The sequence below is a fragment of the Equus quagga genome, chromosome 5, assembly GCF_021613505.1.
Source record: "Equus quagga isolate Etosha38 chromosome 5, UCLA_HA_Equagga_1.0, whole genome shotgun sequence".
Classification (NCBI taxonomy): Eukaryota; Metazoa; Chordata; class Mammalia; order Perissodactyla; family Equidae; genus Equus; species Equus quagga.
Window position 1 is genome coordinate 28,834,668 of NC_060271.1, and position 112,682 is coordinate 28,947,349.

Consider the following 112,682-nt stretch of genomic DNA (forward strand, 5'->3'; position numbering starts at 1 on the left):
TTGTGTCCCCCCCTCCGGCCCTGCTGCAGGGCCCTGGGCAGTCCCTGCCGCCCCCCAGCCGCCCCGGTCCCTTCTGCACGATGACGGGGCGGCAGATTCGCGCCCGAGGGCTCCTTCTGTTCTTTTGCAATCAAACCATTAGTTGGGCGGCCCCTGTGTGCCGGGCACTGTGCCAAGCACCGAGATTCGCGTGGTAGACTTCGTGATCTGCTTCTGGCCATCTGTAATTCCAGGGCCCCGCTTCACCCGTCTCTGAGGACTGACTGGACAGGCATTTGGGAAGGCAGGCAGGGGTGGGGGTGGGGACACAATCGGCTTTGAAAGCCAGGGGCCTGTTAACCACTGTCTTGAAGTTCCAAGTGCCAGTGGGTGTGTGTGACACATCCTCTGGCCTCCCTCACCCAGCTCTGTGATTTGAATCCAGACCCAGGGTTTCCTAGGTGTCACCTAATGTAGGGTGGATGCCACAGGACCCCAGTGTTTTTCAGGAATTCTCAGTCTATTTGTTTTCTATTGGTATGTAACAAATTACCACAAATTTAGCGTCTTAAGACAACACAGGTTCCAGGTCAGGAGCCCCCAGGGCAGCTTAGATTAGTCCTTTGCTTGGAGTCTCAGAAGGCTACAATCCAGGTGTCAGCAAGGCTACATTCTTACCCGGTGACCCAAATGGGGAAGAATCCACTTGCAAGCCCATTCAGGTTTTGTTGGCGGAATTTATTTCCTTGCAACTGTATGAGAGAGGGCCTGTGATTTTTGCTGGCTGTCAGCTAGAGGCCTCCCTCAGGTTCCAGAGGCCATCTGCTGTTCCTAGAGGTTACCACAGTTCCTTGCTGTGCCGCCTTCTCCAGCATGGCTGCTTGCTTCATCAAGCCCACAAAGGAGAGTCTCTAGCTCCAGTCTGCTGAGACAGAGTTTTCATATAACTTATTATATATGTAACAGGAGGGACATCTCATCACTGTTGTCGTATTCTGTAGGTTAGAAGCAAGTCACAGGTCTCAGTGGAATTTGAGAGGATCAGACAAAGGTGTGAATACCAGGAGGCAGGAATCACTGGGGTCACTTTAGGGTCTGTCCACCACACTGGGGTTACTGGAAAACTGAAGGAAAAGTATAGGAAAAGAGAGAGCTGGAGACTCGGATAGGAGAGAGTAAGAAAAGAAGTCAAAATACATGATGCAGAGGGGTAGAAAGGCAACAACAGTGACCTCAAGGACCACTAATTGTTACACATGCCAAAGGCTGCCCAGCCATACTCCTTTGTACCAAAGATTCTGGATTTGATGAGCCTGCCCTTGGAGTGAAGCACGTTGTGGGTTTCTTCCCCTCTTGCTCCTTGGCTGTGGACATACTGGTCCCAGTACAGATTCCTGCTGTCCCACCTCAGCTGGCTCCTCTTGCAACCCTACACCTTTTCTTTCTTCTTGTTTTACAGAAATCAAAACTATCCTGCATCATTTTCAGCTTCCTTCCTCTCTTCCTCATAATTTCTCTCTGTTTGCATCTGTCCTTTCCTCTCATCTTCAAGATGTGGGCCTCCTGCCCATGGCCAACCCTCCACTCATGTCCTGTCTCTCTTCCCGTTCATCAAGACTGCAAACACATGCTCGGTTCTCCTCTATCAATTAAAAAGCAAAGCTAGACTAAAAAGTCAACACCAGAAACAGCTTTCCATATTTGGCTACCTCCTCTCTCTAGCTTCAGGTTAATCTTTTTCTCTCTCCGTAGAGTCATATTAAAGAGTAGCTAGCTCTTCCTTGTCACCTATTCATTTCTTAACTTTCTACAATTTGGCCTCTGTCTACATCACTCCCCTAAAACGTCTATCTTAAATGTCACTAGTGATCCATTTAGTGTGGCATAAACTACTCATTCTCACCAGTTCCCACAGTTAGCAGCCTCTCTTACAGATAGGTGTGGTCAAGTGACTTAATTCTGGCTAATGGAATGTGAGTGGAAGTGACAACCTGGCCCATGAAACTCCCAGGTGCTGATGTTTGCTCTCCTTGCCATCTGCTAGCAGAATGGAGGAGACTCTGAGAACCTAGAAGAAAGTCAAACCGGCAGCCCCCATTCCAAGTTTCAGGGTCCCACTCATTCTCAATCACAGGAAAGACTTAGTAAGACTGAATTCAACTGATGTCATTCTGCAATACACACACTATTTTTGCTTTATTTGCAGCAATAAGTCTGGTAGCTACAAGAAATAAGAGATTCTTTATGGCTGTCATGGAAGCTCTATGACTCTATGACCATGACTTGAGCTGAGAGCTTGTCATTTTCTTTCTGCAAGGACTCTGCTGCAGTCAGAAGAATTCCTCCCATACCAGGTCCCTGTAGTCCTCATCACTGCAGTCAACTGCAACAAGCACTTGGGCCCCCAAACCAGTGCTCTACTTGGCACTTCATCACAAATAACCACAGGTGATAATTTGATTAATCATGATGCCACAGCATGCCATGGATTAGTAGCATCACTTTTCTCATTGGCAAGGAGCTTAGCACATCCAAACCCAATGACACAACCAAACCCATTCCCTAATCCCATTTTTTGAGGTCTATTTCCCAAGGCCTCTCCTAGTACCAATTTCAGGATCAGTCAGGGCCCAGTCAATGAGAGAGAAAACACACCAGTCATTGGACAGAGAGAATTTAATATAAAGAATGGTTAAAATGGTTAATTAGGTATAAAGTTGTTAACTAGATAACTGAAAGGGTAAGAAGAAAACTCTGAGATATCATGAAGACAGCAACAGCAGGAAGCATCTATAACTCCTAGGGCTAAGAGAACAAAGGGAAGAGCTTGTTATTACTAAAACTTAGAAACCTAGCAGAGGGGCCCTACAGAGCTGCAGCTCCGACCTCCCAGACCGGTTCTGGCGTCAGTGTCTCTGCACTTGGAGGAGGGACCAACACCTCTGAGGAAGGGGTGTTACCGCACTGGTGCTGGTGTCTTTGATTGGGACACCATGAAGCTAGTTCTGCAATTGTTAGCAAAAACTGCAAAGTGGATTCAGCTGCTGCTACAGGCAGGAACTGCTGCTGAGGGAGTGAAGGAGCATTGCTAGGGTGACCTCACGGGAACAGGAAGCAAACAGAAGAAAGGAGCCTTGTCTTCCTCCTCTGGCCTCACTATCTCCCTCTAGTGGCCATTATTGGCAGAGCTAAACCTAGAGCCAGCTGACAAGCAAAAGTGCGATTTGCAAAGCTCCAGGATCTTCCAGTGCAAAATAGAAGGGTGGGTTGGAGCTAAGACAATAACTTAATAACTAGTACAGGTGCCTTTATAAAGTATTAGAGGAAAGAGGTGAACTTAGATGAGAATTAGCTCGTGTTCAAGCAGCGATGGAAGGGAAATAGAGAAAGCCCAGAGATCATGGGCCTTTCACGGTTGGAAAAGCTGACTGCTTCTGGACAGCAAATAGTATGAGATTGGAAAAGGTCTTGGACAAAGATGTGCAAGATGTGATCACCTCTAAGGCAAATATCAAGTGAAGAGTGTGGCCTTCCCACTTATTTCACACAACTGCAATACAACCATTATGTTGAGAGTGAGGCAAGAGGGTGATGAAGCAAATAAATATTTCAGCTTGAGAATTCTATCTAGAAAAGAACTTGAGTGTGGTTAGTGTCATATAGATCTGACTAGAAGCAAATAGAGCTGAAATCTATTGTGTTAATTTTATGTGTCAATTTGGCTAGGCCATGGTATGCAGATACTTGATCAAATATTATTCTAGATGTTTCTGTGAAGGTATTTTTTAGATGAGATTAACATTTAAATCAGCTAACTTTGAGTAACAGAGATTATCCTTCGTAAAGTGGGTGGGCCTCATCCAATCAGTTGAAGGCCTTAAAAGAAAAAAGATTGACTTCCCCTGAGAAAGAGTGAATTCTGTCAACAGACTGCCTTCAGACTCCAACTGAAATATCTGTTCTTTCATGGGTCTCCAGCTGCTGTCCCACCTTGTAGATTTTGGACTTCCCAGTCTCTAAAATCAAATGAGCCAATTCCTTAAAATCAATCAATCTCTCATATATACACACAGACACACAGACACACACACACACACACTCACACACACACATATACATCCTATTGGTCATGTTTCTCTGGAAAACTCTGACTTATACATCAAAAATGTTTTGAGGTAATTGTACTGCCAAAGAAACTATGAGCTCAAACTAAAAAAGCCTTTGACTGCCTAAAATTTATATGAAATCTTAAGGGACCTTGAATAGCCAAAATAATTTTGAATAAGATGAATAAAGTTGGAGATCTCACACTTCCTGATTTCAAAACTTACTACAAAGCTACACTGATCAAAACAATGTGGTGTTGGCATAAAGAGAGACATATCGACCAATGGAATAGAATAAAGAGCTGAGAAATAAACCCTCTCATATATGGTCAAATGGTTTCGACAAGGGCTCCAAGACCAGTCAATGGGGAAAGGACAGTCTTTTCAACAAATGGTACTGGGAAAACCGAATATTCACATATGTAAGAATGAAGTTAGACCTTGATCTTATACCACATACAAAACTTAACCCAAAATGGATAAAATATCTAAACATAATAGTTAAAATTATAAAACTCTTTTAGAAGAAAACATAGGGCAAAAGCTTCATGACATTGGATTTGGCAATGATTTCCTGCATAAGACACCAAAAGCACAGGCAACAAGAAAAAATAGATAAATTGGACTTCATCCAAATTAAATGCTTTTATTCATCAAAGGACACTATCAACAGAGTGAAAAAGCAACCCACAGAATGGGAGAAAATATTTGTAAATCATAAGTCTGATTAATATCCAAAATATATAAAGAACACCAACAACTCAACAACAAAAAAAGAAACAACCTGATTTAAAAATGGGCAAAGGACCTGAATAGACATTTCTCCAAAGATATACAAGTGGCCAATAGGCACATGAAAAGATGCTCAACATTACTAATCATTAGGAAAATGCAAATCAAAACTACAATGAGATACCACTGTACACCCACTAGGATGGCTATTATTAAAATAACCCCCAAAACAGAAAATAACAAGTGTTGGTAAGGATGTGGAGAATTTGAACCCTTATGTATTGCTAGTGGGAATGTAAAACGGTGTAACTACTGTGGAAAAAGTATGGAAGTTCCTCAAAAAATTTAACATAGAATTATCATATAATCCAGCAATATATACTTTGGATATATACCCAAGCAGGAACTTGAACAGATATTTGTACACCAATGTTCATAGCAGCATTATTCACAATAGCCAAAAGGGGGGAGCAACCCAAGTGTCCATTGACAGATGAATGGATAAACAAAATGTGGTGCACACATACAATGAAACATTATTCAGCCTTAAAAAGGAAGGAAATTTTGACACATGCTATAGTACGGATGAACCTTGAAGACATTATGCTAAGTGAAATAAGCCAGTCATAAAAAGACAAATATTGTGTGATGCTACTTATATGAGGTACCTAGAGTAATCAGATTCATAGAGACAGAAAGGAGAGTGATGGTTGCCAGGGGCTGAGGAGGGGGAATGGGGAGTTACTGTTGAATGGCTATAGAGTTTCAGTTTGGGAAGATGAAAAAGTCCTGGAGATAGGGGCCAGCCCCATGGTGTAGTGGTTGGGTTCACCCATTTTGCTTCAGCGGCCCAGAGTTCGGGGGTTTGGATCCCAGGCACAGACCTACACACCACTCATCAAACCATGCTGTGGAGGTGTCCCACATACAGAATAGAGGTGGCACAGATGTTAGCTCAGGGCCAATCTTCCTCACTAAAAAAAAAAAAAAGTTCTGGAGATGGATAGTGGTGATTGTCACACAACATGTGAAGGTACCTAACTCACTGAACTTCACACTTGAAAATGGTTAAAATAGTAAATTTTATACTACATATATTTTACCACACACACACAAGCCTTTGGCTGGCCAAGGTTTAAAATAACTCTTAGGCCCCTCTGCTTGCACTGGCAGGAAGTGGGCTGTGAAAGCTGCACATTCTCCAAGGTAGTCATACTCCCTAAAGCCCATCTCAGATACGGCCTTGAAGGATAACCAACAAGCCAGAGGGCACAGCCAGGAGCCATGAAGAACAATAGACAAAGGGGTCCCTCCTAGAAGAAATCAGGGTCTAATCAAGGAATGCCCCCAGCCCCAGGGAAGAGGGCTTTGACATGTCTGACTGGTGGGGATTCAGAACTGCTTTGGTGGGGCCTGCCGGGTGGTGTGTGGTTAAGTTCACACGGGCTGCTTCAGCCTGGGGTTTGCAGGTTTGCATACTGGGTGCGGACCTACACACTGCTCATCAAGCCATGCTGTGGCGGCGTCCCACATACAAAACAGAGGAAGATTGGCACGGATGTCAGCTCAGGGACAATCTTCCTTAAGCAATAGAACTGCTTTGGACCAGTGACTGTTGCACATCTTCCATTCTTTCCTTTTCTCAATAGGAGTTAGTATTGAGGTTACCCACTTCTTACCCTGCCATTTGTGTTTGTGGGGTACAGATAACTTGTTCTTTTAGTTCATAACTCACCATAAGGAATGCTATCTGCAGCTGATTGAGAGATGTGGAGCTGAATTTAGTGACTGGATGGGATTTGGGGGTATCTCCCTTGGGAAGGGGTGGGAGTGCTCTGTGAGCAGACAGACAGACTGAGGCAGACTGCAACACACAAATATTTGTGTTGTCTTCTTTCTAAACCCACTGCCAGACTTCACTTCCCAGTAGGGTTGCCAGACTTAGCAAATAAAAACACAGGATGCCCAGTTAAATTTGAATTTCAGATAAACAACGAAGAATTTCTTAGTATAAATGTGTCCCATGCAATATTTGGAACATAATTATACTGAAAAAATATTTGTTGTTTACATGAAATGCAAATTTAACTGAGCATCCTGTATTTTATCTGGCAACCCTACTTCCCAATCTCCCTTGCAGCTACATGTGCCGTGTGACTGAGTTCTAACCAATGGTATGAAAGTGCATCTCTTCTAGGCCTGGCCCCTTAAAATCTCTCAGAAAGCAGAGGACTCTGAGCATCTAGAGGAGGGCAGGGTCACAAAATGGAAGAAGCCATGGGTCCCAATGACTTAGTGGCACAGGCCTCCCTCCCCAAACCTGCACTAAATTATGATGTAAACAAGAAGGAAACTTTTACTGTTAAGCCACTGAGTTTTGGGAGTTGTCTGTTATAGCGGTTAGCCTACCTTGAATAATATCCCTAATCCCTAAATTCAATAGCTTTTTTCATCCTTTCCTTAACAGCATATGACCCTGATAACCATTTCTTTCTTCTTGAAGTTCTTCACCAGATACTATTTGTCTCTAATCCTTTTTTTTTTTTGAGGAAGATTAGCCCTGAGCTAACTACTGCCAATCCTCCTCTTTTTGCTGACGAAGACTGATCCTGAGCAAACATCCATGCCAATCTTCCTCTACTTTATACGTGGGACGCCTACCACAGCATGGCTTGCCAAACAGTGCCATGTCCGCACCTGGGATCCGAACTGGCGAACCCCCCGGGCCGCTGAGAAGCAGGATGTGCGCGCTTAACCGCTGGGCCACCGGGCCAGCCCCTCTAATCCTTTAATGATAACGATCATGATAATGATAATAACATAGCTCCCATTCCTGAAGTTCTTACTCTGTGCCAGGTGCCGTGCTGGTGCTTTATCTAGCGTCTCGTTTCATGCTCATAGCTACTCTGTGTGGTAGATGCTATCACTCCCATTTTAGAGAGGAGAAAACAGGTTTAGAGAAGTTGAGTCACTTGTCCAAGGTCTGACAGGCCCTCGTTCTCTCTCCACACTGTTCCTTTGGACAATCCTATCTGATATCGCAGCTGCTATCATTATCCTGTCCGTGTGGATGGCTCCCTGACCTCTCTCCTTGTCTCCAGTTCCGTATTTCCTGGCATGTGAACGTGCTGATGGCATCGTAAACTCAACATGTCTAAAACGCAGCTCTTCCCTTGTTAGTACTGTTCTAACCACTTTTCATTTAATTCCCGCAACAACTCTATGAGATAGACAATGTTATTCATATCTATGGGTAGGTAATGTCATCTACATTTTACAGATAAGTAAACTGAGGCTTAGAGATTCAGTATCTAGCTCACATCTGCACAGATAGCACACAGTAGAGCTGGACTTGGGATTATTTCAAGACCTAGATCTCAATAACGACAATTCCCCAGTTCTACTCAAACTGTGCTCTCCTTTTGCTCTTCCATTTGCTGCTTCCTATACTGATTCTCTGCTCTTAACTTTCAAATCCTACCTGTCTGTCCTTCAAAGGCCATTTCCCCATGAAGTCTTTTCAGGTATTCCACACTGGAAGGGATCTCCACCTCGTGCGAATTTACAGAGTACTTACTATGTACCTCACTTACCTTTTCCTAAACATACAACTTTAATTCATCCTCATCATAATAAGTCCAAGCAGAGAGATAGAGAGCCTGGAGTTTAAATATCCCTTCATTCCCCAGAATTTATCAGTTTCTATCTTGATTAATGTTTCTGTTTCTGCTAGCAACTCTATTAGTTATTTGAGAATAGGAGGCACAGGGAGTCATCTTTAGGCCCCTACAGTAGGCATTAATAAACAATTACTGAAAGAATCAATCAATTTCAAATCCCTGGAGCCGGCACTACATTTTTAGATGAAGGTGAGAGGGTCTGTTCAAGAAAAGAAGTGATTTTTTTTCCAGGGGGACTGGTAAAGACATGTCAAATACTCCCTCTCCTCCCGCCTTCATTAAAGAACAAGAAAGCGTCTACTTCTAGGTATACGAAGCGTCTGGTTTCTGTTTTTAGCTGGGTCTTAGAAGGAAATGACTTTTCTCTGAAATTGTAGACGCCCAACCCAGCTGCAGCATTGTTAGACCTCAGGGTAAACAGGAAGCTTCCTGCCTTGGGCCCTTCATGTCCTCTCCCAGACTATTAAAGACTCTTAATAGGATGGTAAAAGGACAGCTGCTGGCCATAAAATCAGCCCATTCCTTAGCTCCTTAGAGAAGAGCAACTAGCTCCCCAAGGTCAGAGAGAGAACTGTGTCCATCTCTGGGTTACACTAGTTCTGTCCACTAGCTGGGGTCCTCTGTTACCTCCTCTATGATCGACTGTAACCAGAATAGTCTTTGCAGAATACCAGAGTGATTTAGTTCCTTGGTATTAAGTGAAAGGATGGGATTCCCATTTATAGGGTTTCTGGTCCTTGAAATCACTTGTTTCTGGGGGTGATGAGATCTAGTGTGAAGGTTAAGCTAAGATGGCCAGAGCAGTGAAATCCCCTGTGGAGTCTGAGTCACCTCCTCCAGTAGGGGAACAATCAATCCTGATTATTCCCCAAAAAGAGGCAAAGAGAAGCCATGAGAGCAAAGAACTAGGGCTCCTGCCTCTGCAATAAAGAGCTGAAACAGGACCTCAACTCTTCCTGCACACGAGGTGGAAGTCCCTGGATTTGCAGCTGTTGGTGAGGAGGGAGGGGACAGTTTCTGCCAACTGGAGGGACACTAGGGCAGGGGTGATTATCTTTTGCCAAGAAGGGCACTCGGGTGTCTTGGCAGAAGGCAGAGGGCTGCCCTGATCTGTGTGTACATTTTCAGAAGCATTTGACTCTGGATCAAATTCTCTCAGCTGTGCTAAAGCTGGGACGATGGATGGGAAATGCTTACTGGCCAGACTGACTAGAGGCTCCAACAGAGGGTGCTGGGGCTCAGCCAGGAGCTTCCCTTCAGCTGGCAAGTGTAGCTTTCTGTCATGGTCAGAGGGAGCGTGTCAAAATTCCCATTCTCAGGGCTCTCCAGACGCTGCTTATGATGACCCATCTATTTTGAAGTTTCTGCTTCTTGGAATTTTTGGCTCAAATGGGGAATGAGTGGCAATGATGCAGAACCTCTGACCTGGCTCAAAGAATGAGCAAAAATAGCTGAATGATCTTACTCCCTTTACAGTGATGGGCTCATAACCAAATGGGGGCCAGGAAGATACCATTTCATTCAACACTGGACTTATCTACAATTTATCAATTCATGCTGCCAGGTTGGCTCCTCTGACCCATGTGTACCAATTCAGCAAGCACAGATACCAGGGCACAGCAGGAAACCCAATCCCTGCTATGACCATTTAGCTGCCCAGCACAGGTTTACTTATGCAGGACAAGGAGCCTTATTTGCCAGGTGTCACTGCTTTCCCTCATTCAAAGGAAAAGTCACTGAAGTTACTCCTCAGAGTTGCACCTGAGGAGGGAGTGAGTTTTCTCAGTGCTGAAAGCAGGGGAACTGGATAGTTTCTCCTAAAATCACGTGTTTGAGCCTCTACATAAGTGTTTAGACTGGGATGATTCTATTGTTTAAGGCAGCTCTTAAGATCTTAGAGCAGGGAAGGACCAACAAGAGATTATATGGTTCACCTCCCCACTTCCCAGTGGAAAAATATCATTTCCCCTAGTTTCAGAAGAGGTAACGAAGGCTCTGAAAGCTCTCCTAAGTCACACAGCTGGTAAGCAGGGTTTTACCAAGAGGACTAGAATCCAGGTTTCCTGCCTCCTCCTGCAATGTTCTTCTTATCATGACTTTTTCCACACAAGCAATTTGTATTATTTTTAAAAAGGTAATTCATTGCATGTCCAACCTAAAGTTGTTTAATTTGCATACCTTTGTAAGATTTTTCATATAAACAAATGAACAAATTATGAAAAAAATCTTCAGAAATGTCCCCTTTAGAAACGAGGGTACTTAGTGCTGCTGCCGCACTGCTCAGGCCTCTGACATTGAGTGTGGACTAGGACCAGCCTGTCAGCTAGAGCCTTTCATGAAATTTCCACTTAAATAATTTACATTTAAATTTACATGTGGGTCAGGGGTAAGTTTAAGACTATTTCTGCTATGCTTGGTTGACAAGACAGCTCCAGGTGTACTTTAGACTTGGAATAAGATTTCTTCACTTACAGAGAAAATAGTTACTACCCTAAAATTTGCCACAGCCAGGACCAGAAAGGGCTCTCTAGTGGCTCACACTTCTCCCATTCCTAACCAAGCTCCAAAGAGAGAGAGAGAGGTTCTAACGGACAGAGTAAGGATACCAGGGCAGCGCAGGCAGTCCCAGTGGGTATTTGCACTTTCAGACCTCTGCTTAAGCCTGGTTCAAGCTATCCCATGAGACTCCAGGTCATGTCCAAGGCAGGAAGTTGCAGTGTAGGAGTAGTCCCAGGAGCCAATAAGTCAGGAAGTAGCCTAGAATGCATCGTGTGAGTAGAGAACAGGTTTTCCAGTTGCACAAAAGTCCCATAATAGAATTTCTGGGGACCTTTTGTCCTGGTGGGGGGTCCCCTGCATGAGGCTTCCACGGTACAGTCTCTAGGGATCTCAGCAGCGGCTCTTGATCCTGGAGCAAGTGAGCTGGAAACCAGTACACAATAGGAGTGGAAGAGCCCAAAAACCTGGTGAGAACCTGGAAATCATAAGAGGGGGAAAACCCATACATTTATTGGAATGTCACTGCCTCAAACTGGACCAGCCCCAGGCTGGTTGAACTACAGCCCCATGACTAGAAATGTCTTACCCTAGAAAAAAAATTCAGCAGAGCTTAGGATCTGCCTTATAAAGCTGTACGTGAACCCAACCAAGCGACCTCAATGTTACAGGTAAACATAGCTGTGGACTAATTACCACAATAATGGGCCAATCAATACTAAAATCTTTATGGGCCTGGACTCCAAACTCTAGGATGTGACGTGGGGCTTTGGGAACCTGAGGTGGTTCCCTCATCCCATGAGAGTGGCAAAGTAGAGGGAACGGGGGCAGGCGATCCTATGGTTCAACGTGCTCCCTCCTAGGGGAGTTCAGAGCCAAGTCTCCAAATGGCATCCCTCATCTAACCTGGAAACTCTAAGCTTTGCTGGCACTCACACTACTAGCTAATCCAGTTACAAACACAGAATGCCTACTTTCTATTTCCCCTGTGCCTCTTATTCACACATCTCAGAGCACTTTACAAACAGCCAATGTGTGCCTCCAAGAGGCAGAAACTGCTAAGGAGTGGCCAGATGGAGACAAAAAGATTTCCTCGGGGTTATGTTGCAACTGGGGCCACAGCCGGGAACAAAAAAATCGAATGTATGATTAAACTCTTCCTATCCCTCTCTATCCCTACCAGCACCCAGAACATTGCACAAGATATCTCCTCTGAAAATTGAGCACCTGCCAGAGCTCAGAGTACCTCAAAAGTCAATATTCAAAGTAGATATTCTGGGTCTAACTGTATATTAGGAGAAAGTCACAGAGATATCCTCTGTGCCTATTCCTATGTCTCAGTCAAATCAGGTCCTTTCAAAACTCTCATGTCTTTGCACGTGCCCTTCCAGTGGCCCAAAATGTTCTTCTGCTGATTCTTAAATGGAATTCCTTCTCACTCTTCAGGACCCAGCCTAAATATGTCGCCCTCCTCAACTCCTTCAGCCAGTTAGCTACTTTTTCCTCTGTTCTTCCACAACTCCTCTTCCATCCTACTGTACTACAATTTTATCTGTTAAATGTCTGTCTCTGGGGCCAGCCCGGTGGTGCTGCAGTTAAGTTCACACAGTCTGCTTTGGTGGCCTGGGGTTCACCAGTTCGGATCCCAGGTGCAGACCTACGTACCACTTGTCAAGCCATGCTGTGGCAGGCATCCCATATATAAAGTAGAGGAAAATGGGCACAGCTGTTAGCTCAGGGCCAGTCTTCCTCAGCAAAAAGAGGAGGATTGGTGGCAGATATTAGCTCACAGTTAATCTTCCTCAGAAAAAAAAAAAAAAAAGATTGGCAACAGATGTTAGCTCAGGACCAATCTTAAAAAATAAAATAAAATAAATGTCTCCCCATTTTTACCATGAGATTCACTAGGACAGCAATCTTGTCTTACTCAGTTCTATCCTCAGTGGTCTGACTCATGGTCTGGCACAAAGGAAGCCCCTAAATAGTTGCTGAATGAATAAATTAGGTATAGGTCACTCAGAAGGGAGAAGTTAGCACTCTTCCCTGTCCCTGGCCAAGGGGTTTTGCCTGTATTCACACCGTCATCCCAGGCAGGAATCTACCTCACCTGAACATGCATGCACAGACTGCCAAACAGCAGCAGTGCTGCAGCATGGACCAGGTACACGAACACCCGAGGACTGAAGAATCCAGGATCAGGCTTCTCTAGGGTCTTATTGTTCTTGCTCCTTTGCAACCCAAGTGTAAGGCAGAGCCAAGGGTAAGTTGTCACATATGTCCAAGTAGCCCAGGCAACCAATATAGCCACTGGTGTAGCCAGGAGAAAATTGGGCAGCTGCTTGAGTTCATAGTATCTCAAAAAACCAACATTCCAGTAGATATCCTGGATGTAGCTGTATATTAGGGGAAGACTCCAGGAGCACCAAGGTGGCTCTTTTCCCTCCACAGTCCCCACGGTCCGGTAGCCCTTGTCCACAGCTAACTGCAGCAGGGGCTTAGGGATGGGGTGGGCTGAGCCTGGCAGACAGAACTGGGTATAGGCGTAATACTGAAAGAGGGCAAAGGGAAGGCCAAGTGCAAGCACTGAAAGGAACACAGAGCCCATTAGCTTCAAGAACTGTCTCAGAGGATTCAGTACCATGAGAGAAGAGAAAAAGCCCCGGCACTGAGAATGGACGAGGAAGCCAATGTTGACCAGTCCGTTGGAGCGTACAGCAGTGGTAAGGGCAAAGAGGAGTCCACTAGTGCAGCTTCGGCCCCTTTCCAGCTGTCCCATGGCACTGAATGTGAGGAGGGCAAACAAAGCTTCTGAATAACCAGCCGCCAGGAAGACATTGGCGGGGCTGAGGCAGAAGAGAAGCGCTCCGTAGAAGGCCTGGCGAGGACAGTGCAAAACCAGACAGCCCAGGTCATGCAGTGCGACTGCAGCCAGCACGGAGAACAAGGAATTGAGCAATGCTACTGAGATTAAGAGGCAACTCCGTAGGCTCAGTAACCCCTGCAGAGGTCTCAGCAGTTCAGTCCCCACCAACAGGGCCAGGGGGAAACCAGGGAAGAAAGCAAAGTTGTGCTCATACAAGTAGCCATGTTCAGCAATGAACAGGAAGTGTTCAGCATCCCAGTGCGACAGGCCACCCAGAAGACCTTCCACTAGTTGGTCCACAGAGCCTGAGGGGGCGAGGCGAGGAGGAGAGAAGGCTTCTGCATGGTGATCTGGGATGATGGCATTGAAGAGAGCCTGTGGGATGAAGGAAAACCAGGATTTGGGTTGACCAACTGGAAGAAAAGAATTACCATTTAATAAAACGAGGAAGAACAGACTTGGGGGAGAATCAGGAATTCACTTTTAGACTAGTTAAGCTTGAGTTGGACATTCTAGTGCAGAGGTCAACGAGGTAGTGATACGAGACTGTGGGTCAAGAGAGCGATCAGGGCTGGAGATATAAAGTTGGGAGTCACAAGTGCATGCGCGGTATTTAAAGGCAAGAGACTGAATGAGATCACCTATGGAGGAAGTGCGGGATAGAGAAAAGAAGAGATCTGAGGACTGGGCTTTGGACATGCCAACATTTAGAGGAGACCTGAAAGAGGGTGAGGATCCAGCAACGAAGATAAAGAAGAAACAGTCAGTGAGGTAGGGGGACAACCAGGAGAGTGTGGTATCTTAGAACCAAGTCAAGCAAGGGAGTGATCGACTCTGTTAAAAGCTGCTGATAGGAAAAGTAAGATGGGACTGAAAACTGACCACTGGATTTAGCAATGTGAACGCCACTGGTGACTTTGACAAGAGCTATTTTAGTGGCATGGAGGAGAGAGAAGCCTGCCTAGATCTGGTTCAAGAGAGAAGGGGAGAGGGGAGGCAGTGCATACAGACAACTATTTGGAGGAATTTTGCTATAAAGAGGAGGAGAGAAAAGGGACAGTATGTGAATGAATGACAATGTTGGGTCAAAAGAAATCTTGTGGGTTTTTTTAAGGTGGGAGATAAAAGTTTGTGCCAAGGGGAATAATCCAGTGGAAAGGAAATCATTGAGCATGCAAGAGAGGGAGGGGAGAATTGCTGGAGCAGGCAAGAGAATGGAATCTGCTACCCAGGTGGAGGAGAGCCTTATAGAGGAGGAGAGACAGTTCGTCCAGCCTTTAGTAGGGAAGGCACAAAGGTGCAGATGGAGGTATGCCAATGGATGCGTAGGAGCATGTGGAAGGTCAGGTCTGATTCTTCTATTTTTCTGAGTTTTCACTCAGGAGAAAAAATTGGGGAAAAGGTGTTAGAGACTTGACCAAAGAGGAAAACATGCAAAATAAGTCATCTATGACCTTCGTTCTCAAAATAGGCTGTGCAGTGGAATCATCCATGAAGTTTCAAAAATACTAATGCCTGGGTCCCTCCAGGCATTATTTAACTGGTATAGGGTACAGCCTGGGTGATGAGATTTTTTTTCCTTTTTTTTTTCTGAGGAAGATTCAGCTTGAACTAAAGTCTGTTGCCAATCTTCCTCTTTTTGTATGTGAGCCGCCACCATAGCATAGCCACTGACAGACAAGTGGTGTAGGTCCATGCCTGGGAACTGAACCTGAGCCATCAAAGCAGAGTGTGCTAAACTTAACCACTAGGCAACCAGGGCTGGCCCAGTGAGATTTTTTTTAAGCCCCTCGGGTGATTCTGATATGCAGGAAAATTTGAGAGAATGGGTGGGTGAATGGGCTACAGGAATACATTAAGATTGCCAGGTAGCACTAAGGACTTACTTGGGTTAGTGATCTTGAATAAAGAGACTAGTTAGTACAGTTGTGTGTTTTTCCCTGGGCAGATGCAGGTGTGGAGTAGGCAGAGATTAAATTTAACCAAGGTTGGGCTTTTGTGTTGTGAATAAGACATAGGAAGAAGGGAGTAAGCGAGTTGTGCGTGTATGCACAGTGGACCATGGCAACTAAGCTGGGTAAGAAGGGGAGCTGAAGCCATGAGGTGGGTGAGGGGCAGTGAAATGGTGATAGAAAGAATGGATTTTAAGTCCCGAGGGGATGGAAGAATTGTTAGAGCTGGAGTACTAGAGGGAGTGAGCTGGAAAGAAAGGAGATAACGGTCAGATGTATCATCTTTATTAATATTGAAACCACCAAGACATCAACAGTAGTGCTGGAAAGAACAACAGTGAATCAGGAACTAAAACCTTCAAGGAAGGAGCTGTCATTAACAGAGATGACAGCAACAATGAAGGGTAACTGGGGATATAATCTGATAACATGAGCCTTACAGCTGGAAGGGGTGGGACGATAACGAAATAGCATTATTGTTAAATGTCTTTTTGCCCCATTAGACTGTCAGCTACTTAAGGGAAAAGAGACCATGACTTTCTATACTCATCACCTAGCATAGTTCTCAGAACAAAGCAAGCACTTCATAAAATTTTGGTGCTTGAGCGAACAGTCTAGAGGAAACATACTCGTTTCTGATCACCATCTGAACTAGAACCCAGCTGTCCTGGTTCCCTATTCCAGATGCCAATTCACAGTATTGCTCTGTTGGTTCTGCCAATCATTCAGCTGATACTGGTTTCAAAGCCATCAGCGAGTCAGTTTCCCCGGTCTGACATTAGGAGTACAACCCCATTTTTAACTCTTTCTCTTTTTGGTCAGTTTCTTTATCAGACCACTTCAAACAGTGAAAACAAATGGGACAGGAGTGACAGTCACAGATAACAGCCCTAGTCTCCAAGTCCAAGACACTTTTAACTAAACCCGGGACTCAGCAAAGTCTGCTGTGCCTCCTATAGCGGGGGAAGAGAGAGGGAAGGTTTCCACAAAGGAAGCAACTATGGGCCTCAGAGAGAATGGTACACAAAAGTATGCTAATGTGACATCCCTCGAGTGTTGACATACATTCAACAATAACACATACTGAGTACCTACTAAGCACTGTGCCAGGCAGCAGATATAATTCATATCTACATGAAGTTTGATTAAAATATGTATCAAGGGCAGCCTGGGAGGGGGAAGGAAGTTGGAAAAGGGCAAACACATTCTGAGGGTGGTGTGTGGGTGAGGCGGCAAGGGGAGATACCTGGGGGAAGCACAGGAGACACTGCTGACTAAACGAATATACACAGACGGTCTCAGGACTGTGTCACCTCTCTCCCACTCAAAGGCCTGAGACAGTGCTCAGCTCCTGGTAAGGGGATCCAGGGCAATGCTCTGAGCTGTCATACCCTAAAGGAACCTCTGGTTACAGAACCTCATGGTCTGTTAGAAAGACCACTAGCTCAAGAGTTAGGAAACCTGGGGTCTGATTCTGGCCCTTCTCTAACTTGCTACGTGACTTTAGGGAGGCCATTGAATCTTTCTAGGTCTCTGCTGCTTCATGTGGAAAACGAGAGATAAATAGATCCTGTCTAAGATTCCTGCCCACTTTTCACTATAAAGTCTAGGTCTATATGGTTCAAACCACAAGCAGGGGCACACCTGGGAGGTGGAAAGGAGATGGTGACTATTCTTAGGGCCAATGGCATGTTCAGGACAAAAGATCAGAGACTGACCTGCAGCACCAGAGTGAGGACACGGCAGCTGATCGCAAACCTCAGCACCTCTTTCTGGGATGGGTCCAGGGGCCACATCCTCTGACCACCAGGAGTTCAGTGGTGTCACTGCTAGGGCTGAGTTCCCTCAGGTCTCTAAACTTCAAAACGCAAGAAGGAAATGTCACACATGAGCCAAAAGCAAATTCCTGAAAGCATTCTTCACAGGAGACTCCCCCTTCAGCAACACTATGGCAAACTTAACCAACTGCCCAGATGAGGGAAAAGCATTTTGAAGGCAGATGGGACCACTTGGTGTCCCTCCGAAGCACTGTAACCTTGCCGGGGAAGTTCCACACAGACAGGCACAAAACTGGAAAGCCAAGCTCGCAGAAAATCTTTAAAAGCCTGTTGACTGCCCCTACGCAGGAACTAAAGACGTGGGTTCAAGTCCTGGCTCTGCGACTCACAAGTTCTCGTTTAGTCCTTCTGAGCCTCAGTTCTTAATGTATAGAATGGGATCAGGTTATTTTGCCTGTCTCACAAAACTGTCGTGATGGTGAAATGGACTGAAGCGTGAGGAAGTACTACCAAACCTATATTGTGGTTGCTATTATTTGATGTGTGCCCTTTTCCTCTTGCCCAGAATAATAAACTAGGTCCCAAACCAGAGTCCCCAAAGTGGGGTGTAGAAGTGAACTGGAAGACCATAATGACTACACACTCCAGTTTAGCTCTCTGATGTGTGTTCAGCTGGTCTGTTAAATTAAGTGGAGAAGGAAAAGAAAACCACTGCTCAGCAGGACTTCAGCCAGCTCTCACTGCTAAAACAAACTTAGGGGGGAGACAGAGTCGACTACTAGAGATGCAGAAAACTGTTATTTCCCACCTCTTTGTTGGAATGGCAACAATGCATAAACAACTGCAAAGCCATTCTGAGGCAAAGAATTCACTTTAAGGCTTTTTCTTTTTTTTTACAATTCCTTGGGCTAAAAGTAGTAGTAATGGCTCCTAGAGAACCAGTCTGGGAAATAAGAAGGAAGAGCAAGAGCATCAGAGGCAGCTCATCGATGTGGGGTGAGGAACTATCCCTTAAAGGAAAAAATATTTAAAGTGAGAAATTAACAGGGAAGGCTGGAAGACTTTTCTTTCTGCTCTTATCGGGCTAATCTGTACCAAACCTTTAGATATCACTTGTTTCTGGAATTCTTCTCTGACCCCCGCTAGACTGTGTGGTATGCTCTCATTGCACTCGGCCTTGTCGTCTTTATTGTCATTGCTTATTTAAGTTGCTTGTGAACACAGGGACTTAGTCTACCTTGCTCCCAACTATACCCCCAGGGCCCAGCATTACAAACGGGCATTTTAAGCCTGTGTTCTGACTGGGTGGAAGTGGCAAGAACAGGATATAGCCTCACTAGTTCACTGGCTCTGGATATAAAATCACTGCTCCAAGTATTCCTCCCACCATATCTCATGGTAACAACAACACGACAAAGTCACAGAAGCCACAGGAAAATAAAATATCTCCAGACAGGGAGCAAGATTGGCCAAGAGCAACAGTACCCTTTCTTGAGCACAAGGGGGCGCGTGCTGCTCACTCCATCAGCAGGAGGCCTGGAGGAAGGGAAGGGCCACCGACGCCACACCGGTTTGCTCATCAAAATTCAGTTCAAAGGCAAGCTTTGGAAAACCCCAGAGAGAGCAGCGGTGGTTAGTGAATCTACCCAACATTTCCAACATCTGACTCGCTCAATCGAGAAGAATCGTAGAAACAGGCACAGCCAACCTCACCCGCTGCTGGTTGTCTATCCTAGGGTGAATTCACTTTTTCCCTTTCTTCACTTCCCACCCACATGCAGAAGAGAAGTTGGGAAGAGAAAAGCACTTAACCCACCTCTGCCTCTTCACCAGGCTTCCACTCTTCCTTTCCTCTCTCCAGAGTCAAGCTCTAGCCCCAGCGACCACAGGAGACTGGTAGCCTACAATTAGTTTACAGGTAAACCGAGTAAAGACAAAATAAAGCCAGTGAGTTCTTCCTCTCGGCTAATTGCGGACCTCACTTCCCAACAACCCCTTTGCGAAATCACAGACTCTCTGAGCTGGCAGAACACTTAGAGAGCAACTGGTCTTACACTATTTTCCCGTGAGATAAATATGCCCCAGAGAGGTGAGTAATAAAAATCTCCATAGTTTTTACATGAGAGATCTCTTTAGATCCTGTGAGGCCGGGATAATTACCATCGCCATTTTACGGATGTGGAAACTGAGGCTCACTGGGGTCAAGTGACACACTCAAGGCTTTATTTAAAGAAAACGTCTTTTTTTCTTTTTTGTTTCTGAAACCTCATGATCTTCCCACCAGCCCTCACCCGGGGCAGAGCCAGGACTACAACCCAGGTCAGCCGGTACTGGTCCAACGACGGGGCATGCTCTTGCTGGGGATGCTTAGGGCAGGGAGGGCCCTATCTGAGGACACAGGAAGCCTGTTGAATGGGAGCCCTGGTCCCTGCGGGTCAGATTAACACCCTCTGTGGGGTGGGGAAGTCGCTCTGACCCAGGGTCCTCAGGGCCAGAGGCCGCATTCTGCGAGCCCAGCCGGGTCCGAAGGCGCTCTAGCCCGCTCCTTCCGGACACAGTCCCAAGCGGGGATCCGGCATCTCCTCCACAGCCCAGGGGCTACCCCGAGGGGCCGGCGAGGCCCGGCCGGGCCCCAAGACCGGAAGGCAGGGGAGGGCGGGAGGCTGGAAAGGAAGAGGCGGCACCGGGAGGCCGCTATGGCGGAGGGGCGGGGCTCCCCGCTTCTCGGCGGCCTCCGCCTCAGCTCCCTCGGCCTCCGTTTGACAACTCCCTTCCCCCCAGAACTCCAGAGACCCCAGGCAGGCGCCGGGTCCTCAGCGCCGGCCGGGCTCGACCTCCCAGGCGGGGCCCGAACCTCAGCTCCTCCATCCGGGGGCCCCCCGAGCGGCCCGCGCCTGCGCACTGGCTCCGCCGGCGGCCGCCCCGCCCCGCTCCTGCCCGGATTCGGAGCCGCCCCGCCCCCTCCGCGGCGGCCATGTTGATTCCAGGCGAGAGGGGCGGGGACCGCGTAGCCCCAGGTCTCTGCGCCCCTCCGCCTTGGCACCTTCCCGCCCTGGTGACACCTGAAGAGTTCTCGCTCGCGCTTCCCGCTCCTTAAGCCTCCTCTCCCGCCTTCAGTTAATCTGCCGGGGCTGCCGTCTCAGTGCTCTTGCCCCGGCTCCGTCCCGCCAGCACCCACTGAGTTCCCGAGGGGTGCCGAGGCTTTGGGGGTCGGGGCAGCCCCGCGGCCTCTTCGCAGAAGCCGGGGCCGCGCTTTCCCTGCTGTCAGGCAACGACAGCTCAGCACAGGGCACACAATGCTTGTTCTCTGAATAGAAAGAAAAGCTTTCTTGGGGTTTCTGTGGCCAGCGGCGGCGCCCTGCGTCCTGGGTGTGAAGAAAGTGGGGGATCCCCCTGACTTTCCCCTCCTTCAGCTACCAGGGACCTTGGGTCCTACTTCAGTCCTCAGCCCAGCTCAGGTGGCTGATGAGGATGGCGAAGGCAACTTCAGAGGACGCCCCCCCAAGGACTCCTTTCTCCTTCCTCATTGAAGCAGTTTCTCTCGTAGGAAGTGGGGCCAAAAAAGAAGAAGAAGAAAAAAAAGAAGCTAACTCAACAAAACCGTCTGTTAGGGAGGAGCGGCCAGTTGGTACCCCTGTAACGGAAACTGTTAGAAGAACTTTGCACCCTCCTTAAAGGAAATAGATAATAAATCCTTCTCCGTTGGTGGATTTCTCCTTTCTCAGGATTCCAAAGCCTGCGGTTTCAGTTATCTGCCCTCCAAACGGAGCTGGGGTCTGGGTTAGCCTCTGGCCACAGCCCTGGCCCAGGGAGGGGTTTATCTTCTGCAACAGCTACTAATGTGGGTGGGAACAAAGAAATGGTTGCTATCTCTCCAGGCAAAGAAAACGAGCCCACATCAGTTCTGCGGGGGGCCAAGGACTGTGTCTTTCCATTCTTTATAACTCATTTCAGGCCCAGAGTCCTAAACTGCCCTCAGGTATTTGTTGTGTGCAAGGTGGATAAAGTATAAATCACATTTTGGTCATTGTCCGCTGGAAGAGAAGGGGGAAAAATGGAGTTTAGAAGACTCTTCCCCCTGGTTTTTCAGGGACACATGCTTGTTCTCAGCTCCAGAGGCCTGTGAGTGAATCCAGAGGCAAAGCTGCAGGGCACGCTCGGTACTGGGGCCTAAGGTCGTGGCTTGAAGCTCTACAAATCCGTGATGCTCCAAGCAGCCCTCTGTTTGCAAAGACAAAACTGAGAAATGAACTGTCCTTCCTTTGTGAACTCACCAGGGAAAAAGACATGCCTTCTTAAGGTTCCCTCTGTCCACACCAAATTCCCTCAAAAAATCTATTTGTCACAAAGGGTCTCTTGTGACAAGTCAGAATGTTTTCCAGAAGTTCAACTGTCACCCTGTAGAGGTAGAACTTTGTCCAGATCTTCAGCTCTACTTTCCTGCAATTTCTCCCTCCTTTCCTTCTCTGCTACTCACCGCCCTCCTCTTCCGCTCTGTTTCCTGTTTCATTTTCTGGCTCCTGCTCCGATGGGAAAACAAGGAAGCCGAGAATCTTGGGCTCTCAAAGCCCTGGCTTGTCAGAATAGAAGAAGACTAGGTGGGATGGGAGGGGATTCTGGGCCTTCAAGGCTGTGAGTAAGGAGTGGAGGAGTCAGCTCTCTCCAGTCTGCTTTTAGAGTCTGTAGCTAAAATGGAGCCTGCATGTACACAGGGAGCCAGCTGAGCGACCAGCGCTGTGGGAGAGCCAGAGATACAGAGCCATATCCCAGGGCTCCAGAAAGACTCTGCACCACCTAGCCACTGCCATTAAGAAGCAAATATCCCACATCACCAAGAAACCATTTCGTAATACAAATCCCTGACCTAAACAATGCAAGCAATGCATCACTGTTTCTAGAATCCTAGATTGTCAGAGTTACAGCATTTCTGTTTCTTGAACTTGCCTGGCTCTGCTTTGCTGTTTCCGTTGCTTGAAACACTTCACTCCTAGACCCCTACATTGGAATCCCAGCTGAAATGTTGCCTCGTCAAAGAGGCTTTCCCTGGCTACCCAGCCACAAACACCACCCTGTACTGTCCATCACCCTGTTCTGTTTCCTTCATAGCGCTTATCACTACCTATCTGTCCTGTCCATGAATTTGACTTGTTTTATTGTCTGTTTTCCTCTTATGGAATGAAAGCTCTTACGAGAGCAGAGGTCTTGTTCACCAGAGTATTATGAGCACTTAAAACAGTGCTTTGCACATTGTGTGTACTCAATAAAGTTCTGGTGAATAAGTCAATTTGTTTAACCTGATACTATATTTTATGGATGAGGGAACTAAGGCTCAGAAAGGGAAAGTGACTGGCCTGAAGCTACACAGCTAGTGGCAGAGGTGGGACTTGAATTCAGGTCTCCAGCCTCTCTAGTTTTTTCTTCCACTCCACATTTTTTTTGTCTCCCCAAAGCCCCAGTACTTGGCTGTATATGCTAGTTATAAGTCATTCTACTTCTTCTATGTGAGCCACTGTCACAGCATGGCAACTGACAGGTGGTGTGGTTCTGCGACCAGGGAAGTGAACCTGGGCCACTGAAGCAGTGAGCGCAGAACTGTAACCACTAGGCCATGAGGGCTGGCTCCATGCCACACTATTTTAATCTTTCTCAGGTTTACCTCTTTTCCTCTCTTCCTTCTTTCCACATAATCCTACATAGGGTACACCAAGTCTTAGCAGCTCCTGCCTACTCCTTCCTCCTCTAAATTCCTATCTTACCTGTTTCATTTACTCAATAAAATAGTGCCAACTATATGACGAGATGAGGATGCAACACTGAACAAAACACGTCCTTGTCCTCATGGAGATGATGATAATATTTACCTCCTGGATTTTATAGTGGTTGGCATAAAGTACTCAATAAAGATGGGCTTGTTAATAACTCCCTGAACAAAAAGGGGAGTGAGTGATTTTCCCACTGGAGAGGAAATTTGGTAGTTCTCATGGAGCACTCTCCTCCCTGGAGCAAACTGACAACTCATTTCTCTCTGTAGTTGCCTTTGCTTGCTCCTGCCACCACATCTGCAGATGGCCTTGGCCCTTGGCTAGGCAGAGGAGCAGCCCAGTGTATCTATTCTCAGTAGTTCAGCTTCCTGATATTAAACTTTCTATGGTCTCAAACTTATGGGAATGATGCAGTAGCTGATACTGATCTGGGATGTTGGCTTTGAGGCCTTGCCAATTTGGGTTAAAAGTGACCACACAGGCCTCTGTTACTGCCAACTGTTAGCAGGCAGGGCTAATGCCCGTGATGACAGTCAGTTGTGCCTTACCAGAACTTTATGCTACTTTTTTGCTGTGAAAAGGGCATTCACTGGCAGTTTCGAAGGATGCTGCGTGATCCTTACATCCATCCTGAAACCTGGGTGGACCCAATCAGGTCTGGGACATTTACCAAAAGCATCCTTTTTGGCCTCTGTCGTATCACTTGAAGATGCCTATTCACCCCAGGACAAAGACCCCACCCTGCCTCCCAGTTGCAAGAGGCAAACACTGATCCTTTAAAGGCCATGGACGCTAAATATTTTTCACCCTTTCTTGGGTATTTGCCTTTCAGTAGTTAGAAAACCTTGACCCTACTTAGAGGCCTAGTGGGAAGCGCCTTAGCCACTTGGGGGTGGCAGTGGCTGCAAGGCAAAAGAGCCAATGAGGTTGAGAGTATTGTTTAGGCCAGACTTGGCTGCTCTCCAGCTATGAAAGAAGGTTAAGGTCATTTAGGGGGTGGGGAGGGAGGAGCCTGGGAAAAGAACTACTGGCCACACCCCTGGGTTCTCTACTGTTGAGGTTCTATTTACTTCTCAAAAGCAAATTACTCACAGCTCAGTGGCTAGCAGTTCTCTTGGACCTGTGGTAACTCCAGTCAGAAACTGGAGACCAGGCTAGGCTCCCCCTACATTGCAGGAGAGCGGATGAAAGGAACCCAGGAAACCAAACTCCTAGGTAATGCTCCACACAGCCCAGAAATGCATTTTCTAGACTAGAAAGTGCAGTTCAAGAAGCCCGGAGCAAAAAGAGCCATTAGCAATATTGCTCACCAAAATATAGATATGAAAAGCTTCCCATTTAGGTTGTTCAGAAGAGTCCTAGGAAGGCATCTTGGTTAATGGAAGTTTAGCCAATTGTCTTTACCTTCTCTCAACAGAGAAATACTAATTATTCATTCCTGTCCTTACCCAAATATTAACAACCACATCTGGTTTGAGGAACACTTGATTGACATTCTTGGGACAATTTTACCTCACGCTAAATACAACAAAAACAAATCTTGCCTGCTGAGCTCCACAGCTGGATCATTACTCCTGATTATCCTGCGACCCAGAAAAGAGGCACAGTGAAACGTATTAGGAAGATCACGGGCCTTGGAGTCAGGAGGACCTATGCTTGGTGTGCGAGCTCAAACAAGCCACTTTCCTCAACTGCAAATTGGGAGCCAGAATAGTGACCTCACAGGCACATACTGTTGTAGGATTATTTGATGTACTACGTCTGGTACACAAGTAGGTACTCAATAGAAAGCTATTGTTCCATGTGTCACTTCTAAGTGTCCACAATAATACCATTTTCTCTGTTACTGCTTCTGGTTTCTCCATTGTTTCCCTAAGGAAGTATATTAACAGAGAAGCTATATATTCCATCTAACATTAGCCTTTAAAAGTGACTGCATCTGGCCAACGTCTACGATTTCATTCAACAACTACTTATTAAGTGGCTACTGTGAGCCAGGCTGTGCTGTAGGACATGGATGTAGCAGTGAACAAAATAATGGCCCCTGCCCTCAGCTGACATTCCAGAGAGACGACAGGTAAGTACAATATACAATAGGCCAGATGGTAACAAGTGCCATCAAGAAAAATAAGGCAGAAAAGGGAAATAAGGCAGGGAAGCAGACTGCTATTTTAAATAAGGTGGCTAGAAAAAGATTCACTGATATATCTGAGCAAAGACCTTAAGGAGATGAGGACTTGAGCCATGCGGTTATCTGGTCAGAGTATTCTGGACAGAGGGCACAGTAAGTGCAAAGGCCGTAAGGTGGAAACAGCCCTGTATCTTGGAGTGAGTGACAGATAAGAGACAATAGGAGATCAGAGGGATAACGGCAAGCTAGACAAGGGCCTCCGAGGTCACTGTAAGTCCATAATCGGGGTTTTCACTTACTCAGAGTGAGAAGCACTCAAGGATTTTGACCTGACTTAGGTTTTAAAGGGAACATTCTGGTTGCTATGTTGAGAACAGGTTTAATCATGCAAAGCAGAAGCAGGGAGGCTAGTGTGGAGGATGTTTCAAGAACTCAAGAAAGATATGAAGTGTCTTGAACTACAGTGGTAGTAGCTGGGCTGAGGATTATTTTTTGCAGTGCTAACAGGCTGGATGCGGAAATGAAAGGAGTTGAGGATTTTTTTGCCAAGCAATGGAGTTACCATTTACCGAGAAAACTATGGGAGAGGCAAGTTTCTGGGGGAAGACAGGCATTTCAGACTGGGCGTGTTCAAATTAAATTTCCAAGCAGAGTTGTCAAGAAGGCAGCTAAGGGGCTGGCCTGTGGCCAAGTGGTTAAGTTTGAGTGCTCCGCTTTGGCGGCCCAGGGTTTTGCTGGTTCAAATCCTGGGCACGGACATGGCACCACTCATCAGACCATGCTGAGGCGGCGTCCATATGCCACAACCAGAGGCGCTCACAACTAGAATAGACAACTATGTACTGGGGGGCTTTGGGGAGAAGAAGAAGAAAAAAGATTGGCAACAGTTAGCTCAGACACCAATCTTTAAAAAAAAAAAAAAAAAAGGCAGCTAAATGCTTTAATCTGGAATCAGAGGAGAGCGCCAGTCTGGAAAAAATAAATGGTTAAGTTGGAGGCTGCCTCCAGACAAATAGGTGTCTTATTGTTAAAAATTTCTAAGAAAAACAGAGATCTTCCCTTTGCCAATTATTTCCAAAAGTTTTTTTTTCTAGAGTATTAATTTATTTGGCCATTTAAACCCACTGTATCTCAAGAGGCTAACATGCTTTTTATGCCTAGAACTTCCTCTTACAGGTGAAAGCATCTCAGAACTTCCTTAAATTTAGACTTACGCTGTTGAATGTAAACTGGAACATGGTGCAGAAATGACAAGGTCCAAGACGCCACCATTAAGGGGAGAGCACACCAAGCAAGATTTGCAAAAACAGGACCAGCTCCATATCCTCAAAAGGTCAGCTTTTAAATAGTTTTAAAACAATAAAAAGCCTCACAAACGTCTTACCAAGATTTAATGTACATTTATTCTTAACACGTGGAACATATAGTATAAAGATTTCATACTGAATAAATGATATTCATTAAGCCAAAAAAGGAAAAAAGGAGGAATTTACATCAAGTTTTAGCTACATTGTTTGAAATACAAATATGCAGATTTTATCACTGAAAAAATCTCAATTGTGTTTCTTCATCAGGAACTTCAACTGAACCTAGAACTTTTTCACACCTCGATTAGAAAGAAAACAAAACAAAACAAAAACCCAGAAAAAAATAAACTATAAGTTGATTGGCTGCTGAGACAGCAAGGACTTTTTACAGAGACCTGTACAGCATCGCGCCAAGAGGGGCGATGTCTGGCAAGAGATTAAATAGCTGTGTCTCGCTTTGTGCAGGTCACCAACTTGTTAACTCGTCATACTATAAAGGGGTAGCTGGGAGGGGGACCAAACTGTGGGTATCCGAGGGTATGTGCAATGTACAACGTCATATATATACACACGTGGCAGCACAGTCGCTGCAGCTAAAGGTTAAAACCAGTTCTAAGAGGTGATCTCAGGGTTATTCATACAATCAAGGAGGAGAGAAAGAGGTCAGGGTGTTGTAGGTTCACACATGATACTTTGGGGGAAAAGCCGTTTTTTTTTCTCCTCAACGTTTAACTAAAAACATTTTTAAAAACTACAGCTTGCTGCTGACCCAGCGTTTTCTGTTTCCATGTGAGACATTATTATTACAGTATGTTTACAGTATCAGGTGTACAGTACAGTACATGAAAGGGTCTACACTCTACTGCACAGGCCTCTCCAGTGAACAGCGTCTGTCCACAACTGCGAACTTCTTGGCTCCTGCAAGATTGTGAATGTACAACAATAAACCACACACAGTTCAGCAGTCACCTTTTTTGTCCTTCAGGGTTTTTTTTGTATTTTTTTCCTCTTTTTTTTTTTTTTACCATTAAAAACAGTTATGAAATGTGGCATCCCGTTGATGCAAGGACCGGGAAAGCCATTTTTATTTTTTTCCCCAAACTCACTGTAAACGACAGTAACTTTGGTTAAAATAAAAAAGTCTTCTATGTAGGCAGAGCTTTGTCTTTTCAAATAGGGTGGGGTCCTGAGGGGGTAAGGTGAGGACAAGGAACAGAAAGGGGGGAGGGGGCAGGGAGGAAAGAGAAATAGGAGAAACTTTTTTCCCAAGGGAGAAGCTGGACAGCACAGGGTAAACTGGATTCTGAGGTGGTTTTGCATAAATAAAGGGCAACAGTCAGTTTCTAAGTTCTCCACACACGCACACACACACAGGGAGGGAGATGTCCCACGGCTGTCATGACTGGCCAATCAAAAACAGTACATCACAAATGACTTGTGAAACCAATGAGTTCATCAACGGTGATACAGAGATGTCCAACAGCCGTGACTCGTACAGCGTGAACTCCGAGTGGTTCTCGTCCACCTTGGCCAGGGCTAACAGCGCGCGGGCAGCCCGCCGCATCATGTCCACACTAGTTGGCTCAAAGGGTGGGTTCTGCATGTGGAGCAGGCTGGCCTGGCTCTGCTGGAACTGTGTGGCAGCAAGGCTGTCCTCCAGGAAGCCCAGGAGGTTGCCGATGCTGCCCTTCTGCACTGCAATGGCACGGGCTGCCAGGCTGTCGCCCTGCGCCAGGTTGGCCAGCAGTACCACGGCCATCTCCCGGCATACCGGGTTCTTTCGGTCACTGAGGAAGCGCACCATGGTGCTATACAACTTCTCCAGGCGGCTAAAGGGGGGCGTGGCCAGGATCAGGTCCACATTGTTGTCCTGGATGCTGAGTTTGCTGAGGGTTTCCAAGACCAGTCTTTGGGGGGAGAGGACGGCATTGGGGCCCAGGGTGGAGAAGGGGTCCTGGGCTTCAGCTGAAGGGCAGACTGCCCAGTGTAGGAGTCCGTCCAAGACAGGCAGGCAAATGCTCTCGGGGTATGGGGAGAGGTCCAACTGCCCCGAGATGTTGGCGAGCGTGACCAAAGTGTTTTCCCGCAGCATCTCCAAGCAGTCCCACCACCACTCCACTTTGTTGCAGCTCACCCCCTGGTCCTGCTCCTCCTCCTTCTCATAAGTTAGTGGTGCCTGCTTCCGTTCTGGGTGCTTGTGGTGTAGAAGGATCAGCTTGCCCAGGATGAGCAGCAACCCTGGGTGTTTGGACATCTCAAAGTCGTTGCCTGGCACAAATGACAGGCTTCGGATGGTATTGGAGACACAGACACAGCGTTTGGCAAGGGAATCCTGCCAGTCCAGAAGGGTACACAGTGGGGTCTCATCTTTACTGTGGGGTTCGTCCTCTAGGATCTTGATGTTCCGGTGGCTCTGTGCCGGGCTGATGCCAAATGGAAACTTGCTGCTCTCCTTGGTGGCCTCTGCAGTCTTAGCTCCCTCCTCGGTCAATGTGCTAGACCGAGTGGACAACATGTCATCCATAGTGGCTGTGATCCGTTTTTCTGGAGGGCCATCAGGTGGGGGACCCTCCTGCTCTGTTGTCCCTGGTGTACCCTCTGCCGCTGTGACAAGTTTCCGGGTGACTGGTGGGTAGGGCACTTGAGGCCGGGTAGGCAGCAGCTCTGTCTTGCTCTCAAAGTGGGTCTGGATATGCTCAGTGGTGTCCCCCCCACCAATCCGCCAGTGTAGCAGGCCACTGTCAAACTCCTGCACGCGCCCAAGCTTATCTGAGCAGTCTACCACAAATGGGTCATTCTTCTGCACAATCTTTACTGGAAGCTTGTCAAACTTACTAATCAGTTTCTCCTCACTATTCTCTGAGGCTGCCTTATCCTTGCCCGAAAAGGCCATCTCCTCATCATTTTCAACTACTTCCTCTTCTTCTTCCTCCTCTAGTTTAGGACCTAGAAGGTCTTCCTCCTCCTCCTCCCCCTCCATGGGTGCTGGACTAGACGCCTTGCTGAATCTCCCAGGGTCCAGTAGTGTTCTCTGTCCTGGATCACCCACCTCATACTCCTTTAAAATGCCAAAGATTTCGATCAGGCAACGTCGGAAATATTCCACAAGGAGCTCTAGCAACCCTGGGAGCTAAAAGAGAAAGAAGAGGAAATAAAGGCAAAAAGTGGGCTAAGAAGAGAATCCTTAACTTTAGAGACTTCCCAAGGTCTTCCCTTCCACCTAATCTCTGCCTCGATTCCTTCTAGGGCAGACATCTGTATCGCGGGGAAAGGCAGAACCGCTCCCTTCCAAAGGTTCTCTATAGAATGAGTCGTTTAATCTCTCTTATGCCTAGCACAAAATTCTTATTTCTGCCCAACCTACCTTCATGTAAACCTGCCTACAGCAGGATAGAGACGCTGACAAATGGCTCTGTACCTCATCTACCAGCGCCACCCATCTCTCAGCCTCCTCTTTCCCAAGCAATTTCTGCTTTTCTTCACCAGGTCCAGTTTCCTACCCATTGGTCAATGCCATTGTTCCCCTTAGGATACTCTACATCCCACTGCCAAGCAGAACCCAAGGCTAGGCAAGGTTGGATGACCCCTTCCAAATGAAATGAGAGAGGGGCTGCAGTATGGTCAGATGTTCATCTGCTCTCTTCTCCAAGCTCCTCAACATTCCAGGAGGCTAGACCTCCATGAATCATGCAACATAATGAGTGCGATGAAGCTTCGGCTCTCCAAACATTGGTCCAAGCTGGTGCTAGGTAGATCCAAATTCCAGCTTGGATCCTGTATAGGCCATTTACTTCTAGAAGAAAACACTAATCTCCAGTCAGATTAATTGCTGGCTGAACAGTATAGCAGAATGGAAAAAATAAGGGCTTTAGAATCAGAAAGATCTAGGTCTGAATTCTGGCTCTTCCAGGATCTAGCTGTGTGATTTAAACTCTCTAAGTTGTAGGTTTTCCACTGAAAATGATGGAAATTCCTAAACTTTACAGAGTTGTTCTGAGGTCTAAATGGAATATGTCAAATGCCTGTCATATGGAAATTGCTCAATCAGTATCTGTTCCTTTTCTTTCTCATGGGAGGCAATATTTTGCAATGGACATAAAGTCAGCCTTTGGAATCAGAAAGACTCTGCTGACAGCTGTGTGAACCTGGGCAAAGGTAAGACTCAGCCTATTTACTCATCTCTCAGTGGCCACATCTGCCTCAGAAGGCTGTTGTGAAGATGACATGAAAGAAAATATGAAGGACCTGGCACAAAGTGAAGGCACAATAAATGGGAACTACTAATAACAATGTCCCCCCTGCCCCTGGTCAGCTCCTTGACAGACGGGTTGCTGGGTACTAATGATGATCAAAACAAAGAGTAGGATGGTGCAGCAGAAACTCTTCCAGCTATTGGGAAAACTCTCAAGTGCACGTCATGTAGAGAGAGGCTCTGAGAAAAACCTCTGCAAGAACATCATTAAACCCAGCCTGCCACCTCAAGAATACTTCTTTACACTTCCCATTCTACACCTTAGAAAAATGGGTTCAACAAAGACCTCTTCTATTCAGAGCAGATGAAGTGAGAAAGGGAAAAATAAAGAAACTGCTCTGCTCACTGATAAAGACCAGAGGTTCTTCTTGGTAGTCAAGAAAATATGGTGTCCTCACTTACATCAACAGAATCTGTATTTCTTACTAATACCAAAAAGTTTCTCTCAAATTCCCTTTGAAGTCAATCCTGATACCTTACACAAATTCTTCTTCTTCTCAGTATTCTGGGCCCATGGCCAGTGGCAAGGTACTGGCATGGGATCAAAGCACTCACATGGAAGACAGAGAGGAGCAAGAGACAGGCAACCACGTTGGTCAGGGATGGCTTAATTTCCTGTGTCACTGAGCACCATCTACTTCAAGAAGATCCCAGGCCCTCCCAATCTTCCAGGGTTCCCCAGGCACCACCTGTACTCACCTGACTGAGGTTGAAGGTCATGATGCTGTTGTCATCATACAACAGGATGTTAATGGTGTCTAATGCCCACGTGCTCTCTGCCAGCAGCCCAGACTTGAGGGACATCATTACCCGCCATGCCTCCGGGGTTCCTGAAATAAACCTCCATGTGGTCCATCCACCAAGCCAGGGTTGGCTGGAGGCCCCCCCAGGGCTGATCCATCAGTCAGGCTACTCTGAAGATAACACATGGTGAGAGGCAGTTCCTAACTGAGAGATGAGGTACCTGCCCCTTGTGGCTAGGCTCTCTCAGGACATCACTGCATGGCGATTCCTTTATGTAAAGCCTGAAATCAGCTGATTTCTTCCTTATCCAAAGTTCTTTGGTTCTATTTTAGTCAACACTGGACCAGATTTTACCTCATCCAGAATATCAGGATGGAGAGACAACAATGGACAAGATGGAAAGGGGCAGATTAAGCAACCCAATCAGGGAGGTCTCCTTACCGATGTCTTTCATTGTGAGGCGCCTCCTCTGCTTCAATACAGGCTGTGTGGCTTCAACAGAACCAGGTGGGAAGGTGATGTCCCGCCGAATCATGGGGGGCTGCACAGGGGCAGGTGCTATGTGTGAGGCAGGTACTGGGGGACCTGCCTTCTGCATCTTCATCCCAGAGTGCAGGAATGGAGACTTGCTGGGAGAGGTGCGGTTCTCCATTGGCCGGGGCAGGGGAGCAGGGCTGGATACCTGAGGAATGTGATTCTGCATGCTTGGTGGGGGCTGGTAGTTGGATGGAGGGGGCCTTGTCATGGGGGGAACAGGGGCAGAGGGACCATATGGGGGCTGGCGTGTGCCATGGGAAGGCCACGGGCCTTCATGGTTGGCCCTCTGATCCGTGTGCAGCATTTCATCTGTTCGGTTCACGCCATGATAGGCAGGGCCTTGGGGGGCAGAGCCCGTGTTCTGCCTGTTGGCATAATTGTAGGTCATGTCATTACGCCCCTGCCACATAGTGCCTTGCTGAGCAACTTCAGCCGATGCCTGTATGGGGCCGCCCATCATTTGCGGTGGCATGGTCTGCTGGGCATTGGAGCCAGGGGGTGCAGAGACACGGTCTCGGCCAAACTGGAATGGAAACTGGTTCTGGGGGCCACCTGCTGGTCGGCGCTCAGTAGCAGCAGCAGCAGTGGCAGGATAGGCATTGCCATACTGGTTGTACACATCTTGCTGAGGAGAAGGCTGGGCAGCTTGTTGCTGGCTGGCAGGCTGGGGCTGGGCTGGGGGCAGTTGCTGCTGTTGGGGCTGCCCCTGCCCTGTGCTGTATGGCACGCTGTACATCTCCCCTTCGTGCCGCTTGGCAGGAGGGCCATATGTGCCATCCATCGGCCGCTTGTAATTCTAAGACAGGGACAAGCAGAGGGGAAGTTAATACTCTCCCCTCAGGGACACAAGGCCCACAGCTGCCAAGATGGCTATACCACACACTTGCTGGGCTTACTTCTGCCCCGTAAAAGAAAGGACACAGACTCCAAGGGAACAAAGGAATCACCTTCATAAATTATCTTTTGAAGTTGTTTCTGAAAGCAAGAATTATTCTCTATGCCCCTCTGGCTCTCCCTTGCTCTAAGTAGAAAAACATCGAAAAGTTCAAAAATCAAGGCTTGTTTCTAGCCCTTTTGTAGAATTAGAGAGACTGGACTGGACTCCAAACAGAGAAGAGATTGCCGGCTTGGCTCTTTAGGCACAACTGGCTATTCGGGTGGGAGAACAACACCAAATCATCTAAAGCGAGCTGCTTAGACTTTTCAACCTAGTTTTCTCACTGGCTCTCAAGGGGAACCTGTGTGCCAGTCCACCCTGCTACCCTCCTCACCTGCTGCTGCTGCTGATACATTGTGGTCTGCTGGCTGGGGAAAGGGCTGCCAGAAGGGGTGCCTTGAGTGGAGAACTGATTGCCATAGGAATCATGTCTGCAGGAAAGAGAGAAACAGAGGATCAGGGTGGGAAATGGCAAAGCCTGAGCCACAGCAGCACTGAGACCAGGCTTCACTCACCGTTGCTGCTGCTGCTGCTGCTGTGGGGGGTAGCGGCTAGGAGAATACATCCCCGAGTCTGGGTTGGAAGGCATGAGATTCGGCTGTGGAGCTCCAGTGCCCATGTTTCCCTCGGGTCCTATTCCAGGCTCCGTCCTAAACACAATCGGAGAAGAAGATTGAGTCCACTGTAGCTGTGGGGTGCTGGGATGGGACAGGAGTCGGGGCCATGCTTACCTCACTCTGTCATAAGGACCTCCATAGGGATAGTGCTGTCGCGGTCCCATCGCCACATTTCCTAGCCCAGGGCCGGCAGCTCGACTGTAGGGGTCCCCCATCCCGCCATTGGGGCCCTGCCCTGAGGACATGAAGGGATCACTCCCTGGAGCTGAGTGCAGAAAGGAAGGCAATGAGCACATGGGTAGGTCAGCAGGCCTAGCAATCTACACCTTGCTTGCCCCACAGACTCAGGCCCTTAGGTTTGTTCCTATTGTTTTCCTGATAGGTTCAAAACAGAGATCTAAAGAGCCCCCAACAAGCAAAGAGCACATACTTGTTAAGGGGTGACAAAGTGAAGCCAGGGAGAGGGAGACAAGAAAGGAGGGAGGGGTGGTTAGGTCCGGAAATGCCTTATCTCAGAGGATGGCTCGACAAGAACCCTGAACCACTTTCAAGATATCCCCCCCATTTCCCTGGCCCTTGTCATCAAGGGCACAAGGCCAACAGCAATTGGTCACCTTTCCTCATGCTGCCATAAGGATCCTTATTTGGCTCGTAGGACATGCGCCCCATCATGTCAGAGGTATTCATACTGGGCTGGTACCCAGGGTTTGGAGTCATGGAATTCCGCTTCTGGAATGTGGGGTCACTTCCATCAGGAAAGGCATCCTGGATCCCGACTGAATTGCTCCTGCCCCAGAATGAGGAAAGCCAATTAAACCCCAAATAAAGCAATTCCTCTGATAATGCAGGGCACACGGGAATCAGTGGGTGGGCAGGCAGAGCAGGGACCACCAGGCTGCACAGGAGCTCATGCACCTCTGCCTAGGATCCCCCAAACCACCTGCTCCTGGCCTTACCTCATGCCTGGCAAGGGGGGGATCTGACTGTGTGGTGTGGATGCTGGAGTCGGTGGCTTCAGGTCTCCTCCTTCTGCCATGGAACTGCTGGTTGACTGAGGTGTCTGCGGCCCCTGCATAGATCCTGATCCCGCTGTGGACAGAGATATAGGGTGAGCAGGAAAGGGTTTAATTCTCATAGAAACACACAAATGCCCTGGGATCTCTTTGGAAAAGTTTGTTATACGGCTAACGCTAGAGTTCTTTAAAGCCTAAACCACCCTTCTCAGCAAGGGATCTTGCAAGGCCAGGTAATAAAGGTAATTTGAGGGCTCTATTACTCCCTGTTGCTGCTTCACGTTCAGAGGAAGGGAGTGATGTGGCGACGCCATCATCATGCTGGTGATTCCTTGAGTCTCTGCCAGCTTCCCTGACTACTTCTCTTTACTCCCCCAAAGACCCTGTCTCACCTATTAAATTCTAGAATGCTGGTACACAAGCTCCCAGTCAGAGACCCTGAAATCCTCGGGAGGGAGGTTCCATCTTACCCCAAACTTGCAGTGAACTTTAGGAGCCTAGGCCTTCCTATTCTCAAGCATCTAACACACTGTCACCACTCAAGTTCAAATGTTCCTCTAAGCTGATGAGAACAGAACTACCAGTAATTAATGTTTCCATTAGTTACCATTCCCAGCAGCAGATATCCTAATGCTTAGGCCTCCCCAGCTGATGAGTCATCTCAGGCACTCATTACACCCTCAGAGGTCAACACCAGGGCACATGTGTTTACACCCACCTTCGAGGAGCCCTGGCCTTCTTCCCTCCTCATGCTTGCCCAGGCCCCAGCCTCCTCTCAGAAAGGAGGGTGGGCAGAGGCACTCCCATCAGAGAATTCCATTCATATCCCCTCCCCACCCCCTCCTTCCCATTCATTAACATCTCAGCTCCCTGGGGAATTCAGGGCTCTAGTCTGAGCTGCATTCTAAGGCACTGACATCAGTGGGCCAAAGCTCCCAGATGGCCCAGCCTCACTGCTATTTGTCAGATCTCCTCACTCCTCTGATGTCCCTCCCACTCACTAGTTTACAAACATTTGGCAAGATGCCAGGTGCACAATGAAAATTAAAACTTCAGGGCTGCTGCAGACTACCTCCCAAGGGAGTTGCCACTGCCCGCGCTTTAGTCTGCCAGCCCTGTGGTACGGCAGGGCAGAGCACAGATCCCTGGTGGCAGGCACCACTGAATAAGGAGCCTAGACTCTTGAAGGATGACCCTTGAAGGGGCCGCTCACCCGATCCTTACCAGGAGAGGGAGGCTGGATCTTGGGCTGAGACTTCTTGGAATCAGCAGCTGCAAAGATGTCTGGGGGAGGGTCTTCTCCCCGTTCAATCTTGCACTCAAAGGCATAGAGACACTGGATATACTGCTTTTTCAACGAGCTGGCAGCACTGCTTGAGGTGCCGACATTGAGGTTGGTTGCAAGTTCCCGCCATTTTTTGTTCTTGTTGACCTGTACAACCAACCAGGAGAGTTGGGCTATATCTTCCAACTGGTCTTTCTGCCCACAAGCCCCAAACGCCATCAGGCTACCAGGTACTCATCTCTTGTGGAATCACAGTTCTCAGTTAATGACAAAAATTAACCCTGCTTGGTAGATGGTCCACAACAAACGTTAAATCCACGGCTGGCTTCCCTCTACCCTCACTAGGCTCTATCCATGGATCATTGCAACTATCAGACAATGCTTATTCAAAATAGGGCAAGTTTCACATCACTATTAGTCAGAGAGAGCAGAATCCAGAAGGTATAGTGTGTATCAAGTGTAGTGCTGAAAAGTGGTGTAAAAATAACCAGCAGATCCAAATCCTATTTTAAATGCACCAATAAAAACTAACATTTTATAAAATGGAGATGTGTGCTAATATCAATGATCATCCTGCCTGACTTACTTTGTCAAACTGGGGGTTTTCACATCTGATTTTTTTTCTTAGGGGCTCCTTGCAAATTTGACATTCTTGTGCCACTGCTCCCCTGCATCTCAATGACATATAATTACAAGCCCCTTTCCCTTCCCAGTCACTATCCTGATTGTCCAGGAGATGCTCCAGGCCCTATGACTTCTTTTGTACCTTCTCAGCAGTCAGGCTACAGTTCTGCCTCCTTTCCTCGGTTTCAGGACACATTGACCAAGGCCATTCCCCCAGTTCCTACAATTATTCTTTCTGTTCTAGCCAGGCAGGTCTCCTTCTTCATGTTTTTTTTTTTAGGAAGATTAGCCCTGAGCTAACATCTGCTGCCAATCTTCCTCTTTTTGCTGAGGAAGACTGGCCCTGAGCTAACACTCATGTCCATCTTCCTCTACTTTCTTTATATGTGGGACGCCTGCCACAGCATGGCGTGCCAAGCAGTGCCATGTCCGCACCCGGGATCCAAACCGGCAAACCCTGGGCCGCTGAAGCAGAACATGTGAACCTAACCACTGCACCACCGGGCTGGCCCCTGAGTGAGTCTTAAAGGTTGGAGATGGCGTTGGTAGGGTATATTCTAGACTCTTGCTCATCTCCATGCCATCTGGACCAGTCAATGGAAGGGCCCCTTCCTCTCTCTAAACCCTACTAATCCTTTAGAAAAGCTGAGAATTCATCTTTTGCCTTCTTGGAGCCTTCACAAACTAACTTATTACAGCACTCTTTCTTCTCTGAACCCTCACTGTCTTTAGAGTTCAATTACATCATAGCATCCCAAAGGTTGGCATCCTTTTGAAAAATGAAAGACAGGCCCAGGCTTTGGGATTCCCTCTACATCTCATCTTAGGTTCAGTGAATCCCCAAGCCCATCCAATCGAAAGTATGCCAAATCTAATCCAATTCCCCCTTTCCCTGCAGGCAGGAGAGGCCTGACTATGAGAGCTCAATGCCAGGGAGAATGGCAGGAATAAACCAGGGTCACCTCAGAAGCCTGCTGTGGCTTTGCTTCCCACGCCAGTTATGTGGCAGTGTGCACGTGTCTTGTTTTGTTTTGTTTTCCTTTGTGGGGGAAGGGAATAAAGCCTGAAGGGAGAAGGAATTCATAACTGACTGTTGGTTGGCTTCATTCCAATCACTTTCTTTTCTGCTGGTGACAGCTGTTTTCCTCTTCTGATTTAGAAGGTTTGGAATATGCCCGTCCCCACCACGCCTCCCCCTGAGCTCAGCCACAAACTCAGATCCAACAGCAGGTTCCTGGTCTGATGACTACAGAGTACACGTAGGAGGAAAGTTTGCAAGGCAGTGCACTGCCTCACCTGTTTGCATCCTGGGCTGAGTATAAAACAGAAGTGTAAGGTACCGGGGCAGGGGCAGGGCTCAAGGAGGCGTTCAGTTCAAAGGTTTTCAGCATACATTAATCCATTCACTTACGTCTCCCATACAGATTAACTAAACACAATTTCCACCTACGTCTTCCTTGATAAACCACTTCTACTAAATAGCTCCTGAAATCCGCTCTCCACTGGGAAGCTTCCTGGAACAAAAGGGTCAGCAGCTACTCTGACTGTCCCTGTACCATCTTACAGACCAATTTATGTGGCAGAAATCTTGCTGAAAACTTTATTATTTCTAGCTTTTGACAGTCTAATAGGGTACATACTGTCCCTACTTTACAGATAAGAACAATTAGGGCTCAGGGTGGTTATACACCTTGATTAAGGTTCACATATGTTGTAAGTGGCTAAGAAAGAATTCAAAACTAGGCCCATCTCTCCAAACCTTTCCCTTGTCTACTATGCCAAACTGCCTCCCATGGAATCAGAATGCCCAAAGACTTTCTCTGTCTTTGCACCCCAGTAGGACCCTAGACATATGGTAAACTTAATGCTAATACTTCATACTACTCAGGGAGGTCTCAGCCTCCTGCCTTTGCCTTATCTTCTGGAAGCCCCATGCTCCCCAGCCTGTCAGTATATGACTCAGAGAGCAGGAGAAGGTGACGTCCCTGTGGGATGCATGACACCAGGTGAGGCCACTGAGTACCTAGAGAGAGGCTTGTTGAAACCACAGGGGAAGCCAAGTGCCAGGCACTCACCTGAGTCAATCCACCAATCTCCTTCACAGACACATAGAGGCGATACAGGTCCAGAGGTTTCCTACCCACAGCAGGCAGATTTGTCATGCCCATGGCTTTCTCTTCCGTGAAGGCCAGATAACGGTCCACCCACATCTTCCTCTCAGGCTCACCACCCAGCTCATACAACTTGGTGATTTTCTCATTGGTTGTAGTAGAAGAACTGGATTTCTGGAAGGGGTGGATCAAGATTCATAAGAACCAGTCAGATTCAAAGCCTATGCTAAGGGTCTTAGAAGTCCCTTGAATAGGCCAGTGGTAAAGCTTCTTATTCTGCCCTGCCTTTGCAAGGTTGAAACACCTTCCTGCCCTGCCTTTGCAAGGTTGAAAGATCAAAAGGGAGCCAGAAAGGAAGAAGTGAACACCAACTATATATTATGTATTGGGTGCTGTGGTAGATGCCTTTACATACTAGGTATCATAAATTATCCTTCTCCTAAAAGATAAGGAAGCAGGCACAAGGAGGCCATGCCTAAGATTTCATAGCTTTTAAGTAGCAGGGCTGAGTCTCAAACCCTTGTTCTACCTGACATCAACGTCACTACTACTCCCACACTATTACCCAGTGGACGCACTTTTATAGACTGTTTCAGAGAACTTGAGAAACTCAAAATGTGATCTTAAGACAATGGGTTGGACTAAAATGCAAAGAAACTCTTCCTCCTCTCAAGAAAGCAAAAGTCTCCCACCTGCTTGAAAGGTGTTGGATATTATCCTGTTTAAGATGGGAGGATGGCTAAAAGGGTCTGGAAGCCAGAGGTAAAGGTCCACAGAAAGTGGCACCTATGATTTTTATTTCTTCTCCTTTATAAAATAGGGAAAATGAGGTATGACAAAGGACAGAAATGTTTCAAATGGCTCAAATGCTGACTAGGTCCCCAGACTGTCACATAGCCCAACAGACAGCATACTCAGAACCAGTCTACAAGGAGGCCAAGGATCCAAACCCCACCTGCCTCATCTCTCCTTTATAGAACACAGGGCACCAACCATTCCTACTGCTCTGAGTAAGGTCCAGGAAGAGAAGAGTAACTAGCTGCCCATGGCACATACCATCCATCAGTGCATGGGGATGGGGCACAGTTTCACAGAGGGCAGTACAGAGAATTCTACACTGCAGGTCTGGCATTTCCTCCATAACAGACAGCTGTGAGAACATTATGTTATTTACATCAGCACCCCTTAGGCTAACTCAAACCTAATTCAATAAGTTATTATCCTGGGACCCTTTATGATAGGAAGAGGCAACAGTAGCTGTTTCCAGGATGGTCTAGTTGGTGTCATAAAAGGCTGGAGTCTAGTCATCCTCTTTTCTTTTTCCTTCCTTTTTTTTTTAAAGATTTTATTTTTTCCTTTTTTCTCCCCAAAGCCCCCCAGTACATAGTTGTATATTTTTTGTTGTGGGTCCTTCTAGTTGTGGCATGTGGGACGCTGCCTCAGCGTGGTTTGATGAGCAGTGCCATGTCCACGCCCAGGATTCGAACCAACGAAACACTGGGCCGCCTGCAGCAGAGCGCGCGAACTTAACCACTCGGCCACGGGGCAAGCCCCTCTTTTTCCTTCTTATTACTCAAAGGATGGGAGAGAAAGTTGAGAGGAGTCAAGGTATAAATCATTACCTTGGATTTGGATTCTGTCTTGGGTGTCCCATCTGCCTTGTTGTTCATTTTGGTGGCTGGAGTTAACTTGACATCCCCAAGGCCCATCATTTCTGGGCTGGCTGCCATCCCTATAAAAGAGGAAAAAATTCTCAAGTCCAATAGGTTTGTGACATGAAGAACATTCTGGAAGAATTCCCTGGGGTGAACAATGACTAGAACTTACCTGCTGAATTGTTGGCCATGGTTCCACCCATGGGATATGGGGGTCCCTGAGGGTTGATCATGCCAGCCATACTATTAATCCCTTGTCCATAGGGAGGTCCAGTTCCCATCATGCCCCCCTGATTCATATTGGGGTAGCCTGGTGGCCTGAGGAAGATGAATGAAAGTGAGAAAGGCTAGAGTTAGAAACACTGAGCTTTCAGATTTGGACTTGAGCCAAATAGGGTTGTGTGGCTTATAAGGAAAAAGTTTATTGGTCCCCCAAACCACAACCAGGCACCACCTGACCTAGATAGTCTTCTCTCCTACGTCCCACAAAAGGTTCTAACAGGGTTTAAGCTCCAAGTAAGAAACCATAGCTCAAGTTTAAGGTATATACTCCTTGAGAATGGAGCCCTCCTGTGTGTCTTAAGTACTGCCTCCCTCTAAGGTATTTCCAAAATCAAACTGTTTCCATTTAAGGCCCTCTCTATGACAAAAGGCCTAGATTAAATGCTTAATTTTACCACTCTTTATCACGTCAAATCCCAACCAAACTGGACCTCTCATAGCATAGCACCTGGAAGGGCTTTGCATTCTTTCTTGATGAGCCTACCACAAATTTTGCGCTTCTATCTTTCTGATACCAAACCCATCTCTTCACAGTCACTCACCCTATTCTACCTTGGTCCATCAACATCCCAATAAGCAACAGTCACTTTTAGAACTGTAGGTACCAACAATGGGATGCACAGACACAGCCTTCAAAACAGTAGAATTATATTCACTGAAGTCAGTGGCCAAGGAAGAAATGAATGTTCAAGTCATTAAACCAAATCATATGAACCTTTTGCACTCTAGCACCAGAGTCAAACACACAGGACCACATAGAACAGTAGGAGAAATGGCAAACCACAACCCTACCATCCTCTTGTAGCACAGATCCAACTCATGTGTATCATTAAAAATGCTTTTGGAAACCAAGAAACTAGACTGTCAGAAGAAACTCTGAAGACTTATTTTAGTAATCAAAATAACCTGTGCTTTAATAAAGTTCTTTACATATGATATCTGGTCATGTGAAATTTGCTATCTAAGATGCTTAAGAATCAGCACTTTTGTTGTGTTTTTCATTGCAAGGAAACCTAGTTTTCTAAAGAACTCTCAGTAAAATGCATATTGACCAAGATGACAAGGTTTAGGTCCAGAAGCATCTCAATGACCTGAGTGACTCTACAATTTCCTTGCACTGACACCCACATTACTTCCCAGGCCTTACCTGTTTTGGATAGAGTTGGCAGCAACATGCATGGCGACAGCAGTTTCTTGAGTTTTCCGGTTCATGCCCCCTGGTGGGGGACACATCCCTGACCCAACCTGAGGTGGCATATTGGCCATGTTAGGGCCATAAGGCCGGTTGCCCATGGAGGCGTGACTCATTCTCCCTGGAGGAAGTGTGCCATAAGGGGGGATGCCAGGCTGTCCATGCATCTGACCTCCAGCACCCATAGGGTTCATGCTTCCAGCCATGCCCGCACTGGGGTAGTTAGCGTTGGGCAAGGCATTATAGTTTGGCTGCCTTGGGTAGCCTCCTGGGAGGGGAAGAAGGAGAGAAGATGTAGAGCCTTGGTTAGTGACTCATTAGCACCTCACTAATATCACTCAGCTCACACTTCAAAGACAATAAACAATGTGAATCATTCAATATTTGGTCTGTAAAGAGACCAACTTCATGGTAGCCTTTACCCCATTTAAAAAAAAAAAAAAGGGAAGGGGGTGGCCAGGAGCAAATAAAGACAGGCCTCAATTGTTCCATCTTTTTTTTTTTTTTTAAACAGGCTTTTCTTTTTTTTCCCTCTCCCCAAACCCCGAGTACATCATTGTATATCCTAGTGGTAAGTCTTTCTAATTCTTCTCTGTGGGATGCCACCACAGCATTGCTTAATGAGTGGTGCATAGGTCCATGTCTAGGGTCTGAACTGGTGAACTCCGAGCTGTGGAAGTAGAAGACGTGAACCTAACCACTACACCACCATGCCAGCGCCCTTCCCTCATCTTAAAGACAGCACAGCAGAGAGAAAGGCTGCCTGGCAGGCAAGGCTGGCTTTGCTGCTATCCAGGCCCTTCAATTCCCAGAATTCTTCTCTTTTTACATACTCATCTTGCCTTCTCTCTCCCATTCTCTGTGTAAGACATTCAGCTTTAGATCTATCTAGAGCTGATTTTGAGCAAAGATTTATTCTATTAGGACTAATTTACTAAAAAATAATTTTAATAACCAATAATTACCATTTATTAAGTATCTGTGCTCAGTCTTGGGCTAAACACCTTCTTCCCATTTTACAGATGAAACAGAGGCTCAGCGATATTCAACGACTTTCCCATGTGACAGTCCTGCCCTACTTTAGGGCCGGGCCTTGGTGGATTTAAAGCAAAGGACAGTTCTACTCTTACAACTCAGATAGCAGCATATCCGACAAAGAATATTTTCTTGTCTCACCTCTAGGTACTCCTAACTGGGTAGTATACTCACCCTGTGGGCCGTACTGACTCCCCTGGGGACCATAGCTCCCCATGGAGTTCTGCTGGTAGGAGCCCATGCCTGTGTGCATCTGTCCTCCAGAAGGCTGACGTGGAGATAAGGCTGAGCCAGGCTGGGGGGAACTGTACTGGGGCATCTGGGGGTTCCTCTGCATATAACCTATTTGTGGGTAGTATCCATATAGTTATTACCTTGGTACAACGGGAACAAATGCTTTCCCTTATCCTAAGACTTCACCATCTACATTCTCTTTAGCAATTACTTGTATGAAGTCTCTACCTTATTTGTCATATAATTAGATGCCCTTTTAGGCACCCTCCCTGCCCAGGCGACACAGCCATTAACCAGGGCATGCCAACTGTTTCTACTAAACGGGGGTTTGAAAAGGCAAATAGCAATGACAAAAAACAAAATGGTGTAGGATTTAAAGGGTAAAGATTTGATGCTGAGTCTTCAGTATTTGCTGACCAAATAAGGCACAATGGAGGTGGGGATCCATCAAAATACAAAAACAGAGACAAAGAATGACCATGGGGGGAACACAATTCTAGAGCCACCAACATGGGCAAGCCCACTCTAACTTTACAATTTTTGGCTGAGATTGTCCTAAATTTCATGGTCCTATAGTTCTCCAAAAGCTACTGCACAGGATAATAAAGTATCTGCCTTAGCCATCCATCCTTCCCTCAAAGCCCAGGCCCCTCACCTCGATCTTGGGCAATGCTCGATTGGTTCATGGAAGGATGCATGATGCTGTCCGACTGGCCACTGGGTGGCCGAGGTGGCATCTGGTTGCCTGCTCCAGAGAAAGAAAGAAGAAAGCGAAGCATGGCTAAGCCTGGAAATTCTAGCTAGAAGGTCAATTCAGACCTGGCAATGGCTCCTGGGAAGGCTAAGCACCTCCCAGTATCACATACACAGAGAGATCTAGCCAAGGGGCTCCCACCTCCCATCTTTGAATGCTGAAGGGAAACTTTGCAGACAGGAACCAAAGATGCTCTCTCTGCCAGTGGAAAGCTGGGGCTCCCTGATATCGCTGGGGGCCAGTTCCCTTTCCCTCTCCCCAAAGCCCAGCACTTGAGGGTACCTGGCACTGCAGCAGGCGAAAGTGGTCCTGAGCGAGACTGAGCAACACTGGCAGGAGAGCCAACAGGAGACGGGGAGGGGCCTCGGATGCCAGGCAGGTGAGGGGAGGTATGAGGAGAGAAAGGAGACTGAGCTGGATTACTCTGCTCTCCTTGGCTGCTGGAAATCCCTGATGTGCTCACTCCAGGGCTCAGAGCTCCTTCTGTCCCCATGGGGAGATCATCTATTGAACCAGACAGATCCTGAAACATACACACAAGGACATGGATTAGGAATATTAGCTAGAAAGACTCTTCTTTCAATAATCCTACTATGTGATTAACATTTTCCTTAAACGATCAAGAGCAAACACACTGCACACATTATGTAGTCATGATACTATAGCTTACACATGGAAAACTCTCTACTAAGGGCCAGATAGGAAATATTTTAGATTTTGCAAGCCATAGTCTTTGTCACAACTATTCAACTCTGCCATCACAGTGCAAAAGGAGTCACAGACAATATACATAAACAAATGTGTGCAACTGTGTTCTAATAAAACTTTATAAAAACAAGTAACTGGCCCACAAGCTATAGTTTGCTGACCGCTGGTCTATCCACCAGAAGCAGATCTAGTACTTTCATCTTCTTTCCCAGCCCAAACTTTTACAGTCATAAGAGAATAGCTCTTTTGGTGAGCCTTTAGTTCTTTTCCAATGGGGAAACTTTATAAAACACCGCCAGGATGGCACCAGAAGCTACAAGAGTATGTTAACAAGTCTGAGCAAGGTTCACAGATCCCCTGTCATATTATCATAACCTACATTTACCAAGGACTCACTCACTTCAAGTTACCACATTTTAAAACATAAGGGGTAGGAGGTAGGAAACAGGTATATTGCATAGGAAAGACAATTTCTGAACTGCAAAGAAGGTCTGGGACTATACGTATTCCTAACACCTGGCCCATAACAGGGATGAACAAATGTTTACGAACTGAACAAACCCAGCCTTTTCCCTAGCTTTAAGTTTTTCATTGAGAACTTGGTGTTTATTTGGGGGCTTTGTCTTGAATTAATCAGTAAAAAGTTCACTCTAGGTTAGTAACCTCTAAGATTAGCAATCAGGAGCTCAATATGAAAAGTATTCATCCCAGGAAACCCCCCCCCCCCCCAGCCCCATGTTCATTCTTGAACAATATCACTGGCCTAACAACACATATTAACTTCAGGCTGGGAACTAACTACCCTGAAGAAAGGATGAAAGCTTTGGGTATGGGCTCAGGTCTGGGAAAACCCTAATACTCAAATGATTAAGAAAAGAGTTCTCTTAAAGAGATACATCTGAAGAGGAATGAGATCTAAAATGTCCTGATTTGAGTCTATTCCTTTTCCCACGACAAACTCACCCTGAAAAGATAAGTTTGAAGTGTCTCTGATCCTGCAGTGTGACAATAATGTTGGAGGTCAGAGGGTACCTGTGAGGTTCTCCCCCAAGTATCCAGGTGGGTTGGACTTCTGCAAACCAGTTGTTACTTCACTAGGCTAGGAGTATTTCTGCTGAGTTATATGGAAACAAAGCTTGCCCTGAAGGCAAGGCAGGCAGGTGTGCATTTGAGTCTGTGTCCACCTCTCAGTCTTAGCCGAGAAGTTAGAAAATGCTCGCTTTCCTACAAGCAGCAGACCTATTACACCATAGCATGCTTTAAGAAAGCAATTAGAATTAGTCCCAGTGCGGAGGGGAACTCAAGAAGTCCTCCTCTAGGTAACACCAAAGGGCCTCTTTTCTCTCAAAAGACTAAAGTACCTGGAGCTCCAAAGAGCCCTGGGTTCATCACAAGAGAGGAGCATGTTGAGGGCTAAGCTACACCAGGGACACCTGGACTCTGAGCCAAGGAGAGTAAACTCAAAGAGACAGCAAGATGACAAGAGGAGCCAACTGTGTAGGCCAGAAAAGATCTTGAAAGCCACTTGTTAAGCCCTGGTCTGTAACTGAAACCGCAGTCCAGTGCTCTGGTCTAGGGACCAGAAGGCTCCCCCAGCATTCCTTCCTACAGTCTCCACTGCTTATCAAACTGCTAGCTTCTGGTAATAAGAGCTACTTGCTTACAAGAAAAAGAAATTAGCCTATTTTGGAAAACAAGAATCAAAAGTCCATCCATAAGACAAGAACTTGGCTCTATTCAAATGGGTTTGAAAAACTAAGTGTTTTGAACATTTTTGTTTTTAATTAAACATGTAAAACATGAACATTTTCATGGTAAAAACAGGTCAGATAGTATAGGTAAAGCCAAAGTTCCCCTCTGCTCTCTTTCTGCTGCCTTTAATAGAGAAACCCCTTTTCAATTTGATGTATATCCTTGGAGACCTTCTGAGGAACTGAGGAGTTAAAAAAAAAGGGGGGGGGGGGGGGAGCAGATGATGCTCAATGCAACTCATCATAGGGAAATGCAAATAAAAACCACAATGAGATATCACCTCACACCTGCTGGAATGGCTATTATCAAAAAGACAAGAAATAACAAGCAATGGCAAGAATGTGGAGAAAAGGGAACCCTTGTACACTGCTGGTAGAAATGCAAATTGGTGCAGCCACTATGGAAAACAATATGGAGGTTTCTCCAAAAATTAAAAATAGAACTACCATATAATCCAGCAATTCCACTTCTGGGTATTTATCAGAAGAAAAAGAAAACACTAACTCAGAAAGATATGTGCACCTCATATTCACTGCAGCATTATTTACAATGACCAAGATATGGAAACAACCTAAGCGTCCATCAATGGATGAATGGATAAAGAAAATGTGGTGGGTGTAGGTGTGTGGGGTGGGCGAAATGGGTGAAGGGAAGTCAAAAAGTACAAAGTTCCATTTATAAAATAAGTCATGGGGAGATAATGTACAGCATGGTGAATAAAGTTAATAATATTATAATGTGTATTTGAAAGTTGCTAAGAGATTAAATCAAAAGTTATCACAAGAAAAAATTCTTAACTATATATGGTGACAAATGTTAAGTAGATTTGTGATCATTTGCAATATGTAAAATATCAAACCCTATGCTGCACATCTAAAACTAATATAAATGTTGATGTCAATTATACCTCAACAACAAAAAAAAAAGGAGGAAAAAGCCAACAACAACCCACCAACCACTGCCATTGGGTCAGGGCAGGGCCTGTGGATCCTCCTTCAGCCACACTTGTATTAAAAACCAGGCTCTCCATAGAACCCTAAGTGAATCTCCTAGTCCAGCTGAGGGATCCCAGGAGCCTAAAGACAATACTGGCAGCTCCTGGGGCTGGGCTCTAAGGACCCTGGAGGCATCTGTGGTGGCAACGTGGTGGATTCCTTCACAGAGACACTCTGAGGAGAGCTGTCACTTTTGGTAAAATGCCCTGAGCTCCTTGGAGAAAAAGTGCTAAATAAACCACTGTTTTAAAGCAGCCCCACGTGGGCTGGAATGCCTGGGCACAGAATAATAGCAGGGATTACTATTAAGCAACATTAATCGTATCTCTCTGATTTGGTTGGTTTGAGGCCAATCTCTCAAACTGTCATTTTCATCAGATGGCAATTGGTCATTATGAGGGTAGTTGATTAAAAAAAATACAAAAACTAAGAACCAGAATGTTAGCATAGGAAGGGACAATTTACATTAACATTAACAATAAACTACCATTTGAGCATCTACGATGTGCCATGCACTTCATGGAGTTACTTAATTTTCTACAATTCTTGGAAGTAGGTATTTCCACCACTAACATGTTGAAGATGAGCAAGCTGATGCTCAGAGATTGGGTTACATGCCCAAGTCATCCAGCAAGTAAGTGGCAGAAACTAGATTCTGAACCCATGTCTGCTAAGACCCAAGGCCTATGTTTTTTCTCTCTCCATTATGCTGTGATACTATACAGACTGAGGAAAAAGTACCACACCTTTGAGTTGGGAGACCAAAGCCCACCTCTTGGTACTCGTCAGTTGTAACCTTGGGCAAGCTGGCAACAAGCTGGGCTTTGGTTTTCTCACTTATACTATGAGAGGACTGGACAAATCTGAGTTTGTGACACCCCTGGGGCATAAGCATGAAACTCCACTGGCACCATATGGTCAGGACCATATGGAACATGCAATACGAGCAGCAACGCCCTGGAACGAGAGATGTAACACACAAGCAGTATAAGATGTAAGACCTACCCATCGGTCCCAGTGGCTAATCACAGCAAATGTTTTTATCGGGAAATGGGAGGGAGTGGTAAGGGCAGAAGACTCCAAAAGTCGTCTCCCCCCTCTACCTACACGAATAGATACTGCTCTGAAACTCCACGTTCTTTTATTGCACAGGACACACCTCTGCTTTCTACCCTACAAAAAGCCAGTTTTTCAGGTCTTTTGTTCCACAAAGAGCCGGATGTCTGGTTGTTGAGTCAGACCTCAATGTGCCTAGCAAGTTCAGCTTTCCACAACACACTTATCACGGAGACAAAGTTCAATCAATCTAAGCCCCTATTCTCCCTGGCAGGGGGCCCCCCCGCCTTCAGCATTTCAGGACTCAGGTTCTCAGTTCTCCCAAAAGGGCCCATCTAACAGGTACCTTTTGGGAGGACTGCTGAAAGAATTGTAGTAATACCCCTTACGTAGAAAGATCTCTTTCCCCAGGTTTGTTCTCCTCTGAGCATAATCCTGCTGAGAGATGAGAAGTGAGGAATAGCCCACTCAGTGGCCCTGCCAGTTCCAAGGAAGCAGCAGGGCCAGGGAGAATTTCCTCACGTGTTTCCAACGTGTTTCATGCATTTTATTGCTCATCTACCATGCAGATCAAAAGCGCTGGAGCAGATCCAACTATTTCACACAGAATCTCACACTCCAGTCTGGCTACAGCCCCGAAAGCCTTCGTTTCTAAACTTGAAATACGGCCCAACGTTATTTTGGGATGTGACCTGATAGAGGAAGCCCATAGGGACTCCATGACGATAACCGTTCCAGCTGTGATTGGTTGCCCAGCCCCAGCAAGTGCCAGCATGGGTTTGTCAGGCTCTGCTGACAAACAGAACTCAGCAGCTAACACCTTCTCTTCACACCACAACAAAACCATGCCCGAAATCACACAGTCCATACCTCATTGGGGCTGGGGGGGGGGGGGGGGGGGGGGAGGCGGGCAGGGAGGCTTTCTAGTGCTTTCACAGGAAGGGCTGCAAGTTCTTACATGAATTGGCTGTCTGATGAAGTACATTTTCAAGCAGGAAGATACCAGATCAGAGTTAGAGGAGGGGGATTTAAACAATCTCACGAGAATGATATCAGTTCATTTTGCCAAGTAAATTAAATAACATCAACAGGCAAGTCTAAAGAACAGGCTATGGCAATGCTCAGATTCAGGGTTTTTTCATAAATGTGGCTGAATCCTTGAGAAATGGAGCTTTTGTTAACCCCCAGACAGAGTTCTCATATTCTTTCGGCTGTGACGAGCTTTTGCCAAGTTGTGCTGACTAATGGCAGGGAAACCACTCACCAAGAGAACCAGGTAAATCCTACACACAAGCTTATATTAAGTTTGTCTGTCTGTCTGTGTGTGGTGGGACAATTGAGCCATACCCACTTAGACGACAGTCCTTGAATGAAAAAAGTCCAAATGCACAGCCTGAAACGACCAAATCTGTGCTGCAATTTGTCAAGTGTTTTCCCCCAAACTCGCCTAACAGATCCATGGCCATGGAGGAGGTTGCTCTCCCGCTGGAGAACGGGAGGAAATCCTGAAGAACACAGAAGAGGTTGAGAAACCTAACCTGTGAAGAAAGGCAGATAGTAGGCAAGAAGGCAACAGCTTTGGCAAACTTCAAGGAAAAAGGAGTTAAGACAATTATACAGGAACTACTTAAGGCAAATAAGTTTTTGAGAGACCTGCTTTTTCAGAAAGGCTTCTTTGAGCAACATACTTGTCAAGGGTTGGGGAGAAGAGGATACCTCTATCAAGCACTTCTAAAAAATATTCAGTAAGATACAGTTTCTCTCTTTTTTCTACTGAGTCTTTGCTAAACGGAAGGAAGGGTGACCTGACCCACCCCAGACTGGTAGGGACTCCAGAGTTACAGAACTGCTGCACTCTTGTACCAATGAGTGGTCTCAGTCCAAGAGATTAACTGCCATCCCTGCCTAGAGAGCAGGCTAGCTAGTGCTGGCTGAAATGCAAGGAACGAATCAACACACAGAACAGGCTGCCTCCTATTGCTGGTAGTACTTCCAAGTCAGGAGTTAAGCAGGTGATAAGAAGGGGAAAGAAAAGATGCAGAGGCCAACACCATCCTTCCAACTTAGGACCAAGCACTATCTCCTGCCTAGACTACACTTACTGTTTGGAATAGCAGAAGTTGCCCGGGAAAGGCTCTGATAACTGTATTTCCTAACCCTCCACCCCAAGTTTCCAAAAACCCCTCACCAAACTCCCTCTTCTCTTTTTCTACAATAGGTTATTGTTCTGGGGATAATGGATCATTTCTTTTCTTGTATCTTCTGGCTGCCTGATGGGGAATGCACAGCAGAGAAGGGTCAGACTCTTCTTGTCTCCAGAACGCCTTTCAGGGGTCCACCTCCAAGAGGAAATCCCCTACATATACAGGTCAGCATTCATAAATAAAGCTCTAGGAGACCAAATCTCCAAATTCAAAGGATGCTGTAAAGAGGAATAAAGCAAGTCCCTTTGCAGCTCTCTCTCGAAGGAAAGCAGAACTAACAGGAATATGTGACTATCATGTGTTCATTCCTAAGGTATGTGGTTGACTCTTACTTAATTCTCACAACCATCTTCTGATGTAGGTGTCATCCTCATTTTTAACAAAGAAGCAGGAAGCTCAGAAGTTAAATGACTTGCCCAAGGAGAGAAAGCTATTAAACTGAAGATCTGGGGATTCAAACTCATATTTCTCCAACTCCAAAGCCTGCACTCTTTCCACCATAAGGTGGAAGCTTGCCACTATTAAGAGCAAGGCTTCATGCTCCAAAGAAGGTCAGGCAACAACCTGTCTCCAGACATGCTGGGTGATTAGCTACATGACTCTAATAGGCTAACCTCACTAGGCCTTACTTAGCTCCTCTATAGAAGGAAAAACTAAAACTAGATAATCCAACTTTACAAGTCTACAATGCTACATACTCCCCCTCTTTCCTAGCCACCCTTCCTATAAATCACTCTTCTTTTCTAAACCTTTTTTCATGGTTCATTTCAAATCAGCCCTTTCACCTTAACTCAAACCTACTTTCTCTACACTAAAGGGTATAGTACCTTTTCTCATTTCTGGGTCCTTAGAAGGGTATTTAATGTACAGGCAGAAGGGAGGAGGAAAGAATGACTTAGAATCTAGGGAGATATGCAGGACGTTAAGTCCCATGAACATAGGTATTTGGTCTCTGCTGATACTTATATTGAATGTGCTCTAATCCTGTTATCAAGCGTAAGGGTGTGGCCCAGAGAGAAAAGTCAAAACATCCCTGGCCTCTAGGTGGCCTCATCTCAGGCAATTTCAAACCCTCACATTTTCCTCCTCACCAGGCCCTGCAGCCACCCTTCCATACTGCAGGACAATTGAGCCTTGTTTAGGGGCCCCATTCTCCAAACTACAAGACAGGAAAGCTTCTTTCTGGGTAGAAGCCAAGCAAGATTCAACTCCCTGTCCAGCTGTGCTCCAACAATGGGGCAAAAGAGTTCTCCTCTAACACAGCAGGGTGGCTCATTTCCCAGCCACTGATGAGAACTGGGTGGGAAGACCAATTGCTTGACGTTGCACTATAGGTGCAGCAACTATAGATTAAAATCATTTTTGCCTTGGGAACTTCAAAGACGAAAACAGTTTTCTGGGGGCAAAGCCTCCCCAGGCAGTACAACATCCCTGGCCCCTCACCCTCATTCCACAGGTAGGGCCCAGAGTCCCTCCACGGCTACTCTAGACCCAGTGTTAACAGGACTGATGGCACTGTCCTTAATCTGCCCTTTTCCCCACTAGCTGGTGAGACCAGAGCAGGACCAGGATATATTCTCCTACGTTATTAGTGACCAGAAAAATGCAAGCACACAAAAGGCAAAATGCTTGATAAATGTTGCGCAATGAATAACCTACTCAAAAGCACCCTCTTTAGACCCAGTCTCTATTAGTCCTCTCTCTTTCCTTTAATCTTCATTTCCTCACTCTAACCCTGTACCTGAACTCTAGACCTCCACAATGAGGGAGAGAGAGACTCTCAGATGCTAGCATCAAGTGAACAGACCTTCCTGTCTAAAACTGGAAAGTGCACCCCCGAATGGGCCTTGGCCACCTGGGTAAGAGCTCTTGATAGAACTGCAGTGCAGGGAAGGAATGTCTGGAAAGGAGGCTGTCAGGAGGCGGAGCTCTGTGTCACCAGAAAAATTTCAATCTAATTACAAAAATACAAGAACCTGCTGTTCTAATCCACCTCAGCAAAAATCTCTTGAGGTGGGTCTGGCCCTTTGGGTGGAGGCTGAGGGCGTTGCTGAGGTGAAAAAGGGAGAGAAGAAAGACTGTTGGGCTGCCTGCATTCCTGTGGTGGGAGCCCCTGCAAACAGCAGCTAGGCCACTGCAGCAGCCATTGATTTTCCAGGGGTCGATATTCTGCTCCCACAGATCTGCTCGGCTAGAGGTTTAATCACACTGAGTGCTTCTGCTCAACATCTCCCCTGCACTTCCCCCTCCCCAAAGCAATAAAACAAACACCAAACACAATGAGAGTTGGCAATGGATTAGACGGTGCTCCCCACAGCTGGCCCCCACCCCAGAGAAATTCTAAGCACCAGTTCCAAGGAAGCCACAGCTACATGGGGAGTCCACAAGCAAGCTGCACGGACAGACCCACGGCCCCGGAGAACCTTTTAATCTATTGCCCAACACTCCCATGCAGACACTTAATAATTCAGAGATTTTACATTAAAAAAATCTAGGTTCCCGACTCGTGAAAAAAATGGATTCTAGAACTCCCTCTGGGCACTAATTGGCTGAAACCTTGCTTTCTAGTTCATAGTCCCCACCAGGCCTGTATAATACCATGTTACCTACCTAGCCAGCCTTCTAACACACACCCCTCCCTTGCAAAGGCTTCTCACCTGGGCCAGGAGAGAATGTCTTATCTAGTCAGAAACCACTTCTTCGCCAAAAATGTACAGTTTTAAGGGTCACTAGCTAACAGACTCAAATCTGAAAAAGATGAAACTGGGTCAGAGCTGGGCCTGAGTTAGAGCAGTCAAGAGCAGTGCATATTTATGGAATAGGGCTGTTCTAATCCCAGCAGGAAAGGAGCACTGTAAAGCTAGAGAAGGCAAAGAAATTAGGAACTCCCTACTTTCTCCACGTCAAGCATTCCCAATGAGGAAGGCCAACCACACAGACCTTGTTCCATCATGATCATCAGCTTGAATCCTAGAACTTGAGCAAGGAAGGCAAGAAAAGGGTAAGAAGAAAAGAATACAGAAAAGAAAGCGGAGCTCTAGGTATGAAAAGTGTAAGGGGAAGGGGTTATTGCCTTAGGCTTCCACCTCATCTGGCTGCCCCTCAGAATTACAGCAACCAGGGGCCAGCCCAGTGGCACAGCGGTTAAGCGCGCACGTTCCACTTCGGCAGCCCGGGGTTCGCCAGTTCAGATCCCGGGTGCGGACATGGCATTGCTTGGCATGCCATGCTGTGATAGGCGTCCCACATATAATGTAGAGAGAGATGGGCACGATTGTTAGCTCAGGGCCAGTCTTCCTCAGCAAAAAAAAAAAGAGGAGAATGGGCAGATGTTAGCTCAGGGCTAATCTTCCTCAAAGAAAAAAAAAAAAAGAATTATAGCAACCAGAAAGCAAGCAAGGAAGTAATGTGCACAATTGGGGAAGGCCAAGTTGGCACTGTGCTAAACACAGCTTAGACCAAGGTCTAGGGGCTACATGGCCTCCTTGGTTTGGTATTTAAAGGCCTAAATTTGTATTTGCCCATGGTCTTCCCTACCATAGCATACTGGTCTAGACAAAATCCACAGATTTGGGGTGAAGGGGTAGAAGAAACAGATCTGAGAGTGGAGGAATGGACAGAACCTTAAACCAGGAAAGACAGCCATCAATCCCAAAGCCCTTTAAAACCAAAAGACCAATTCTAAACATAGGGCAAGACATAGTCAAGTTCTAAAAGTGGAAGATGAAGGGGAAAAAACCAAAAATATTCTTGATAACAGTTCCTTTGAACACTGATCCCTTTTATTTGGAACTTGGTTTCTCTCCTATTTTCCTCAAAATGTCAGAAAATTACCTTCACTCATTTCAGTAAACAACACTCAATATTCTTCCCTTATCAAAGTTGGCCTTAAGGGACAGGTTCGCTGACTCGGCTGGAGACTTCAACCCCTAGGTTCCCCACTTCAACAAGGCATGGCTTCTTAGCTTCCTTGGGAAAGGTCAAATGGGAAGCAAGCTGGTGGCTTGGAGGCGAGCTCTGCCTCATGGCAACCAGAGATTATGTCACAATACCAGCCAATTCCATGCTGACACCAGGTGGGGAAACGAAACAGGTTCAGGCCATGGAAGCAGATGGAGCAAGAGATCAGGCACTGGTCCCCAAAAGGACAGCACTACATCACATATCAGTTTCATCACAGCTTTCAGGTAGAATACCAAATATCTTAGAAACACAAGAAAAAGACAGTAGAACTAATTCTATGCTTGATGTATCTATGTTATGTTAACATAGCTCCACACCTAGGGGTCTTCCCCTCTGGACCAAGTTTGGAGGAACAGATTCTCACTCTGGTGTAGGGAGACCCTAGTGGTCTCTTTTTTTAAAATATTTTATTTTTCCTTTTTCTCCCCAAAGCCTCCCAGTACATAGTTGTGCGTTTTTAGTTGTGGGTCCTTCTAGTGGTGGCACGTGGGACGCCACCTCAGCATGGCCTGATGAGCAGTGCCATGCCCGCGCCCAGGATCCGAACCAACAAAACCCTGGGCCACTTGAAGAAGAGCGCATGAACTTAACTTCTCGGCCACGGGGCTGGCCCCCCTAGTGTTGTTTTTTTTTTTTTAAGGATAGCATTTCTAGGATGATTTGTTTTATTTCTTGTTCAAAAAGCCCAAGTTCTTCCACAAGGACAGACAAGAAACAGCCTGGTAATTACAGATCTGCAAGTGGCTTTCTGATTTTTGTTGGTCTTTTTAGAGAAGGACAATGGCAGAAGCCAGGGAATGTACTTCACTGAAGAAATCTCCCAGCCAGCTTTGCAGAAGATTATAGAAGCACCAACAGGAGTGAAAGGGAAAGGGGGATGGGTGGAGAAAAGCCATGGTCACCAAGGCAACTGAGTTCATCCATATGTTGACTCAGGAATTTCAGGAAATTTTAGTTTTTGAGATTTCTTCCTTCCAGAGTAAATGCTTCCTATCTTCTTGGGGAGTAGACCTAAATCCAGAAGCTATATTATCACTACCTTTGTCCAAAAATCCTCCACAATTCCTTCTTTCCTTTTTCCAAAGACAAGAGAATGTGGAAGACAAAGTCTGTTTTCTGAATATGGCATTTTTTCTTCTCTTAAAGGAGCTTTTTTGTGATTCTTTATAGGAGTTGGTCCTGATAGTAAAAGTACTGGACTGGAAGTTAGCGAATCCAATGTTCTCATGTACTGACAGACTTTGGACAAGTCCTTTACCCTTTCTGAGCCTTAGGTTCCTCATATGTGAAGTATGAGTTAAGGAGGAGTGGTGGTGTTTGCATTAGTGTGGTGAGTATTCTGTGGCCTATCTCATGCTGTCTCCATTCTACTTTTGTTTCTTAATTTTAGAGGTTAAAAAGCTAAAAACTACATTTCCCAGAATTCCTTGCAGATGGATTTGGATACAATTCAGATTCTGCTAATTAGAAGCAGAGTCAAGATGAGATCAAAGTACGGCAGAGACCACATATACCATATTTCTGTCTCCTTCACTTGTTTCTGCAGGAGCATTTTGGTTTCATCTTCCTGTTAATGGGTGCTGGTTCTGACAGCAGCACCTGCTGCTGTTTGATTCCAGCTTACTGATCCCTGGATAGCAGATTTAGAGCAATCAATCAGATAGTGGCTCAGAAGTAGGAGTTCCCCTGGTGGGTCAAACCTAGGTCTAGGTCCCGTTCCTACAGGACAAACCTGGAGCATTCTCTGTCAGTCCTTCCAACAATTTTGTAAGTCCAATTCCCCATATTAAATCCCTGTCTATTAAACATACCTAGGCCTAGGGCTCAGTGTAGAAACCACTCTGACACAGTATTATCAGATAATCCCAAAAGAGTAGTTGTGAACAAGAGAGAAGAACAGAATTATTCACAAAGCATATTCTCTGCTAAGCCAGCCTCTTCTGGGGGCAAGATGGAGGAAGCTTAGAACTTTAAAACACATTTGCCCAGGACAACCTCCTTCACTTCTTCCCTTTTTACCACCTCCTTGCACTTTTTCCCTCCCACTCTAAGCTCTGGGGGATTGAACTGCTCACAAGATGGAGGGCTGAGTCAGTACATGCTTTCCTTTACATCCTTACATTCTCTGCAAGCTTTTACTCCGCTGAGGACAGCATTACCTGCCCAAGCCAAAGTGAGTATTCTCTGGGCTTCCGGGAAGCCTGGGCTAGAAAGGGTACTAAGTGTCTTCCTCAGCAGCAGGAAATATGTTTATAAGCTCCAGGTGCAAAAGAACCAGGGCACACCAGTCCTGATAGCCCTGTGTAGCTAATGAGTGAAGACAAGTTTGCCCTGCACAAGATCCTAGCTTATCTTCTTATACCAATTTCTGGTCTAAGCAATGAACCACCAGCTTCCTGTTACAGGGCTGGGGACAAACTGAAAAACAAGGTCAAATCCAAGTGGTATGCTTGGTGGGGAGGGTGTACTTCCTGCCAGTCCTCAGTAGGACTTATTGACCCCAGGAGCCACCACACTATAGGTAAGGCTCAGTTAGTTTTCAGACTGAAGTTGTTCCGAAGAAAACAAAAGGTTCCAGCAAGAGGAATCTGTGTGAGACACACAGGCAGGAAGCAGAGCTGAGCCACCAGCGACTAGAATAGAAACAGGAAATGGGCCCAGGAACAAGCATACAGTAATCTGCTGCAAGCAGCACAGGCTCCAGCAGGCACCAGGCAGTATCAGGGCCAGAGCAGCGTGACTAAGATGGAGAAGCAGATTGGCTAGCCCTGCCAGAGAACCAGCCTTCTGGAGAAGGGACGGCTACTTCACAGGGTACAGGCTGCTCTGAGCAGCCTGGGCAGATATGACAGAGGGGGTGGGGATTTCCTTTTTGAGACTTTGTGAGAGCACCTGGGCTACAATTCAAGGGGAGCAAGCACAGATACATGGTCAGATATGAAGGAAACAGGTCACCAACCTCAGAATGGCCTAGCTTCTCTGGGTACCAAAACTGCCAGTGGCATTTCTGTTATCCCTTTGAAAATAAACCATCAAAAACCTAGGCAAAAACTGTTGGCCCTGCCTCCTTTTACCACGAAATGTGGCATTAGGGAAAACAAACTGTAAAATTAAAATCTTTCAAACATTCCAATATTTTAAGCATTTAGAGGATTTCTGTTACTCCTCCCAATAAACTTAGATGACAAAAAGCTGGCCCCCAAGCTCAGGTAGGTAGCAAGAACCTAGGGGGCTATTCAACAAAGGTTTTCTGAGTTATCTGGCTGATACAGGTGTCAGATATAGACCTCAGTGCTCAAGCAGAGGTACCAATATAGTACTACGACAATATGAAGAAACTGCCTGAAGAAAATAGGGACGAATCCCAGAGAAGGTATTTTAGCTAGGTTTTGAAGCCAAAGTAGAAGTTTGCTGGGTATTAAAAAAGAGGGGGAAGAGTAAATCTTAAGCCAAAGAACACTGACAGGAACGATCGGGAGTTATAAGGAGCATAATGTACATCTGAGTGGCTGAAGATGAGCCTGTAGAGGTATAGTGGGAGCTGTGGATGGCCCCACAATGGGGTTTGGGCTGCAAGCATGGAGAGCCAGGGCCCCCCAAAACCACTGGTGGTGGTCTCCCACTCCCATCCCCCACATTCAGATTATTTAAATTTTACTAGACACAGTCAGTAAAATTTATTGTATTCCAAAGTCCCCAGCTTGGTATTTTATTGGCAAATTTTATAACTCTCAGGGTCTAACACCTTGCTTCTAAACCATTAGACAAATGAATCACCTGGGGATCTCATGTAATTGTGTTGGATTCAATAAAGCTGGAGTGGGGACCAAGAATCTGCATTTCTAGCAAGCTCCCAGGTGATGTCTGTGCTGCTAGATAATGGACCACATTTTTTCAGTAGCAAGAATCTAACTGATTAAAATTAGCATTAATCAGGACACTGTGTTCTAAGAAAAAAGGCACAGAACAGGACTTGCTCCCATCCAACACAAGGGGAACCAAAGAATTAAACTAGCCAACCTTCTACTGTTTGTGGTGATTCCCTAGTTGGCTACTTGGTCCAGCAGGCTTGCCCTATAGATTTGGCCATCTTCCCTCTCTCACCCCTCCCTGTCCCTCAGCTGCCTTTTTCACAACTCGTCTGTGCCTCCATCACAAGGTCATCTGGGAAAATTAAAAGTGGAATGGAAATCCACCTAGACTCTTTCTTTTAGGACAAGTCTAGTGAACGCTAAACGGCAAAGGGGTTGAGGCTTTTGGCTAAACATGAAGAGAAGATCAGATTGTCCATGGCTTTCCTCTGCTGGGTGGGATGCTAGGGGAAATACTTCACGTGAAATAGCAGAGAGAGCTGGATTCAAAGCCTGCTTCTGACCCTTAGTTTCTCCTAATATAGAACAGAAGTGGTTACTCAGTACATTTCAATTTCTGCTCTTCCAGGAGAACTGGTGTTGGCTTAGGTCCTTTCCTGGCCTCATTCCTGCCCTCCTAAGATTCAGATTCTACAGAACAACATAGTTCCCTTCCATTTCCCCTTTCCAGATCATTGTAACCCAAGCTCTGAGTTTGAGAACATCTCAGTAGTAAATCATGAGTGCTAATAGCTACTAGGTTGTTAAGTGAAATCTAAAAGAAGGGCTGGTGACATTAAAAGAATATCTATAGATAATTTAACAGATATTAAAAATTCCAATCCTGTTCTCCACCTCACTCCCAGCATCATTAACTTCTACTCCTACCTAACCAAAAGAAACAAATATGATCCAGATCTTCAACAGCAGCCTCTAGGACGTTTTCAGTTAAGGGTATATGGTCCCTCATGAGCTAACCCAGTGAGTGCCCTTGATTCCTTTCTCTCATGACTCCTGAAAGATGTGCCTGCTTATACCCTCCTAATATTCTGCCAGCATCTTCACCCTTCTATTTATCTGCCTTATATACATGCGAGTCTTGAGATGAAGCTGAGGAATTTGGGCTGATTTAGCTGCCTCCTCCTTCAATGTCTTTCAAGAGTGCTCTTTACCTTTACTCCTTTCCCTTGCACACTTCCTTTCCTCCAGCCCTAGGAAATCAGGTCCTCTTACCTAAAAAAGATTCCAATAACCTGCTTCACGACAAATCCAACTTTATATTTCTTAAAATATACTTATATTCCTTGAAACATAAATTGGATGTGGACTATCTTCCCCCTCCCTTGCCTTCCAGAAATATGACACAATCCTGGTCCTCCTCCAATCTCTAGCTATCTGTTGGGCACTTCTACCCAATGATTGCAGGCATTGTCCAGGGTTCCACCCGGCTTTTCTCTCCATACTCCACAGTTTAACTATTAACTTCTACATAGACACCTCAAACTCTATCCAGACTCAGCTCTTAACCTACATTTCAGTCTCCCATCTCCAACTACTAAGTAAGCATTTGTTTTTAGACATCTCACTATATGGAACTTCTCCTCAAAAATGAGTTTTCCTATTAACCTTTCTATTTCTGTCAAGGAGATTTCTCTTTCTTTTTTCCCCCCAGTAAATGAATATGGTTAAATTGTCCACCCAGCAGAATCCATTTATTCTCGGTTGTATAGATTCTTTCCTGTACATATCACAATTGGGACTAGGTAGCTATGCAAATGAGACAGAGGGGTAGAACTCCACATCTCTTGCCAGAATTATTTCAACAGTTTGTTGCTTCTGGACTACCCCCTTTTCAAACCATACCATACACCCATGGATCATTTTTCTAACAGTTTTATCAAGTTATTGCCCTAATTATATATCTGTAGGCCTGTAAGATCAGATCCAAATGATTGACTTAGCCCACTAGGGTCCTAAAACCTGTGATATAGCTTTCCTTCCTGTTACTCCCTACCCTAAGAAGCCTGATCTGGACCAGTGCCCCAAATATCATCTACACTATACCCCATCCCCACCTGGCCTCTGCTCGGGCTGTACTTTTCCTTTCTAACCACTCATGTACATCCACATCTAGCTCATTCTAATCTTCTGCCATGATGTCTTTCCTCAACTATTTAGACATCCTGGATCATTGACTTCACCAAATTCTCATAGTACTCATTGTAACATTCGGGCACACCTTATTACGTCTATCTTACTAAAGAAACAGAAGATAATCCTTGAGGGTTGCAACCATGCCATATTCAGAATCACAGACTTAAAAAGTTCAGGTTACCTCAGAAGCCCTCCTTCAACCCTTGTCTAGTGCTTATTTTCCTTCTATACAACACCCACAGCAAACAGTGTGCCAGGTTTTACTCTAGGGACAGAGAACTTACTGACTTTTTCTTTCTTTTCTTTTTTTTTTAAATATCCTCATTCTCCAGATCACAAAGGAATTTATGTCAGACTAGGGCTTAAACCTATAGACAACAGGTAGCTAGAGGTCTTAAAGCAGTAATATAACTTGTCAGGTTTGATTTTTTTTAAGATGATCATTTTGATGATTATGTTGAAGACAGGCTTGGAAGGAAAAGAAATGGAACAGTCAGGAGTTGGTGGAAAGACACCAGATGAGAGATAACAGGGGTCTGAAAAAAAGGCAATGGGGAAGGACAGGAGAAACCAGATTCAAAAGTCATATCTAAGACAGACTAGGATCTGGTGACCAACTTATGGAAGGGATCCAGTGTGATGACTGCCATAGAGCGGAGAGCTCCCAGGGTGGTGCCAACGGTGCCAACAATGCCAAGGGCTGCCTTACCCAGGAATAAACTGCACTGAGGCCATAGCTGCAGACAGTCTGTCTCTCCCAAGTCTCTTTTCTTTCCACCATTTTCAACCCACAGCCTTCTGTCCAGATCATCAAGAGTCAAACTATAGTGTAGGTCACCACTATTATTCAAGTTACCACTGTGGCTTCCTAGTCTAGTAATTTTTTTCTTCCCTTTTCAAAGGACTAGACTACCTAAGCTCATTGTTATTCAAGTATGGTATTTGCAACTTCAGTACCACCTGAGAGCTTGCTAAATGCAAATTCTTGGGTCCCACCCTACACCTACAGAGTCTGAATCTCTCTGGTTAGGAGTCCATAATCTGTGTTTTAATTAACCTCCACATGATTTTTAATGCAAGCTAAAGTTTGAGAAGCACTTATCTAGCTAGCCTCTCCATATCAGAGCTTTTAATCCTATATCCATTTTCCACCATGAATGGAAACTCTACTTCAGGTACACTTTCAAGACTAAAATGTAAATTTACAAATGTGCCTCAGTAAGAAAAATTTGGGAAGCGCTCATTATTCTAGGGACATCACATATACTTGGATGAATCACTTAAGTAGTAGCTTTTAAAGATGCAACTCCAAGTCATTCTCAAAAATAATTATAATCAAAAGTCAGATACCAATTTTCAGATGAGTCCCTTAGAGATTTTGCCCCAAAATAAAGAAAATTAAGGACGTAACGAAACACCCAGAGGTTTGCTCACCCATCCCTTACAAGCACCTTCTTAACATAAGGTGAAGTGGTAGCTATTTTATGAGATAGATGACAAACCCCAACCCCACTTCTTCCTAAGGCCAATGTCAGGAAGCACAAATAGATTAATCCATCCTTTAAAATGGAGTCTGGGCCTTCCCCTAACAGTCTGTGATACCTGTCTTGCCCTAGCAATGAAAACAACAATCTGGTAATATAGTCAAACTCTCCCCTGTTAGACATATACTTTCTGGATGAGCAATGTAATGGATACTGCTCAGGTTCATTCATTCAATGAGCTGGAGCCTACTATATGCTAAGCACTATGATGGCAATGAGCAAGACAGAGCAAGTCAGGTCTTGGTGAGCTCACATTAAGTAAATAATTCAAATTACACTTGAGATAAGCACTGATAAAAACCATGGGTGCTAACACAGTCTATTATAGCAAAGCAACCTGACACAATTTGGACTCGTGTAACTCCATCAGGCCTGCAAATCAGAATCACCCGGGACAGCTTCTAACCATACCAAAGCCCAAGCCCCATCCCACAAACAAATCGAAACTCTGTGAACCCTGGCCACTGGTTTTACAGGTCATTTGTTCCCCAGGTAATTCTAACACGCAGCCAAGGTAAAGAACCATGGGTCTTGGGCATCATGTGTTGGAAGCACAGAGGTCAATAACACAGTGCCTGCCCTCTAAGAGCTGACCATCTATAGCTATGTGTCACTTAACAATGAGGATCCATTCTGAGAAATGCCTTGTTAGGCGATTTCAATGTACAAACCTCATAGAGTGTACTTACACAAATCTAGATGGTATAACCTACTATCCACCTAAGCTATATACTAATATTATGAGACCACCGTGGACCAAAATGTCATTAGGTGGCACATGACGGTAGTGGAAGAGACTCAAGTAAGTAGAGGTATCAGGAGAATGCTCTAGGCAGTACGGAGCAAAGAAACCTCAGATACAGGAGAGTGCTGCTCTGGGTACAAGGATGAGGAAGTGATCTCAGAGGGCTATATAAGGTGCTTTTACCTATGTCAGCAAGGTTTGGTTTCTAAAGATGGGTACTTTATACCTTATTATGTCTTAAATATTGTAGGGTTTTTTATTTTTGTTTTGTAAGGAAGATTGGCCCTGTGCTAACACCTGTTGTCAATCTTCCTCTTTTTGCTTAAGGAATATTGTCACTGAGCTAACATCTGTGCCAATCTTCCTCTATTTTATGTGGGATGCTGCCAAAGCGTGGCTTGACGAGCAGTGTCAGGTCTGCACCCATGATCTGAACCTGTGAACCCCAGGCTGCCAAAGCAGAGCACGTAAACTTAAACAGTACGCCACCAGGCCAGCCCCTAGGGTGTTTTTTTTTTTTTATGTAAAATAAAAACTGCCTTTAGTCAGCGACGGCATCATAGAAGTTATTTAAGGTGAGTTTTGAAGCTTGATTAGGAAGGAGTTTTCTGAGGAAGTGATCTTGAACATGTAATCTGAAATATGAATAAGAGTTACGAGGAAAAGTGTATTAGGCAAAGGGAGGAGTGTGTGCAAAGGTCTGGAAGCAGAAAAAAGTATGGGGCCTTATAGAAATCAAGAGAAAGCTGAGAGCAAAAAAGGACAAAGTAGAAGTTCTCAAAGTGCCATCCCTGGTCAGGCAGCTTCGAGTTACTTGCTGGAAATGTAGATTCTCAGGCCTCACTTCAGACCTACTGAATCAGAACGAGAAGTAGAAGGGAACAGCCTAGGTAATATTAAGGATTATGAAAAATAATTGAGATGTTTTAAATAGAGGATAACACAATCAGGATAATAGTAGCTAAATGGTTTGGCATTAATAGCTGAACAGAAACTTCTCAAAATCTAATTTTTGTAATAATCAGGATTAGAAACCATACTGTCTTTAAATCAAGGGTCACAATCATAATGCCTTTAGGACTAAGCAGGTAAGGTGAATGAGTGAAAAGGGTAATGTGGAAAACTGGAGTGGCTGCCCTCCAGTCAGCCTAGCATCTGCTCTGGAGCCAAACACAAATAGGTGCCCCATAAACATCTGTTGAGTGAAAAGAATATACTGGCAAACCTAGGGATCCCTTAACACAGCTGCTTAAGAAAAGGAGAGGGCCCCTTGTAGGGAATCCCGACTTTTCCTTTCTTCAGCTCTGACAGTTTCCCAGCCTTGGCTAGGGAAATCTGGCATCAAACCAAAATTTCAAAGAAAAACCACCTTTTGTTTCTTGGTCCAAAAAGGAGAGGGATAAAAAGCAATTCAACAAACAAGATGCCAACAACCCAGCCAGCTCACCTCCTTCACGGAGCTTCTACCACAAAGCAAATGACCCATTTGGATGAATCGATAGTAGAAGCTTGAACTTGGGAATGCTCCTTGTGATAGGCTGCCCAGGAACAACCCTCCCCTGGGCTCAAGAAGCTGCCTGCACCTTCACTTCAGTGGGTCAGATAAGAAGCTCTTGGATTCAACAGGACAAGGCTCTCAACCCTTAGAAGACATGCAACGTGTCTGTATGCTAGGCTTCTCAGGACTAAAAATACCAAATACAGTTCTGCCAAAAGGTCACTAGGACCAAGTAGAAACTTTTTGAGGGGGAGCAACTTACAGTACTGGCAGAAATCCACTGAGCTGGGTTCTTGCCACAAAAGTACCTCACTCAAATGTAGTCATAGATGATGATGGAGTGGTAACACATTTCTGATTGAATCGGGTTAGAAAGCACAAACCAGTGAAGTTTAAGATTCAGAAAAGGACTGCAACAGGCATTAATGAGAAGGGAACAAAAAGGGATTGCCTTATTCAGACACTTCCTCCCCCAATTCCTCAGGTGAGAAAGTCAACAGTCTCAGAAGGCCCATCTGATAGTGGCTATTCATCCTGGCCTGGCCTGAACAACAGGTGTTGAAGGACTCTGCAGACACTGCCCTACTGAGTATGGTTCAGACATCTTCAGGGGTAGTCACGGGAGGCTTCATGATGAAAAGAGTTCTTGCCTCCTACCTATTCCCTTAAAGATCCAGAAACCATTTTCTCCCAAGTCAGAATAACTGAAGAGACAGGCTTCAAATCCAAGTAGAATCAAAATTTCGAGACTCTTATCTGGGCATGTGTGGCTAATTCATTTCCTAACTAAGAAGGATTTGTAATGGAGAGTTTGCTACTTCCTGTCTTACTAGATTCCAGAGCAGCCCATTTTATTCCTGTGCCTAACAGATTAACTTCCAGAACCTGAGTGATTGCCCACATGGAGTAGTGGAGCTAAGACTAGGGGTAAACGTTTCCAGAACCTGCCTGCTGTTAAATAGTTGGTGCTAACTGCCTTTCAGGTATCAAGTTCAGTCCCTTTGCCCTCTGAGATGATGATGATAATGGCTGACGTTTATGGAGTGCCTACAATGCATCAGCACTCTATATTGTCCTATTTAATGTTGATAACCACCCCAAAAAGTGAGTACTTTTAAGTTCATTCAACAGATGTGAAAACTAAGACACAGAGAAGTTAAGTGACTTGCCTAAGCTGCAGGGTTAGTGGCAGAGTCAAACGCAGACGCAAGAACTCTGGCTCCAGAGCCCAAGTTCAATCAGTAGACTATGCAGCCTTCCTCAGGATACAGACAGTCCATTCCACAAACACTAATCAAGCATCTGGGCACCAACCACTCTACTAGACAAAAGCACCTATTCATGCAAAACAACAACCAGAAAAACTGCTTTTACTCTGCCCGTGCTCAATGTGATAATCCACACTGAATGCACCCCAGATTCTACCTACTAGCTAAATACTAAAAATTAAGCCCTCAAAAGTAAGGTAAAAAAATTGAGACTTCTCTCAACTTTGATGGACAGCAGATAGTGTTTCCAATAGCTCCATCTTCTCTATCCCTCACCCAGGTCTATGCCTAAGAGCTCAAGATTTCAAACAAAAACAAAAACAAAAACCTCTAAACAGAGCTCACAAACCTTTTCCCTGGGCAGGTAGCTAAAAGAGACATTCTACAAGGTCGGCCCATAAATTCCTATTCAGAATTCTGAACCTGAATTCAAGGAATAGCTCATTTAGCGCAATACCACCAAAACATCCAATCAGAAACCAGTTTTCTTTGCTTCTTTTCTGTCCCCATCACCTTTTAGAGGGTAGCAGGAATACTCACAGGCAAGCTTGAGGGTCTTGACTGAAGACTCAGGTTCATATCTTCTTGCCCTCCCTTACTGGAGGTCATTGAGGCGGCTGAGGATGCCTGAGACCCAAATGAATCTTGAGATAACTCCTAAAAACGAGAAAAACAAAAGCTGTGAAGGCCTAGTATTAATAAGCCAGGCAAGCTTGCTTCATGGTGAAAGGGCCATGGGACTCTCTCACACAGAGGAAGTTATGTGTCCAAGTGTGCACAATATTATCTGAAAGCAGAAAAATACAAGCTGTGGCTCTAAGACAAGAATGTCAACAGTGGATATAAGACTCTTCCCAATGGCACTGTTGACCATTTACTGCCACCCACAGAGAGCTGTTCCTTGGGGTTAAATTCTAAAATCTGGCTAACTACAAGGTGTACCTACCAAGGAATGAGACCAATTATTTAAAAAACAAGAAAAACTCATGCTAGAACTTCCACATTAGAATGAATACTGCTTCCTTCAAAGACATTGTCTTGGGATGAGATATTTATTCCAACAATGCTACCAATGCACAAAATCTTTAGTGGACCTATCATCACTCAGTCATTTCTTCTCTTTTGGTTCTTTTAAGAACAAAGCCCAAATTGTTATTTTTCGGCTTCATCATCCACCTTGTTCATAGACATGGATACAAATGAATTTTAGCTATTTTCCCCTCAAAAATAAAAAGACTTGCCACCACTGAGAACAGTCTAGAGAATGTGATGTCAGCGCTGATGGCAATTTCAAATGAAGGAGTCCAAAATACTTTGGCAGTTGGAACGAATATACAGTATAGCCTCCCAAAGTGACTGTTTTCAAGGAGACCAAACTCACTTGGATGCTTAAGTTCTGAATGCTAATTAAAAAAAAAAAAATCAGTCCCATTACGTTTAATGTCTTATCTGTCCATGCAACTTTCCATTGCCCTATTTCTTCATCAGTAAGTAGAGCTGCAGGTTTTTATGCAGTTAAGAAGGTTATGCCTGTATTAGTTCAATCAATCCAGTTAGCATGTTTATCCAGAGTTTAACTGGTTTTTAAGTGCACGTTAGAGAACCAATTTGTATGGCAAAGTTCTCATGACACCAACCCGTAAGCTGCCTTTAGTCACATACAGGGAAGGGCAGGAGGCAAGGGCATCTTACCTGCGGTGGAGGGAAGCGCTGCTGGGAATAGGCAGTTTGCTGTGACTGCTGAGATTGGGGCTGAGGGTACGCAGCCTGCTGGGAGAGCGTCGAGGATGCTGGCTGCTGAGGTTGCTGCTGCTGGTAGGGAGACTGTGCCTGCGGCTGTGAGTAGGGGGGCTGACTCTGGGGGTGCTGCTGGGTCGTGGACTGCTGGGAGGGGTATGGAGTCGGGGACTGCTGATGTGGAGGCTGGGATGGCTGCTGGGAATATGGAGGCTGAGAGGACTGGAGCTGTGGTGGCTGAGACTGTGGCTGCTGCTGATATGAAGGTTGGGCATGAGGGGTCTGGGATGGTGGTTGCTGGGAGTAGGGTGGCTGCTGCTGCTGGGGATGAGGACTTTGCTGGTTGTAATATGGAGTCTGGCCCTGCTGACCATACCCACTGGGGCCTTGTTGTCCATAAGGAGGAATCTGTAGGAAAGGAAAGAACACTTTTAGCTGACTTTTCCAGATGAAGAAAGGTGAGGTATTCTGTCAGAAGCTATGCCCTGAGGATGAGTATAGAAAGCAGGCAAGCCAAGCCTCGCTCCGAGAACGCCCAGGGTTTTCTACCATCCCTGTCTAAACTGAGCCAGGAAGGATGGCCAAGTTGGGTTACTAGTTGGTTTGTTTACAAGTGGATTGAATTCATCCACAGAAAATTTACACTATTTAACATTTGGGCAACTTAGAAGAGTTCAAGAGAGGCTGTTTTCACCAATGAGCCTACTCTTTTTATCACAGCCTAGACTGTTTTTACAAGCACTAAGAATCTGTATCCTAGCCACAATGAATAGTCAACAGCAGCCTGGCTCAACCTACTGAAAACCCAGGGTTTAGTAATCCAGACAGCATGCAAATCACTAAGCTACTCTAGCTCTCGTTTTCATTTAGTCTTCATTCAAAAAACATTTGAGAGCCTAGTTGCTTGCTTGTACTAGGTACTATTCTAGGTACTGGGGATACATTTGATAGGTAGGCAAAAAATAAAATAACAGTAATATCCACCCCATCTCTCCTCCATTTTCTTCTTGAAAAAAAAAAAAATGACAGTATTCCATTTTCTACATTAAGGGCATACTCTGCTTCAAAGTCTTAGAAGTAAAGTTAAGTTTTATATTCTGTCCTTTACCATTTTCAGTATGAATATCACTCAAATACAAATGGTAGAAAATGCTGTCATAACAAAAATGACAATAAAAAGATAATGGTGCAGATGGCCAGACAAAAGGAAATGAGGGAAATTTTAACATTTGTAACAGCACTGTTAGTATCTTTACCATTCAATCTTCCCCTTTTCTTCTACTCCAAGTCCTTCCTAAACATTTGTTTTGAACCAGACAACTATATGCTGAGGGCCTTAAGAAACGTGAAGGGCCTCTTCCATCCCCAGGGCACATGGTGTGAGTAGTTTTCCTTGGTAGCAGGGGATAGGTGCTCAGCCACTGCCTTTCTTTCTTCCCATTTCCTTCAGAGATCACCGCTCAGTGGATACAAGTAGGCCAGCCAGGTCAAAGAAGAAGACAGATATGTACATGGGATGGTGACCAAAACCTTGGCCTTGTAAGTAGCAAACTCTAACTGAGCCATTGGCCTACGCTCCTTTCAAGAGGTTTGGAAGCCAACGACACTTTGATTCTATAGCTCAAGACCAGATCCTGGACAGCAACAAGGGTTAAGGTAATTGGAGTCACCATCTACCTGCTGTGCATAAGAGAGGCCGCCCATGGCACTCTGCGCCCGGCCCTGCATGGTCATCGGGTACCGTTGCGGGGTCTGGGACCCATATGGCTGCCCTGGGTACCCATGTCCTTGCTGTGGTCCTGACGGAGGTCCCTGTTGTTGCGAATATGGGTTAGTCCCGCCATATGGCTGAGGTCTCATCTTGCCCATCTGATCCATTGGACTGGATGGCTACAAAATAAAGAGCATTTCATTAACCTGCAGCTTTGATGGCCTCTGGCCAATATGAACACAAACCCAAGTATACAGGTCTGTATGCCACTTAGGAAAACAGCTACTATAAAAAAGTAATGGTAAAGACCCAGTAAGCCTTGGGCAGGTCATTTAACCTTCCTAAGAACCTTGATTTTGGCCTATGTAAAATGAAACCACCACCAGTTTGTAAAAGCATCTCGTAAGCTATATACTACTTTCTAAGTATTGTACTACTGGAGATCCAAAAGACAGGCCAGGTGTGGAGCAATGAATATATGTACTCCATGGTGTAGAAAACCAGAAAAAGGCTTTTCAGTTGGGAGAGGATGGTGCTGCTATACTCTGCCATGATCTTCAATAACACCAAAACTTGGTTTCAATGCTTCATATACTTGGTTGGGAATTCAAATACACAAGCATCTAGATGTTTCTATTCTTTAAATAGTGGAATCTTTTTTACTTGCACATCTGTAGCCCATTTGCACTATGGCACAAGTACTTAAAATTTATGCTTTCTTCCAAATGGGTAACATGGCTAAGTTACAGTTGTTGAGGGAACCATGACTCTGAATTTAGAGCCTTGTGCATCTCAACTAAAAAGTTCATATCCTTTAACATTCAAGAGTTTGAGGGTGTAAGGAGGATAGAACTTTTGTCTCTTTAAAGCACAAGATATAGAGGTGCAGCAGAGCACCAATAGTAAAAGCTCAAAGTTCAATTCACAGGTATTTGGCTATAAACATAGCTTTCTTTCAGCTTTGTGGGGCAACAGGTTCAATCAGCTCATTCACTTTTTGACATAACTTTACCCTATTGCAACTACGTAAGACAGAGCCTCAGCACACTTTCCCCTGCCAGACATGCCTACCTACATCTATTGATGGTGTGGAAGCGAGTGGGGAGTTTCCCTAAGGACCTTAAAGAGACAGATATACTGAAGTTGGAGAGTAGGCCTGGACCTGATATAAAACTTGAAAACTGGATCTTAAATTGAGGGTGGAAAGTAGAAATCAATACTCTGGGCCTGAACATTATTAACTTTCAAATTAAGGAGTTTTCAGTGGTTCTCAAAGTTTAGCATGTACCAAAATCACCTGGAGGGCTTGCTAAAAAACAGACTGCTGGGACCCATTCCCTAGATTCTTCGATGCTGTAGGTTCAGGGTCGGGACTAGGATATGCATTTGTAACAGTTCCCAGGTGATACAGATGCTGCTGGTCCAGCGACCACACTTTAAGAACCACTGGTCTAGATTACACATAGAGTCCCTTCTACTTCTGTCATTCTATAATTAATAAATTACTCTATAATTTAAGGTATATAAGACCTTAAAAAACAACAACAAAAACCCCTCCAAAATAAAGGGGAGGAAGTGTTCAAACAATTCGTTCTCTGTACATGTCTTTTTCTTTTGGCAGAGTACTACCCTAAGTGTTTTATAATAGGGGAAGTCAAGCTGTCATGAGGAAAATGGATAAGACAAAAAGCCACAGAGACTATTCTTCCAAATATCAAGAGGAAAAAAGCAGAAGCAAAGTTCTTTCTTAGGCTACAGCTGAAATCTCAGCTAAAAAGGTACCACTGATGATGGGAGCCTCCTCCAACTTTCTAAACTACAGAGAATCATAGTAAAATCGTATCCCAAATCACGACTACATGTCAATATTATTAAAGCACTGTTTCCAACAATCATAACTGAACAATTTTTGCCCAAGTCCTGCCTCTGTATTAGAAGCTGCAATAATGTTCCCAATCGTAATTTTGGAGCTACATGGATTCTCCTGGGACTGTTTAGGAAGTTCAAATTTAACAACAAGTGGACCAGTGAGTAATAAATAGCATGTGGTCTTCCCCAGATACACCTGGCAATGGAACCAAAACATCACCATTCTCTCCCATAAAGAGCTCGGGGACTTACACAGGGACATATAATGATGAGATCCTCATCTCATCCCAGACTGCAGTGACTGTCCATGTGGCCCCCAGGTGAAGAAAGACTTTTGCTGAACAGAGAGACCAGGCCACTCTGGTATTTCTATCAGTTCAGGTCTCACCACAACACATGGGAGGTAGTCATCACTTACCATGGTTACTACGGAGCTTCTAGAGCAATAGCTATTAACCAGGGCTACAGATTGGAATTTCCTGTAAAGCTTCACAAATGCCTGGGCCTCTCCCTAGAGACACAAGTTAGTGTGTCTTGAAGGGCTCTCCCCCGCCCCCCACCCCCATTAAGATCCTTGGATGATTCTAATGTATACTACTAGCTGACAACCAGTGATCTAGAGAAACACTGCCCAATAAAATTTTTGGTGACATGTTACTATCAAGTATTTGAAATATGGCTAGTGCGACTGGGGAATGGAATTATTTTTATTTACTTTTAATTAAATTCAAATAACCACATGTGGCTAGTGGCTATCACATTGAACTGCACAGTTCTAGAGCAATGCTTACAAATCATTTTCATCTTTCCCTACTCCACAATACCTCCAAACTTCCTACCTACTATATTCTGTACAGTATTGCACAGAAAGAGCAAAGAGCGGAGTCAATTGATAGTCTTGGGTTCAAATCCTAACTCTGTCACTGTCTGACCTTGAACACATCAGTTCTTTGGTTCTTCATCTAAAATGCACATAACACACTTCACATAGTTGCCAGTATTTAAATGTCCAATAAATAGCGGCCATTATCAATAATGATAAATAGTGATTCTGCCTGGCTCTAAAGCCCTCCACAGTGTGCTCCAGTTGTACACATTTTTCAGTCTCATGCCAAACTTTACCACACACGGCACATACCCAGCTCTATGCAATGGTACCCTGCCCTGCACTCCTGTCCACAATGGCTTCCACTAGTAGAAACCCAACCCTTCAACATGAAGCCACTTGACACTTCTTCAGCACACTCTGATCTCTCACATTTCTAAATGTCCTACTGTAAATTTAGTTTGGATCATAAATTTTAGCACTTAGTTATCCAGCTGACTGCAACTCTCAAGACTTAGTTCTGGGAAGGCAGAAATCAGGCGTTTTATCTTCAAAGTCGCCCCAAAGACCCCAAGTGCAAACTGGTGCTCAGTAACTTCAATGTACCAGGCTGCCCTACTGCAAGAAGTGGGTAGGGATACTATGATGAGAAAGTCCAGATCAAACTATGTAGCCACAGGGCCAGGGGCACACTCTAGACCCTAAATCAGGTTATGAGTTTGAGGGCAGAAAAAAATGTGGACTGAACTGAAAGAGAAGAGGGGAGGGTAGAAAAACAGCCAAGAGAGAAGAAACACACTTTTGAGAAGAAACTTCTGTGCCCTCATGTACCAGAGGTCTTCAAACTGCGCAGGCATCCCCAAACAACTGCTTAAAAACAAAAGGCTAAAGGCAAGTTACCTTTTCTTCTCTCATCAAGGGGCCTGGACTCCCAACAGAGGACAGCAACTTACACTGAGGCTAGTCAATAAAAGGTTCAAAGACTCTTCCACCAACTTTAGGAAATCTTTGCAGACCAAAAATAAATGCAAGTCACAGAAATTCTTATTCTAAAAAGAAAATTAAGACATTTCCCTTTCTTGGACATCAGATTTCTGATCCCCTCCCTGCACCAGAGTTATAATCAACAGAATATGCAGTTTAGCAAACTAAAATATATTCAATTCAAACAGATTACTCTGCTTGCATGTCAAAGTTAAACATCTGCTCATATCAGAAGGGGAGGTGGGTACGGACCTAACTCACACTTCTGACATTTAAAGCCATTGTGAAAGATTTGTGATTTGCAGTTATAGATGAAATGTCATCTTCCAATCTCTCGTAACAGAGAAGGGGCCTTAAATCTTCACTAATCAGTTTTATTGGAAAGTAGCAATTTCAGACCAGAAAAATTCCTACTACATGCAAGATAGAAAAGCCAGTATCAGTAGTCTGCAGGAACCAAGGAAGAAGCAGAGGATGGGAAATGCCAAACCCTGGCTGCAAAAAGCCAGAGATTCCACTCTGGGCAAGACGGAGAGGAAATCCTTTCAATGGGAAACCACATGAGTAGATTACTGTGATTACACTTCAAAAGCAAAGGCTCTGCTACAAAGACACATAATTGAGAGGAAAATGCTGCCCCCTTGATCAGGGAAGTCGGGTCCCCTGGTATATACTCTCCTGCATTCATAAAAAATAAAAATAAAAAAGAGGAAAAGAGCCATAAGAAAACCCCCATCTCCATCTACCACTTGTCTCTTTCCAGATCACTGGCCATGTTACCAACTGCCTGCCAAATGAAATGCATCAAAAGATGTAGTTTCGGGGCATCAAAGGCAAGGATGCCTAGCAGGCTGGTCCCTCTGAACACAGTCATGCATCGCTTAACGACAGACTAACCGCTTGCATAAAGAGTTCCCCTGCTCCAAACAAATGGTATTACGAGCCCCTTCAGACCAGTGGCTAATGGAATCACTCACAACTTCTTATTGCACCATGGAAAGCCATAACAACCCTCAGGGGTTGCTGAGATATAACAGACTGGAATTTAAATTCTCCAATTTCTGACCAAAACTGATGGAGAAGAGAGCAGAGAAGATGGAGTCAGGGACTCAAACTTCAAAGCAGAAAGACACTGTTCACCAAAATATACCACACCACATGACAATGGCACCAGGAAAGAGAAACTTAATTTTCCTGAAATAAAAGTCCAATTGAGGAAAGCTTCAGGCGTCAGTCCCGATCCAAAGATGCAGAAAGTTTGTGATCAAGTAGCAACCCTAAGGAGCCAGATTTGGTACCCAAGGACTGGCAAGAACACAACAGAGAGGGATGGGCTGGGGCTGCCAAAAAGGTGTCCATCAGAAAGCAGAAGTCTTGACTACCACTTGCTCTGTCACCCTAAGTGCCAACTAGTTGGGGCCAGTATAAACCAAGAGCCATAACCTTGGATTCTGGACATTTAAATATTATTTCTTACTCCTTGTGCTTTCAATTTATTCCTGGCCAGATTTGTTGTATGACTTTTAATAATAACAATAAAAAAAAGCATCCCTGGCTCTTTAACCGAAAGAACCCCCTAATTGATTCCCACAGTAATTAACCTGCATTTTACCTCAGAGAGCGGTAGTTAAGGAAGTCGGCACTGCTATTTATAACTCATCTCAAATTGAGGGCAGACTGCCTAAAATCTAACACATCCCAGCTGTACTCCTGTTTGAACTGGGGCCAAGGGAATTTTTTAAAGCAATCTTGGCACCGAATGAATGACACCAACAGTATGAGAGCGCGAGCGGTTGTGTTGTGGTGACGTAGCAGTGGAGGTGGAATGGGAGGGGGCCAGTGTACTGTGATCCCTCTCGTGCACGCCTGCTGCTTGCTGAGTCCCAGTACAGTAAGCTGGGAACCGCCCACTGAGAGCCAAACACAGGAAAAGGCTTTTCCTGTGGAACGCCTTGAAGTGAGAAACACATGGCTAATCTGCATAAACGCGAAGCCACACCGCCCCTGCCAGGAAGGTTAGTGCTCGTAATCTCTGGCCATGAAGCTGGCTGCCTGGGAGGACTTGGACTGGCGCCTGATAACCCAGAAAGAGTCAAGAGAACAGATGGGTAAGGACCCCGGCAGAAAACAGCCCCAGGTCACGTGACTCGCCACATGGCCCCGCCAGCACAAACTATTGTCTGGCTGCAGAGCTCCCATACAAAGGCACCCGGCCCCAGCTTCCTGTGATTACAGGGACAGGCGGCAGCTGTTGATCCAGTTCCCGTACTGGACCCTCCCCTGTTGAAAAGCATTCCAGGCAGGGACAAATATAAAAGCTAAGGCCTCTCCCAACCAACGAGCTTTCAGTTTCCTGCAAGTTCCACGTGGCTCCATTCAGATCTTAGGATGGAAGGAGTAGATGTCCATAAAAAGAACCACCCTTTGTACCCTAGTTCACATGAGTTGACCAGTGTAAGACATTCTCATTATGCCCCCTTCTCCAGCCACACAGACATCTGTATCCAGTGCTTTTTTCACTTTTCCCGTATTTCATGGCTTTGAAGGCTGGTCAAGGACCCCTACCCCAACTGAGGAGAAACTGTCCAGAAACCTGCTTATTTAGTTCTATCCCCAGACCGTGCCTCCTAAAATCCTCCTGAGGAGACTCCCTTCATTTTGTTTAGCATTTAAACAGTCATGTTTCCCCACTGTTTATGTGACCTAGGACAGGAAGAAGTAAGAGATTCCTAACCCCCTATTTGGCCTCAACAGACACCATTCAAGATTTCCTGAAGCTAAACTGATGATAGGGAAATAAAAATCTCTCATCAGATATACATAAAAACACCTGACCCAGAAAATCAAACTCAGCCTATGATTCTTTTTTTTTTTTTTTTTAAAGATTTTACTTTTTCCTTTTTCTCCCCAAAGCCCCCTGGTACATGGTTGTATATTTTTAGTTATGGGTCCTTCTAGTTGTGGCATGTGGGATGCTGCCTCAGCATGGCTTGATGAGCAGTGCCATGTCGGCGCCCAGGATCTGAACCAGCGAAACCCTGGGCCACCGAAGCAGAGTGCGCGAACTTAACCACTCAGCCACAGGGCCGGCCCCCAGCCTATGATTCTTATCATTCATAACCTGAGAATCACAACCAAGTTTTCTACTTTACAAGAGATGAGAAATGATTCTTTGATTCTAGTTCGAGTTCATTCAAGTTCTAAGAAACTGGTCATCTGCTTATGATGAGAGAGAAATTACCAACAACTAGTTTGCAACTACCACTCCAAAGAGACAGGTTTGTTTTAATTCTTTCAAAGTTCCATAAGTATCCAAGTTCGATATAAATAAAAAATCCAAAGTCAATGAAAAGTTCTATCTATCCCATTCTGTTTACAGAACCAATTCTAGAAAATCAGGCATGTTACCCTTTGCAGACTAAGAGCCCACTCAAAGACATCATCTGAAGCATTAGCCCAACCAAGCCTCTAGGAGGGGCTGCAACCAGACATCAGACTCAGGACCTTCCAACCCAAACTCTGTCTCTAAAGTGATAGAGAACAAGACAAGAGGCCTGGCTCAGAGATATTTAGGCTACTGTGGCTCCATCCTTCCAGACCAGAAGATCAGAGAAAACTCACTAAGGTTAGAAAAAAGAGATGAAAGGGGGAAGAGTCACTGAATCATCTAGCAAAACTCAAACAGATCATGAGAACCAACTGTAATAACCACCTCACAGCTGTCCACCCAAAAGAAGCATGCCAGAAAAACCACAACCAGGTGGCTGGTATTTCTTTGGTTCCAGAAAGAGCCCTTCAAATAAAGCAGCTAGAGCCCAAACTAATGAATCCCTCAACAAATGATAAAGTCCTGCTCCTCATCTAGAGCACTTTCATTAGCCATCTTTCAGAGAAAACACTCTTCTGAAAATGATGAAGATCACTTTTTTGGAAGACCAAACTTAGCTAACCAATTTCTCCCAACTTCCAGCAAATTATAAAAGCCTCTACGAAACCACACAACTTCTTGAGAAAGAACTCCTCTTCAGGTACTGCTTAAAACCCAGGGTTATAAAAACAGTAAGGCCCCAAGAAGACAATTAAACAGGAACTGAAATGCCATTTGATAAAATTAAACATCCCCTTCTTTACAATCTTTTAATCTGAAGAGCAAGGCAGCAGCACAACATGGTGAAAAGAGTACTACTAGGGTAAGAGAACACCTGGGCTCCCATCCCAAGTCTCTGACCAACTCCCCAGGGGAGTAGGGAAGGCATTAGCCAGGTTGTACCTTACCCTTCTCAGCTACACAATCAAATCATGCCCTCCAGATTCTGAATCAGCAGCTCTGGGATGCAGCCAGGGATCTCCTTAGGCAATTCTCACATCCAGTCTGGGAGCATTTGGGCTACATGGCCTCCCTCCAAAACTCCTCCCATCTCTAGCGCAGAGACTCTAGAACTCAGATCCACAATCAGTTTCCCTAGCCAAATAACGGTCTGAAAAAGGCAGTGCCTGGCAAATAGAGAAAAACCAGGAATGCACCACAGATTCTCAGATTCCCAAATAGGCAGCATTCTCAGGCAAAGCTGAGCTTTCCCAAATTCCTACATCCAGTCCCTGATTGTCTTGTTCACGTGGGCACGCATCAATAACATACTATATGCTTTACTTATTTATCTTGTTTGCTGTCTGTATCCTACACTAGAATATAAGCTTTAGGAACATACAGATTTGTAGGTAAAACAAACATTCCTACTTTAAAAGTAGGAAAGGAAAGAGGCCTGTGGAAGAATAAGTAAAATTCTATCTGGAGGCCTCGCAATTCCTAACCTCGTTGATGCTGAGAAAATGCTTTGGCTCTATATGGCTGTCCTCAGCAACGGTTAAGAGCCCTGCCTCCACGATGCCTTTAACTTCTCTGTCCCTTGGTTTCCACATCACCACAATAGAGTAACAGTAGTAGCACTCTCAGGGTTGAATGAAATGAGTTGATACATTAAAACAAAACACTGTCCCTCAAAACATCTGGACATGTTCTGGCCTCAGAGCCCCTGTATTCACTGATCTTTCCACCTGGAATACTCTTTCTTCTCCCAGGTATTAGTATAGCTCACTCTCACATCAAGTATCAGTTCAATTTGGCCTTCCCTGGTGAACCCATCTAAAATTTTAAACCTACACACTACTTATACCTGGCCCGTGATTAACTTTTCTCCTAAGCATGTATCACTAGCATACTATATGGTTTACTTACTCATCTTTTTTAATGTCTATATCCTAGACTAGAATACATAAGCTCTAGGAGGTGGGTATGTGTCTGTGTTTAATTGACTGCTTTATCCTCCAGCACCGAAAATGTTAACTATTACCATCCTACACAAGTCCCAAATTTTTAGCAATAAACTTTAGAAACCAGAACAATTAAGATCTGATCCCACACACTCAAGACCCAGAAACTCAAACTGGTCAATCAGAGGTTAACAAATAAATTAAAGTTATGCTTTAAAAACAGAAAAAAAGCATAGGTTTTGACACCACTCTGAGCAAGTCATTTCATCCCTTGACATCAGAACCATCTGTAAAATGGGGATTAAAAAACTAACAAAGAGACGGTTCAAATGATAAGTATATGAAATGCTTGTTATAGTACCAGTTCATAAAGTACACACACAACAGTCATTACTTCCCTCTCTCCACCCTCAATAAGAGAAAAAAGCAGAATGGGGTTGAAAGCAGTTTCAAAATGCCTATTTAAAAAACAAGAACACACAAATCAGACACCAAAAGAGTTGACCAGTCCAATTCTCAAGCTCCACCTACTTTCAGTCTGTTCTCCCAAAGGAATTCGTTCAACAGCTCCTTTCCAAGAATCCTGACACTGAAGCTCAATAGTTTCCAACCAGGGCAAAATGAACCCCTGTGAAGTGTTTGGAAATAAATGTATGATAGTCCCTCTTTTGGTTATCACAGTGACTCTGTGGCGCTACTGGCATTTATTACCTGAGGAGCAGGATGCCAAATGTCCTGCAATGCATCTCCACACAAAGAAGAGCCTTGCTGAGAGAGAATGGACTCTAGCCCATTACAAGTCCAATCTCAGATGGAGAATTTCCTGTAACACTTGACCCTGGAGCAGTGAAGGGAAAGGGAATCAGAACTGATCGATATCCATCCCAAGAGCCCAACCGTACAAAGCCATCCACTAGCCAAGGTAATCATAAATAAAAATTTACTTTAAAAAATAGCTGGAAGATAATTTACTGAAGATAGCACTTTTCCTCCAGTGCATTTATTACATTGTAATTATATAGTTATTTGTGATTATTTACTTACATCTTTCCCACTAGAAAGTACTCCAGGGAGGTAGAAATTATGAATCCCATGTTCCAAACACAGTGCCTGATACACTGTAGCAGCTCAGTAAGTATTTGTTGCATTCCTGTAAGCAACTGGCATATGATTTGTAGGTACTCACAGGTTTTCCGAAAAAAAGTTTTGCCATGAGACTTCTTAAATTGGCAAGTCCCAATTGTATCGTATACTTTAAATTAGACAACATTTCAGTAACACGACTGGGCAATTAGTTGAGCTAAAAAAAAGTTCTTATCCCCAAAATTCCTGAGAAATGGGGAACACGATCCAAGTCTAGGAAATCTTGATGGTATGCAAGGAAGGTAGGTTGGTATACTGCATCCCAGTACATGCTCAATAATTAAAAACTTAATAATGTACAGACCTTGCTACCCACATGAGGTGGTATGGGTTGACACCAGAAAAAGGTACTTCCTCCCACAAACCATCCTCTGGTGCTTCTACTAGGGAAAGGACCTTAATGTGGACAGACCACAAGCCCAAACGAGTGGGACAGTGTTTTTAGGCATTTTCTACCCTGCTTGTCATTTATCATTAAGCGAAGAGCATGGAGAGGCAAGGGTCATGTACCCTTACAAACTGAGCTTTACTCAGGAGGGTAAATACCAACTTTTCAATAAAGACACTTCTAAATCACACCTAGTTCTTCTGACCTAGTTTCTAAAATACTCCTCCCTCTTCCATATCAAACTGCTTTGCTCAAAAACAAACAAAGCAAAAGCAAAAACTGCTCCTAACCACAAAACTTTAAGGCCTCATTTGGTTTCTCGTTCAAAAAAAAAAAAAAAAAACTCTCATTTCCCCCATTCCTTTTGTTTTATCTATAACTCCAAACTTAGACTGGCCTTATAAGGGTTATATAGAAAGATCCTAAATTTCTCTAAGTGCACAGTTCTACATCCTGCCAAAGTTATTACTTCTATAGTAAAAGGTGTCTGTGACACACCACTGAGCTGTAGGAACTTGACGTACATGCAGTCAAGGATTCCGTTTGCCATCATGCTTTGATTGATTGCCACCAATCCAATCAAGCCCTGTATTTTGATAAAGACACTGAGAAGCAGCAGCAACACCACTGTGTTTATTTCATTAATTCCTAGGGCTGTCTTGGAACACTTTTCAAAAATGCCAACCTTCCACCTGGTCCCCCCTAAGCCCACCCTGAACTATAACAGGCCCAATTAAATAAGTTAAAGAATGGCTCAGGACACAACCCTTATTAAGATTATAGGTGCCATCAAATCCTCAGGCTTTTTTAAGGTCAGCAATCCCCTGAATGAAAAGCCATAGAGTCCTATAAATTCTCCAGTTCTTTTCAAAACTCCAAAAGTACACTGGTACCAACGTCTTCTACACCATTGTCCAAAGAAATGTGTACAAGAAATACATGGGTACAGAAATATACGAGACCAAAAATTACCAGCTGTCTTTTCTGAAGCTTGTCTCTCCTCTTTATTTGCTATCTCTGGCCAGTGTAATCAAATTGGGGTGGACACTTGGCATGCTAAGCTATGTAAATCTACCTAAAATTTATCCCTACCCCGACACTCAAGTCTGTTCTAGCTCATACACCCTTTAGAAATGGTCTTATTCAAGGCACACAGAACTTCCCTTTGGTGAATGTGTCTGGGTGGGTGAACCCAGCTATCTCAACCTCATTTTATTTTAACCCAAAATACCATAATGAGACCACATATTGGTCACTTGAGGTTTTATGTAGGGGTTTTAAACAAGCCAACTCAAAGCTGTACTGGGAAAGCAGAGGATTCAAATCACAGACTAGAAAGAAAAACAAGAATGTTACAAATCTGTCCTGGACCAACAGAACCCCAAAAACAGATTAGGGAGGGCTAAGAAACAGTCTCTAAATCAAAGGCAATAAAGTGGGAAAAGAGAAGAGGTAGAAATCATTTAGGAGATTTCTGTTTATTAGTTAATTAGACAAAGGCACTTCCTGACTCTAGCTCAGCCATTCCAAAAGGGGTAAGCAGACACCAGGAATCTTCAGTAAAATGATGTTGATCTGAAAGTGGTATAAACTGCATCTCCAGTCCTTTTAAAGACATTTTACCAGCTCTGGGGTGGTAAAGTTACTGAGGTCTCCATGTGCTTTGCATTCTATTAACAGAGTTAGACACCAAAAGAGAGAATGAAAAAAGAAAAGAACAAGAACAGAGAAAATAAAGCTAAAAGGCAGAGGGATGATAAAGCGAGTTTAAAACACACACACACAGAAAGAATATAAGACTCCCTACTAGAGCATTTGTCTGTACATACAAATATCAAATCACAGATCAAACTGTCAGCATACTGCCTCCCGGAAGCCTCTGCCTTCACTGCAGCCTGGTCACAGTGATCACAGCTTCAATTCTCAGGCAGGAGGGAAAAGAGGCCTGGTACAAGGAAACTTGTTTTCAATGGGAAGGATACAGAAACCACATCGGGTTTTCAGAAAGCCCAGGTGAACCAGAACACTGGTTCTCCACTTGGTCTTTGCAATAGTTACTGTTTGTTACCTGACCATTTCTGTGCCAAGCACAGTCCTTATTCATTAAGTCATACATCTGGAGGTCTTGGCTCAAATGTCCACTCCTCAGAGACCTCATCCACTTCAGAGATGGGGCAACTTGTCAGGAGTCTACTTAGTGGGTTTATTTGCTAGGACTTCACAACAAGGGATACAAGGAAAGGAAACAGCAAAACTCAGGCTGGCCACTGGGGAGTGCAGAGAGAGAAGGGGAGGGAAGTCATCAAGGATGGCCTACTGAGAGATCACCAGATCACCAAAGGCCCTGTTCTCAGATCAGCTGACCATCACAAGCAGAAAGAACATCAACGGCATTTAATTAATGCTCCAATACTGGCCTCTGAGTAGCATTTTAAGAATCACTTTCTTAGGTAGTTTATTCCAACTGGTCGTACTTGGAGATCACTACAGGTCACCATCCTAAAATGGTCTTTTCCACCTTCATCAAACAATCAGAGACTATCCCCATGTTGTGTCACCAAAGAGCTAAGAGAAACAGAGATGGAAGGCAGGGAGTCCCCAAGTCCTATAAATAAAGAGACATGTTTTGTCACTAGAGTTTATCATTATTGCACAGAAGATCCATCTCAAAAATATTTTCCTTCTTCTCTCCCAACCCCAAGCACTTTTAAACTTTTCTCCATCCAACAGAACTTTCACATCATGGGAAGGGCAGGTACATCTGAAACAACAGCCTATGGTAAAATTTGCAAGAAGCTCCTCAGGTAGTTCAGATATATTCTGTAGCCCAGTTGAGCATAAATGCCTAAATCCAGTTCTCAAACTTGAGCATGCATTACAACAGACTGGAGGGCTTGTTAAAACACACTGCCAGAGTTTTAGATTCTGTAGGTCTGAAGGAGTATTTGCATTTCCAAACAGGGCCCAGGTGATGCTGATGCTGATGGTTAGGGAATGTACTTTGAACCGCTGCACTAATCGCTCTCTCAAACTACAACAACAGTTGCTTAATAAAATTTGTTGGGTTTTATTAAAGAATACAACACAGATGTAGCTAAGAACTATGGGATAGCTTTTAATTCAGTGAAGACCAACACTGCCTTTAATTACTCAATTCTATCTACCAGCCGGGAGTCAAGTTCGAATTTTGATTATAGTACTTTCACATATCTTATTTAACATTTACTACAGCCTGCAAGGCAATATGTTTTTCCTCATTGTATAGTTGAGGATACAGATTCAGAGGAGTTAAGCAACTTGCCTAAAGTCACACAGCCCAAGGGATCTTTAAACCTCGGTTTTAGAGCTGACTCTGCTATGAAACTTTGTGTGAGGTGCTTAACCTTTATGCATTCACTCTCCCCAAGTGGAAAATTAAGACAATAATCCTTGCCTCTCCAGTGACTGCTCCAAGACCTAGACAGTAAAATCACTCTGCAAATATTTTCATAAATGCAAGTTACTCTCACTTAGATCAAAGGGAAGAACTCTATTTTTGAGCCTGAATCCCTCCCCCATCCCCACTCTCAAAGATCCCTCCAGAAGAGAAAGGGCCCAGAGGACCAAATGCTGCCAGTTCTCACCACTGGGATCACATGGCCATTCATCAGAAACCTAAATAAAATTCTAAATGGAAGGGATGGATAGGACAGAATCTAGACATAATGTCAAACTGTAACCAAAGGTTTTTCAGTCTTTCAACCCATTTATGAGTTCCAGGCTATTGCAAAAGTAATGTCCCAGCAAGCGTTAGTGCTTAAATAATTTATTTTGGAGAAGCAAATTTAGTATTTTATACTGTTAAAACTCTTGAGGAATCAGACAAACCTGGATTCAAATTCCGAACTCTACCTTTTACCAGCTTTTTGCTCTAGGGGAAATTTCTCATTCTTACTCTATTTCCTCATCTGTAAAGTGGGAGGAATAACAATAGAACACACTTCTCACAGCTTTGAAGATTAAATGAGGAAATTCATGGAGACACCCAAACATAGTGCTTGGCACAAAGTAGGTGTTCAAATGCATAGTAATCATCTTTAATATTCACCCCCTACATGCCATCATTTGAAAACTGGGATCTAGTGATGTCCTTGGCCTATCCCAGGTCCAGGACAAACTGTGGATAAACTACATACAGAATTGTTCCCCAAATCCTTTATAATATAGTTATCTTTGGCAGTCCAGATTCCTAAACAGGTAAAAAGTTAGAAGTCTGCAGACGAAAGGCAGACTATCCAAATCTGAATCATCAGGAGTTTCACACGTGGAAACCAACGGCTGGACCAACACATGAACTCCACCACCTTAGGACCAGAACAGAATGTTGTCCAAAAAGCGAGAAAGCCATCTGTATTAGCCAGACAAGACATAGTAACAAATAGCAACTAACTCCAAGCATTCCTACTTGGGTGACTTGTTCTCTAAGGACAACAGAAAGCCATAATAAAGTCTACCCAAGAGAAAGGGGAAATCACTGGGCAAGAAGAGCCCAAAGACTATCTGTTTCCCCTGAAAGGAAGCACCCAGCACGATTAGCCTTTAATCCTCTACCACGTGGCTGAACTCACACTCTTCTTAAAGTCAAAGTACACCAGACACGAGTCAGTTGAAAGTAAACAGCTGGACTCACATGCACTCATGCCCAGCAAGCAATTTGTGACCTTAAGGAAAACAGGAGGCAAAATAAAAGACACCAAGCACACAGCAAATGGGTTTTTAAATGACTGATATCACACCAACCCCTAGACTCCCCTGCTGCCATCGTGCTGGTGCTAAATCTTGAGAGGGGAGTTTCTTTTAACAGAGATGTCTATAAACAAGCAAGCTGAAAGCTAACAAGTTTAAGAGGGAAAAGCAAGCAAAAATCTTGGCTACTGGTGATGAGCCACAGAAAATCATGAATGTGTCAGTGCCAAGGGAGGAGGAAATCTAATATCTAACACTGCAGACTTGGGAACCCAGAAGCAAAGAAGCCATAAGGAAGCCCAAATGCAAAAGAGAGAAAAAAAGCACGTGGCACATTTCCTCTTCATATGGGTAGCAATTCAAGCAGCACTCTGGGCCTGCAGAGCACATAGCCCCAGTGCCCAAAGCCCTTTAGTATTTCATATCAACATTAACTTCCTGGAGGGCGACAAAAATCTGTCCTGGATTACTGGGTGATTTCTAATATGCACCATAACCAACACTAAGTCAACATTTTAGGGATCAAATTTCCTACTCTGCAGCACGTTGGAATGCATTCTTGGCATTAGACTCCTTCCCATTCCAGTGCACCCTTAGAAAACGCAGAAGCCACTAGGAAATAAAGACTCAACCTATCCCAAGACCATCTCCTAGTATGCACAAATGACTAACAAAAACAGAAGTTCACTCAGATATCCCTTCACATTCAATAAAAACTAATTCTATCTATTTAAATAGGAGGAGGAGCAATTTCAAGGAAGAATACTCAAGGCAGTTAAGTCAACACTCACTCTAACTTGGATTCTTCTAAAACCAGGATTGACTAAGGAGTTTATCTCAAGCCCTTACACACCTGCTGTCCAGGGCAGATGAACCACTGCGCTCCAATTCTGAGTTACTAGAAACTCACTTTTGCAAAATGCCAGAATGGCAACACAAGAGATTTTTCTAAACTAGAATCTGTATTCAAGACTCCATACTTCTATACAGTCATGCATTGCTTAATGACGGGGATACATTCTGAGATACGCATCATTAGGCGATTTTGTCTTCATGCCAACATCACAGAGTGTACTTAGACAAACCTAGATGGTATAGCCTACACATCTAGGCTATACACATCTAGTACTAATCTTATGGGACCACTGCCATATATGTGGTCCCTCATTGACAGAAACACGTGGTGCATGACTGTACTAGAACAGTGCAACCCATCCTTCTCTTCCAGGTGGAAGCACTGCAGTAGCCTGGCACTGGACACTCTATGCATCTTCAGCTGTTAAGCATCCACTCACAGCCCTTGAAAAGTGCCAGAAATAACGTGTGGTCCTATCACACATGGAACAGCAGGTAAAGAGAAACCAAAATCACTACATTTCAGAAGCTCCCAAAAGGAATAAGCATGTGTTTGCAGCATTTATGAGCCTCTTGGCCACAGCCAACCTAATCACAAGCACTATTAAAGGCCATTTCTGTGAACAGATGGGCAAACTGCCTATGTGTAGGCTTACCCACCCATCAACCCTCAATAAAAGGTCTGATCCAAGCAACTCAGCTTAAGCATAGCTCCCAACTCTTCAGAAACGGCAGCAGCCTGAGTCCCAACAGGTACTTCATCGCTCTTGTTTTGTTTAGGAAAGGTCAATTAACTCTGCTAAAAAAGAAAAACTCCAGGCTTTCCAACCAAAGTTGAACCACCATTACTGCAGAGTCGTCCAGGACACACAACTCTGAAGGTGACATGAACTTCCAAACCCAAAATTACTACAAAAGAGCCCCTGAACTGGCCAAGAACTTGGCAGGTTGTACTAAAGGCCCCACATAACCACAGGAACCACTAAGACCCTGGAACTACTCTCTTTCAAGGAATTTTATGGTTACAGTCCAAATTCTCAAAGTCACTGGAATGAGACAACTACAGGTTGGGGGATGGAAGTATAATTTGGATTCTATAAAGCCCAGGGAACTCAGACTAGCTTTATGAAAAAGCAAATTAATATTTTAACTTTTCCCTTCTTGAACATTCAGCTTCACAAATCACTGCCTCTGAAAAGATGTCCCAGGTTAACCCTGCCCAACTCTGATTGCTCCTTATTCTCAGATTCTTTCAGCCCATATACTTAGTTTGGTCTATATCCATTTATAAAACCTTGCTTTGCAAGTTTTCCAGATGTGTGCACATAAGTATGCTTTTCCAAGAAAACTAAATTCCTCTGAAGCAGATATTGCCTCTATCTTTTAAGTCCCTTCCTAGTTTCCAATTGGTAGGTTCACATAGGGCTACTTCCTAAGGTAGAAATCACGCTCTCAGCAACAAGTCTTAAGTTCTAACACCCTCACCACCACCATACTGGGAAAGGCCTGGGCAACTACTGTTAATGTTAACCCAAGTTTTTGTACTTTGTTTTAAAACACGCTGATGGCCTTGGGTAAGTTAGGTGAACCTACAAATTATGGTCAGGGCCATAATTACATTCATATTCTCTACTACTATGCTAAGTTAAAAAGGTACTTCCAAGGACTCTGGTCCAAAAAACACCTCTTGTGAGAAAACTGGTGTCAGAGCCAGTGGGTTTAGTTTAAATCTGGTCATCTCACAAGGCTACCAAAGCAGAGTATCAAAGGCAGACAGCTAAAATACTTCTTCCTCCATAAAAAGAATGTTTCACTGAAGGAACACAGAAATGTTTTTAATCTTAAAATGGCAATTTCAAAAACAAAGATTGAATCTACCCACATAACACTGAAGGCATGATTTAGTGAGTCCCCAAACATTTGGACTTTGTACTGACCCAGGAACACGGGGCATTAATTTTAATATATAAGTGATGCACAGGAGTCCAATAAAACTATATAAATAACCCCAGCCCTTGGAGTGCGCTTATAATCCTGAGAGCCAGAGCAGAACAGAGGCCGAGGACAACGCCAAAGTTGCAATATCTTTTTTTCTCCTTTCTGGTATTCCAAAAATGCAAACCCAACCCTAAAAACATCTCACCAAACTACAAAAACTTTCTGAAAGAACAAGGCTTTAAAACTCAAAGTCTCATAAACCAAGCTTTTGGAGGATACTTACCTCACTATTGAAATTTAGGGCCTTCTTTCCAAACTTCTGTTTATTTGCATTCTGAAACTGCAATCGATTTTGAACAGGGCTCCAGGTGCCCTGAACTTAGCATGGAGCCAGAGCCATGGAGGCTGCTCTTCCAGGGCAGCATCTTTTCTCTTCAAATCTCTTTTGGATCATCTCTCCTTATCTCTGAGCTCTCTGCACCCGCCGCACTATCCTCTTCTCTATCCCCAAGTCTTTTTCTCCAATGTTATTTTACTCTACCATATAAGAAGAGACTAGCATTATCTTTGCTTGAAAACTGTTTATTAATTTGCCTGTCAAACATTCTATAGAGCCGTTTACATCTTACTACAGAAACCTCCTGGGTACATATTGACAGCTCAGCAAGTATTTACACAAAGCTCTGAAACATTTGGTTCCTTCAAAGAGGAAGAAGCTGCTGTGTCAAGCAGAGAATTATCAAACACCTTTCCCTCTACCTTTTCCCCTCTTTTATAAAAGGAAGCTTCCTTCTAGCACACCCCTAATATGCCTAAATTACACTTCTAAACTACTAAACCAGGAGGAGAAAGAATGGAAATTCAGGTGTGCTGGAGAAGAGAAAGAATAGCATTTCCAAGACCACTTGCAAACCACACCACAGTTAAAAAACCAGGGGTATAAGAAAAGGCAATACACCTATGAAATTGACGCTGAGACGGTTAGCTTTTCCTGTTTCAGTCTCAGGAACTTTTGCTCCTCTCTCAGCAAAATTTACAGGGCAAGTTCAGGCACTCAGATTACAACCAACTGCCCAAACCAGACCAAGACCTGCCTAAACACCAGAAGAGTCTGGAGGGCTTAATGCTACCTCTCCCCACCTTCCTGTCCCCCCCCAAAAAACACAATGTTAATGCTGAATTTATGAATATCCACTCCCCACTCCACCCCTAATCTACCGGCAAAACTCTGTTGGACATTTTGAAGCAACTATTTTTCAAGTCTTGCTGTAATGAAGTCTGCCTAATTTTTCAACTACCGTTTAGTGTTTTAAAACCACCAACCAGGTGGAATGACTAATGACAAACAGATTAACAGTTTGAAGGCAAAACAGTCTGGTAAGGCTTTTTCTATAAAGGGACACAGACCACCATGGCACCCAACTGTTCAGAGCTTGTTCCTGTAAATCCTCAGGGGAAAATAACCTTGAGTTCCTTGAGCCCACGGGAAGAAAGATGGTCTCAAGACCCCTCCTGATAAATGTACAGGAAGAAGCTGCCCTCATAACAAGCCAGGTATGGAAGTACAAGCAGATGTGTAGCATCAGAAAGGGAGAAGGTCATGTAGTCCACCAACTTCACTTTACTGATGAAGAGAAAATGAAAGAGAAGGCAAATGACTTGCCCAAAGTCACACTGCTTAATCCAAACCTGCACGTAGAACCAAAGCCTCCTCTCCTCCTCCTGAGTCTGTGTTCCTTAGCCCTCACCACTCTGCCACACAACTCCATGTACGTCAGTAATGATACTGACCAACCTAAACAAGGAAAAAGTCAGAGATAAAAGCCACAGGAATCAGGACTCCATTTCAGAGACGGAGGTCTCCCAGCTCAGGGGCAGGAAAAAACTACTCAGTGTCAATTTATTTTGAATACCATATTTTAACCATATTTGCATGCTTCAGTTGCTTCTAGAATTTTGGGATTTGAAGCCAATCAATACAACCTTTCGGGGGGGTGGGAGGAGCAAAGAGCCTTGATCATTACTTTGATAGCCTATTTCCACATTTAAAAAAAGTTCACTAAGCTCTTTGCAAAAGGCCTACTGTAGATATCACACCCTACAGGAGTCAATCCAACATATGAATGTTTAATGCAATCCAAGACATCTTGTTACAGCAGGTGCCACTTGTCATGGTTACTCTGTGTCACACACAAAAGAAGAAACCTAAAAAAGTCCTCACAGGGCCCAATACAAAGAAGCCAACCTTAGTCTGGCTGCTTTCCCTCTTCTTTCACCACCATCCCAACCCCATTACCCTCTGTTCTCTCACGGACAGCAGAGAAACAAGAAGCCCCCACAACTGAGTGCTGCCTCAGTGTGGTTTTCCTAGTCCCTCCTATTTGAGAGAGCTCCAAGAGTCCTGTATTTCAGCCAGCCCAGAATTTCTGCCAGTAGGCATTCCCATAATAAGTCCAGGATTCCTGTATTTGTTTCCCAGGAGTTGGAAATATCATTTGATATTTCCACAGCAGGAACTAACAGCCAAACATCTACAATCAAATCCTTCTTGATCCTGGACTATATAGCCTATTTCATTTTTCACTTTGGTGAGCTGGTACTACTCTCAAAGTACTACAGCTAAAAGCATCCCAAATGAAAAAACTTTACATGAAGTTCAAGTGCACAGGTGACCGAAAAGTATTTCATCAACAGCAGAATTCAACATCGTGGGACACGATACTACTTATGGAAAGGGACAAAAGTGCATCTGCTGGGATCTTCCCAGCTCCCATGACAAGACATAGCCACAATATACACACTTACCTAATCTTTATTTCATAAAGGTAGAGTTAAACGAGAACATTACCACCTTAGCTGTGTCAATCAAGTCTCTGCAAAATACTCTCAATCTAAGACTGAGTTAGGGAAAAAAGGGGACAGAGCAAGACTCAATTATTTAAGAATGCTTAAGAACAGGGCATCATGGTCTGCTAAGAGGTTTGTCCTTAAGTAGTAAAGAAGAATTCAGAACAAAGTCTATCCACCTACAACCTTCATCTAGACTACATACCTGAAGCAGCCCACAACACTGGAAGTTGCACTGTCTCTTCTACAAGTGCATGCTCACCAGCCCATTTTCTGGGTCTCAGGGGAGTAGGCAACTGAACTGAAACTGAACAAGAATCTATGTGTTGTGTGAAGTGCTAGGTCCAGTGATGTTACGAGCTAATCAGAAAATTCACCCAAAAGCAGCACAGACTAGCTTCCAAGCAGGGATTATATCTATTTTCCTACCATTTACCCAACATAGAGCATAGTACCTAGCAAAACAGAAAGTGCTCAAACGTTTGTTTAATGACTGAAAAACAGAAATCACTACACAGCAAAAGTTATTATCAAAAAAAAGAGAAAAAGTCCTTGCCTGACTATCCCCAAACCAACAGAATTCAAATCAATTTGCTTTTAAATGAGCCTTGACTTATCTCAAATAATTTCCTCTAATAATTTAAGAAAGATAAATTTCTCAGCCTCCACTCCCTCCAGCAAAAAAGAGAAAGGAATGAGGAGAAAGAGGTGTAGACTATAGAATGACCCAAAGACAAGAAAATGTTCTGTTTTCTAAGATAAAACTTATCCTCCAAGACACTAGAAATCAAATTTAAAATTCCCCTATTTCTTCCCCAGATGTAGAACATCATGGAAGACATGCAGTCAAGGCACAGAACTCTAAACCTGCCATCCAACACAACTATTTTCAAAACTCCCAGCTCAATGGAAGAGTAGAAAAGCAGTTCTAGCATGGGGAGGGAATACAGCTAATTAGACTGCCTAAGTGAACAAAATCTTGTAGCACAAAGATATAACTGGGTACTGTGGGGGGGGGGGGGGGGGGGGGCATGAACAGAGCTTTTTTCCCTCTTTGAAAAGATACACGACTCCATAGACTACCCCATATTCCTGACCAAAGCATTGCAGACAGACATGATGAAGAGGGAAGAAGAGCAAAATACAAATAAGATAGATCACATAAAAATGTGCCTAAAAGTTGTAATTTCTAAGCAAATCTAAAGTGTCATTGTAGGTTATATCTTTACCATCTTGGAAGATAGAAAAAAGTGGAATATACCTTACAATACAAAGAAAAAAACTGGGTGGCCCTCTATTTCAAAGCTTTAAAAATGATTGATGACAAAACAGAAAACTAGTCTTTCTGATATTCCAGGAACAAATGACAAATTTCACCAAACCAAGTCTTTAGGAGAAAGTCCCTCTCAAGATCATGAAAGATGTCAGCTTCCCTTTAAATTGAGTTGCTCTCCCAAAGTTCAATTTACAAAAGTGTTAACAAAATTCAACGCGTAAACAAAGAATGAGGCCAGCCTTCCTTAGAACACGTGAACCTAATACGAAATTCTCTCAGAAAGCTTCCAGTTCTCAAAAAAAATTTTTTAAAAGTTTGCTCCTACCCCATCTCTCATAAAGACCCCACATTTGCCACTCAATAAAAAGCCCAGTAAAATAATTTCAATTCTGCAAAGCAAACAGGGCCAAAATTACTCAAGACAAATGCATCTTCAGAGCTATCAAAGAAGTCATTTATACTATCAGGAAAGTCACAAAACCAAAACAAACAGCAAACCCATTGTAGAGAAAAACTCAGCTACTGTTCTGACAACACAGAATCTATTTCAAGCTGCATAAAACATAACAAGCAAAATAAATCCAAGGTACAAGCAAAATGCCACTGCCTCCTCTTTTGTTTCAGGCACAATGTAACAAGGGCAGCCTGTCTAGGGCTCTGCTCCTGCTGATACAGTATTGCTGCTTAAACCTCCCTCCTCAAGGTCACAGCCAATTTCAGCTCTGGAATAAAAGGCAGATAGAGGCAACGATGGTTTGGGTTATCACTGGCAGAAAAGCAGAGTGTAAAAGTTTATGAGCTCATCAGGATTGTTGTACCATTACATCAGAGGCAATTATAAATGGCCAAGAGCAGGAGATGGGGAGCCAATCAGATCACAGATAGGATGTCAACCTAAGACCAACTGTCTCCTGGCTTTGACAGAAGGATTTTACCTCCATAATTCAAATCCCAAACCAAAGCAATCTGCACTTACTACTCCAATCACTCAGCTGTTTACCAGCACTTCCAGGGAGAAGCCCAGGCCACTGGGCCGACGGAGACTAAGACAAGAGATGGCCCGGGCTGCCCAGGGTGAACCGCAGCCGGCCTCTAGCTGCCCCCAAGCAGTCCCCTGCCCTCCCTGGAGGTCCCCCCGAGCCCGAGGGGCCCCTCCTTGAAAGCACAGATGGGAGACGGCCTAGAGGAAGGCAGGGGGTCAGAGAGAAGCGGCAGGTGAGCAAAGAACTGTTCACTCAACTCCCCACCTCCTAGCACTGCCTACACCCCTAACCCGAGCCCCCAGCACCCCCTCACCCCAGGCAGGGCCCTTCCCCGCACACTCTGCCCCGCACCCCCTTGAAGACCCCCGGAGTTCGGAGGGACCAGGGGAGAGGGAGAAGGGGAGCAGACACCTCAGGGAAAGCCCCACACAAAGGCTGAAGGAGGAAAGGAGAGGAAGGCAGACAGGCAGCCATTTTAAGAGAGAAGAGCCAGACAATGGCAGCTCCCCAGCAGTGGGGGCCCCGGACTGGGGGTAGCCCACGGCTGTGGCCTGCTCCCCGCAGCCGCCACCCACTCCCAGGACCCCGCTCGCCCCAGCCCCCTCCCCACTCAGCTGTGTACCTGCGGGGTCCGGGCGAGCGGCTGCCCCCCGCCGCCGCTGCTCCCGGGGCTCATGGGCGCGTGGTGGCTCCTTTGTTGGGCCCCTCCCGAGGCGGCTGCCGCCGCCGCCGCCGCCGCAGCAGACCCCCAGCACTGCGAGGCCATGTCCGCCGGGCCCTTGCCGGCGCCCCCGTCCTGGGGCCCGCCGCCGTAGTCGCCCCCGGGGTAGCCCTGGTAGCCCCGGGCCGAGCTGGGCGACGTGAGCAGTTGGTTGAGGGTGGGGGTGGCGGTGGGCTGGGGGGTTCCCCCGCCAGCCGCGGAGGGGCCGCCTCCCGCCATGGCCCCGAAGCGCTGCTGAGCGAAGGACGAAGACGACGAGGAGGCGGAGGCGCTGGAGGAGGGAGGCGGCTTGGAGCCCGCGGCCGCCACCGCGCCGGAGCCCGGAGTGCCACCTCTCGGGGAGCTCAGCGCGTAGGCCTGGGGGGGCGGGGGGTAGGCGCTGCGGTTGGGGTAGTAGGAGTTGTACTGGTGGTTGGGGAAGCCGTGGTCGTGCGAGTTCTGCTGGGGCCCCGCGTAGGGCTCCAGGCCCCCGCCGCCGCCGCTCTGCAGCGCTGCCAGGCCAGGGCTTTGTTGTCCGCCATGTTGTTGGTGGAAGACGGCGGCTGCCGCGGCGGCGACGGCAGACGGGCTCCGGCCGTAGGGTTGCCCAAAGCCGTAGGCTGGGGGCGGCAAGGCGGCCGCGGCTGAGTGAGGAGGCGCCCCCACCCCATCGCTGCTGCCGCCGCCGCCGCCGCCGGGCGGCTCCGTGAGGTTATTGTTCAGGGCGGGCCTAGGGCCCGCGTTCCCGTTCGAGTTCTTCAGGTCCGGCTCCGCGCCGGGCCCGCCGCCGCCTCCGGCTCCGCCGCCGCCGCCACCCCCATTGCTCTCGGCCCCGTCCTGCAGCTCTTTTCCCAGCGGCTGCGGCGGCCCCACGGCGGGGCCCTCGCTTTCCTGCCCGGCGGCTGCCTTCATTTCCCCGCGCTCGGCCGCTGCCGCCGCCGCCGCCTCGCCCCCCGCCTCCTCCCGCTGCTGCTGCTCCGCTTTCTTCAGCTCCGAGGGCGGCGGCGGCGGGTTGCCCAGGCTGCTGGCGGCGGCGGGGGCGACCTGCGCGGCCATGATCCCCGCTGTCTCGTCCGCGAAGAGACCCGGCCCTGTCTTCGTCGTCTCCCCCCCTCCCACCCCGCCCCGGGGCTGAGTCCCCCGGGCTGCCCTCCCCACCCGCCCGGGCGGGCCTCGCGGGGCTCCGCTGCTGCGCTGCGCTCGCTCGCTCGCTCCTCTCCCCCCCGCCCCGCCGGCTCAGGCTCCGGGCTGGCGGCGGCGGAGGAGGAGGAGGCGGCGGCGGCGGCGGCCGAGGCGCCGGCGGCTCAGCTGCTCCCGGCTCTGTAGGCTCGGGACCCGGCTCTCCCGGCTCATTCCCCCCAAGCCCTTGCCTGGGAATGAGGGGGGCGGTGGAGGCTTCGCTCCCCAGGGCCTGGCCCCGCTGTGACTCTCCGCTTTCTGCTGCCGGAGAAAGGAGGAGGGAGGGAGGGAGGGAGGCGAGGGGGAGGGGGCGGGGAGGGAGGGAGCGGGGGGAGGGGGACCCGGGACGGGCGGGCTGGAGGGCGCGCGGCAGCAGCCCGGGCGCCGGGAGGCAGAGTCGGAGCGCAGGCCGGGCCGGACGCCCTGCCTCCCCTCCCCGGCCGCGGCGCGGGCCGAGGCTGCTGCGCGGCAGCGGGCGGGCGAGCGGGCGGGCGGCCGGACTGAGCGGCTAGAGCGCCCCACTCTCCTCCGAGTCCCCCTCACTCCGACACGAGGCTCAGCACTGCCATTTTACCCAGCGCCGTCGCGGCCGCCTGGCAAACCCGGAACGGAGTGCGGAGCGGGCACAGGCCGTGGAACGGACTCACTCCCTTCCCCTCACAAAGGAGGAGGGGAGAGAACGAGCCGCGGCGGCGGCAGGCCCTCTACCGCTTTCGCTCGGCAGCGCCGCCGCCGAAGGCTTCGGGGAAAACCCGGCCCGGAGCTCGCGCCTCTCCGGAGCCTGCGCCGCCTCCCTCCTGGCGTTCCTATCCGGGTCGGTCCCCTCCAGGCCGCACGGAGGGGAGCGGGCGGCGTGAACTTTACTCGCGGCTGCAAAATTGGCCTGAGCCCGAGACCGCGCCGTCTCGGCCCAGGCCTGACCCCCTGGCAGCGGGCCTGGTCTCTTGGCTGCTTCTTAGCACCTCTACAGCAGTTTTCTTCTTCAAATCCTTTTACAAACCCGCTCTAAAGACCCAACTGAGGGAGCGAAATGGGGCCTTTCATTGTTCCCCCTTGGCAAGCCGAATGGAATGACAGATCATTGTTCAGACTTTCCGTTTTCCCACTCCCCTGCCCGCATCAGCTGGTCCTCACAAGGCCCTGGGGGCTTGAGGTCCGTTTTACGTGAGGTGGTATTTTACAGAATTGAAAGACCGAGAGGGGAGGGGACTGTCCTGTCACTAAAGTCAGAGGGCGGCTTTAAAAAGTAGCAGAGTCCCCAAAGCAGCCCTTGTCCACTTAGCTTTTTTTAAAAAAAGTGGTCAAGTTGTACCATATCCAACAATGGGATCAGAATATCAGAATGGGTTTGAGATCAAAGCTGGTCGTCTCAACACTGACTTAAAATGGTCACCACTGAAGCTACTTTGGGGACATATGACAGCCTTCAAGCAGGAGAACCCAAGCCCCATCTTTGCCTCCTAAGAGAACTTAAGCCACAATGACCAATAGCCCCAGTCTCGAAAGAGAATACCTGTAAGACTATAAATAGACCACCGAATGGACTCCAGGGACTGGAGGAACCTGAGTGTTCAAAGGAACCACTGCAGAAGAGGGATGGCCAAATGGAGGGAAACCATTTTCTTTAAAGAGAGAAAAGGGGCACTCTAACAGGTCACTTAGAAAATGGATGCAACTCAAATTTGTTTTCTGTCCTCCAGCTTAAAGATTCTTCAAAGTTTGCCATTACTTTCTAAGAGATGCCAGTTGAGTGGGAGGCATACATAAGAAAACTCCAGATCTACAGGCCCCACCAAATCCCAGCAGCAGCCTTTTCCTCCTCAGGCTGATTTGGAATGCTCTGACGTGACAGGCTACAAAAGCCAGAGGGGATTCCAGCTCCTCACCAGGCCCAGGGCTGCCTTGGGAAAGGCCCAGGCCAGCATAGTCACTAGACACCAGGACCTCTTTTCCCCTTAGATTTTATTAATGGGGACTTAATTGCCACAGAACCATTATCTTAGAACTTCCAGATTCTGCAGGCCCCTGGAGTTCCAGCCATGCCACTGGTCACAGTGAATAATTCCAAAAATCTGAACTCATTCCTACCCCCAAGAAAACTTAAGAGCATCTTACACTAAAAAGGCATAACCTTTCTGTTAACCTAAGTGGGTTTTTTTTCACCCACCCAAGCCAAGAACCAAACCAGCCTACCAGGATCTGACTGACGAATGGGCCAGTGCCCTCATTTCACTCACAGTCCTCAGAGGCAACAACTCTCCCGGTGCATTAGGTCCTAGAAACCAAATTATAGGCTGCCTCATAAATGGAGCTTGGCTATTTAATCAACTGCCTCTGAGCTGGCAAACAGTCCTGAGTCCTGCACACAAATGAGGAAATTTTTACATGCAATTACCCTGCCATTTTCCTCAGAGCTGGAGTGTAATGGGAAACCTGGAGCCCAGTGAAAATCTGGAAGCCAGAATGGATTTGTCTCCAGAGGAAGTCCTCATCTCCTTTCTTCACTGGCTGGGAAATCTGGATTTGCCAAAATCCCTTTCCTACACGTGGGAACACTGTTTTGAAAACAGCCACCATTTTTATCTAGCAGTAAGGTAGAGTGTACAAAAACCTATTCGCTTGGGATGGAAGAGAGTGTGGGACTTCTCCTTTCCCATTTTTTTTTTTTAAATCTCAAAAATCTCTTTCGGGTCCTCTTCCAACCCTACCTTTAGAGCCCCACGCCAGTATCCCAGGAACTGCCGAGTAGAAGAGAACTTTCTTAGAAACTGGCCCATCAGCTTTCCCTAGGGGCAATGGCAGCGGGAAAGGGGGGAGGGGAGGAACTGGGCACGTGGCTGGCCCGAGCTTCGAGTTTGGGGCAGTGGGTCCTCCCTTCGGTGGAGTTTTCTCCCCCACGGCCCCTGCCTTTTTAACCCCACACCCAGGCAGCTCAGGAATCCCGGCGCAGATCGGAGAACTAGGACTAGGACAGCGCTACCCTCACGAAAGCGCCTCTGCCACCAACAGCCTGATGGCAAATATGGACTGAATCGTTGACATGGAAACCGGACTAAAGTCTCGCTTGCTCCCTCACAGGAGAGTTCTTATCACCGTCCCCGACCGCACGGTACTCGGCAAACGTGGACTGGATCTCCGGCCCGGAGGATCAGGAGGAGTTTTTGCACACAGCCTTAACTCCCGCGGCGGCGGCGGCGGCATCCAAGGAGGGGGGGCAGGGCTGCCAGGACAAACCGACTGAAAATGGCAGAGGATGTGCTTTCATTTTATCCCGCTGCAGTGTGCACGGATTGGGCCCGAAAATAAGGGAACAGCCTATTAAAATCCACGCAGTCAACTACAAAATGTGGAACCGAGGCCTGAAAGGTTTGCTAAGAGAGGGAAACGTTTCCAGGGAGGATAGCCCTTCCTCTCTCGCAATTTGCTTCCCCTGAGTGTCCGAAATACAAAAGTCAACAAACAAACAAAAAATCGGGCTGGGCCCCTTCCTTTCCCCACTCCTTCTGGGGGAGACGTTTGGAGTCCGGGACCCCAGTGAGGGTTTGCCTCTGTTCTGACCTAAGGCGCGGGGGATCGGTGGAGCGCCGGGTTGGGGCCCCCACACGCGTCCCCGCCGCGGCAAAGCAGCAGACACCCAGCAGAGCTCGCCCAAGTGCGAACCGGAGCTGCGAGTTTGAGCAAAAGGGCAACTATGTCAGTTGACGGAAGCCAGAAGCAGAGTTCAAAGCCTGGGGTGGATTTGCGTCTGGAGCTGTCTGTTTCTTAAAGTTTCTAACTCCGTGTTCAGAAACAGCCCCAGCGGAGGCTTTGGGAGCAGTGTGAAAGTCTAGCACTACCATCTGACAGCGAGCTGCAAAACTTTGGGCTGCATATTAAGCGAGGAAAGTGGATTGAAGCTAGAGTCAAGGCAATTCATTATATTACCGGCTCCCAGACGAGAGCTGTAAAATACGAACTGGATCTCCACGGAGAAAAACGGAACGGAGTCTAAAGGGCGCTCAACAGCTCTTAGCGATAAAATTGTGCCTGCCCAGCGCCGAGAATCCCGAAGGAGCAACCCCTGAGGCATCAAGCTTGGTGGGCGTTCAAGAACTGCTTGTCTAGATCCCTTTTCCACTCTCTCAAAGTCTTTAGATCAACAATTTGGTGGAATTTACATTTCAGAATAATGATAGGGAACAGATTTTGAGAAATGTTATTTTCTGAATGAGGCTTTTTATTTTTTTCACCAGAAGAGTATGTAAAAGTACCGTTAGGCATAAGTCAACCTGCTTTTTTGGAACCAATATAAAACAAGAATTACCCTCAACCTCACCTTGCCAAAAACTAAAAACTCAAATAAATAAAGGTCCAGGCTGAACTGGTTTGTGGCAGGGTTCAGACAAAACATAACACCCAGGGTCAATCCGACATGAGGAAAAAGGTACCAACTCTCTCACACTCTAATATGTACATTCTCCTTATCCTCCAAGCTCTCTGGTCAGCTTGCTAATTATTCTTTTGGAGAAGACAGAGTAAAGCTAATAATATTTTAAAGACAAACAAACAAACCCAGACTGGAGTTTTATAAAACCACTGGGCAGATCAGGAATTTGGACATTTCTGCTAAGCCTCATTGAAGGTTTGTATTCACCAACTAATACAAAAATAGTATATGAAAAACCTACTTGCAAAGAAGCTTGAAAGCCACTTTATAGTCCATCAGAAGAAAAATTTGAAGAGTTCTGTATTTGGTACTTATTACACTAAGCTGTTTTTAGATTTGGAGAGCTAAGCACCAACAATATTACCAAGGAAAGATAAGGTCACCAATCTTAATACTGAAGGCTATTGCTCAGGAACAGGAAAAGTCTGTTATCTTTGACTTCCCATATTAAACCAATGTAGACTGCTTTTGTTTTGCTTTATTTTTTAAAATCAATGTAGGAAAATTTCGCACATGTAAAATGATTGTAAGGGAAATTTTTGAAAGTGGAGGGTGGAGAAGAAAATCAGAAGGAGAATCAAATGTTCTAGGTGGGTATTTGTTTCAGCCCTGATTGCATAAAGCTTTCTTACACTGCCATTTTACTGAGATAGAAAAAAAAGAGTCAGAGTGGGGGAGTTTCTCACAGCAACTCTGGAATGGATCTGGAATGGAGTCTTTTGCTCTAACACCAGTTCTGTAGAAGAGAGTTGGAAAGAGAAGAAAAACGATGTGAGCACTGACAAAATGGAGGGAGGCAGGCATGCAGACCTGTGAAACAGGATAGGTGGCTAAAACAGCAAATGTGCTGCCTGTTCTATGCGACACAGCCACCTCAGGAGACTACTCCAGCATGATCATCCCACGCTTTTCATGTAAGAATCAAAGAAAATCCAAAGAAACCTATTAGGCATAAGACAGGAAGTGAATGGCCCCTAAGGGAAAGCATTCTGACTAGCTTTTGATAGAGTTTAAACCCATCTACCCTTTCAGAAAATGGCTTCTTCCAAAGACAAAAGAAAAAGTGGACCAAACAAAAAAGTCAGCTGTGGGATACTGTAGTAGTAATAGTGGTGTGGCACTCCAGTGAAATGCAGAACTTACCAATGACACCAAGGGAAAGCTGCCAGGAAAAATTACAGTGAGTTTTGGCACTTTTCCAAATTACCACTTTCTGCCCCGAAATTTAACAACACTGAAACTGGATTCAGAAGCAACCAGAGGGGCTGGGGGATGGGGACCAGCAGGTTGGTTCTTATTGGCCTACCCGTCCAAAGAGACTCCTGGAGGCCTGTGTACAAGGGTGTTGTTCTTCCAGTCTTGCTGTGGAGGGAGAACAGGAGACAAAGGAGAAATAAGCCAACACACTTCATCGAGTCTATCCAACAGGCCATTTAAAACAGCACTGAAACACACACACACACACACTTCTCTCCATCACGATGTATTTTCATTAATAGAGCCCCTCCACAAACTGCTCTCAAATAAGATTACACAATGCCGTACAACATTAGGCACTATTTTTGCCCCAAAGACCAGGATATAGATTACGCATTTTTTTTAATGTGAGGTCCCTTTTGACCTCAGAAACAAGTCCAAGAGCTCATATAAGTATTTTTTTCCCAATCAATCACAGCTACCTATATGGACACTCTCTCCAGCAAAAACTGGAGTTCATGGCTGATGTTTTATGTTTCCCCCTTAGCCTAACTAAAGTTGGAAATCCAAAATGTTCTAGAAAAGAAGGACCTAGTTGACTCCACACCTACTCTACTGTTTTTTTATCAACTAGCAGCCAGTATTTCCAAGATGGAATGATAAGAGAGCTGAGGTACTACTTGCCCTTCAAAAAAGAAGATATTCTCTAGGAAGAAGCTTAGAGGTAAGGAGGTTGCAGCCTGATTAAGGATTTTTAGTAATCCGTTGTTAGCACAATTTGTAACTGATTATGGAGAGGTTAGACAGAAAACATTTTATAAATTTAACTAAATACTGTAGACCAAGGGCACACCATCTCCACCTTGAATACTCACCTCTCATGATGAAGCAACTTTACTCAATGCACCTGCCTTTCTTCGGCAATCCTTAAATTGCATGTGCTGTTCTGATTCAATCTCCACCAAAATGGGTCTTCTACTGAGGCTCAGAAATCTTGCGAGCATATTATTCTTTCAACTAGAAATTAATAGTATGTTGCTAATAATAAGATCATTCCGAAGCCATATTTATAAATTTCATTAAGTAAATACACTGTTGCTTGCTTTAAGGATCTCCTAGAATACTTGTTAATGCTATCCTTGGCAGTAGACATTTCTAAAGTCCCACTCTACAATAGCAGAGCTCTGGCATAGCAGTAGCACTAGGACTAAACGCAATAGCAAACAGGAGCAGTCATGCTGAGCCATAACCATTCACTGACATCACCTTTTGACTGCCTGTGAGTGATTCATATCCTCAGTGATCTGCTAATTGAAGATTAATTAATTTAGTGAGCAAGTTCTTCACCATTGCACACATTATGCTATCTGACCTAGTCTCTCCCTCACCTCTACCATACACATATGCACACATACACACACACCTCTGACATCATGTTTTGGTGTGTGATGGCAAAATATGAGAAATAGTTAACAGGAACAATAGGAGAAACATTTTCAAACAACTAAAATATAGAGGGGAACTGGATATTAAGGAAGGTTTGTTTTCTATTTTATTTAAGGTTTTTACTTCTATACTTTCAACCCCAGAACACACATGCACACACAAACACATACAGACACACATTTTTTTTTTTTAGTGAGGAAGGTTGGCCCTGAGCTAGCATCTGTGCCAATCCTCCTCTATTTTGTATATGGGACACTGCCACAGTATGGCTTGAGGAGTACTGTGTAGGTCCCTGCCGGGGATCTGAACCTGCAAACCTGGGGCCGCCAAAGCGGATCACGTGAACTTAACCACTATGCCACCTGGCCAGCCCCTACACATATATTTTTAAAGGGATCGCAGATGCTGGCCCGGAGTAGGGTTATACCAAACATATTCTACAATGCCATTTTCCAAACTAAATGAAACAGAGCAAAAATATGGAGAAGGAATTTACAGGAATGGGTTACTACAAAGACAGATGAAAACTGTTAGAAGTTTTCTTCTTGGAGGTGAGTGGGGGTGGGGGTTGAGGAAAGGGAAGACAAGAGGTAAAGGATGACCTACCTAATATTCAAGGCAAGGAGCCTAGTTTGAGAGCTATCTCAACATTTGAGACAAATGTCCAGATTTTCATTCTAAGTCAGATTTCCAAATGGCTGTATCCATTTATAAACTGTAATGATCAAGATTTCAAATAGACTCACAAAATCTAATCATATGGACTATGTGTGCTCAGAAGCATCAGAGCAGAGGTTCTCCATGAGTCAAATGACTATCTCTTCACTGTGATGCTTTGAAACCAGTCTAGAATTTTCTACTTTTTAACTTTGTATGCCAATTCTCTCATTCAGTTTACTATAAATGGGAGGTCCTCTGACATTTACCCTGCTGTGATGAAGGTATATACACTAACTTCATACCTCCCATAAAGTACATTGCAGGCTGATATCTATGTAAGAGGAAAGACATACCTCCAAAATAATATAGTCCTTTTTCATTAAAAATTTATAAGTCCCTAGCACTCAAGTCAAGATCCTTCATTTTCCAAGAAAGTTGATAAACAAAGAGAAGATAGAACAGGGAAAAACTTAAGACATGGCAATTCCCATTCAATGGGACCTTAAAGAGATTTTGATGAGTACAAAGAAAACAATGGATGTTAAAAGTACTTTGAGATCACTGGCCTAGGTATCAAAGGTGTTATTATTAATATTACTAATGCTCTGACATTCAGGTTATATTTTAGTCATTTCTTTCCCTAGAGGAGAAGAGAATCATGATAACTTCTCCTCCTCCTCCCTCTCCTTCTTTCTCTTCTCTTTTTTTTTTTTGTCTCAGTGTTGCATGGGCTCTCACATTGGGTAATTGAACTTGGATTAAATGGCACAAAAATGTCCGCAAGGTACAATTTATGCCACATTGGCTGTTCTCAAAGCTCAGGCTCCTGTACACAAGAACACTCATGCCAGGGATTTCTGCACAGATTGGAACCCAGTGCTCCTAAGGCAGCTATGTGGAATGATGAGATATTTGTTGTACCTATTTGGCTGACTCTGGGTTTAAAATGGTCTTTGGTCTTTGTAACAAGAGAAACAACTGTCCATCAAAATGAATGGCTAAGATGCACCAAATCAAATAATGTCCTTAATTGGACAGATGAGGAAGGAAAGAACAAGCCCGACTTAGAGTCCATTTAATTGCTGCTCTCCAACAGAATCCTGGTGCTAGATGAGGAGACAGAATACAGCTTTCCAACCTTTTGATCCTTGCTATTGAAGGCAAGAATTTGATCTTTAGATCAGTGTTTGGGGGGTTTCAAAATTAGTGACCTGGGAAATCCCCGACCAGCAGCTAGCACTTCCTCACTCCAGGAACCTGTGGCTACTCCTTTCAGGGGGCTGGTGCCTCCAGTACAGCCTTTTTGAGCACCTCATGCAGCAGCAACACAAAGCAAAACAGAAGAAATCCTAAATATTCAAAGCTGCATTGAACAGGTAGAATCTTTTGTTTTCTTTTTCAAATTTGAAAATATGCGTTCAACAGAATTCTGTATAAAACAAGTTTTTAAAAAATGGCATCTCCAAAACCAGTTTTCTATTACAGTATTTATAAAAGTTGGAGTGATGTTTACCTTAAACTCTAAACATTTACCAGCTGACAACATCAGACTCTTCTATAATTTAAAAAACAAATAGAGAAGAAAACACATTCTTAAGTCTCCATACTGCTTAGGCCTTCATACAGGTAATGCTGAGTACACAGTGATAGAAAGGTGTTGGCAAGAGGTTAAATTTATAAAAGTGTAAAAAAAAAAAAAAAACCAGAATGATTTAACAAAAAGGAGGAAACAAATTTTACTACCACTGCATGCCAGGAATTTGCCAGTGACAATTAGTATTTGCCGCATTTTCTTCCAGAAACCAAGAAAACCAAGAAAATAAAGATAGTCTAAAAGTTGAAAGAATATAAAAACAAAAGGAAGGAAACATAGTTTGCAAGGCAGCCTCTTGCATCTCTGTAACATTCAGAGAATAGCCTGAGTATAACATGTGGGAGACAAGGCACCTGGGTTCTCCCCCAGTGCTTCACCTTTCAGGAGACTCTAATGCATGCAGTTCCCAGGTCAGAATGCCTCAGGAAGGAAGAAGCAGCAGTCCTCGCTCCAGCCCAAGCTGTGTGCCTGAGATGTCACACCATTTGCAGCAGGAATCCCTCTTCCACGGGGAGCTAGAGAGGAGCAGCTCTGTTCCAAAACAGGGTTTTCCAAATTGCCTCTCTCTGTAGGCTCCCCCGAGGGCTAGGCATTAGGAGAATTTGCTTACTGTACCTGTAAAGGAAAAGGAAAACAACAGAGGCCCCAAAATGAAATTAAGGAACTCCCTTTGAAAAAATGTTCAACAAAAATAAAAATCATTGTTGTTGCATTATTTCAGCTTCACATTTAAGAATCAGGGATACCAAAATTTCTTATTGAATGTCCAGAGCTTTTACTTTAATCCCTTAATATTAGAACCAATACAAAAAAAAAAGAAAGCACACCTTATATATTAAAAAGTGTATTTCATAAGTATTTTACTAGAGCTCTAAACAACAATGACTTCTTCAAATGGATGAAGAAAAATAATCTAAAAGAAGCATCTCCTACACAATCAGAATTTCAAGATTTAGGAGATTTAAAAGAAAATATGCAATGATGCAGACATGAAAAGGAAAGTGGGTAGATCCTCCCATGTCACACAAATTTGACAACAATAATAGTAGTTATCTCATGAGTGACTATTATCTGTGTGCCATATAGTCTCTAGAACTCACAAAATTCCACTGAGATAGGTATTATTATCTCCATTCTATAAACAAAGAAACAGAAGCTCAGATATATTAAGTAATCCAAGACCATAACACCGGTAAATGATAGAGCCAGGATTCAAACTCAGCTCTCTTACAAATTCTAAATCCTGAGCTTTTCAATAAAAATAGGTAATAAATCCCATAATGTTAATGTACTTTTTCAAGATACCAGTATTAACTGTTATTAGAAGCATCATATATATATTATGCCACTAGCAAGAATGAGGCCGTCAAAATAAAAATATTTAATTGATATTTTAACTTCAGTACAGAGCTGACACAATATGATCCCAATCGAAGAACAAATATAATTTCGTTGGGCCTCTTAGAGCCTCCCTATTCAAAGTGTGATTCCAGGACTAGCAGCTGCAGGATCACCTACGAGCTTCTTAGAAATGCACAGTCTCAGGCCCCACTTCAGAACTTTTGAAACAGAATCTGCATTTTGACAAGATCCCCAGATGATTTGTATGCAAATTAAAGTTTAAGAGGTGGTGTCTTAGAGATGGGTGATTCCAGGAGAAGGGATGCCTCTCACCCTCACTGAAGCTATCTGTTTTCATAGGACCAGGGAGGGAGAGGATGGGAAGAAGGCACTCACATTATAATCTTTCTTCTCTGGTTCTTTTGTTTTGTTTTAGGTAACATCGGTTTATAACATTACAGAAATTTCAGGTGTGCATCATTATATTTTGACCTCTGTATAGACTACATCTTGTTTGCCACCAAAAGTCTAGCTGCCGTTCATCACTGTCCTCTCTGGTTTTTAACTAAATGTTCATCAGTTACTCTTTTTTTTGGCTTTTTCTTCTTGTTCCCCAAAGCCCCCCTGCCAGTACCTAGTTGTATACTCTATTGTATTTCTAAATAGTTGTAGGTCCTTCTGTCTCTGCTGTGTGGGACGCTGCCTCAGCATGGCTTGATGAGCGACGCTAGATGGGAACCTGCAAAACCCTGGGCCACCAAAGCAGAGCGTGTCACCTTAACCACTCTGCCACGGGGCCGGCCCCTCCCTCCTATTTTTTTTTTTAGTAACACCTTTATCGAGATATAATTACAATTCCGTCAAAATGCACAATTCAAAGGTTTTTAGCTTATTCAGAGTTGAGCAACCATCACCACAATCAATTTTAGAACATTTTATTACCCTCAAAAGAAATCCCATCCCCTTTAGCAGTCACTCCCCATTCTCCCCAACCCCAAGCCCTAGGCTACCACTTATCTACTCTCCATCTCTATAGATTTGCCTATTCTGGATATTTCACATAAATGGAATTGTGTAATATATGGTCTTTTGTGATTGGCTTCTTTCACTTACCATGTTTTCAAGGTTCATCCATGTTGTTCATCAATCCATCTTAATCCTTCCTCATAAGTGGCAGTTATTCTTTCAACAGATATGTGGGTGCTAGGCAATGTGACCCCATAACCCACTCCTCCCAATGGAGCTCCTGAGTGCCACCACTCCCCTAGGAGAATCCTTTCTCTCCCCAGTACTAACTCCCTAATAAGGAAGTCTTTAACAGAATTCTCTTTTTCCATCTTCTCCCTGGGACTTAGGAGCTCAAGTAAAGCTGGCCCTTGGCCAAGTTTCTCTCCGCAACACCTGCAGGCACTACCAGTGCTGCCACCTTATGCCCATTTCTTGAAGTAGTGGACACTGGTTCAGGCACTGTCTTCTTCTCTGAGAGCTCTGCTCTTTGCCATTTCCACAGCAATCAAGGTTGTGACTCATGACAGAGTGTGACCAGGAGAGGTCGAGGGAGTGCCGTGTGGGAACACATGCCTGGCACCTTCAAACAACCAAAAGGCAGAGAAATAAGCAAGTACAAATGCCCTTGGGGCTAAAGGGAGTGTGATTTAGCCATCTCTCTTCCTGATTCTCTTGGCTGTTTCTTCAGCTCTCATTTCTCTTCCTCTCCTCAGTTCACTTTCATTTCCCTATGTTGTTCTTTACAGAATAGGGAACCAAACATTTCTTCCTGTTCATTTCTACCTGGATTGTTTTCTCTTGCCACTTCCAGCAGCACAACAGTTGTGTACTTAGACATTTGGGTAAGCTAAATTACTTCTATAAAAAAGAGTCAGTCTAAACATTCTGCCCTGCTGAACAGCAAAACAAGGAAAAGGTTTCCTGTTCTCCAAAATCAAGATGTTCTCTTTAATAAACGAAACTACCCACAGCCAGGCTTTTGTTATGAAACATGAATTATCAGTTCCAAAGAGAAACTAGCATAGTAACAAAAACACTTTCCCTAGATGCTCATGCCTGGATCTGGGACCTTGTCTGAGTTCATTTTGGGACATACGGTTCTATTACAAATTGTTGTACATTACCCTGTACTCCCCGAGTAGTCCATATATCCCCGGGTCATGCCCTTCCTCTTGGGAAAGGCTTTCCAAATCAAGGCTCCAGGTACCTCAACCTCTCACTGCCCCTCTATCATAGTCACTGAAGAAATGTTTGGATACTACTACATGACAGCTGTGTGCTGTACCCCAGATAGACACAGTTCCAGTTCTCATGGGGTTTTGATTGTGATGGAGTTGGGAGGGGATATATAATGATAGACTGCAGCCCTAATAGACTTATCACGTGCTTGATTCCCTCAGTGTGTCTTGATGAGTCCTGCTCTCCCTGAGGGAAGCACAAGAAAGACCTTGCCGTCTTGGACAGCAAGGAAGAAAAGCAGATGGACTCATGTGGTCCTGGCTGTTAGCCTTCCAGAACCTTCTGCCTCCAACTTACTTTGACCCTTGAATAACCCCTGAGAGCCAAAGAGGTATCACAAAGGCTGAGAACCATAGCATTAATTGACTTCATGACATTATTGAATTCTTAAATAATAATAACTTATATGTACGAGGCATTGCTTAGATGTTGTTCTTATATATAATCTTTGTTAATGTATATAGTTTCACATTATTTAGCAGTATATTTACATTGTGGGTTTGCTTGTACGATCATACTTTAATCTGCGGGAACTCTGAAGAAGGTGTTACATATCTTTTCTATTTTTCTACTCTTTTCATCTTCCACAGGGCTAGGCATACCAATGGAAGCTTGTGAAACTTTTATCGTTAGTCAGCTCATCGAGGAATGCATTATTTATTCTCTCTTGCTTGGGGGTCAAAGCAACTAACCAGATCTAAACGCACATTTAGAAGACCTGTCAACATAAACAGGTGTGTGTTTACTCTGACTTTGCTATCACAATTTAGAAAAGCTTCATTTATCTAACACCTTTGGAGAATGTGAAAAGTCTGAATTAGTTTTCTAAATAATTGAAACTAATTCCTTTAAGTACAAAATGTTTAAAAATCTGCCTTTTGTCAAATATTGTTTTAAATAAAATAGATCGCTGCCTAATTTAACCTCTTCTTGTTTTCTTGGTCATTATTAGCATTTGGAAGTAACGTGCAAAATAATGCATCTTTGGGAAAAAATAAAATACGCTAGGCTCTTTGCCCTACCCAAAATGATCCAAGGCTGGTGTGTCTTTGTGTTCTTTTATGTCTGTCTAATAATTTTATTTCTGTTTTTTTTTTTCCTCCTCCTTTGTTATTAGATAGTACCTCTTGCTAGTTCCTGGGTGCTTGGCTTTGGCAGTACTCCTCATAATCTGTGTCCTAGGAAACCAGATAATCAAGTTTGTTAGCATTGTGTGTAAAGTAAGAGCAAATAGGTTTTGAATCTGAGAGTCTTTCCTAAAAGTGAGTAGTACTGGTGTCTCAAAGGCAGTTCCATGTTCCTTTTCACTTGCTCCAGTATTCTCCATTCCCCTCCAGATGCCCTAGATTGTTGGATAAATTACCTTCTGTAGAAAAATGAGCTGTTATCATAGTACATTTCTGCTAACAGGATTTAGCCAGCTATGATTTTTTCCGTCAAAAGTTCTCCTTTGTTTCTAAACTCTTCTTTTTACTTCCTCCTGATTTCTGATTTTAAACCATTATTCTTTCCAATTCAGGCATAAAGAAAACCTAAATAACTTAGAAACCTGGTAAGATTTAAAAATCTTCTTGTAGATTACAGGGAGGCTTCTCAATACAATGTTTTCTTCTGATAGGAAAAAGGCCTGAGTTGTAGTTTTAAGTTAAAACCAATGTGTCTCAATTTTAAAAATGTAACAGCTACCATTTAAAACTGAATGTCCAGTTTTAAACTACATGCCAGTTGTACATATTTTCTTCCCTATAGTTAGAACAGTGCTATGAAGTACGTAACAACCCTACTTTACATTTGTGGAAAACGGAAGCTAATAGACATTAAGTGACTTAACTGGGGTCACAGAAATATTAAGTGTAGGAGCTGAGATTCAAATCGAACCCTGAATCGAAAGCATGCATTCTTTTTTATTTTTTTAAATAGAAGTCAGAATTTATTTCTCAAATAACAGTTTGGGAGATCTTGGACAGCAGGCAGCTCTGCTCCGCCTGGTCAATCAGGGACTTGGGTTCCTTTCATATTGTTGCTTTGCTCTTTCTTAGGGATTTCAACTCAACTGCATGGTCAAAGCTCGGTCTCAGGCACATCTGCTCCAGCTTGCTCTGGAGTGGCCGTGGCCAGACAGGAGCGGGCAAGGAAGCTTTTGAATGCCTGTATGTTGAAGGAAAGGAGGATTAGGGGATATGGGCGCCCCTGGGTGAATGAGGAGGGTTAAGGACTGGGGGTGCCCATCTTCCCATCTCCACCTCCTTCCCTCCTTCTGGTATCCAGATGTAGAAAGCTACTCTCAAAGTCTGCATCCTTTGTACTAAGTCAAGTTGCCTTCTTTATACTATTGCTGAGAGGTAATAAGAGGGTATTCAGCATGTATTCTGGTAAGTGTGGCCAACTTGACCATGGACCTATTGGTAATAAATGTAACCAACCAGCTGTCTGTAATTAGCAATTATTATTATTAGACGATAAAGTACAAGTGATTCTTCCCAGCTGCTAGAATCTCCCCCTGAGGGAGGGGTTGGAAAGGACTTGGACTGGCTCAGCTGAGGCCAAAGCCCAAATGGTTTAAAGGCCAGGGATGGGTTCCATAAGAGCAGATCTAAAGCCACCTGATGAAAGCCAAATGGACGAATATTAGGCCATCAGGGATGTGAACACCTCCATCCAGTACGCAAGGCAAATATTGGATTGATTGAACATAGAGTTGAGACTTTGGTGAGAACAAGTACAGGAATAGTTCAATAAGAAGAAATCTTAGGCAATTTCCCAAAACACCTGTGATTGGAAGCTATGCAGAGGGGTCAACCTGGCTTAAAGAAGACAGGGTCTTCTGTGAAGACATAGGAGATGACGAATCATAGGAGCCATTCGCAAATTCTGTCAGTCAGTGGTATAGTCCCCTAATGAATAAACGACAGTGAGAATTGTGCTTTTCTGAGTTCTTATTTAATATTTACAACAGCTTTTTGAAGCCTTTAATTCTTTAGTTTTTCTTCCTTTTTCCCTTTACTTGTGACAAACACCAATTCTGATTTGCCTCACTTAATTCATGTTCTTTCTTCCATTTTCTGCCTCTGCTTTAGGTTAGTTTTATGTTATAATTAGTTATATACACACGCACACACTCCTACTGTATTAGAGTTTAGGTTAGTTTTATGCTATAATTATATATACATCTACAACTACTATATTAGAGTTTCTGCCCAAACTGCTTTGACCCAGTTAGCTATACTATTCCATGATTCTCTCGCCAACTCCATCCTTGGTTTTTGCTTTTCATGACTTTTTCTTCCTTCAGATTTTCAGATTTACAGTTTTGTTTGTTACTTGGACTTCTGTGCGCCTACTACCTTTTTATCCAGAAGATGTGAAACATCTCATCTCCGTTGTGGTAAACGGTAAACTCTAAGATTCTAGGGTTGGGATTCTAGGGGTTCTCCTTTCTTCAGGCCCTTCACCCCACCAAATCTTGGGCCAAAACTCAGTTGTGGTCAAAACTCAGTTTAAGTAAAAGTTAACAAAGGTCAACAATTCACCATTCAAAGTTTTGCTTTGGTTCTTTGTATTAGGAGAAAGGGGAGGTGGGGATGTGGGCCATGAGCTGTGTGGCCATTGTGATGTTGTCTTATGTTTTCCTGGTAGTATCTTGTTCCTTTGGTTCCTATAGTTGTAAGCTGCAGTGGTTGAGAGCAGGGTTAACCTAGTGTGGTCTTACTCCAATAAAGAGTCCTCTCCAATGTATTATGACATATACTTTCATACCTTATCACATGCTGCTCCCTTCAACAGAAGTATTCCTATGGCTCCACCAAGTCTCATCTCAGATATCACCTCTTTGGGAAGCAGTCTCTAATTCCTCTACCCTGGGGTTGGCAAACATTTTCTGTGAAGAATCAGATAGTAAATATTTTAGGCTCTACAGGCCAAGAGCAATGAGAGTGCTACGTAAGGTTTCTGTTCCGATGACTCAACTCTACTGTTGTAGTGCAAAAGCAACCATAGGCAATAGACAAATGGGAGTGCCTATACTGCAACAAACTTTATTTACAAAATTAGGCAGTGAGCTAGCTTTGGCCCATGATCTATGGTTTGTTGACCCTCACCCTACTCAGATATTTCTTTTTCAACGTAATTGTTCATGCCTCCACTATTGTGTTGGTACTGTAAGTTTAGTAGCATCTTCTGGTCCAAATGCTGTTCCAGTTCAGCAGGTGGAGAACATAGGAAATACACATTCCATAAGATATATGGATCCATAGACTAATCAATCCCTATTTATGCTGAACCAGCAAATCCAGGGATACTAGATTCTGCAATTAGAAAGGCTCTCTTGAGAGAGAATGCCATTCAAAATACTAGAAAATCCTAGTGATAACAGAGGATTTGTAAGATTCACGATATGTGGAAGAGTAAGGTCCAGAGCAAAATGCCTCAAGACAGTATAGTATTTACAGTAATACTTGTAAATGGCCATGGGTACAAATACCATTATTATGGTATCAAAAGTCAGCAGATACTTTTAAAATTAATTTTTATTTTATGTTACTGTAAAAATTTACAAGAGAACTGTTAAAGTCATTCTCAGTGGAAAAAGTACATCTAAAGTATCATGTTATACTAGAACATATCAAACATGATCTGTCCTGACTTCAACCAAAGCTGCTTATACAAATTACATAATAAGTATACACATTAATTAAACTAGCAAGAGTATCAGTTGATTTAGGGATGACTGAGAGTTGAATCAGTTATTTTTCTCCTGTTACTTAGAGTTCCTATTGCAATGGCTACTAGTATAACTTACTCACAAGAATGTATCCATATAGAGTTCCATCATCAAAAGAATGAGGTCATATCTTTCACTGGTGGTCTTTCTGACTGTTGATGATCTTCTCATGCCATATACAAAGAACTTCCATAAAGCAATAACAAAAACAAATTTATCTTAAATTGCCAAAGTGTAATGACTAGCATGAAACACAAATCCTGGTAAAGAAGCAAAGACAACATTTAAGCTGAGTCTTTGAAGGATACACCTATGTTCAAACATTTTCATTTAGATCATATCCAGCCAAAAAGGAGAGGGCACAGTAATCCCAGCAATGGACCACACAGCTTTGAAGAGGATCCCTTAACAAAGTCAGAGGAGCCACCAATGTACGTATGGTATTTGAATGGAACATTCAAGCATGATGCTCTAAGACTGGGCTCTGCTTATGTAATGCTGATATAAAGAGCATCAAAGCTCCAATTGTAGCTTGCTCACCAACAGTCTTTCATTGCAATGGTCATGAGGAAAGGAGCTCTGTTAACTGATAAAGCCAACCAACAAATCTGTTAACATTTCTAAGAAGTAACCATGAAGGCCTGAATTCTAACTTTCTCAGAAGTAGCCCACTTCATTATATCTCAATTTAATATATTCAATTTCATTATATATTTTCAAGCTAAAATGGAAATCATTCCTTCAACATATATTTTTTATTTTATTGTTTTTCTTTCTTTCTTTCTTTCTTTCTTTCTTTCTTTCTTTCTTTCTTTCTTTCTTT

The 112,682-nt window shown here is 44.9% G+C and overlaps 3 protein-coding genes across 11 annotated transcripts in view; all 3 read right to left on the reverse strand.

Annotated features, from left to right (window-relative positions):
* The window catches only part of ZDHHC18 (zinc finger DHHC-type palmitoyltransferase 18), a 29,092-nt gene extending 27,739 nt beyond the window's left edge, over window positions 1-1,353 (reverse strand). Inside the window, exon 1 of the mRNA XM_046660893.1 lies at window positions 1,313-1,353. Within this exon, the coding sequence (XP_046516849.1) occupies window positions 1,313-1,353 (41 nt within the window). The remainder of the gene's footprint in view (window positions 1-1,312) is intronic.
* A 6,176-nt stretch (window positions 1,354-7,529) lies between these two features.
* On the reverse strand, window positions 7,530-21,114 carry PIGV (phosphatidylinositol glycan anchor biosynthesis class V). Of its 8 annotated transcripts, none has more exons than XM_046662835.1 (5): window positions 21,023-21,114; window positions 19,403-19,487; window positions 17,527-17,666; window positions 13,101-14,231; window positions 7,530-11,471 (listed from the first exon to the last, which is right to left on the reverse strand). In XM_046662835.1, the coding sequence occupies exons 3-5, from the start codon at window positions 17,602-17,604 to the stop codon at window positions 11,190-11,192; spliced, it is 1,491 nt and encodes a 496-aa protein (XP_046518791.1). In that variant the 5' UTR covers window positions 17,605-17,666; window positions 19,403-19,487; window positions 21,023-21,114; the 3' UTR covers window positions 7,530-11,189. The 8 variants fall into 8 exon arrangements, with proteins under 8 accessions (XP_046518791.1, XP_046518790.1, XP_046518789.1 ...); XM_046662834.1 differs by lacking the exon at window positions 21,023-21,114 and adding an exon at window positions 20,649-20,846; XM_046662833.1 differs by lacking the exon at window positions 21,023-21,114 and adding an exon at window positions 20,441-20,480.
* Window positions 21,115-26,857: 5,743 nt separating this feature from the next.
* On the reverse strand, window positions 26,858-94,830 carry ARID1A (AT-rich interaction domain 1A). 2 transcript variants are annotated; one of them, XM_046660678.1, is made up of 20 exons: window positions 92,972-94,829; window positions 69,211-69,423; window positions 67,489-67,941; window positions 66,337-66,453; window positions 44,341-44,581; window positions 43,960-44,049; window positions 43,245-43,412; window positions 41,991-42,303; window positions 40,734-40,879; window positions 40,529-40,638; window positions 38,871-39,080; window positions 36,111-36,318; window positions 34,830-34,962; window positions 34,488-34,660; window positions 33,988-34,138; window positions 33,772-33,906; window positions 33,591-33,687; window positions 32,224-33,115; window positions 31,738-31,868; window positions 26,858-29,916 (listed from the first exon to the last, which is right to left on the reverse strand). In XM_046660678.1, exons 1-20 carry the CDS (start codon window positions 94,103-94,105, stop codon window positions 28,183-28,185), a joined length of 6,849 nt encoding a protein of 2,282 aa, XP_046516634.1. In that variant the 5' UTR covers window positions 94,106-94,829; the 3' UTR covers window positions 26,858-28,182. The 2 variants fall into 2 exon arrangements, with proteins under 2 accessions (XP_046516634.1, XP_046516635.1); XM_046660679.1 differs by lacking the exon at window positions 69,211-69,423 and having other exon boundaries at window positions 92,972-94,830.
* Window positions 94,831-112,682: the final 17,852 nt, after the last annotated feature.

What these genes read in the sequence shown, in the direction of transcription:
- PIGV (XM_046662835.1), bottom strand. Translation starts at nt 17,604, where the DNA reads ATGTGGCCCCTGGACCCATCCCAGAAAGAGGTGCTGAGGTTTGCGATC. An exon ending in TCCTCACTCTGGTGCTGCAG is followed by an intron (nt 14,232 to 17,526) that starts GTCAGTCTCTGA and finishes TTCATCCCACAG; the next exon opens with GCTCTCTTCAATGCCATCAT. An exon ending in GTCTGTGCATGCATGTTCAG is followed by an intron (nt 11,472 to 13,100) that starts GTGAGGTAGATT and finishes TATGATTTCCAG; the next exon opens with GTTCTCACCAGGTTTTTGGG.
- ARID1A (XM_046660678.1), bottom strand. Translation starts at nt 94,105, where the DNA reads ATGGCCGCGCAGGTCGCCCCCGCCGCCGCCAGCAGCCTGGGCAACCCG. An exon ending in TTATGGCAGCATGAGGAAAG is followed by an intron (nt 34,139 to 34,487) that starts GTGACCAATTGC and finishes TTCTGCACTCAG; the next exon opens with CTCCAGGGAGTGATCCCTTC. An exon ending in TGTATCAGCAGCAGCAGCAG is followed by an intron (nt 33,116 to 33,590) that starts GTGAGGAGGGTA and finishes TCCCTGTCTTAG; the next exon opens with AATTACAAGCGGCCGATGGA.